At 37.4% G+C, this 144,179-nt stretch overlaps 1 protein-coding gene across 1 annotated transcript; it reads left to right on the forward strand.

Moving 5' to 3' along the window:
• The first annotated feature begins 84,260 nt into the window (after positions 1–84,260).
• Positions 84,261–84,950, forward strand: LOC149197167 (DNA-(apurinic or apyrimidinic site) endonuclease, chloroplastic-like). Its single transcript, XM_089408589.1, has one exon. The coding sequence runs from the start codon at positions 84,261–84,263 to the stop codon at positions 84,948–84,950; it is 690 nt and encodes a 229-aa protein (XP_089264715.1).
• The last annotated feature ends 59,229 nt before the right edge of the window (positions 84,951–144,179 follow it).

The following is a 144,179-nucleotide window of genomic DNA, read 5'->3' on the forward strand; positions in this document are numbered from 1 at the left end:
TATCCCCTAGTTGTATATGCCAGCTTCTTTCCATGTGTGCTCCTTGCTGATTACACCCCTAGTTGGCGAGGAAATCTGCAGCTTTATTCCCTTCTCCTTTTACGTTGTTGATTATCATATAAGCAAACCATTTCATTATCTCTCCCTGTTCTTGGATGAGGCTTGCTGTTCTCTAGCTTTAGCTCAGCTTGTCTAATACCTTTCCATTGTTGAGTTTCCTCATCATATTGATTACCAGTAATGAATCCCCTTCAAATTCCAGTTCATACCTTGTCGGATTGCCACGAGTTCTGCTTCAATGTTACTCATCATGCCACAATGTGCCGAATACAACAATCTAACCCTGCCTTGGAAATCTCTGAAGATGCCACCTATCCCTAAAATACCCAGGTTCCCTTTGGAGGCTCCATCAAAGTTCAATTTAATGAATCCTTCTGTGAGTCTAGTGAAATTTTGGGGTAATTCTCTACTTTCCCTTGTTGTTTTCCATGTATGCGCTCCCACCATTTCTTTGGTTAGGTTTAGATTTTTTATGATGCTTTCCTCTGATGGCAAGGTCTCCCAGTCCTCTTGGTGCCATTCTTATACTAGGATGGCTTCCCTGATATGTTTTATTACTCCTCTCCATCCCTGCTCTGGAGTGGATTCCTTGTTTTTGAAAATCGTCCAGTTCCATTCCTTTCATATTGTCCAAAGATTAAATCCTACTACTAACCCCCATGCTTTATTTAGAACCGAGCTGGTAAAGTGTCCTCGTCCCCAATGTTGAATTGTCTCCCTTGTGCTCTGTTGATTCCTATCCGTCCTCCCGAAGACACCATAGATGGCTTCCAACTATTGTTGCGTGAACTGGCATGAATTCATTAAGTGTTCTATATTTTCATTTTCATGCTTACAAAGACCACATAGGGATGGCCCTTGCATCCCTCTTATCTGAAGTTGGTCTCATGTCAAGATTCATCCTTTGCATGTTAGCCAGAGGAAGTGAGCGACTTTCTGCCACCATTTTCTATGCCATATTTGTTTCCTAGATGTTGGAGTCCTTCCTATTCCCGCTCAGATTTTAAATCATATGCTTGTTGATCGTCAAAGTCCCTTTCATAGAGTGTCCCCATCTCAAGATATCAGGTCCTGTTCTGATAAATATCTTTCCTATTGCCATTTCTTTTACATAGAGCTCTCTCTATTCTTCTTCTATATTTTGACCCCATTCTTCTGGGTTTTTCAAAACCCTCCAATTCTCCTCATTGTGGTCTTCTTTCCAGAACTCATCTACTCGATTTAGGCCTACATCTGTTGAGAACTATAGAAAATTTCTGAGTTCTTGCTTTCCATTTAATTTTTCTCATTGTTGCCAAGCCTCTTCCCAGAATTTTGTTGTTTTACCATTTCATATTTCCCAAAAGGCATGGTTTGTGATTATGTCCCTATTCTAGCTTGCTAGGTTCCAAATGTTAGATCCTCTTGGTGGGTGTGCATACTGTAATATATCCTTTTCTTTCCCTTGGCATCTTATACTTCCTCGTCCATATTTGTTTCCAAAGGTCTCCTCCGTCTGCCATCCATCTCCACCACAACATGGCTCCTTAGTCCTAGACCCCCATCCTCCTTTTTTCTGGTCCATCCTTGCCAGGATATCAAAGCCCATTTTTTCTGTTGTTAAGGCCCTCCCCATATGCATTTTTTAAATATTTCCACCATTTTGGAACATGCCCCTTTCGGGGCTGCCATTCTAGATAATTGGTAAATCAGTATTGATTGCAGGACTGCTTTCACCAGGACTACTCTTCCTGCAAGTTTTAGAGATCTAAAAAACCAGTTGGCTAGTATTCCTAGGATCTTCTGGATAGTCTGCTGCCAATTCACCATCTTGAGTGAATTGATTGCCAAGGGTATTCCTAGATACTTGGTCGGTAACTTTCCTACACTAAAACCCAAAATTCTTGCAAGCTGAGTTTTTACATTACCAGTTGTGTTCAAGAAGTAAGCGCATGATTTTTCCTTATTAATTTGCGTTCCCGAAGCATCTAGGAATAGATTGAGGATGTCTTTCATCCTTTTAACTTCCCTAGGAGATACCGCACATAAGAGCATGATATCATCCACGAACTACTAGTGGGTTATTAGGAGATCATTCCCCCAAACACTTATCCCTTTAATTCTATCCTCCTGTGCTTTCTTTTGGATATACCATCCTAGCCCATCTGTCGTAATAATGAAGAGGAAGGGGGATAGGGGATCCCCTTGCCTAAGACCTCTAGTGGCGTTGAAGGTGGATGACGGGGTTCCATTTAAGAGGATTGAGAAGATCGAGGTGGATATCATCATCGAGATCCATTCTATCCATGTGTTACAGAAACCAAAGGCCTCCAAAACTTTCCTCAGGTACTCCCAATTTAATCTATCATAGGCTTTGGATAGATCCAATTTAATCATCATTCCATCCACCTTTTTTGTTCTCATCGAGTGCACCACTTCTTGGGATGCTATCAATCCATCTAAGATCTGTCTACCTTCCACAAACCCTGTTTACTCTGGGGATATAATACTAGGTAGAATCGGTTTCAATCTTTTAACTATCAGAGTGGAAATAATTTTATAAAAAACATTACATAAGGCAATAGGTCTAAAGCCTTGTGGGTCATCTAACTTGGAGGTTTTAGGAATGAGAGAGAGGAGGGTGGCGTTTAAACCTAGACATACCTTTTGATTTCTTCTGGATTCCTCCACCACTTCCAAGATGTCAGTGCCTATGAACTTCCATGCAGCTTGATAGAATTCTGCTGTAAAGCCATCTGGTCCTGGGGCCTTATTTTTTCAGTCCTTTCATTACTTCCTCAACCTCCTCTAGCTTAGTTGTTATCATTAAAGCGAGGTTTTGATATCTGGTGATCATATTGGGGATGTCGTTGCAGATTCTGTGAATTGCTTCTTGCCTTTCCTCCTATGGTTCTGTCTAGAAGATCTTTGAAGTGTCTAACCAGGGTTTCCTCCTTATCCTCATGCTGAGTTTGTCAGACTCCTTCATTTTTCAGAGAAAAAATTGTGTTTCTCTTTCTATGTTGTACCATTGTCTTATGGAAAAATTTGGTGCTCCTGTCTCCCTCCCTTAAACAGTTCACTCTTGACTTTTGCTACGATAAGATTTCCTCCTTTTTCCTTCTTTCCTCTAGTTGGCTAACTAGTCTACCTTTTTCTACTGCTAATTCTTCACTTTTCCCTTCCCTTATAATTTTTTGTTGGATTTCCATCACCCTTTGATTTAACTATTATTGGTCCTGTATAATGTTTCCAAACTCTTCTTGGTTCCACCTCTTGATTTTTTTCTTCATTTCCTTCAACTTAAGCTGGAATGTTTGCATTATGTTTCTTCCCCTTTGATCACTTTGCTTCCACAAGTTCTCTACTTTGTTTATAAACTTAGGGTCTCTGAGATAGAAAGCCTCAAATTGGATTGGGCACTTTTTACGACTGGATTTGAGATCAATCTCTAATCTGACTGGCTAGTGGTCCGATCACATCCCAAGTAATATCGTCGCTTTGACAAAAATGTATCTACTCATAATCTGCTCTGATATTAGGGAACTGTCTAACCTTAAGGCAATTTGATGCTTCCCTCCTCTTTTGTTATTCCAGGGGTGTATCCCATTATTAGTTCGGATATCCACTACCCTTTGGTCATTTATGGTGTCCGCAGACAGATCGATATCTGCATCTATTCTTCTCACACCTCCTCTTTTTTCATTCAGGGATGTAATCATGCTAAAATCCCCTCCTATAATCCATGGTGTATCCTGGTACAAACCTCACACATTTACTAAGCTTCGGAAGAAAGTCCTTCTTTCTCCTAGGCTATGAGGACCGTAGACCCCTGAGAGGAGAACCCATTCTTTGGAGCCAATGTTCCTAATTTGCGAGAGAGGATTCTTGGCATACTTACCGATTCTTCGAATCTTACTTCTTCTGGGTTCCATAGTATGGCTAGACTACATGCACTTCCTATAGCTTCTTGTCCTACTATCTCGTATGTGGGCTTGAGGTTTCCCATGATCTCCTTCAATTTTAGTTCACTGATCTTGGTTTCTTGAAGTAACATCACACTAGGTTTATCTTTCCATAGTCTTTCTTTGAGATATCTCTATTTACCTTTACTGTTTAGACCTCTTATGTTCTAGGTCGTGATTATCATTTCAAAAATTTGGTTGGTTGGTGGAATACCTATGATAATGGCACCACTCTTCCTGAGTTAATAAGCATTTCTCCCACCATCTGGATGGATTCACTCATGGGTATTCTTCCTAATTTTTTTCCACCTTTTCCTGGTACTCCTGATTCTTGACCGTGTCCCCCCTGTGATCCTAGATGCTCGGGTTGACTTACCATGATTGTTCCTAGTTTCATTTTATATTGTTGAAACATTTCTTTGTATAGCTGATTTTGTTGCTATGGAATGAACCTCTCATCTAGGTGTCTCCATTCCTGTAGTAATCTCTTCATCACTTATTACTCTTCACTATAATTTTATTTCTGTGTATCTATCTCCATCCGGCTTTGCTCCATCTACATTTTATTTACTTCCCCTTCGTTTTCTTCAACTATTTTTATTTGTTCTTACCTTTTCTCTTTATCTTTCTGTATTAGCTCTATTGGTTCCTCATTGCTTTCCACGTTGAGCTCTTCTATTTCCTCTTCCTATATCACTGCAAATTTGTTTTGATTTGTTTTTTCCTTCTCTTTCTTTGGGTTCTTATGGTTACTCCTCAGTTTTTGGGTCCTTTTCCTCCCATGGACCTCCTAAAATCCCTCTTCCGCTTCCTTACTAGATCCTTCTTCCTTCTTTCTTCCTTAAGTGGGCTCCCAGAGGTTCTGAGGGAAAAATCTAAATAGATGCCCATTTTCATGGCATCTCCTACACCTGAAGGGTATCTGTTCATAATCCAGAGTTTTTTGCCAGGTTTCATCATGATATTCTACTTCTATGCTCTCAGGGAGAGGCTATGTAATGTTCATATAAACACAAATCCAAGCATAAGACATTTACCTTCCTTTTCTTGTTGTGTTGGCCACCTTGACGAAGGTCCCAATCGAGTTACCTATTCCTTCCAAGATTTTCGAGTCCAAGAAATCCATTGGGAGGCCAAAAAGGTGAACCCAAATTGGTGTGGCCAACATTTTTTCCTTATCTGGGTTGTAACATTCTTCCTAGTGGTGCATAAATAAACCAACATTATTGAAGAAATAAGGGCCATCTTCAAATACCTTCTCTTTGTCGTCTAGGTTATAGAATATGACTGAAAAGAAGCCTTTCGCTCCTAGTTTCAAATCTTTGTGACCTTTCGGTTGTCAATGCTATTGTATCCATTTAACCAATTCCTTCTCTATAGGCCTGGTCTCTATGAATTTACAGATCAACGCATGATCTTTCATAAACCCTCTATATTCCTCCAATTTTTTGTTGGGGATGACAAACATTAGATTTTTTGCTGCTCTAGGTAGGCATTTTCCTCCTAGACCCGCTTGCCAGCGCGCTCCCATGATAGGTGCATCCTTGCCCCTTTCTCCCTAACTTCCTGTAGTATCGTTTCTACTTGCTTCTCTCACCGTCACATTCTTGTAGGAGGGGATTGATCCCCCCCTGCCAGGCTTATCATTCTTCTGTCAGTCCACACCTGCCCCAGTCGGTCTTGCTCTATGACCCGTCATAGTGCTTCCTTGACCCGATCTTCTGTGGTCTCACTGCCCTCTCTCACTGTTGCAAGCTTTCCAGGGGCAAACCCTTCAGCAAACCCTAGCTTGTTCTTCTTTTCCCTACAATATACCCTTTAAGAACTTTAAACACAAAGGATTTTCCTATTTTTGAAGGAAGTACTATAAATTATCAGTATGGATGTGTAGAAATTTTGAATAATTTAACACATATTCAACAGAGATTATCTTGATCATGTACTATTGCGGAATACATAAACAATACATAAGCTCCTCTACGTTGATCATCAATATAGCAGCATCAATAACAATAAAACATCAAGAGCAATCACACATTAACACAGTATGTAACCCGGAGAAAGCATCTCGCTAAAAACCCCACACTATCTGTATATTAATGATTGAGACCATGTAACATTACAAAGTACAATTCTTATCACAAGCAATCCAATACCAGCTCCACCTGTTACACACAATACAGCTAAGATCTGATCTCCAAATCTATTCCACTGCTTCCCTGCCTCCACTGCTCAATACCTACTCAAGAATGAATGGGAATGGTCTACCAAACTCATATTTCACCTCAAAAGAATCACTCACAATGTGTAAGACGTGAGAAGAAGCTAAAAACAAGGCAAATACATGAGCAAACTCGTTGGCATACTCAATCCCTTGATTGTACAAGATCTGATGCACAACTATAGTCACAACTGATAGCAATCTGATTCTCTAACACCTGTCCCTGCTGAACTGAACATGCACTGACATGCAACTGAGTTAACTGATGTATTCTATAGTTGTATCATGAGTTAATAATTAGTTTAACAACTCATCATTAGTCTATTTGCAGATTAGACTAACTACAACTAGTTTAACCAAGTCAAACTGAACACAACTCCATCAACTCCACAATCAACTCCACCAAACTCAACTGATTGAGTTCTAACTGAAGTCATGCATGCAACAACTCAACTGACTCATAAGAAAAGCGTACTTCCTTTTGACAGCTACATGGGCCACATCTGTAGCACAAACTGAAGTGCTCCAAGAGAATAAGATCAAGTTTATAGTCCAAATATTATTATGAGACAATAATATTTGACTTTTCTATTTTTGACAGCCAGTGTAAAAATAGACTTTGATCACCCACACTTTGGTCACCCACATTGTGATCACTCACACCGTGATCACTCACACTGTGGTCACCCACACTGTGATCATCCACACTATGATAAAAAATAGAACTTGTGCCATAATTTGCCTGCGGGCCCACTTAGTGAAGGCGACTCTTTTCACTAAGCTCCATCATCTTGTTGTAATCTCAACACTCCCTCTCGACAAGATATGGATTATTAGCAACCCCTATCCTGCCTCAATGGTACTCGAATTTTCTCCTGGTGAGATCCTTCGTCAGAATATCAGCATCCTGATCCTCCGTTGGAATGTATGAAAGCAACATGATCCTCCCCTGCACACAATCTTTGATATGATGGTACCTGATGTCAATATGCTTAGATCTATCATGAAATACAGGATTAGCCGAGAGTTTAATGCAACTCTAGTTATCACAGTAAATCACAGTAGGATCCAAATGAGAACCGAAAAAACCAACCAGGATCGTCCTCATCCATATAGCCTCGCATGCAGCCAAACTTGCTGCCATATACTTGGCCTCTGCTGAACTGAGTGCCACGGATCTCTACTTCCTCCTGTACCAAGAAACTGTTGTAGATCCAATACTTAAGACCCCTCCTGATGTGCTCTTTCTGTCCGTTGGGCTCCCTGCCCAATCTGCATCCGTTAAGCCACATAGCTTCACCTCATCCTCCTGTCTGTACCACAAACCGTATCCCGATGTGCCTCTCAAGTAGCGCAATACATGCTTGCCCGCCTTCCAGAAGAGCTTGGTAGGCTTAAACATAGCTTGTGAAAGCTGGTTAACTGCATAGCATATATCAGGTCGTGTATTGACCAAATGCATCAGCGACCCCACCAACTGTCGATAAACAGTGGCATCCTCCTTCCTCCAACCTCCAGAAAGAGGAGTATCAACAGGCTTGCAGCCATGCATGTTGGACTTCTCCAGTATCTCCCGAGCATACTTTCCCTAAGAAACAAATAGTCCACCACTGCACTGCCATATTTCCAATCCTAGGAAATAGTGAAGGAGGCCCAAGTCCTTCATCTCAAACTCTGTAGCAAGATCCTTCTTGCATGACAGTATCGACAGCTCATCACCCGTTAGAATAAAATCATCAACATACAGTACAATGATAAGCAACATACCCTCCACCACAATCTGGTATAGGTTAGGATCCGCCTCGCTCTTGGAGAATCCAAGTCCTGTGAAATAGCTATCTATCCGTGTGTACCAAGCACGTGGTGCTTGCTTCAACCCATACAACACTCTCTTGAGCCTGCACACATGCGACTCGCTGTTGAAGACCTCAAAGCCTTCGGGCTGCTCAATGTACACCTCCTCCTCAATGACTCCATTGAGGAACGTAGTCTTCACATCCATCTGATGAATGTGCCATCCCATCTACGCTGAGAGAGCAATAATCATCTGTATGCAAGAATACCTTGCAACAGGTGCAAAGGTCTCCTCATAATCAATCCCCTCTATCTGTGAAAATCCTCGGGCAACAAATCTTGCCTTGTACTTCTCCACACTCCCGTCAGCTGCCTGCCTGACCTTGTAGATCCATCTCGAACCCACCACTAATTACCCTTCCGGTCTAGGAACAATCTCCCATGCACTGTTTCTGACAATAGAATCATACTCTTCCACCATGGTGTCTAGCCATGCGGGATCCTCCACGGCTTCCTTTAAAGAGGATGGCTCAGTCACAACACACTTTCTCATCAGAGCCATGTATCCAGTGTACCAATCAGGTGAATGTCTCTACCTGCGTTGGGCTATAGGTGGTCCTACAACTTTCTCTGCATCTTGAGCCAGTCGTTCAGCTTCTGTCAAGCGCTTTCGCCCTCTGACGGTTGGCACTGCATGAGTGGTCTCTTCCACTCCATGAACCTCGTCTTGTGGCTGATCCACGTCCTAAAGCTCATCCTTAGGAACTAATAGCTCCTCATCTGCATGCAAGTGTAGCTCCCTCTCAAGTGAACACTTCATGGCTTTCTCCTCCTGAAATTTTATATCTCGTCGCACAACAATTTTACCACTGTCTGGAAAATACACATGATAGTTGTGGGGCATATGAGTGTACCCCACAAATATCCCAACCTCTGCGGTCGGCTCCAACTTCTTACTGGCATCCTTCGTCACATGCATGTAAACTTTAGCACCAAAAATCCTCAAATGAGAAAGATCAGGCTTCTTACGAGAATAAGTCTCCTCAGGCGTACTCATGCCAAGTATCCTATGAGGACAACGGTTCTGCACATAAACTGCTGTATTGCATGCTTCTGCCCACAAGTGAAGGGGTAGGCCCTGATAATGCAACATTGCCCATGCAGCACCCACAATCATTCTGTTCTTCCGCTCAGCTACCCGTTCTGCTATGGGTTATGGGGAGCTATGAGCTCTCTACAAATCCCTTCTGCCTTGCAGAAATCCTTGAACTCGTCCGAGATGTATTCACCACCATTATCGCTCCTAAGAGCCTTCACCTTCTTCCCCGACTCCTTCTCAACCAGTGCTTTGAATTCACAGAACTTTGAATATGTCTCGCTCTTCTTCTGCATGAAGAAGATCCAACACTTACGAGAGAAATCATCAACAAAAATCACATAATACATATGTTTTGTTGTCGAAGCAACTGAGAAAGGTCCACACACGTCTGTGTGAATTCTCTCATGGATCGTCGTGGCACGACTATCCTTCTCGTGAAAGGTGACTTTCACAAACTTCCCCAAAGTACACCCCTTGCACTGATCTGACTGCGCAAGTGTGCCTTTAGGAAGCCCTGTAGTGATCTGTTGTAGCATCTTTAAGGCTCCATGGTGAAGGTGACCCAATCTCCTGTGCCACAACTCGCCATCATCCCGGCTCACCAATCATTTTGCCTTGCCCGCCATTGCTGCGCATCCATCTACATGCAACTGATAAAGGTTCCTCACTCAAACCCCTATCTTCCGGGTCTCACCAGTTGTCTTGCTGCGCAGGAAAGCCTTTCCCTCGCTAAAAACAACATCATACCCCTTGTCTTCTAACATCGCCACTGAGATGAGATTCTTCGTCAATCCTAGAACATGCATGACTTCCTTCAATACGAAGGGTTTACCAGACTCCCTCTCAAAGGAAATGGTACCGATACCGGTCGCACTGTATCTACCATCATCGCCCATCTTGATGTGCACTCCAAGATCTTTGTCCTCCAGATCAGAGAACAAATCTCTATCTCCCGTCATGTGAAAAGACGCACCACTGTCCAAGAACCACACTGATCTCATCACACTTGAAACCAAGCATGCGATCAATGAAAAATCAAGCTCAAACTGTGAGGCTAGAGCCTCTCCTGCTGAAGATCCAGCAGCTTGCTTGTTCTTCTTCTTCTGCGGACAATTAGTGGCATAGTGTCCCTGCTGGTGACAGTGAAAACCCTTCACCTTGGACATATCCTGCTTCTTGCCTTTCACACCAGACTGAGAAGCTTTCTTGTTCTTCCCCTTCTTTGCTTTGGCAGCCAAAGCGCAATTCTCTTCATCAGATACCTTTGATGAAGATCCATTCTCACCTTTATTGTTTCTGAGTTTATCCTCGAGCGCCAAGTCGCTCTTGCTTTGGAATAACATTTGCAATCCGTTGAAAGACATTTTCAACAACACTGTTGCAAATTCAAATTTCCATGAGCTCCAACTCAACCGCTTCCGATCTAGAATTCGTGAGAACACAATATTTCTCGTACAGAGATTGACTATATGGGCATTCACCGGATATCTCACCTTCCAAAGGAAGGATGAATCCAGAGGCTACCTAGCCCGATTACAGACTCTGCCTGAAGAAATAGAATGTAAACACTTCCTGAATAGTAGATCTGATGATCAATAGCTCCGATACCATGTAGAAACTTTTTCTACAATTATCTAGCTCGCTCTGATACCATGTAGAAATTTTTGAATAATTTAACACATATTCAACAGAGATTATCCTGATCATGTACTATTGCGGAATACATACACAATACATCAGCTCCTCTATGTTGATCATCAATATAGTAGCATCAATAACAATAAAACATCAAGAGCATTCACACATTAACACAGTATGTAACCCGGGGAAAGCATCTCGCTAAAAATCCCACACTATCTGTATATTAATGATTGAGACCATGTAACATTACAAAGTACAATGCTTATCACAAGCAATCCAGTACCATCTCCACTTGTTACACACAATACAGCTAAGATCTGATCTCCAAATCTATTCCACTGCTTGCCTACCTCCACTGCTCAATACCTGCTCAAGAATGAATGAGAATGGTCTACCAAACTCGTATTTCACCTCCAAAGAATCACTCACATTGTGTAAGACGTGAGCAGAAGCTACAAACAAGGCAAATACATGAGCAAACTCATTGGCATACTCAATCCTTTGATTTTGCAAGATCTGATGCACAACTATAGTCACAACTGATAGCAATCTGATTCTCTAACACCTGTCCCTCCTGAACTGAACATGCACTGACATGCAACTGAGTTAACTGATGTATTCTATAGTTGTATCATGAGTTAATAATTAGTTTAACAACTCATCATTAGTCTATTTGCATTTAGACTAACTACAACTAGTTTAACCAAGTCAAACTGAACACAACTCCATCAACTCCACAATCAACTCCACCAAACTCAATTGATTGAGTTCTAACTGAAGTCATGCATGCAACAACTCAAATGACTCATAAGAAAAGCGTACTTCCTTTTGATAGCTGCATGGGCCACATCTGTAGCTCAAACTGAAGTTCTCCAAGAGAATAAGATCAAGTTTATAGTCCAAATATTATTATGAGAGAATAATATTTGACTTTTCTATTTTTGACAGCGAGTTTAAAAATAGACTTTGATTACCCACACTTTGGTCACCCACACTTTGGTCACCCACATTGCGATCACTCACACTGTGGTCACCCACACTGTGATCATCCACACTGTGATCAAAAATAGAACTTGCGCCATAATTTGCCTGCTGGCCCACTTAGTGAAGGCGACTCTTTTCACTAAGCTCCATCATCTTGTTGCAATCTCAACAGGATGAGTGCTTGTAGTGGTTGAATACTCTAAATACTTTCCATGTGATTTGTTTCTTCGAGCCTTCTTCTTGTTCAATTTGGAAGAGGTCCTAATTGTCAATATCTAGTTTTAATACATAAATTAAAAGTGAACAAAGTTCATATTTTTGTTTGTTCCCTTAACAAATTTTCCTCCAACTGTAGGCTCGTGTAAATACAAATTCTAAAGTTAGCATCAAATCTTGTTCATGGGATCTAAATTTATGTTAAGAGCTGCATGTTGGGGTAGTTTTAGCTGAACCATATAATGAAGCATGGTGTGATGTTGAATACTATGAAGCGAGTGACACTATTCTTAAACTATTGTTGAAGCACATATCCGCTAATAGTGAGCATCGGGGAAGAACACTAATGTCATGTAATCCTTTGCAGTAATATGCGGGCAGTCAATATACTTTTGGATGCTAGAGCTAATGATGCGTTTTGTGTAAAAACAAAGAATATACATGAATTCGATCCTCTACACATGGGAGATAAAATGTGTTGTCTTACTATTTTGAAGGAGATGATATCACATGGATGTGATTTGAATGCAATGACTAAGACAACAGAAACTACACTTATGCTATCTCTAAAGGCTAATCACCAAGAATGCTTCAAGGAATTGTTATTTTAGGAGATAACTTGGAAAAAGTAGACATGGATGGGAAGGATGTAGTCAACATAGTAGAAGTAAACAATTGTGCCTTTTCTATCCATGAAATTATTTCAAATGCAATAAAATCGGGGAAAACAATTTACTCTAGAAATCTTCAATAATTGAACATTTGTAGGCAAGAATTCCCATTTGGATAAGCTTTTGCATAAGGTGAATGCTCTTGAACACCAACCAGAAGTTAGAACTTGTACTTGATCCCAACTTCTTCTTCATGCCTTTGAGATAAATGAACCTTGGTAGGTAGTTGACGTGTCACCATATTAACTATAGAATTTCTAAAATTGATGATTTTGGGGACTTTTCCCATTGGGAGACTGATGAAACTTTTTATTAAATAGATACTCTAAAGGCAATTGCATATCAATCGGTCATAATTCACCTAACATGTTGCATGGTATTTTCCTAAGAGGTGGGATGCAGTCTTTAGTGATATTCCTTTTCAGTAGAACTATCACCCTAGGTATGGACAGGTTGGACTCCATTCACATTGAGAGACTATGATCTAGGAAGCACACATATGACATGTTGTTACTTTATATTCTATTAGGGCTAATTAGGAATCACATATAGGACTTGGTGTTATAGTGTATGTTATATTAAGGCCTATTTAGGAAGCACTATTTACAGCATCTTTATTCATACGCTGATAAATCCCATGTGGTCTTCTTTGTAGGAGAATTTGTAGTTCTTATAGGTCCTCTTCAATGCATGTTGCATTATCCCATAGTTATGATAGTTTCTGTTCAATGCACATTGAAAGGAGGAACTTGACACAAATATTCATCTTTTTTACTTATGCTTTCAATCAAATCAACTTACCTTTTGACAGAAGATCATGGCTTTACCCAGGCAGGATGTAGTTAAACTGTTGAACAGGGCTGGCATATCTTGGACACTTACCACTAGGATATCATTCTTAGGTCATAAACATACACCAAGGATAGTACCACCTTATGCTATATTATACCTTTAAAAGGAAAATTGTTGTACATTTTTATCTTCATAGAGGAGTGGTGAACATCGCACCTTCTTTGTATCCAAATATAGAATGCACACCATTGATTTCTTCTATTGTATAAGTCGACAGGTTTATGTAGTGAAACTTTTGTTGGAGGTATTTTATGTGAAATTTGTGACACTCGAGGGTAGATTTACTACCCAAAATTGAATAAACACACATATAGCATGACACTATTATACTTAACCCTAGACAACATGAAACCCTAGATGAATTTCCATGAGGGCTATGCATAACTGTGTTTACATATATCTGATATCTAGTATTTCTGAGCCCTAAGATCATAATATAATCTTCTAAATAGCAAATAAGTTACCAATTTTAGAGTTGTGCCTCAGACTCAACGGTAGAAATTGCTAGCATATTCTTTTCCATACGCTTTAAGAACTTTAAACACAAATAATTTTCCTATTTTTGGAGGAAGTACTACAAATTATCATTATGGTTGAGTGCTTGTAGTGGTTCAACACGTCAAATGCTTTCCATGTGATTTTTGCGATCGAGCCTTCTTCTTGTTCGGTTTGGAAGAGATCCTAATGGTCAATATCTCGTTTTAATACATAAATTAAAAGTGAAGAAAGTTCATGTTTTTTCTTGTTTCCTTAACACTTTTTCCTCTAACTCCAAACTGGCCTAAATATAGATTGTAAATTTAGAATCAGAGCTTAGTCATGGGATGTAAATTCAGGTGAAGAGCTTCGTGTTGGGGCAGGTTTATATGAACCATATAGTGAACCTTGGTGTGTTGTTTAATACTATGAAGCGAGTGGAATTATTCTTAAACTATTGTTGAGGAACTTATCCCTTGATAGTGAGCATTAGAGAAGAACACTAATGTCATGCAATCTTTTACCGTGATATGTAGGCAGTCAAGATACTTTTTGATGTCAGAGCTAATGCTATGTTTTCTGTAAAAACAAAGAATGGACATCAATTACATCCCCTACACATGGCAACTAAAATAGGTTGTCTTACTATTTTCAAGCAGATAATATCGTATGGATGTGATCTGAATGCAATGACTCAAACAGGAGAAACTACACTTATGCTATCTGTAAAGGCTAATAACAAAAAATGCTTCAAGGGATTTTTATTTTCAAGAATTGATTTGGAAAAAGTAGACATGGATGGGAAAAATGTAGTCAACATAGAAGAAGTAAACAATTGTGTTTTTTCTATCTATCAAATTATTTCAGATGAAGTAAAATCAGGGGAAACAATTTACTCTAGCAATGTTCAATGAGTGAACATCTGTAGACAAGCACTTCCATTTGGCTAAGTTTATACAACAGGGGAACACTCTTCAACATCAAAAAAAGTTAGAACTTGCACCTAGTCCTAGCTACTTCTTCATGCCCCTGAGATAACTGACACTTGGTAGGTAGTTGACATGCCACCATATTAACCATTGAATTTCTAAAATTGATGATTTTATGGATTTTGCGCCCATTCAGGGGTTGATGCATATTTTTCTCAATTAGCTAATTTGAAGACACCTACATATAAATCGGTCTTAATTCACCTAATATGTTCAATGGTCTTTTCTTAATAGGTGTGATGCGGTCTTTAGTGATATTCATTATAAGTAGAACTATCACTCTAGGTATGGACAGGTTGGATTCCATTCACATTAAGAGACTACGATCCATGAAGAACACATATGACAAGTTGTTACTTCGTATTCTATTAGGGAAAATTAGGAATCACATATCGGACATGGTGTTACAGTGTATTCTATATTAAGGCCTATTTAGGAAGCACTATTTGTAGGGTATTTCTTCATAGCCTGATAAGTACCATATTGTATTCTTTGTAGGAGCATCTATAGTTTGGATAGTCCCTGTTCAATGCACGTCTTGTAATCTCATAGTTCTGATAGTTCTTGTTCAGTGCCTGTTGCAAGGAGGAACTTGGACACAAATATTCATCCTTTTTACTTATGCTTTTTTTCAAATCATCTTACCTTCTAATAGAAGATCTTGGCTTTACCCATGCATGATGTAGTTAAATTATTGACCATGGGTAACATCTATTGGACACTCATGACTAGGATATCATTCTTACATTAGAAACATACACCAAGGATAGTACCACCTTGTGCCAGATTGCACATTTAAAAGAAAAGTTATTGTACATTTTTGTGCTTACGGAGTAGTGGTGAATGCATCACCCACTTTGTATGCAAATATAGATTGCACACCACTAATTTCTTCTATTGTCAGCCGAGAAGTTTCTGTAGTGAAACTTTTGTTAGAGGTATTTTATGTGCAATTTGTTACACTCCAGGGTAGATGTAGTCCCAAAAAGAATAAACACATAGATAGTGGGACACTATTATACACAACCCTAGCCAACATGAAACCCTAGACGAATTTCCATGAGGGTTATCCATAACCGTGTTTACATATATTTGATATCTAGGATCTTTGAGCCCCTGAGATCATAATATAAGCTTATAAATCAGAAATAAGTTACCAATTCTAGAGTTGTGCCTCAATCTCAATTGTAGAAATTGCTAGAAAAATATTTTCCATACCCTTTAAGAACATTAAACACAAAGGATTTTCATATTTTTGAAGGAAGTACTATAAGTTATCATTATGGTTGAGTGCTTGTAGTGGTTCAATAATTTAAATACTTTCCATGTGATTTGTTTGTTGGAGCCTTCTTCTTATTCAGTTTGGAAGAGATCCTAATGGTCAATATCTGGTTTTAATACATAAATTACAATTTTATGTTTTTGTTTGTTTCCTTAACACTTTTTCCTCCAACTGTAGGCTGGTCTAAATACAGATTGTAAAGTTAGCATTGAAGCTTGGTCATGGGATGTAAATTCAAGTTAAGGGATGCATGTTAGGGTAGGTTTAGCTAAACCACATAATGTATCGTGGTGTGCACTTGAATACTATGAAGCCAGTGGCACTATTCTTAAACTGTTATTGAAGAACTTATCCGCTGATAGTGAGAATCAAGGAAGAATATTGATGTCATGCAATCCTTTGCCATAATAAGAAGGTTGTCAAGAAACTTTTGGATGTTGGAGCTAATACCGAGTTTTGTGTAAAAATAAAGAATGCACATCAATATCATCCTCTACGCATGGAAGCTAAAATGGATTGTCTTAATATTTTGAAGCAGATGATATCACATGGATTTGATTTGAATTCAATGAATTAAATAGGATAAATTGCACTTATGCTGTCTGTAAAGGCTAATCACCAAGAATTATTCAAGGAATTGTTATTTTTAGGAGCTGATTTAGAAAAAGTAGACATGGGTGGGAAGATGTAGTCAACATAGTAGAAGTAAACAATTTTGTCTTTTTCTATCTATCAAATTATTTCAGATGAAATAAAATCAGGGAAAACTATTTACTTTAGAAATCTTTAATAATTGAACATTTGTAGGCAAGCATTTTCATTTGGATAAGTTTCTGCAACACAGGGTAACTCTTCAACATGAACAAGAAGTTAGAACATTCACTTGTTCCCAGCTACTTCTTCATGCCTTTGAGACAACTGAACCTTGGTAGGTAGTTCACATGCCACCATATTAACCATTGAATTCTAAAAATTGATGATTTTGGGGATTTTGTGCCCATTGTGGGCCTGAAGCAACTTTTTCTCAAATAGCTACTCTGAACACACCTACATATCAGTCGGTCTTAATCCACCTAAGATGTTCCATGGTCTTTGCTTAAGAGGTAGGATGCAATCTTTAGTGATATTCCTTTTCAGTAGAACTATCAACCTTGGAGCACTAAACTTATTTTAGTCAGAATGTGTAATGATAGGACAACCAACCTTAAAGGTGACTAAATTGTATTTCATTGATTTTGACATTAGAACATCAATAAAATGATATTTAAGTCGTTTCACTTGGTACGCCTATGTTTGGTTCATTAATCACTATATGAGATTGAAGGAATCTGGTGGCATTCTCGATCATAACTATTGGTTGATTGACAATAACATGAACCTTGCGTTCTACAACATTTGTATTAACTCTGAAGGATTTAGGGGGCAATAATGTTGTTTTTACTTAGCCTAGCAATGATTAGAAAATAGACAATTTATTGGTCCTTGTGGTATACATTATTTCGATCATGTTTTCTCCCTTATTTGTAAGTGCATAAAAGAATTTGATTCATAGGACAAGGTACCATTAATCATGTGAGCCAATGATCTTGGATGTTTTATGATTGAATTCTTCAAAACTTATTGCCATTTGATCTTCCAGAATGTGCAGACAATTTTGTTGGTTGGAACAATGCTAGAAGCTATAATAATTGAGATTTTGTTCTGCAGAATGCTTTCCACCTTGCATTATTTTTGTGGATATGGGTAAGCAATATTATCTTCGAGTAAAGAATAAAGTATTGTGTGTAGAGTCATTAAGTTTACTATGGTAATGATCGTAACATTTTTTTGTCTTTGTTTGTTAGCATATGGTTTAGTGGTTGAGACATGACATTAGAATTTCAATGACCCAAAGTCAAACTTAGATATCAAAGCCATGAATTATAAGTTGGTTGAATTTTATGAGATTTATATGGAATATTAATTCAATAATTAATAATAAAAAATATAGGCTTAGGAACCCTAAATCAACTTCAGTTTATACAACTTTAGAATTTCATTTCTATTACATCTATGCATCTTATTTAGATTTGAGTTTATAATTGCAGTAAAAATTTGGCATGAGATCTTATTTTCATGACAATTTTGTTTTGATCATAATAAGAATCATCTTATGGTAAGTACTTTTGGATTAATTAAAATATTAAGGAAGAAACCATATTCCATGAGGATTGGTATATTGACTAATTTCACATGATTTTGAACAGTCCACTCAACACTTATTGCATTAGATGATGCCTGTAGGGCCTGAGGAAGTGGGATTAAAATTTAAAAAATGAATCAAGTAGCAGCAATAATCATCTCTAGGGCTTGCAGTCTAGTAACCATGACTTCCTAGAAAGATCTTTCATCCATGGACTCGACGATCAAGTGTGTTTAACCTTGAAGTTTCCTCCCATAGTCAAACCTACTTTGTTGGCTACCTAACTGAAATAACTCATTTATTTATGCATGACTCAAATATTTGGGATATCAATTTAGCAACCATTTAATCATGGGAATGTTCTAGTTGTCATATCTTTTTGTATTTGAGTTCCCCAAATGATGTATTTGAGTTGTCTCTTTATTTGTTATAATATATGGAATTTCAAATAACTAATTTGATGCAAATATGTTTACATGAGTGGATCATGTAGATTTAGGGAAAATACATCATCACATTGCTAAAGTTCTTTTTGTGGGTTGTCTTATCATTTTTATTGTTATTGCTCTAAGGTAGTCATCTAGTTTTAATGTTTCAGATGTGGTAAGTATACCTAAATATTTAGTCCTTGTATGACTATTTTTCATCAAACTTTGAACATATTTTCCTCACCCAATCTATGATGGATATGGTATTAATCATGTATTTAAGAATGTAGATTTATGATATTATGTTGCGCAACTGAGTGCTTGTTGGATTTTCCTTACCTTATATTTTGTATCATTGAGAAAATTATTGTACTCACAGTTTAGTATGGTCGATTTAACTTTATATCTATTTTGGACAAGTCAAATGGACATCCTTCTCCTAACACAGCAATGTTAAAATCACTAATGAGGAAAATACATAATAATTGAATAATTCAGACAACAAATGAGATAGAGGGTGAGATCTAGATATAAATCTCCTATAAGTTAAGAACCATATGAAAATTTGAATGACCCATGGCCATGTTTTGTGTTGAGGTGGAAGAGGCATGTTACTTTAACACTATTAACATACTTAATTTGTGTAATGCTAATTAAAATCTAAAGTGGAAAATAAATGAGGATTTCATGTCTTTTGTTTTTATCCCTCTTGGTGTTAAAACAATCAGTAGTTAAGATGGATCTATGATATCAATAGGAAAGTGTTGTATGCTTGGGTTGTAATGTGGAAGTCCAATTAATACTCATCTTTTTTACTTATGTTTTCTTTCAAATCAGATTACCTTTTGAAAAAAGATCATGGTTTTACCCAGGTAGGATGTAGTTAAATTCTTGACCAGGGCTCGCATCTGTTGGACACTTACCACTAGGATATCATTCCTACAGCAGAAAAATACACCAAGGATAGTACTACCTTGTGCCAAATTTTACTTTTAAAAGGAAAATTGCTTTACATTTTTGTCTTCACAGAGTAGTGGTGAACAAGACATTCAAAAACATATAGGAAAAATGATTCTAGAAAAATTTCCTAACAACAAGCATAATCATGGCAATAAAATTATTTAACATTAAATATTAATGACATCGAGGTTGTTTAGTACTGTATCCTCCTTAGGTTGAATATGGTTGGAATATTTTTAGAAATTGAGTAGTGCATGATATTACGATCTAATCTTGAGAGAAAGGAATAGAGGAAATGAAGGGTAGTCTATGTCAACTGCATTTTGAGAGAAACGAGGTGTAATCGAGATCAATGTGGATTAGGCATGTAAAATTATGTGAATGGTAAATAATTTGATTTTCCTATAATATTTATGCTTCTTAATGTGAATGGTAAATATTCACTACTCTACCCTGCTTCCAAATACTTCATTCTACATATCCACAATTGTTTAAACTAACATTGTCCTTCTTATTGGATGTATTCCTCTAAGGAGGGTGGTATACATTCTTTTGGATCTTGTTTGCTCCCTTAATTGTAAGTGAATAAAAATATTAGATCTATATGACAGAGTACCATTAATCAAATGCTACAAGTTATAATAACATAGATTTTTTCTTGCAGAATGCTTTCCACCTTGTATTCTTTTTGTGGATATGGGTAAGCAATATGCTCTTCTAGTAAAGAATAAATTCTTGTGTGTGGATTATTTGGTTTTACTATGGTAATAATCATAAAATTTTGTAGTCTTCTATTTGTTGACCTGTGGTTTAGTGGTTGAGACAAACCATGACCATGTTAATGACCCAAAGTCAAACATAGAGATCAATGTCGTGAATTGTATGTTGGTTGAATTTTATGAGATTATATGCAATATTAATTCAATAATTAATCAAAAATATAGTCTTGCGCACCCTAAATCAACTTCAGTTTATAGATATTTAGAATTTGATTTCTGCTACATCTCTGCATCTTATTTAGAATTTCCCATTCCCATGTCACGATTGTTCATCAATTTATTCCGAACGACATTTCCTTTGCAACATCTGGTGCAAATTCTAGTTATAAACTAATAAACTAAGGAGTTTTAACACATTGATATAAATAATAATTATTATAAAATTCAAAATTCAAATTATGGTAATAATAGAAAATGAAGTGCCCATGGGGCTTTGGCTTGATGGTGAATGGGTGCACTGTTAAGGCACTCCTTGCGATAGGTCATCGGTTCAAATCCCCGTGGGTACTTAGGTTAGTCTTAAATAGAAAAAAAAAATAATAGAAATTGAAGTGAAATATTTATGAACATAAAATTAATTTAATTAAATCCTTTAAATAAATTTTTTTATTTAAAATAATGATATTTTAACTCATATATCTTCCTCATTTCAAGAAATCAAAACTTACATAGAAAACCTCTAATATTTTCAAAATAGACCATCAAAATGACTCACATATAACGACATATTTGTGTAGTGACTGAAAATGACTACACAATATAGCCTAGACTCAATTTTTTAATGAAAATGAAAGCCACCAATGGCTATAAAATTACATCCTTTTCAAAATGGAATAAAAAAATATTTGAAAGTGATTGGAAACTACGAATCATGTTGAACCAATCTTTTTACCAGAGCATGCATAAGTTTTGACCCACTAAACCCCATCCTTGTCCTGTAGGTATGTAGAGGCTTCTTGCCTTGAATCTATGTAGGTATTTTCGAAACTTAGTCATAACTTATGTTATGGAATCCGTCAAAACACTTTACATGATCTATGCTTCAGTAAAAACATCTGAGTTTGGAATTACATTGATGTAAGAATAAATTGTTTCCCTAAGGCAAAGGCTTACAATCACACTTTCCATGGAGAAAAAACATAGAAAATAGGCATCTTGCTTGCAATTTCAGTGTGAAAAACAATTAAAAGAGGTCAATCTTTTGGGAAAATAATTTATAATTATTATTATAAATTCTTAACATCCATTTCATCCATTTATATTGTTTTATTTATCATAATTCATCCTATACATCCATTTCATAATTATTTATGCTATTGTGGATAAGTAATACTTGTTCTCCTTTATTTTTAATAAATTGATGAATATTATGCATGATTTTTCCAATGATAGTTTTTTTATAACATCCCTCACCATTCTGGCCTCCAAGATATCTTCCAGATTGCAAATTTGATCTTCAGCTCATAATCAAATATTCCATCTCTGAAGAAGAATATTGAAAATCTAAAACATGGGCTTTTTTGCAGAGCACACAAAATTCGATGTGGATTGAAAGAAAAACAAGGTTCTTCGAACGAAATTTTCATAGATTTAATGTTGTGGCCTTTTTCCAAATTGCCCCAATTGCAATACTAGATTTGAATTGTTCTAGCTGAATCATGAGGGAAAGATCGATTAGATCACATCTTACTTATTGAGATTTTGTAATCAATATAAATTGTAAGGGGAATCATTTCTAATAATTTTGTTGTAAATATATCTTGATTTAAAGGACAAAAATCAGAGAGAAAATGGAGATAACACATATCGAGCAAATCATATATTGAAGGATCTTCCTTTCGTGTGTAACAACAGAACTTTAGTCTCTAATTCCTCTTTATGAATTAATTAGAATATCAACATGTTGTAATTCTGTGTAGTCTACAATTCTGAGCCATGACAGTGGTTAGAGATTTGGGCTCACTCTCTCAATCAGGTGCTATTGCATATAGTTCATGTGGATAGGTATGTTTTTTTAAGTATATCGTTACTGCTTTATGATTGTTGTTCCTTTATTTGTTTCTTTCTTATCTTATTATTATTTTAGATTGTTGTTATTTCAAATTGTTGTTACTTTGGATTCTTGTTACTTAGAGTTGGTGTAATTTACTTTTTTCTTACTTGAATTGTAGAACTCTTTGAACCTGTGGCCTGCACAGACCTTGCATGAAAACCTTGAAATGACCAAATGAGTCATGAATTGACAAATAAATGTAAGATGGACTGAATATATAAACCTATATTAAGACCCTAGCATTTTGGCATTGTAACCAAGGAGGTTATTAAAGGTGAAAAAATAAAACCTGTATTGAACATATGAACCACTCTCTCATCTTGGTCAAGTGAGGCTTTGGACCAAACCTTTTCCATGACCAGAGCATTGGATTTCTTTGATTATTTTTCTCTAATTTTTGTAGGAACCACTGTCTCATCCCGGTCAGATGAGGCTTTGCACCAAACCTTTTCTAGGACCCGAGCATTATATTTCCTTTATTATTTGTCTCTGGTTTTTGTAGGAACCACTCTATCATCATGGTCAGGTGAGGTTTTGTAACAAACTTTCCCAAGACCCAAGCATTAGATTGCTCGATTTTTTTTTTGGCTTGTTGGGGCCTGACCAAGGTTCAGAGTTAATTATCCAAACAAATCCCAGTACTACTAGCCCATTCGGCAACAGTCCACAGAGTGTGGACTGAGGTCTCACCCAAAGTAATATGGGAGGGTGCTAGAACATGGTTTCCACACTGTGGAGATGTCTGATGAGTTCGACTAATCCGCGGTTTGTCCCTACGCGTAGGTTGATTTGCACGCTTTCCCATTCCCCGTGGCCTGATATACTACCTTTGTGTAGCTCTACCAAGGGGTTGTAAGTCATTCTCTATATTATTACCCAAAACCTTGCTTATATTCCAATATTACTTAATTATCTTTGCCTACTTGAGTGCTTTAAGCTATACTTAACAACATAGAACCTTCATACAGGTGCGCGTAGTAAATAAACGGTATATTTTCAAATTATGTCAATCATGCATTAACCCAAGAACAAATACACATAATTATAGTGAAACTTATCTTTATTGATTCTTTCCACGGTCACAGACTCGACTCGCCCTACGGACTCTGTTGGGGGCGTCCGCACACTCAGTTGTAGAGCCTTCTGTTACTCTATGACCCACAAACACACTTTACACTTTGGCTCAATCACTTAGACTTCCTTGTTCATTCATTATTAGTTATTTATCTTTTACACTTAGAGCCTCGCTCTACTTATATAATCCCATGGTCCGCGGACCATGGGTAGGTCTATCCAGTCGACATTACATTACAAAACTAGGGTGGACAACCCTATGACTCTAACATGCTTTGCGCCCCATGTCAAAACTTAGGCTTTAAGGCCCAAAACATGCCTTGGGGGGATTCCATGCCCAACAGCCCCCCAACACAAACATCGTGACTCGCCCTTGATTCACTCTATCGGCATGGAGATCATTGCACGGAGTCCCTCCAACTGTTCCCAAACTGTGTCAAGGTCAACAATGCACTGAGCCAATGCTTGCTGGATCTGTTGAATACGTTGTTCTGAGACCTCTATGTCGATAGTTCTTCTCTGCATCAGTACAAGCATCCCCTGCATGTGTGCAAGCTTGCCTTTGATTTTTCTCCTGATGGTGAAGGCCCCATCGATCCAAGGATGAATGTGTGCCTTTAGGACTACTTCCTTATGTCATGTCACGTCCACCTGCTGCTTTAGTGCTCTACCCTGCTGCATTCGCGCAAGCCTTTGAGTGAGGACAACCATCTATGCAGTTCCTCGAACACTGCCATACTATTGTTGGAGTTCTCGTGCCTCTGTCTCTAAGTGCTGGATGTTCGGGTCCTCCTCAAATTTGTGAGAACCTCAAGTGATGTTTCCAACATGCTAGTTCAGTCTCGCACTGCACCTCCAATTTCCTTCAATCCCATTGTGATAGCGCTCGTATGCTTTTCTCTGACTTCCGAGGGGGTGGATGGTTACACCTTTAAACCAAGCTCAACGATCTGAAGGTTCAACTCCAATTGAACCTTTTTCATTTCTTCCCTTACCTCATGGACCCCTGCTACTAACCTATGGATCCGAGCCTTTGTTGACATGTCTGTTGGGATGGCTAGCTCCGGGACGCTTTGGCAAGCGTTGTCTATCACTTGTACCAGCTGTTGATTCTATGACACCACTTCGTCGCGCTACAATCTTAGTTGTTCCATATTTATTTTCTGCTCGCTGAGGACTTGGAGCACATGACTCTCCCTAGCTCGCAGTTTTGCAGTTATCCCATCCTGCAACACATATAAGGTCTTACGCGGGAGTGCAACTATATTGATACCAAGACATTTCAGTGCGTGAACTGAAGGCATGTCGGCCTCATTTGTTTTGACTAGTGCCCCTTCCAGTAGCACTATGGTATTTTTCATCTGCTCGAGCAACATCTTCCCTACTACCATGGAGACGACTGCGAGGTTGGTCGAAAGGGTACCAAATTGAGGGGTGCGCACCTATAATTCCTGCAGCTACACTCTCAGGGCCCCCAACACAATCTGGTTCTCCTACATAAAATCTTGGAGAGCCTCAGAGGTGACATCATGCACTGTCTTGCCGATGTCATGCAGATCACCCTTGGTTACGGTGATCGGGTCAATAAACAATTTTGATGTCTTGACCTTCTTACGTGACCCTACCCACTTTGTTGGGTGTTGGCGCTTTAGCTATATCGGTGTGGTTTGTGGGTCCGAACCTCCCTCTTTTGTCTCTACTTCCTCTTCTTCATGCCCCTATGAAGGTGTCCTTTGGCCCTCGCCTACCATCGCGGCTGCCTCCTATGTTGCTACTGCTATTGTGGCCTTTTCCTGCTTAGGTGCTTTCTATGCCATGTCTCGTGCCTCCCGCACTTCTGCTACCACTGCTTCCTTCCTCCGCTTCTCGGCCATTTGTGCAATGCGCAGCTTGACCTCATCTTTCTTTCTTTGCATCGACAACTTCTCGATCTCTTTGATGTCTGAGGCGTGCCACTCCAGTGGCCATGCCTCCAGTACATTCAAAATGACGTCGTCTGTGGCTATGAAGGGTAGCTTTTTCCACTATTTAGTGGGGTTCTTACGTGATCTTATATAAATGTTATGAATGTCCACTTTGAATTCTGCAAAACTCTGCAGACTGCTGTAAAAAGTGCGTGACAACCGCAGCTTACGGTTGATCCCCCATTCTGAGGTTCATCTCCATGAACACTCAGAAGATTTTACTGTCATGGATCCTCTTAGCATCCTTTGTTGCCCAAAGCAAAGTGTACTTCAGAGCCTCCAGTAAATCCCTGTCAATTATGGGGAATTGACTATACTCCAGCAATTCCCCAGCCATGAGCACTATGGATAGAAGACGCCATGCATAGTGGAACTTTTTTCCCTGTTCCTGAGCTTTGCGATAATTTTCTAAAAACTCCTTGTAGAGGAACTCAGACCACTTAAACTAGACCCCCTCTACACACCACTCAGATAGTGCTACTACCAGTGTGGGTACTTCGTTTGTGCGACACTTGCGCATGACCTTTCCTGCCAGGATTTGGGTCGCCACACATACTACTTTCTCCTTGATGCTGGAGATGGCATAGCCCATCTTATTCTTTTCCAGCTTGAACTTTTTCTTCACGGCCTCCATGACAGCTGAGTCACTACTCTTTTCTTCCGATATGTATGTGGGGTCCTCTCCTTTGCATGGAAGCTGAGAGATGTTGTGAATCAGGTTTGTCGTGATGAAGATAGGGTCCTCCAACCACAAACACCCATCATGCACCAAGAAGAGAAGCTGCTTTGATGATGAAAATGGTTATTAGGGCATAGTGGAAGTGCGAAACCCAGAGCAGGCTCTGTATCCCAGCCATTTCCATGCCGCGCAACCACTTCCGCAGCTCTAATTCTATCACTCCCGCCATGGTGTTCTGCTTGGGCTTCATGAGGTTCCTTGTTTGAAGGTCAGGGAACTTCTTGTGGTCAGCAAGATCCCAATCTTCAAATTTGAGGCACGGCACGCGTCCCAGGTGTGTGCACTAAAACATAATGTTGTTTGCGAGGGGCAGGGTCTGGAGCAAACTCTTGGTTTCATCCAAGTCCTTGGGAACTTTCATCTTCCATTTTTGTGGGGGGGCATAGGCGAGTAATTTTTTCGTGGGGTGCACAGGCTGAGTGTCCTCCTCCATGTCTTCATCGTTGTCCTCCATGATGATAATATCCTCCAGATCTTCTTTTTCTCCATCTGTCTCTATGGTGACGACTTTTCCCTTCTCCTACATTGATAACTTGGTGCGCAGTGGGTTCTACGGGACACACGTATAGGAACCATTGCTTGTTTTTCCTTCTTCGGTCTTGGCATGTGTGGTGATTTCAGGATTTCTACCATAATTCTGGCACCTTCTATAGTATCTCCCATATCCAGAGCCTGCATGGCCTCTCCTGCGGTCACTTCGGTTATCTCCATAACATCCTCAGTTGTTGCCATCGTATCGGTCCATAAATCTAACACTCTAGAACTCGAGGACTTAATCACCGCTCAGCTCACAATAATCAAGGCTTTGCTCAATCTCTGAATTCGAAAATTACCAAGTGTAGTTTTCTGTGTAGCCCTTTGTATTCTATAGCGCTTTTTGAATTTGAAGTCGATTGCCCCCCCAAATCTGGTTTATTAATGCTCCCTTGGCAGCAGATTTTTCCAAATCTTGCCCATAAATCACATCCTAAATGCCTACCACCCACTCCATTTGGCCTCAAGTCGAGAATCCCCTCATGAATAGTGACTTCAACTGTCACTTTCTATCCAACCCGTGCAGCAGCGCAGCCCCCCCATGTGTTCACGAACGTTGTGACTTTTTGTTTCTAAGCATAGCTCCATCTTCATGCAGCTTCGTGGCAGAGTAGTTTATAGTCCTTCGCTTCCTTTCAACTGTTTGGAGCGCTAAGATAGTTCCTCCATCGTCTAGTTAGGTGGCCATGCAACCTATGTGCGGTTTCCTCTAGTCATCCAACATTCTTCCTGGGAAATACCTACCTTTTATCATTACCAGCGGCTTCGCGCACCTTATCCTCTACAATGCATCACCTTGGTTAATTCTCTTAGTAATATGCGTACCAAGCCAAGGCATCAGACTGATCAATTCACGGCGATAGTCCTCAAGCGTGTTAGCATGATCATGCACACCCTGTTTTATCCCCATCATATTCTTATCGAGAAGCTTATCCCTTATCTCGTCTTCTAGCTTCTTCACTTCCACTTCTACCACAACGCTTTTCCTCCGTAATTGCACCCTTTCTTTTTCAAGTTCTTGGAGCCTAAAATTTCCCGGTTTGATTTCTTCCTCATGTCCCATGCATTCTATTTCTTATAGCTTTGTGATCCCTTATTTCCAGGCTCCATGAACCATTGTATCTACTGGTGCTACTATGTGTGGACTAGGATTTTCATGCTCCATGAGGATTACAACATTCACTTCATACTTCAGCTTTGGAGGTGCCCGCATCGTCAAGGTTTTGCACATGGTCCTATATGCCCAAAGAACCACTGGTAGGCATAGTCCTAGTCAGCCTGCTTCACATGGTGGACCGTTTTCAGTGCTTCGCGTACTTTGTTAAAAGCTTCTATGTGAATATGCTTCTGTGCACTTGGTCTTACCATACTTCCCAGTCCCAAATGGAGGGGTCATTCGTGCCATTGTCTTGCCCGCACCTACATCGCAATCATGTCTCCTACCACAAGTACTATGTGTATTCCTGCATGTTTCGTACCATATTCTTGTACCCACCTTGAAAGGTGGGCATGTGGACCGTTTCGTGTGTCATACTTCTCTTTTAACCACATCTAAGTCTCCCCAAATCATAGGCGCATCATACATTGGTAGTCGTACCAGTCCTCAAAACTATTCTATTGCGTACCCCACCATCTTGCGAGCGTAGCACGTGTTAGCTACCTATACCAATAGGTTTCATATTTCATGATTGGCAAAGAAAGTTCCAAATATGCTCTTCTTTGGTGATACAAAGATCCCATATTTGCAAAAGGAGACAATGTGTGTATATAGCTTCATGTTGATTAAGTTTTGATGGATGGTCCAAAAGCCTAATCTGGATCATGCCATGTTTCAATTTTTCTGTTGTAGAATAGAGAAAGAAGTCTGTCCAAACTGTTTAATCTTGGCAGACCAGTAGCTTAGGTAGAGAGTTGAGGTTCCCAACTGCTTAATCTGGGACCTTGGAAGCAATAAGGGTAGCCTTGGATAGAAAATCAAAAGGAAAAAGCCAAAGAAAAGAAAAGGCACATAACGGTCTGCAAGTCTAAGTGCACCCTCCATGAAGAAATGAAAAATGCTAGGCAAGTAGATGGGTAGGCAGATGGGGTTGCAGAAATGTCATTCCTTACAATTGAATGTGTGCTAACCTATTCACAAAGGAAAATCAATGGATTGAGAAGGTCTCCTTCTCCATCATGTTGCAGCAGAGCAAAGGAGCATGTCTAACTTCACATTTCCCCCTTTCACATTCATCACTAACATCCCTTCATCAGTTGAGATGCATGGAAGAATTTGAGGTTTTATGGTGGTTCTTATTCCTTTAAAAGCCACATTTCCTGTCTAAAAATCTTTTCATTTTGATCTACTCCCTAAGCTAAGTTATCTTCACATAAACTTAGTGACTTCATCCCTCATTCACTTCTTACATTCATATTAACCCCTAATTCTTATTATCTAAATCCCCTATGTTACTCTTTCCCTACTATTATAACACTATGGTGTATAAACCCCAAGCATTGTATAAATATCCCTCCCCTTGGCATTATAGCCATATGTTCACTGTTAGGGACTAAATTGACATCTGGTCAGTTTGAGAACCCTAAGCCTTACCCCTCTTTCCCGTTCAGAAGTCATTTAACCCATCGAACCCTTCATTTGCTAAAAAACGTTGTAAAAAAAACCCTGTTTTCACCCTTAACCCGCTCAATTGCAAAATACACATGAAAACCCACTTTTTCCTATTTTATCCAAAGTCTGGGCACTATGCGCGATTTTATAAAAAACATTGAAAAAACCACGCAAATGCGCCAATGTTCTAAGGTTCCCGCCGGGCGCATTTACCAAAGAAAATATTATTTTAATCCCCGCCTGTACCCGTATCCACCTGGCAGCTCAATGATCCGTCGACCGTCGGATCGGGCCCTTTTCATCCGACGGCCCTCATGCATTTTGGACCGGCCCCGACGTCCGTGATTTACCTTCCGAAATTTGTCAGAGGGTGACGTCAGGGCTCTGCCACGCGTAACCCCCAAATTGTATCGGAGCCTCCTCTGACAATTCCGCCTCCGTATAATAAGCGGTGCGATATGATACTGCTTACTATTTCCGGTTTCTGCCAACCCGCCCTGCCAACGTTACTACCACGTCACTGCTACGTCATCGCCGTGTCAGCGCCCCCGTTAGCCATTTGCCCCACCTTTCCGCCACCTCACCATACCCATGGACCGCTTACAGGCCGCCACGTCGCCCAATGATGTCATGCTGATGTCATCCGACCTTGACCCCACCTGATGACGTCATGCTGACATCATCCAAAAAAAAAGCGCCAATGTTCCAAAAAATCCATATTTTGGCCAAAAAGCCATGTTTTTTGCACTTTTCGCAAAAACAATTGTTGTTTCCTCTGCATGTAATTTACGTCCAAACTGTCGCCAACTTGCTGAATTCGACCTGGATACCATTGGCACGCCGAATCCACCTACATTGTCACCATTGCCAAGCAAATTTACCAGGTATTTATCAAATTCACCTCCCCTGTGCTCGGTTGTATCCAAAATTGTCTGAAGCAAAGCTTAAAAGAGTGAAAAACACATAATTTACCGGAAAATCCCTTGTACCTAGTCTCCATTTGCAACTGCAAGGTCGAAATTCACCTGCTAGGCCTTGTTTACCCGAGTTTTCATAGAACATGCATTCTGTTCGTGCAATTGTGAACGGGAAATCCAAGCTGCACCAATTTGCTGTGAAAAAGAGTTTAAGGCCAAGTATTTGTCTCATCAAAGCTTTGAGCAGTATTTCAATTGCTGCAATTGACCATTCTATCCTCTGTTCATCAGTAATTCACCTTTCTTTTTCAAAGAATACTCTTTTGTATCGGTCTGCCCAGTGACACCAGATCATACAGAAGAATCCTAAACTAACTATGGATACTCCAGTAGCACCTGTAGCCTTGAATGTTGCCCCTTTAAATGCCCCTCAGAGAGAATTGGAATGGCAACCTCTAGCAGACCTAGATTATCAAATATCAGAGGAAATGCTGATGAATACCAAGTTCCACATCCACCTGCTAAATGAATTGAAGGCTAAACATGAGAGTGGAACAGATGTATTGGGCATATGGGACTCTTTCTACCTATCTTCAAGCTCCCTCAGGTGAACCAGTTTCCTGATTTAATCCACCTATGTGCCGAATGCTATGACCCTACTCAGAGGGCTGTGCTTGACCCTTCAGGCTTAGTTTTTTTCTATATCACCCCTGAAGCTATCAAAGAGATGCTGCACTTCAAGACTAAGAAGAAATTAGTTCCTTTATCACTAATAGATTTGATAAATCAAGCAGCTAGATTGACAGATGCTCAGGTCACCAAACTCAATCAGTTGTACATTGGCTCTGACTCTGTGAAGTATCTTCCTATTAACCAAGTATACCTCAACCAATTGGGCAGAGATCTTGCAGACATGATTAGTCTTGTTTTGGGCTATAATTCAATTGAATTTGTTGATGAAACTGTGCTGGTGATCATGCTCATGTCCTCTCCTGGCGAGTCTCCAATCTGCTATGACTATGCCACCTACATCTCTGATAAGATACATGAGCAGTTGATGAACTTGGCAAGAGAAAAGGTTTTCAGATACACCTCTTACATCTACCACGTAATCCTATATTATCAACATGAAAAGTTTTCTTTTGTTGTGAAAAGAGTGGATGCCCAAGGCAATCCAAGGTCAGTGGTCTATTGGTCCTCTGCCTTCCACTGCAGATCTCACTCTCCATATACTTACTGTGAGTTCATAGATCTCTTCATCCACCTAGCCATGTCTTTGATGATGAGCTCACCTCCTCCAAGACTAACTGATGAGATGCAAAGGATACTTCAGTTGTCTAAATTATACAACATTGGGGACTGGTACTTCTAGCAGAACCACACAGTTATAAGGATATATGGGTGTGAATTGCCCCCATACAGATTGCCCAAATATGTGCCCATGAGATTGTTTGCCCTGGAATACTTCAGGCAATTTGGGAATGTTGATGTGCTACACTTTTCAGGCAGAGGCAAGAAAGCACAGCTCAAGGTCAGGAACCAATTAGGCCACTTTATCTACAACAAAAGGGAGGAAGGTTGGCAAGAGGCGGATAGAATGTTAGAATCCCTTGGCTTGCAAACCAGTTTCCTTTGGAAACCTTATGACCCCAATCACTTCATAACTTTAAGGAGGGTCAAATATAGGCTGGCCAATTATGACCACGTAAGGATTCCTCATATAGAAAAGTATGCAAATCAAACAAAGTGGAGGAGAGGAACCTTAGAGGAGCCTCTCACACAAGAAGAGTTAAATCAAAGAGCACTAAGAAATCTGAAAAAGGTGGCTGACCTAGAGCTTTGTTCACAGGTGTTTACTCTTCCGAGCACTCAAGTGGGAGCAGCTGCATCTTCCTCCACAGAAAATCAGCAAGCAGCCAAAGCTACTAAGAAAACCTCTACCAAAGGCAAGGAAAAGGAAATGGAACCAGAATAGCCACCTCATGAGGAGGTAAAACAGCAACAACAACAAGTACAACAGCCACAAGAGGGGTAGCAAGAGAAAGAGCAGCCACCATAGCAAGAAAAGGCAGCTGAGGCCCCAATTTTCACTGAGCAGTAGCCACCACAAATTGTGCCTCCAAGGCAGGAAACAACAGCTGAAGCCTCAATCCTCCAAACCCCACAAAAGGAGGATATAAGTAGAAAGAGGGACAGAGAGTCTCCCCTCACAACAACAACAACTCAAGGGGAGAAAAGACACAGAATGAATCCCTTTTCAGAAGAGGAAATGCCTATGGGGCAATCTTTGGGCATGGGCCCACCAAGTATGGAGGCCTCAGCAAGTTCCTTCCAGCAGGAACAAGAGAGGATAGTGGGAGGAGAAGTCAGCTCCTCAGCCAGCAGAGAGAAGGTGAACTGGGCATCAAACAATAGTCCATTGACATAAAGAGGAGGAATGAGCCAATAAAAATACAGCTATATAATCATTTGTTGAAAATGGCTCCCACTAACCAGCAAAGACTAATGTCTGCATATGATGTTAATGAAGGAAAAATGATCATGAGTCACTTCATGCCAACTGCATTGCAACCACAGTCCCCCGCAGACTACTTGAGGACCAACCTTGAGGTCCTTTCCAAGGACATCCACCCGATGAATCAGATTGAACTACACAAGCAAACGGGTGAGATGGTGTATGCCTCCTTGGCAGACAAGACTTTGGTGAACTACAGGCTAGAAAATAGCCTAAACAACACCACTGCCCAACTGGAGTTGGAAAGAGCATCCTCTCAAGCAAAGGACAATAGGATCAGGGCCTTAGAAGATATAATCATAGAGATTGGGCATGATCCCAAGGACATCAAGGGCATACAAGCATTATTGAAATTGAGGGATGCAGACATGGCAGCATTGAGGAAAAGGATCAAAGTCCCAGCAACTATTCATCCTCAAATGGAAGATGTTGCCCAGCTGAGACATGATGAAGATGCAACAGCTTTGCTGGTGTCTTTATACAAATAGCTGATCCAGACACAAGAGAAGTTGGGAGAATCAGAGGCTACACAGGCAGCATTGCATGCAGCATTACAGAAAAATGAAGGAGGTCAAGCATCTCAGCCTCCTCCAGAAATTATTAACCTTGAGGAGGCTCCTCCAACTACTGCTCCCCTCACTCAACAAACAGAACAGGCAGCACCGTCTACCTCAGCACCAGCACCAACAACAGAGCAGGCCCCAAGCCTGGACATGCAAAAGCTAAGAAATGAGATTCAGGCCCTGGAAGCCCAAATGAAAGAATTAAATGAGGCCAAGGAGAATTTAGCCAAGCTAAATGAAAAATATGATAAATCAAAACAAAATGTGGCTGAGAAAGGAAGAGAGATAAAGGCTCTCAAAGAAAGGATAAAGGAGCTGGAGAAGGAGCTCACACTGGATAAAGTAGTGGCTGAGCTCAAGACAGTGGTATGGGCCAATATTGGCCAATCCATCACTGATCAATGGCAATATATTGAGACAATTCATGAGCAGTTGGAGCTCATTGCAAAAGCACAAAGGGAAATCCAGAGATCAAGAGCATCTCTAGGCAATATGCCTGAAGTTGCCAACAGAATGATCAATGTGCTTAACAACAGAACAAGTGCTCAGTTAGCAACTATGGGAATCTCCAACAGGACTGAGACTATTTTGTTAATAAAGAGGGTCCTAACACTAAGAAACCTGATACAGACACTAGAAAGAAGGACCCAAGACATGCAGACAGAGGTCAATAGATTCACGGAAAAATTTCTGGCATTGCAAAACAGAGGTCTCCCTGGCTTACTAAACAGCGCAGGGAGGCTACTTACACATGAGCAGTATGCCAAGAGGGTCAACACGTTCGCCACAAATCAGATCACTGAAAGGCCCAGCACCTCAGAGGAAACAGGGCCAGCAACAGGATAAAGTCTCTACAACAGGGTAGAAAACTTATTTTTTATCATGGATGAGATCAAACATCTGTTTGAAGTGCCTCCCAAATTCTACAAATACACAGAGGCAGATGAGACATTAGAGGAAATTTTGAGACATCAATTGCCCACACAGGAATACTGGACCAAAATGATACAGTTGATATTATAAACCAGAGCCTGTAAATCAAATTTTCATTTAAATTCATAGGTGATCATGCACAGGAAAATTTGATAACACCAACATGCATGAAAAGGAAAAGGCTGGGCCAACTCAGCAAAACTAATCGGCCAGTAAAGCAAGATTGACAACTATAGGTGACAGGGCCAAAAAACTACAGCACGACAGCCATAAAGGCACATTTTTCCAGAATTAAAGCAGAACGTTCAGACCAACTCAGTGGCCTCCAAAGGTCAAAATATCTTCTGACATACATAAAGAGCACTTATTATGTATTCAATGATGTAATAACTTTCTTATCTACTATCTTGAAAAGTTGGTGAACGTATTCATTTCTAAAATGACTCAACGCTCCAGATATTTTGTGTGACCGATTGTATATATTCCCCCCTCGCATAATCTTGCAGGGGTTGTTGTTGATCTCTCTTCAAGAGTTTCTTATGCTGTAAATTTCCAGACTATTAATACAAAAGCTGATGGAATTTCCAAAGCTCTGCGTTATCTGAATCATTGTGGTGTTTTGTTGAATGTTACAGGATTCCTGCGTGTTTCATGGCACAATAAGTCCTCTTCAAACTCTCGTTATGTGTTTTTGTTTTATCTTTTCATAGCTCAGTCATGCTTCTATGTTTCATAGTTAATAGCAGAGAAAAACAATAGTTCTTGGATTTATTCACAGAATACCCTGAACTCAATCTATGCTATTATAAGTGTTTTCTTCAGTTATAGTCGTAAAGTATAATTCTCAATTGCTGCACTTTCAAACTATATGCTTTCACAATGATTGTTGTTTCAGGAATTCAAGTTTGCTCCTGTGCAACATATCTCTTTCTCACACCCAGCTTAGTGGAAAATTCTTAATTGCCTTTCACTGGCTGAACTCACCTCATAATCACAATTTCAGATTTGTTCCATGAGATATTTAAATGGCCCTGCAGTTTCAGCAACTCAACTCAATATTTCAGACAACCTATAGCCACAGACTCCATTGCCCAATGGACTAATACTGCCTGAAAACTTGCACCTTAGATGCAGAAGACATCCCTCAACCAAAACATAAAACAAAACCCTGAACATTATAGCTAGCCTAAAATACTATCAAAACAGAGACAAATCATAAAGAGAGAGCCCTCTCTGATTACAGTTTGGCTAGAAACTTTAATCCAAAGATTGGTTAGTGGTTACCCCGGCCGTATTCCCTTGGGAGTCAAAGGGAACAAGCTGGGCGTTAACAGCACGTAGTACCCATTTCGGAGCGCCTAAACACTATTGTTCTGACACTTCTCCTTCAAATTTTTTCAAGAACTCTTCCACTTCACCTAACCCATCATACATAGGTAGATATCTTACCTATGTTGCTATGCGGTGCATCGACCTTGTCATCATGTTATAGTTGAGTGTGGTTCCCTCATGTAACCAGTTCTGCCATCATTCTATCTCTTCGTCAGAATCTAATGTACAAGAGCTTTCGCGCTCCCACGAGATTCCGCCATCCGCGGTTGGATTTACCTAGTCTTGTTGGTGCGCAGTTATCTTGTACATACAAGCAATATCATCGTTCTTTTCACAGTCGTGCACTGACTCTGTGTAGCGTGATACTTCCACAGGGTCTAAAGGTACCACTACGTGCAGTGAATTTTTTTCAAAAATCATCTTGCGCTTCTTTAGATTTATCACTCCATTCATGTCAGTGGCCCAATATATTCCCAATAGCATGGGATAGGGATTGTTGTCATCCAAAATCTCTATCACATTGAAATCTGCTAGTGCACTTACTCATTCGATGTCTAATTTGATTCCCTACAATCTCCCCATAGGTAGGATCTTTTGTTGGTTTTCCATTCACAGTTGGATCGGAGACCATTGCAACGCAGGCCTACCCATGTGTTCCCATGTCTGCTTTGGTAGGACGTTTACATTTGATCTTAGATCTAGAATCTCTTGATCCATCTCATATTCCTTGCTCTGCGTAGTTAATCTCATCTCCCTTCCTATTCACGTCGTGTGCTTCCCGAGCTTCTGGACTACACACGGTTCTCCTGGCTTGGTCCTAGCATATCTAGTTATAAGTTCTTGCAGCCCCTTCACAGCCTTGTTATAGTTTAGTAGCTTCATGCATGTCTCCAACAATGTAGTAAGCATCAATGGGTCCATTTCTGGCTCTAGTCTGTCTTTACTTCTGGAAGTGGAGGCATTAGCAAAGCTCTTCTTAGCTTCCATGAAGGTCTCCTTAGCACATTCTAAATCAAATTTTGTTTCCTTTGTTGGACCCTTGCGAGTCTAGGTACTTTCTTCAGGTTGCTTGCCTTTGTCATCCCCTATCGTAATACCACTTCAGAGCATGATATTTGCATTGGGATCTTCCTCGTGTGGTTCAGAACTCATCATTTGTAGGTTCTGAGTTGGGGGAGGTTGGAGTGCCCCTTCATCCTGCAACCCCACTATCAGTGTAGGACAATCCTTTGTCTCATGATCAAACTATGTACAATATAAGCATGATGGTCTTGTTGGATTTGTACAATCGTGGGCATAATGCCCCAGCCCTCCGCAATTGTAACATACCAGCTATTTGTGACCTCTTCTTGGTCCCATTGCACCTCGGCCTCGTCCGTGTCCCTGAAATCCATTGCACACCATTCCTGCATTTTGATCAAGGACCTGTGTTCTGGTCTGAACTCTGTAGGGAGGATTCTGATCCATCATGAGTTCATAACTTCTACAGGTCTGCTCATCATGCCCTACTGACCTGCAGAAATTACAAAAAAACTATTGGGAATTCTACATATACTTCTGTAATAGATGGCAGTTATCTTTAGCATGCTTTCTTCCTATCTAAAAAATTACACAACATAGCGTACGCACCACGCTTGGCCCTACTTGTGTCTCTGGTCTCAATGGCATGGTGCTCCTCCCGCGAGGTAATTCACAAACACCGAGCAATGGTCCTTGTCGTGCCCGTGGCCCTTGCACTTTATGCACCATACCTCATCATGCACATCTGGACGAGCCATCCTGTCTTGTTTGAAACTCTACATCTCCAGGCACAACTTTTTCAGCTACACGTAAATCTGTTGGACTCCCAAGTTAGGATCTTGTATCAGAGTCTCATGCATTCTCATCGTGACCTCCAAAGCCTCAGCTTGAGTGGTTATACTTTGTTATGACAACGCATTCCGTAGATGTGGTGTTAACAAGGCTACAAACCATTCACAGTGTTACCCATCTATTAAGGTCATTTTAGCTTCGTGAATTGTGCACTTTAGTCTTTGATCCTACTCCCACGAGGTTTCGCCTGGTAGCATGGTGATTTCCTTGAACCCAATTATCGATTGTGCCTCTAATTTCGACCTGCTAAATTCTTTGTTTAGTGTAGTATGGATATCCACTATCCCCGCATTTAGATTGTCATTGGAATGCTTAACGTACCAGGTCAGCACGCGATCCTACCAAGCGCTGACCAATGTTGTCTTATTTATATTGTCGCCCATGACACCCTGTGCTTCCCATACAACTTTTACCACGAACCAAAATTGGTCTGAATCTTCATTCCCTACTCCATTGAACATTGGTAGCCCTATTGCACTGGCCATACTGCTTCACGGTGGTGGTGCAGGTGGTATGGGGGAAGTTAAGGGTGAAGATGATGAAACTAGTGGTGGTGTGGGTGGGGGCGATATGCGCGGAATCCTCTACCTTATCAGATTGATCACACTTCTTGGCGAAACCTTTGCGAGCTCTTCTTCATCTCCTCATGCAAGTGAAATCAAGGGGCTAGTCTCTAGTTCTGTGCTACCTTCGTTTCTGTAGATTCTCCCACTTCACGTAGCCCAAAAAATCAATTTATTCGCATAACCCACTTTTCACATAGTAGCATTTTAATCCAAGCGTTCAAAGATTTAATGTACTTACCTCACAGTCCCTTGATGAAGCATCGTTCTTCCTCACTATAGCTGACTGAAGTATCTACCGCAAATTTAGCTTTGAATCCTCCTATGATTTAATCCAGCCAGTGATCAACAGTGCATGCGATATTACCTTTTGATGCTTCCAGTCTGCGCACCAATTCTGGACTCCACATAGTACTTTTTTCAAGTTTACACCTTCCTTGGCTATTTGCTAGCTTCGCGATCCACTTGTACAACTTAGTAGGGAAGGATGCAAAGAAAATTTCATGGATCCCCTTAACAAGTAGCAACCTAACCACTCTTCCTTTGATAGTCGCGGATTCTTGTTTTCCTACACCGCGAACGCGTGAATCTATCGGTCCAACCACTCTTCATTTCCTTTCTTGTTTAGATTCCAACGATACGACATCAGGCATCTCTATGCAGATCCCAGTCCCAGCAACGAAACCATTTCTTGGCTTGTTGGGGCCTGACCGAGGTTCAAAGTTAATTAGCCAAACAAATCCTGGTACTACTGGCCCTTTCAGTAACAGTCTGCGGAGTGTAGACGGAGGTCTCACCCGAAGTAGTATGGGAGGGTGCTAGAACCAGGTTTCCCCACCCAAGAGATGTCTGATGAGTTCAACTGGTCTATCGTTTGTCCCTGAATGCAGGTTGATTCACGCACTTTCCCATTCCTCGTGGCCTGATATACTGCCTTCACGCAACCCTACCCAGGGGCTGTGCGCCATGCTCTGCGTTATTACCCAAAACCTTGCTTAAACTCCAATATTAGTTAATTATCTTTGCCTACTTGAGTGCTTTAAGTTATAATTAACAGCATAGAACATTCATACAGGTGCACGCAATAAATAAACAATATATATGCAAATTATATCAATCATGCATTAACCCAAGATTACTAGGCCTCTGCGCACTTAGCTGCAGAGACTTCTCCTACTCTACGACCCACAGACACACTTTACACTTTGGCACAATCACTTAGACTCCATTGTTCCTTCCTTATTAGTTAGTTATCTTTTACACTTAGAGCCTCGATCTATTCATACAATCACATGGTTCACAAACCATGGGTAGGTGTATCCGGTCGACATTACATTACAAAACTACGATGGACAACCCTACGACTCTAACATACTTTCACGCCCAGTGCCCACAATTTGCAGAGATTTACTACAAGATTCAATCAAAACTTGGGCTTTAAACCCCAACACATGACTTAGGGGTATTCCATGCCCAATAGTTATATTTTTATGTTCTTTTACTATAAAACCCACTCTTATCCTGATCAGGGAAGGTTTGTGCGAACCCCTTTCTAGGACATGAGAATTAGATTTTTTTTTTGTTATTTTGATTCTCTTATTTGTTTTACTGTAAAATCCCACACTCTCTTCCTAGTGAGGTAAGGTTTGTACCAACCATTTTCTAGGACCTGTTGGGGCAAACTGATTGTCTATCATTTAATTTGTCAACCTGGGGGATCCGTAAACTTGTGAAGCATGCGTGCATTGTATGTGCTAGAAATTGTCTTTCAGTTTAGATCAATCTAACTACAAAATAATGAAAACCAATTCATCTAATCTATGAAATCAAATAATGAAAATGAAATTCAACTAACCTGTGAAATAGAAAACAACTAAGGTATGCTTAGTTACTCCAACATTCAATCATGAAGTGTTATCTTCTTGATATGATGTGTAAGCAACTATTTATACTTTAACTTCTAATGTTCTAGAAAAGAAAGTAAAGTGTGCATAAAATAACTCAGTAATTGCATGTATCAAATATTCAACCATTCAATCTTGAAATATGATTAAATCGATTTCTTAGAATGATATTTAGGAATATTAGTTAATGCAATTAAATGAGGATTTTAGAAGAAAATATAAAAGCATGAAAAAGTAAATCTCAATGATTGCATAGATTGAACATTCAATCACCCAATTTTAAGTCACCTTCTTGGTCTGATCCTTTATTCAATTATACAATGAATTGATGGTTTAATCTCAGAGAGTAAATAACTGAACATGAAAGGAAACTAAATAACTATGAGCCCTTGCCTCAAACTTAATCCAATTAGAAAATACATAAAAATTCCATATTGGAATGTTTTTAGAAAAGCAAATATTACGTAGTCAATCTAAAAATAATACTAAGAAAGCAAATAAACTTTAATCTATAAAAGAAATTAAATCTCACAATCATTATATGGCCATTCCAATGGTGTATGAGGATGGAAAGTGAAGAAGCTCCATATGCAAGCAAAAGTAAATCTTCACATCTCCAAGTATAAGCTCCAAATTCTCTATTAAAAACATGAGCATTTCTCTAACTCTACGCACGCCTTCAAACAAAAAGGATCTCTTATTTATACAAAAATATAAGAAGTTGCCATATTTAATGAGGATCCACTAAAGTCTCATATAGTTACAACCAAATAGCTTATAATGAGACACATATCACCTAGGTGTCTCATAGAGTTCTAATCCAAATAAGAAATGATGACAGACCTCATAAAGTTACAATCCAAATAGGGCACATATCCTTCTTTGACCTTTAGCCAAATCTCCTTTGAAGAGAATTTGAATTTGAGCATTGGAGGACACATAAGGGTTCTTTGGAGGCATCCAAATAACCTACACATGTCATGAAACTCAAGCCACATATATAGATACATGAAACCATGTTAATTTCCTAGTTCTTAATCATAAATTCACTTTAAACACATAAAATAAATAACTTTGTTAAATAAGGATCCTAACGCATATATTTATGAAAATGGTGGCTAATGAATGATTATATGATTATGGAGTTGCAACATGTGAGTGAAATGGTGGTGATAAAGGTGAAAGTGGATGTCATTTTAAAGACATTTTGGAGGCCCAACATAACCCCCAACTCGAGTAATTGCATGTCCTCATGCAAATATTGCATTAATTCCTTTGATTTTCTCACAGCGTCTTTACTTTCAAATGAGCTTGGCTTATATCATATGTCCTTAAACTTTGCATTTGACAATTTTATTTACTTTGCAAACTATTCCTTGTCATACATTGAATTGCATCATGTTTGGTTGGTTCTTGTGTTTCAACCAAATTCTAATTTGTATTGGTTTTTGTGTTTCAATACCTTATTTCTTTTTGTTGCAGCAAAATTCATTGAACATATTTAAGAATGCATCTTTAAAATCATCCATATAGTGTGCTCTTAAATAGACATTATTTGCAAATCATATAACTTTTTGAACTTGTTGATGCCTCGAAAGTCGCTGCAACAACATAGGGGAAACCACCCGGTCCAGACCTTGATACAACTCCTTTTCCGTTCGGAATAGTGGCTCCGACTGGGGATAATGGGACCAGTTTCCCAAAAATTATAGGTAGGCGGGATGGATGAATGACTTATAGAATATGCTGGCGATAAACAAATAACTAAAACTATCAATAAAATATAATAACTATGATCTATCCCGGGAACTTATTGTTTTCTAAAGCGTAGCGTTTGATGATCTGTGCTTTAAGACAGGCATATAGATGACTCCATCTCTAAAACATAGATATTAAATGATTCAAGACTGTTGTGCATAAATAGTTATGCAAAGCGATAACAACGAAATTACTACACTTCATCATTTATATCATTGTTACATGCATGATTAAAGAAAAAGGCATATCGCAAAACATCCAATAGTGGAATGAGATAGAGATTTGTTGTTACAGCACATACATGTATTCAACAATAGCAAGAATAATTACACAACAATTCATACACAAGGAATGAATACAGATACAGATAAAAGTACCATATAAGCTGATTAACACTCCCGTATATCAATCGCTATGTCACAGTTCTTCCTTCGACTCAGAAAACATCCCCAACAAAAGACAGTAGTGCACAATTGCATAAAGAAAATTCCTTGTCAAATTAAGAACGATTGGTCGAGTTTCATAAAAGAATATAGGCTAAAGCACAATAGTGCAAACTTCAGTCTTTAAGTCTATTACAAAATTTTACGACCCTTTCCAAAACAATGAAAGGGTCTATAAATACTAAGCTAATCTAAATATCTAATAAACAGAAATCCTACATAATTGGTATCAATAAATATTGATCCTATTTCTTGGAACGATCTGGCAATCGGCAGCAATGATTCATCAGGTAGGCTCTTTGCCTTTAAACCTGAGTTGATTTATCGCTAGCATTGGCTCTACTTCAGGCGGTTTGTTGAGGCGCGAACTGAGCTGAGCAACGTATGTGGCATCTTGAATATCGGGAATTATACACCTGAGTGCATCAGTTAAACACTTGAGGGCAGACCTTTGTGTGTGTGGCTTGATCAAGAAGAGCCAATATGCATCGAAAGTCAAGGTGTTAACCCCAGCGATTAATCTCCCCTTCTCCTCTAAGTCAGGATAACTTGTTTTCCCAATCACATTTGTTGTTGTTATTCTTCCAGGTGTACACTGGGAGATCATGTTTGCCAGGTATAGGGTGTTGTTGACTAGATCAATCATATTGCTTGCAGTTAATTTACATCTTGAAGCCGCCCTTTCTGCTTTCATCACTTGAGTGTGCCATTCTATAAAGAGTATGTCCTTATATGTTTCTTGGATTCTAGGCAACTTCGCTACTTTTCCCACATCAGAATCTTGCCAGTCAAGATATCCACTTATGAGCTCATCGGCCTGGTCCAATTCATTTCTGGCCTTCTCTACCTGCTGATTAATGGATGTAGTTAGCTCGCACAATGGTTCTGCCTCAGTGAGTTGATTACACAGGAGTCTAATTTACGATATTAAATCATTGTTTATTTGCGATGCCTCTGCTCTGAAATCCTCCACCTTTTGGGTGCCTTTTATGACTTCGAGCCGTGATGATAATTGAGCTATTTGCTCGTCCTTCATTTTCATCATCAGCTCGTTTGTTGTCCTCAACTGTGCTAATGCCTCCGATAACTCCTTTTGTTTCTGGATCGCGCTTTGGTCGATCCTCTGCCTTTCTTCCTGCAATTGCTGGGTTAATCGATCAGTCATTTGTTATTGTACCAGCAACTGCTCCTCTTCTTGCGATGCCCTCTGTTTTGCCTCGGTCACCTCTGCCTGTAATGAAAAAATATCTTGGTCCTTAGTCTTCAGCAGAAGACTTACCTCTGATGCCTTGTCGATAGTTGCTGCAGAATAGCCACCTGCATACTGTGACAGCTTTGTTAGGTCATCGGAGGGGTCCAATTCCTCCTTCCATACTACATTACCCGTGACTGTTTGCTCTGGAAAGATAGAAGGTTGATCAATCCTTCGTCTTTTCCTTGATCGCTTCATAACTGCTCTATGCCTTGGGCTGTAGAAAACATCCAAGGGAGGAATATCTTCCACTTGGAGAACAATTTGATTGGAAGGGTCTTTAGGAATTGCCTCAACATCCTGTGAAATGGGTGGGCCGCTGGTTCCACTTAGAACCTGAGGAGAAGTGATGTCCTGCTTATCATTTGTCTTGGAAGTGTCCCCATCTTTTGAACATTCCAATCCAGTGATGATGGAATGAAATTGCTGCCATTCTTGAAATAGTTTGGGGTCTATGGTAGTGTCCACATTGACATCGGTGGTTTGCTTCTGCTGCTCTTCTTGTTCTCTCTTCTGTTGTTCTTCTTGTTCCCTTTTCTGCCTATCTGCCAGTTCTTTTTTCTGTTTCTCTTCTTGTTCCCTCTTCTGCTGTTCCTCTACCTCTTTCTTATTTTTCTCTTCTTGTTCCATTTGTGCTTTCTGTTGTTTTTCTGCTTGTTCTTTCCTTTGCCTTTCCACTTGTTCTTTTCTCTGCCTTTCTGCCTGTTGCTTCTTCTAATCTTTTGTTATAATAGGAGGCTGGCTTGACTGTTGCCGACCAGGCTTGCTTGAAGACGTCGTTGGGGTTGTTGCCAGTAAATCTAGAGGCAGAGTTTGCAACCTCTGCTCCCTAAGTTTATTGAACTCAGTTACCCCTTCATCATTATATTTTAATCGAGCAAGTTCTCTAGCTTGACCTATTGTTTCGTTTGAAACGAATAGGTCGTCAAACCAATCTTCTTGATGGTCACATTTTGTTAATTTGGCCTGTTCTAATGCAGTATAGGCGTGTTTGTTTGGATCATATAGCCTATTCGGGATAGTGGCCAGGGTTAAGGACTGCATCTTTGTGGCTTCCTTTTCTACGTGTTTGAGATCATGTAGAGTATATACACCAATTCTCAAGGGAAAAGAGGGCCAGCCCCTCTTCTTTTCTTTCTTGAGAGTCTGTGTAGTACTCTCTGCCATAATTTGATAGGAGACTTCTCTTGCTAGTAGTTTATCTGGAATATACAAAGGGAGAACATGTGGATTGGCTTGGCTGCCGAAAACCCTAATGTAGGTAAATCTCTCTTCTCCTAACAAACTCGCTACCGCCAGTAAATCAAAGGAAGCTAGGTAGGAGATTCTGGGAATGGGCTTATCAAAAATAGAATAATGAATGGGAACCATAAAGCCATTGCAGATTTGATACAAATGGTCCTTGTAAGAGGATTTCCACAATTTCTGGTGTTATATATGAATGGGTGAGGGGTCTTGGGCAGTCCACCTCCAACCAAGGACGGGAAAGTCATAATTAAAACATAATGTATCTAAAATGTATGCACTGTAATAAAACGGGGGAATTTTCCTTTCAGTAACAACAGAACATTTTCTAAAATCACGAACAGCTACGGCTAGCTTATCAGAGAGAATAGTAGCCCAATCCATAATTATGTTGTTTACTGCTGCTTCCATTAGAGGAACCATCTCTATGGTAAAATTAGCAGAGTCATGTAATCCCCATAGCCTACACATCATTATCCTCGCATAACAATAGGGAGAAGCCAAAGAATCGACTGAGTACTTAGCGGAAGACTCGTGCTTGTGTTTGGCTGGATTCTGCCTCCAATCCCGGATGGGTTCGGATTCTACTTCATTATCAGCTGCAAATTTCTCCAGGAACGTCTTGTTATAGACTTTCTCTAGCTCAAGCAAATGATACATTTGCCTTAGATGTTCTGGCTTGAATGATCCAAAAATCCTCCCATCTCTGGTGCAAAAAGTTCTGTCGAGGATTGGAATTTCCTCAATTTCCCATCGCACGACGTCTGTGTAGGGGAGAATCTGTTCTCTGGCTGCTATCCTGTGAAGGAAAGAGTCCGCTAAGTCTTTGAGAGTGGAATCAGACTTGCGAGTGGGATCCGCAGTAGCTTCTGTCACTGCCTTCTCTGGTTGTTCAGCTTCAATCAAATTATACGTTCCTTGCCATGTCGCTCTAGTAAGGCCCATGCATGTAGTATCCGATATTAAGCCCGTGTTTTTATCTGCGGCAGCTTGTCCTGCAACTGATGTAGCAGCAGAACCCGCAGTCTTCTTAGATTTCTTTCCCATCATGCTCAGGTTTGTGTTGGAGGATGAATTCTGCACAAAGGCAAGAAAAACCGTAACATAGAAATATAATAATGACGAATCATGGTGGGCAAGATATATCAATTGAAGCGTGCTGAGAGATTAACTCTCAAAAATGGCTGCGGATCCAATCAATGAGAAGATATTGCAGATATATTAAATGGCCGTTTAAGGCCTGCTACTCCTTAAATGCTTATTACACCATTATCCGGTTGAATGACTTCCTTAAGCGTGCAATGGATATTTTGGAGGTTGAGCGCAGGTGATCGTTAATCGAAGGGGAAAAACTTTAAATATGAATACATCACCTTATCCCTCCATTTAACGGCTTTTTTGAAATCAGCGTTGTATTGATTGGACATCAGTAATACTTTAGATCTTCAAGCTTATGCTTTTTGAAATTCCAATCGCCGATAGCGATATCGCATCATAGTAGGGGAGTAGGTGTTATATAATCATAAGCATAGGATCCTCCCGAATTCCGATTGCGACGTCGCATCGAGTTAGCGCGAAGAAATATGACAAGGTGCATTTAGAATGATTTGCTGATTCCCTGATCGCCGATATCGCATCGCATCGGGGGTAAGACCTGGGCGCCTTATTAATGTGCATGGGATGTAGCCGATCTCCGATTGCGCAATTGCATCGGCTCAGAGTAAATGACTTAAACTGCCTTGATCGCATATGAAGTATCGCCGATAGCCGATCGCCGATATCGCGTCGCGTCGCGACTCATGTTATGTGCATTTTTAAGATGTGTATGAAGTGTTGCCGATCGCCGATTGCGATATCGCATCGGGGGTAATGAATGTGCCGCTTATTTATCTTTCTTATGTCATTGCGATATGCGATCTTGCGATCGCTTTATCGCAATAACAAAGATTTGCCTTATCTCTTTTAAGGGTCTTTTCAAAAAGGGTTTAATGAAATGAATTCATCTGATTATCGGACCTCTTTTGAACAATAAAAGAATTGATACCAATTAAATTTTGAAGGGACCCATTTCATACGTTAATATTTATAAGTAAAGATGATATGAAATGGGAGGGTTGTTGTAGAGCACAGCAATTGGCGATTCGCTGGAAGAACCAGTTATTTCTTTCTAAAATAGAAACATTTAAAGTTTTTCAACAATAGAGTTTCAATCAATGGGGAAATTTCTAATATAACTATATTTCTATATATTCTGAGAAAAAGAAACTATTTTGTTGACTTCCTATTTTTTAAGAAAATAAAAACATTCTAAGCTTTAAAATAGGCCTTCATTGGTTTATGATGATAAAATAGAATACCTTTCCAAATCAGCCTTTATAGTAAACTCATCTGTCATAGGTAGAGCCTCTGCTGCCAGCAAACATCTATAGTTCCGACAGGAATACCTTTTAACCATGTGATTGTCCATTGTCCCATCCAATTAAGAGTGTGATTAACAGAATGAATTCAAAATATTTTTTCATATTTTGTACTTCATTTCCTTTTTCTTCTTTGTCATTGATAAGATAAAAAGCCATTGTCCTGGTTTGGTGGCCAGCTGTTGACAATGCCACTCACTGATAGTAGTTTAACTGAACAAGCTGGCTCGTGATGAGACCCCTTGTCTCGTAATTTCAAGCCATTACCCTGTTTTGGTTTGCAGTATTGGTAATGTCAGATAAACTATTTATCTATAAACATGGTAAGCAAGCTTGTAATAAGACCTCTTATCTTAAATATCTTATATTTTAGAATTACACTCTGAGTAATCATAAACTTTAATGAATGGGGTGAACAAATTTCTCCTTAAGAGTAAATGGATGACAGGGTAAGAGTTGAAGATGCTGAGATTGGATTGATTTCTATCTTAGTATGGATAACCTTTAGAGACCAATCTAAAAACAGAAAATGATTTACAATATTTCTATGCTTTGAGAGGAGTTGACAAAATTTGAATTGTGATTTCAGAATACAAAGATATCTAATTTCCTAGAAATTATCCCTTTTGGTAAAAAGTTCTATCATTTTAAAAGAAAATGTTCATATTCGTTCTATGGGACAACTTTTCAAACACAGCAAAAGGTCAATGGGAGACATCTCACAACCTTATTTCCTAAAATCCTACAAACTATAAAATCCTACTGAAATGAAAGGAGAAGGGGTTACCTCCTCAGTGAAATAATTTCTTCAAGATAAGGCCATTAACAGGGAGAGAATCTCTCAAACCTGATAAATCTTGCAATATAAAGGTTGAATGGCCTATCTTTTCACAGATCTGAAATGGTCCAAGCCACAACTTTTGGAACTTAGAGTGTTTACCCTTGTCCTCATGGGCTTTGTCCCATTTCAGAACTAAATCACCGACTTGGAATAGTTTTGAACCGGATGAGACTGAATCAAAAGCTGCTTTGATGACTTGCTGATGTTTGGCATGGATAACCTTCGCTTTTTCTCTTTCCTCTTCTAATTTTAGGATCTGGTCATGTCTAAACTGAATAGAAGAGGAAGGAGTTTCCTCAATAAACTGCACTAGGGCTAAAGAAGGAAGAACAAGATTTGTGGGTAAGATTGCTTCTTTTCCATAGACAAGATTAAATGGAGAAGTTCCAATAGAGGCTTTTTGTGTTATCCTATCAGCCCATAATGCAAATACTAAGGATTTGTGCCAATTTCTCTGATTTTGTTCGATAGTTCGCTTAATGATTTTAATCGGATTCTTATTAGTAGATTCTGCTAAACCATTTCCTTGGGGATAATAATTAGCAGAATATTTTAACTTAAATCCTCTTTTAATAGCGAAATCAAACATAGCATTGCCTAAAAAGTAAGATGCATTATAAAAAACAAGAGCATTTGGGACACCAAACCTGGTAATAATGAATTGGTCTATGAATTCAATGATTGCTTCAGAATTTGTTGTCTTTAAAGGGATTGCGTCAACCCACTTTGTAAAGTAATCGGTAGCAGTAAGGATATACTTATGCTGTTTGGAAGATGTTGGAGTAATCTCCCCAATGATATCCAATCCCCATTGCTCAAATGGTTGCTCAATGTTGATTGGTTGCAGAGGGAAAGCTGATTTACGTTGTCTTCCGCTAGCAGTTTGACAACTTAGACATTTCCTTACGTACTCGTGAGCATCTTTAAACAAAGTAGGCCAATAGTAACCATCATGAATAATTTTGTGAGCTGTTGTGTCAGCTCCGAAATGTCCTCCTGCTGGTCCGTCATGTAGCTCCTACAAAACCTTTTGGGCTTCAGGTTTTTCAATGCATCTTAACAAGATAGAATCATAATTCTGTCTAAAAAGCACGTCATCAATGATTGTAAAATTCTTCGCTTTTAATCTAATGGCCCTTTTGTTTTTATAAGACAAATTCGGAGGTGCATAACCATTCTTTAAATAAAAGATTAAATCTGCATATTGAGATCCAGAATCAGTAACACTTATCTGATTAATTTCTTGAGTTTGATTTGTATCGCTTGATTCTGGAATGTTGGATGCTCCTGCCAATATCCTGCAAAAACCTTGGCCCCTAACAATCTTTGTTGGCTTAATTTCTAAGTCATACTCTTGAAGCACTGTGACCCAATTTGCCCTTTTTTCACCCAGCTCTTTTTGGATTAATAGTTGCCTAACTGCCGAGAAAGAAACTATTAGTTTTGTATGGGTTTTTAAAAGAAAGGGTCTATAATGTTTGACCGCTTTAAATACAGCAAAGGCTTGTTTTTCTACATCAGAGTAATTTAATTCGGCACCGTGAAGATTTGAGCTGAAGAATGATATGGGTTCTTCTAAATTGTGAGCATTTGGCTGCGCGAGAACTGTAGCATAAGACACATCGGATGCAATGGTATACAATGTAAAATGATTAGAAACATTTGGAGTATTCAATGCTGGGGCATTGCTTGATAACATCAAAAGCTTGCTTTTCTTCTGATCCCCACTTGAAGACTGAATTCTTCTTGATCATTTTCTGAAGTGGTAATATAATTTGAGAAAAATCTGGAACAAATCGTTTAACAAAATTAATCTGGCCTAAAAATGACTGCATCGACTTTTTATTGTGTGGGAAAGGGATTTCAGAAATTTCCTTGATCCGATCAGGATCGATATAAATGCCATCTTTGGATACAATAAAGCCTAAGAGTTTTCCTTGATCAAGAGCAAAGAAAGACTTTTTTGGGTTCAGAGAAATACCATATCTTTTGCATCGCTGAAATATTTGATTTATGTCATGCAAATGATTATACCTCTTCTTAGAATATACAGTAATATCATCTAGATAGACGACTACTGTTCGATTAATCAACCCTCTAAAGTCTATATCCATAGCTCTCTGGAATGTCGCTCCTGCGTTTATAAGTCCAAAAGGCATTTTCTGATACGCATATGTTCCCCATTTTGTTCTGAATGTGGTTTTAAGTTGGTCATCAGGATGAACCAGGACTTGGTTATATCCTGAGAATCCATCAAGAAAGGACATCAATTCAGAGCCTGCTACTGATTGGAGTATTTGCTCCATAGTAGGTAATGCGAAGTTATCTTTCAAGCTCGCTTTGTTCAGGTTCCTGAAATCAATACAAATTCGAATGTCGCCATTTTTCTTTCTAACTGGCACCATATTAGAGACCCAATTTGAATGGCGGACCAGAAAAATAATCTTGGCTTTCAAGAGCTTGTTAAGTTCTGACTTTATCTGGCTCTCCAAATTTGGATGTATTTTTCTTAACTTTTGCTGAATCGGTTTCTGATCAGGAAGCATAGGAATGGTATGTTGGATAATAGATGTATCATATGTCTTCAAATCATCATATTTCCAAGCAAAGACCTGTTTGTTTCTTGTTAATAGTTTAATAAATGCTTCCTTCTCTTCCAAAGAAAGTCCTAATCCTAAATTGATGTTTTGAGGAGCATGGTCAGTACTTAGATTTATCAATTCAAACCTAAGGGTAGAACTTTGAAGCTTTGCATTAATTACAGGTTTAAACCTGTCTTTGATATCATAAAGATCTTCGAGCTTTACCACTGGTTTAGGAATTGAATTTTCTTGAGGTGTTTCTTTCATTTGTAGATCATGGTCATTTTCCTCAATAATTTGATTGTCATAGGAATTTTTGGAAGTTAGAAATTGCAAGATATCTTCATCATGGTTAAATACTCTCCAATTAGTGACATTGTCAGGAATTGAAGGCCTAAAAAGTAATTCTACAGGAAATCTATCAAGGTTGTAGTCTTCAGAAGGTAGAAGCTTAGAAGCTACATTCGGTAGTAGGTCGGCTGCCGAGTTTTGTGACCTAGGAATGGAGGAAATGTTAAATGCTGAAAAGTGTGAGGTAAGATCCTGTACTAGCGATTGATAATGCTTGAGGTGACTTGAAAGACAATGAATTGCATTCCTCACCTGTTTAACAATGATTTCCGAATCGCCGAATACTCTTAGATATTGCACTTTGAGGCCGATTGCTTTATATAATCCCTGGACTAAAGCTTCATATTCGGCAGTGTTGTTAGTGCAATCAAATTCTAACCTACAAGACAGCATTGTCTTTTCTCCTTGTGGACTAACCAAAATGCAACCTGCTCCTGAGCCCTCGCTGGACTTAGAGCCATCAAAATATAAAGACCAAAATAAAGGAGTATTAACAAAAATATTTACATTTTCCTCAGCATCATTAAAACATCTGGACTTATCAGTTTTTGAAACATTTTCAATCTGAGATGTAAAATTATTAAGTAAAAAAGGAGATGGTTGGGCAAGAAAGTTGCCAAAGAATGACTCTGACGAATAGTTCCCCAAAATGTTGTTGTTGAACGCTACAGGTTGGTTTTCTTGCTCAAATTCAGTAACTGTGTGGGTCATATGCTTCTCTCGATCGATCCTTATTTGATTTGGCGTTCCCTTGTAGGGAAGCCACATATGTGACCAATCTGTGGAAATATACCCATGCAATTTTTCGGACCAATCTCTGCTCAAAATTAAACCGTAGAATTCAGGTATGTCAGCAATTAAGATATCAATCCTCTGTACAATCCTGGGGTCGGCAAACAACCTGATAGTTATGGAATTAATTTCTCCCACAACCTGCACTTTGGTCCTGTCCAACTGTACAATATGAATAGCGGATTTCTGGGGTTCAATGTTCAGTTTAGAGCAAACTGAAGCTGGCATTATGTTGGATGATGCCCCTAAATCAATTAGACAGTTGTGCAGGTTTCTGTTATAAATCTCATAGGTCAGCAGGAAGGGTGGAGTATGAGAATTCGATCTATCTCCAATTAGAACTGAATCGGTAGCTTCAACCATACCGGGGGGAGGTTGGCCTGAATCATTAGCAGCTTTTGCACTGGGAAGGGGAGTAGAGGGAACAACATTCAATTCTTTAAGAAGTAATTTTTGCTGATGCTTTAACTTACTAAGCTCAAACATAGTTATGTTTGCCTTAGTTTTCTTCATGTCATCAACAATATTATATTCCATTGAATCGGATACCACTAATGTTTTGGATGTTGAAGGGGAATTAGAAGTTGAAGGCTGGTTTTGCGGAACTACTACAGGCGACTTCTTTGGGGGAACTTTTTCCTTTGTTGTGGTAGCGCCTACACTCCTTTTCTTTGAAGTTGCCTGGGTAGGTTCAGAAGTACTTTTACTTCTTGTAGTAACAGGAAAGGCTTCTTCTTCATTCTCAGTATCAGAGTTTGGGAGTATAAAATCCCGCATTCCGTGGCATTCAGCTACTTCTTCTTCATCATCAGTTTGTGAGGTTGTTTCCTCTTCCTCTTCTTCTTGCTCTGAATCTGCATTAGATATGACATTTGGCGGTTTTGTTTCAGTTTTCTTATAAGTCCTAAATGGTCTTTTGTTTGAGGTTTCGGCCACCTGCTTCTTTATTTCGACCATTTCATTAGACAATGTTTTCAGGACTTTTTGTAAACCCTCCATGTCGTACGGATCCTTTGGGGTTTTCTTCCCTGAATCCTCTTTAAATGAGACTTTTTTAGCTTTTCTATCTTCCAAAGCAGCTTTCTTCTCTAGAGCATTGATGCGCTTTTCCATAGCAAGTGCTTCTCTCATGTTTTCAGCTAAGTTAGGTTTCCCGGCCCTGTCTACAAAAATGTCTATGTTGGCAGGTAGGGCGGTAATATACCATTCGCTTCGAATTTGTTCACTTGGTTTGGAAGCTGTAGGGATTTTATTCAGGAGTTTATTAAATCTGGCGTTAAATTGCTTTATTGGTTCCCTATGCTCTATTCTCAGATTGGAGAGGTCATTTATTAAGGTAGCTAAGGACCTGTCATCTCCATATTTGGTAAGAAACTGCTCTTAGCAAGTGTTCCAACTGGTAATGGAACTAGAGGGTAAGGAAAAATACCAGGATCCAGCTGATCCTTGCAAGGTGTAGGGGAAGAGTCTTACAACAACATCTTGTTCTGTCACTCCTTTTAAGTTAACTGCTAACATAAAATTATTAATGTGTTCTTTAGCCTGGGTTCCGTCATCTGGGTTAAATTTAGGCAGCCATTTTTCAGGAGCATCTGGTAGAGGATGCAATGGTGCAGGAATGTTGACTGCACCTGGCCTAGTCCATGGGTCTGCCATTATAATAGCGACAGTGGTTGATACTACTGTTGGGATTCCAGATGTATGGGAAGGAATTAATGATGAGGAGTGAACAGGTTGGGATGTTGAGGCTTCTAATCCCTGGCGAACGACAATTTGTAATGGGGGAGTGGATGGTTGACTTCGCAGAGGGGAAGATGCAATGGAGGCCGTGGATGAAAGCTCTTCACTATCAGATCCTTCAGTAATTTTCTTCGCCTTTTTCCTTTTGGGTAAAGGGAACTCAGTGGGTTCAATACCGAGTTTCTCGCTCTGAAGTCTGGTGAGAGGATGAGTTAGATTGAACTGCGAAGTCGCACTGCTTTCTGATACCTCAGATTTCTGTTGTGAAATCGAGAAGCTCTGAAGTTTATGGATTAGAGACTGGACTTCAGGTGATTCAAGACTTAATTTTTCTGGAGTATGATGGATTTGAGCAGTGGTAGTTGATTCCCCTTTTCCTTGTTTGGATACCGGCGAACCAGTATGCGAATGGGAAGATCGAGGGGATTCGGAGGGAGAATTACTCTTAGAATGGCTTATAGGTTTTGGCTTATGTGCCATTCACAGTTGATGGCCCTCCTTCTAGCGCCAATTATGTTGATGCCTCGAAAATCGCTGCAACAACATAGGGGAAACCACCCGGTCCGGACCTTGATACAGCTCCTTTTCCGTTTGGAATAGTGGCTCCGACTGGGTATAATGGGACCAGTTTCCCAAAAATAATAGGTAGGCGGGATGGATGAATGACTTATAGAATATGCTGGCGATAAACGAATAACTAAAACTATCAATAAAATATAATAACTATGATCTATCCCGGGAACTTATTGTTTTCTAAAGCGTAGCGTTTGATGATCTGTGCTTTAAGACAGGCATATAGATGACTCCATCTCTAAAACATAGATATTAAATCATTCAAGACTGTTGTGCATAAATAGTTACGCAAAGCGATAACAGCGAAATTACTACACTTCATCATTTATATCATTGTTACATGCATGATTAAAGAAAAAGGCATATCGCAAAACATCCAATAGTGGAATGAGATAGAGATTTGCTGTTACAGCACATACATGTATTCAACAATAGCAAGAATAATTGCACAACAATTCATACACAAGGAATGAATACAGATACAGATAAAAGTACCATATAAGCTGATTAACACTCCCATATATCAATCGCTATGTCACAGTTCTTCCTTCAACTCAGAAAACATCCCCAACAAAAGACAGTAGTGCACAATTGCATAAAGAAAATTTCTTGTCAAATTAAGAACGATTGGTCGAGTTTCATAAAAGAATATAGGCTGAAGCACAATAGTGCAAACTTCAGTCTTTAAGTCTATTACAAAATTTTACGACCCTTTCCAAAACAATGAAAGGGTCTATAAATACTAAGCTAATCTAAATATCTAATAAACAGAAATCCTACATAATTGGTATCAATAAATATTGATCCTATTTCTTGGAACGATCTGGCAATCGGCAGCAATGATTCATCAGGTAGGCTCTTTGCCTTTAAACCTGAGCTGATTTATCGCTAGCATTGGTTCTACTTCAGGCGGTTTGTTGAGGCGTGAACTGAGCTGAGCAGCGTATGTGGCATCTTGAATATCGGGAATTATACACCCGAGTGCATCAGTTAAACACTTGAGGGCAGACCTTTGTGTGTGTGGCTTGATCAAGAAGAGCCAATATGCATCGAAAGTCAAGGTGTTAACCCCAGCGATTAATCTCCCCTTCTCCTCTAAGTCAGGATAACTTGTTTGCTCAATCACATTTGCTGTTGTTATTCTTCCAGGTGTACACTGGGAGATCATGTTTGCCAGGTAGAGGGTGTTGTTGACTAGATCAATCATATTGCTTGTAGTTAATTTACATCTTGAAGCCGCCCTTTCTGCTTTCATCACTTGAGTGTGCCATTCTGTAAAGAGTATGTCCTTATATGTTTCTTGGATTCTAGGCAACTTCGCTGCTTTTCCCACATCAGAATCTTGCCAGTCAAGATATCCACTTATGAGCTCATCGGCCTGGTCCAATTCATTTCTGGCCTTCTCTACCTGCTGATTAATGGATGTAGTTAGCTCGCACAATGGTTCTGCCTCAGTGAGTTGATTACACAGGAGTCTAATCTGCGATATTAAAGCATTGTTTATTTGCGATGCCTCTGCTCTGAAATCCTCCACCTTTTGGGTGCCTTTTATGACTTCGAGCCGTGATGATAATTGAGCTATTTGCTCGTCCTTCGTTTTCATCATCAGCTCATTTGTTGTCCTCAACTGTGCTAATGCCTCCGATAACTCCTTTTGTTTCTGGATCGCGCTTTGGTCGATCCTCTGCCTTTCTTCCTGCAATTGCTGGGTTAATCGATCAGTCATTTGTTGTTGTACCAGCAACTGCTCCTCTTCTTGCGCTGCCCTCTGTTTTGCCTCGGTCACCTCTACCTGTAATGCAAAAATATCTTGGTCCTTAGTCTTCAGCAGAAGACTTACCTTCGATGCCTTGTCGATAGTTGCTGCAGAATAGGCACCTGCATACTGTGACAGCTTTGTTAGGTCATCGGAGGGGTCCAATTCCTCCTTCCATACTACATTACCCGTGACTGTTTGCTCTGGAAAGATAGAAGGTTGATCAATCCTTCGTCTTTTCCTTGATCGCTTCACAACTGCTCTATGCCTTGGGCTGTAGAAAACATCCAAGGGAGGAATATCTTCCACTTGGAGAACAATTTGATCGGAAGGGTCTTTAGGAATTACCTCAACATCCTGTGAAATGGGTGGGCCGCTGGTTCCACTTAGAACCTGAGGAGAAGTGATGTCCTGCGTATCATTTGTCTTGGAAGTTTCCCCATCTTTTGAACATTCCAATCCACTGATGACGGAATGAAATTGCTGCCATTCTTGAAATAGTTTGGGGTCTATGGTAGTGTCCACATTGACATCGGTGGTTTGCTTCTGCTGCTCTTCTTGTTCTCTCTTCTGTTGTTCTTCTTGTTCCCTTTTCTGCCTATCTGCCAGTTCTTTTTTCTGTTTCTCTTCTTGTTCCCTCTTCTGCTGTTCCTCTACCTCTTTCTTATTTTTCTCTTCTTGTTCCATTTGTGCTTTCTGTTGTTTTTCTGCTTGTTCTTTCCTTTGCCTTTCCACTTGTTCTTTTCTCTGCCTTTCTGCCTGTTGCTTCTTCTGATCTTTTGTTATAATAGGAGGATGGCTTGACTGTTGCCGACCAGGCTCGCTTGAAGACGTCGCTGGGGTTGTTGCCAGTAAATCTAGAGGCAGAGTTTGCAACCTCTGCTCCCTAAGTTTATTTAACTCAGTTACCCCTTCATCATTATATTTTAATCGAGCAAGTTCTCTAGCTTGACCTATTGTTTCGTTTGAAACGAATAGGTCGTCAAACCAATCTTCTTGATGGTCACATTTTGTTAATTTGGCCTGTTCTAATGCAGTATAGGCGTGTTTGTTTGGATCATATAGCCTATTCGGGATAGTGGCCAGGGTTAAGGACTGCGTCTTTGTGGCTTCCTTTTCTCCGTGTTTGAGATCATGCAGAGTATATACACCAATTCTCAAGGGAAAAGAGGGCCAGCCCCTCTTCTTTTCTTTCTTGAGAGTCTGTGTAGTACTCTCTGCCATAATTTGATAGGAGACTTCTCTTGCTAGTAGTTTATCTGGAATATACAAAGAGAGAACATGTGGATTGGCTTGGCTGCCGAAAACCCTAATGTAGGTAAATCTCTCTTCTCCAAACAAACTCGCTACCGCCAGTAAATCAAAGGAAGCTAGGTAGGAGATTCTGGGAATGGGCTTATCAAAAATAGAATAATGAATGGGAACCATAAAGCCATTGCAGATTTGATACAAATGGTCCTTGTAAGAGGATTTCCACAATTTCTGGTGGTATATATGAATGGGTGAGGGGTCTTGGGCAGTCCACCTCCAACCAAGGATGGGAAACTCAAAATTAAAACATAATGTATCTAAAATGTATGCACTGTAATAAAATGGGGGAATTTTCCTTTCAGTAACAACAGAACCTTTTCTAAAATCACGAACAGCTACGGCTAGCTTATCAGAGAGAATAGTAGCCCAATCCATAATTATGTTGTTTACTGCTGCTTCCATTAGAGGAACCATCTCTATGGTAAAATTAGCAGAGTCATGTAATCCCCATAGCCTACACATCATTATCCCCGCATAACAATAGGGAGAAGCCAAAGAATCGACTGAGTACTTACCGGAAGACTCGTGCTTGTGTTTGGCTGGATTCTGCCTCCAATCCCAGATGGGTTCGGATTCTACTTCATTATTAGCTGCAAATTTCTCCAGGAACATCTTGTTATAGACTTTCTCTGGCTCAAGCAAATGATACATTTGCCTTAGATGTTCTGGCTTGAACGATCCAAAAATCCTCCCATCTCTGGTGCAAAAAGTTCTGTCGAGGATTGGAATTTCCTCAATTGCCCATCGCATGACGTCTGTGTAGGGGAGAATCTGTTCTCTGGCTGCTATCCTGTGAAGGAAAGAGTCAGCTAAGTCTTTGAGAGTGGAATCAGACTTGCGAGTGGGATCCGCAGTAGCTTCTGGCGCTGCCTTCTCTGGTTGTTCAGCTTCAATCAAATTATACGTTCCTTGCCATGTAGCTCTAGTAAGGCCCATGCATGTACTATCCGATATTAAGCCCTTCTTTTTATCTGTGGCAGCTTGTCCTGCAACTGATGTAGCAGCAGAACCCGCGGTCTTCTTAGATTTCTTTCCCATCATGCTCAGGTTTGTGTTGGAGGATGAATTCTGCACAAAGGCAAGAAAAACCGTAACATAGAAATATAATAATGAGGACTCATGGTGGGAAAGATATATCAATTGAAGCGTGCTGAGAGATTAACTCTCAAAAATGGTTGCGGATCCAATCAATGAGAAGATATTGCAGATATATTAAATGGCCGTTTAAGGCCTGCTACTCCTTAAATGCTTATTACACCATTATCCGGTTGAATGACTTCCTTAAGCGTGCAATGGATATTTTGGTGGTTGAGCGCAGGTGATCGTTAATCGAAGGGGCAAAACTTTAAATATGAATACATCACCTTATCCCTCCATTTAGCGGCTTTTTTGAAATCAGCGTTGTATTGATCAGATTTCAATAATACTTTAGATCTTCAAGCTTATGCTTTTTGAAATTCCAATCGGCGATAGCGATATCACATCATAGTAGGGGAGTAGGTGTTATATAATCATAAGCATAGGATCCTCCCGAATGCCGATTGCGACGTCGCATCGGGTTAGTGCAAAGAAATATGACAAGGTGCATTTAGAATGATTTGCCGATTCCCCGATCGCCGATATCGCATCGCATCGGGGGTAAGACCTGGGCGCCTTATTAATGTGCATGGGATGTAGCTGATCTCCGATTGCGCAATTTCATCGGCTCAGAGTAAATGACTTAAACTGCCTTGATCGCATATGAAGTATCGCCGATAGCCGATCGCCGATATCGCGTCGCGTTGGGACTCATGTTATGTGCATTTTTAAGATGTTTATGAAGTGTTGCCGATCGCCGATTGCGATATCGCATCGGGGGTAATCAATGTGCCGCTTATTTATATTTCTTATGTCATTGCGATATGCGATCTTGCGATCGCTTTATCGCAATAACAAAGATTTGCCTTATCTCTTTTAAGGGTCTTTTCAAAAAGGGTTTAATGAAATGAATTCATTTGATTATCGGACCTCTTTTGAACAATAAAAGAATTGATACCAATTAAATTTTGAAGGGACCCATTTCATACGTTAATATTTATAAGTAAAGATGATATGAAATGGGGGGTTGTTGTAGAGCACAACAATTGGCGATTCGCTGGAAGAACCAGTTATTTCTTTCTAAAATAGAAACATTTAAAGTTTTTCAACAATAGAGTTTCAATCAATGGGGAAATTTCTAATATAACTATATTTCTATATATTCTGAGAAAAAGAAACTATTTTGTTGACTTCCTCTTTTTTAAGAAAATAAAAACATTCTAAGCTTTAAAATAGGCCTTCATTGGTTTATGATGATAAAATAGAATACCTTTCCAAATCAGCCTTTATAGTAAACTCATCTGTCATAGGTAGAGCCTCTGCTGCCAGCAAACATCTATAGTTTCGACAGGGATACCTTTTAACCATGTGATTGTCCATTGTCCCATCCAATTAAGAGTGTGATTAACAGAATGAATTCAAAATATTTTTTCATATTTTGTACTTCATTTCCTTTTTCTTCTTTGTCATTGATAAGATAAAAAGCCATTGTCCTGGTTTGGTGGCCAGCTGTTGACAATGCCACTCACTGATAGTAGTTTAACTGAACAAGTTGGCTCGTGATGAGACCCCTTGTCTTGTAATTTCAAGCCATTACCCTGTTTTGGTTTGCAGTATTGGTAATGTCAGATAAACTATTTCTCTATGAACATGGTAAGCAGGCTTGTAATAAGACCTCTTATCTTAAATATCTTATATTTTAGAATTACACTCTGAGTAATCATAAACTTTAATGAATGGGGTGAACAAATTTCTCCTTAAGAGTAAATGGATGACAGGGTAAGAGTTGAAGATGCTGAGATTGGATTGATTTCTATCTTAGTATGGATAACCTTTAGAGACCAATTTAAAAACAGAAAATGATTTACAATATTTCTATGCTTTGAGAGGAGTTGACAAAATTTGAATTGTGATTTCAGAATACAAAGATATCTAATTTCCTAGAAATTATCCTTTTTGGTTAAAAGTTCTATCATTTTAAAAGCAAATGTTCATATTCGTTCTATGGGACAACTTTTCAAACACAGCAAAAGGTCAATGGGAGACATCTCACAACCTTATTTCCTAAAATCCTACAAACTATAAAATCCTACTGAAATGAAAGGAGAAGGGGTTACCTCCTCAGTGAAAGAATTTCTTCAAGACAAGGCCATTAACAGGGAGAGAATCTCTCAAACCTGATAAATCTTGCAATATAAAGGTTGAATGGCCTATCTTCTCACAGATCTGAAATGGTCCAAGCCACAACTTCTGGAACTTGGAGTGTTTACCCTTGTCCTCATGGGCTTTGTCCCATTTCAGAACTAAATCACCGACTTGGAATTGTTTTGAACCGGATGAGACTGAATCAAAAGCTGCTTTGATGACTTGCTGATGTTTGGCATGGATAACCTTGGCTTTTTCTCTTTCCTCTTCTAATTTTAGGATCTGGTCATGTCTAAACTGAATAGAAGAGGAAGGAGTTTCCTCAATAAACTGCACTAGGGCTAAAGAAGGAAGAACAAGATTTGTGGGTAAGATTGCTTCTTTTCCATAGACAAGATTAAATGGAGAAGTTCCAATAGAAGCTTTCTGTGTTATCCTATCAGCCCATAATGCAAACACTAAGGATTTGTGCCAATTTCTCTGATTTTGTTCGATAGTTCGCTTAATGATTTTAATCAGATTCTTATTAGTAGATTCTGCTAAACCATTTCCTTGGGGATAGTAATTAGCAGAATATTTTAACTTAAATCCTCTTTTAATAGCGAAATCAAACATAGCATTGCCTGAAAAGTAAGATGCATTATCAAAAACAAGAGCATTTGGGACACCAAACCTGGTAATAATGAATTGGTCTATGAATTCAATGATTGCTTCAGAATTTGCTGTCTTTAAAGGGATTGCCTCAACCCACTTTGTAAAGTAATCAGTAGCAGTAAGGATATACTTATGCTGTTTGGAAGATGCTGGAGTAATCTCCCCAATGATATCCAATCCCCATTGCTCAAATGGTTGCTCAATGTTGATTGGTTGCAGAGGGAAAGCTGATTTACGTTGTCTTCCGCTAGCAGTTTGACAATTTAGACATTTCCTTACGTACTCGTGAGCATCTTTAAACAAAGTAGGCCAATAGTAACCAGCATGAATAATTTTGTGAGCTGTTGTGTCAGCTCCGAAATGTCCTCCTGCTGGTCCGTCATGTAGCTCCTGCAAAACCTTTTGGGCTTCAGGTTTTCAAGGCATCTTAACAAGATAGAATCATAATTCTGTCTAAAAAGCACGTCATCAATGATTGTAAAATTCTTCGCTTTTAATCTAATGGCCCTTTTGTTTTTGTAAGACAAATTCGGAGGTGCATAACCATTCTTTAAATAAAAGATTAAATCTGCATATTGAGATCCAGAATCAGTAACACTTATCTGATTAATTTCTTGAGTTTGATCTGTATCGCTTGATTCTGGAATGTTGGATGCTCCTGCCAATATCCTGCAAAAACCTTGGCCCCTAACAATCTTTGCTGGCTTAATTTCTAAGTCATACTCTTGAAGCGCTGTGACCCAATTTGCCCTTTTTTCACCCAGCTCTTTTTGGATTAATAGTTGCCTAACTGCCGGGAAAGGAACTATTACTTTTGTATGGGTTTTTAAAAGAAAGGGTCTATAATGTTTGACCGCTTTAAATACAGCAAAGGCTTGTTTTTCTACATCGGAGTAATTTAATTCGGCACCCTGAAGATTTGAGCTGAAGAATGATATGGGTGCTTCTAAATTGTGAGCATTTGGCTGCGTGAGAACTGCAGCATAAGACACATCGGATGCAATGGTATACAATGTAAAATGATTAGAAAAATTTGGAGTATTCAAGGCTGGGGCATTGCTTGATTGCTTGAACATCAAAAGCTTGCTTTTCTTCTGATCCCCACTTGAAGACTGAATTCTTCTTGATCATTGTCTGAAGTGGTAATATAATTTGAGAAAAATCTGGAACAAATCGTTTAACAAAATTAATCTGGCCTAAAAATGACTGCATCGACTTTTTATTGTGTGGGAAAGGGATTTCAGAAATTTCCTTGATCCGATCAGGATCGATATAAATGCCATCTTTGGATACAATAAAGCCTAAGAGTTTTCCTTGATCAAGAGCAAAGAAAGACTTTTTTGGGTTCAGAGAAATACCATATCTTTTGCATCGCTGAAAGATTTGATTTAAGTCATGCAAATGATTATACCTCTTCTTAGAATATACAGTAATATCGTCTAGATAGACGACTACTGTTCGATTAATCAACCCTCTAAAGGCTATATCCATAGCTCTCTGGAATGTCGCTCCTGCATTTATAAGTCCAAAAGGCATTTTCTGATACGCATATGTTCCCCATTTTGTTCTGAATGTGGTTTTAAGTTGGTCATCAGGATGAACCAGAACTTGGTTATATCCTGAGAATCCATCAAGAAAGGACATCAATTCAGAGCCTGCTACTGATTGGAGTATTTGCTCCATAGTAGGTAATGGGAAGTTATCTTTCAAGCTCGCTTTGTTCAGGTTCCTGAAATCAATACAAATTCGAATGTCGCCATTTTTCTTTCTGACTGGCACCATATTAGAGACCCAGTTTGAGTGTCGGACCGGAAAAATAATCTTGGCTTTCAAGAGCTTGTTAAGTTCCGACTTTATCTGGCTCTCCAAATTTGGATGTATTTTTCTTAACTTTTGCTGAATCGGTTTCTGATCAGGAAGCATAGGAATGGTATGCTGGATAATAGATGTATCATATGTCTTCAAATCATCATACTTCCAAGCAAAGACCTGTTTGTTTTTTCTTAATAGTTTAATAAATGCTTCCTTCTCTTCCAAAGAAAGTCCTAATCCTAAATTGATGTTTTGAGGAGCATGGTCAGTACCTAGATTTATCAATTCAAACCTAAGGGTAGAACTTTGAAGCTTTGCATTAATTACAGGTTTAAACCTGTCTTTGATATCATAAAGATCTTCGAGCTTTACCACTGGTTTAGGAATTGAATTTTCTTGAGGTGTTTCTTTCATCTGTAGATCATGGTCATTTTCCTCAATAATTTGATTGTCATAGGACTTTTCGGAAGTTAGAAATTGCAAGATATCTTCATCATGGTTAAATACTCTCCAATTAGTGACATTGTCAGGAATTGAAGGCCTAAAAAGTAATTCTACGGAAAATCTATCAAGGCTGTAGTCTTCAGAAGGTAGAAGCTTAGAAGCTACATTGGCTAGTAGGTCGGCTGCCGAGTTTTGCGACCTAGGAATGGAGGAAATGTTAAATGCTGAAAAGTGTGAGGTAAGATCCTGTACTAGCGATTGATAATGCTTGAGGTGACTTGAAAGACAATGAATTGCATTCCTCACCTGTTTAACAATGATTTCCGAATCGCCGAATACTTTTAGATATTGCACTTTGAGGCCGATTGCTTTATATAATCCCTGGACTAAAGCTTCATATTCGGCTGTGTTGTTAGTGCAGTCAAATTCTAACCTACAAGACAACATTGTCTTTTCTCCTTGTGGACTAACCAAAATGCAACCTGCTCCTGAGCCCTCGCTGGACTTAGAGCCATCAAAATATAAAGACCAAAATAAAGGAGTATTAACAAAAATATTTACATTTTCCTCAGCATCATTAAAACATCTAGACTTATCAGTTTGTGAAAAATTTTCAATCTGAGATGTAAAATGATTAACTGAAAAAGGAGATGGTTGGGCAACAAAGTTGCCAAAGAATGACTCTGACGAATAGTTCCCCAAAATGTTGTTGTTGAACGCTACAGGTTGGTTTTCTTGCTCAAATTCAGTAACTGTGTGGGTCATATGCTTCTCTCGATCGATCCTTATTTGATTTGGCTTTCCCTTGTAGGGAAGCCACATATGTGACCAATCTGTGGAAATATACCCATGCAATTTTTCGGACCAATCTCTGCTCAAAATTAAACCGTAGAATTCAGGTATGTCAGCAATTAAGATATCAATCCTCTGTACAATCCTGGGATCGGCAGACAACCTGATAGTTACGGAATTAATTTCTCCCACAACCTGCACTTTGGTCCTGTCCAACTGTACAATATGAATAGCGGATTTCTGGGGTTCAATGTTCAGTTTAGAGCAAACTGAAGCTGGCATTATGTTAGATGATGCCCCTGAATCAATTAAACAGTTGTGCAGGTTTCTGTTATAAATCTCATAGGTCAGCAGGAAGGGTGGAGTATGAGAATTCGATCTATCTCCAATTAGAACTGAATCGGTAGCTTCAACCATACCTGGAGGAGGTTGGCCTGAATCATTAGCAGCTTTTGCACTGGGAAGGGGAGTAGAGGGAACAACATTCAATTCTTTAAGAAGTAATTTTTGCTGATGCTTTAATTTACTAAGCTCAAACATAGTTATGTTTGCCTTAGTTTTCTTCATGTCATCAACAATGTTATATTCCATTGAATCGGATACCACTAATGTTTTGGATGTTGAAGGAGAATTAGAAGTTGAAGGCTGGTTTTGGGGAACTACTACAGGCGACTTCTTTGGGGGAACTTTTTCCTTTGTTGTGGTAGCACCTGCACTCCTTTTCTTTGAAGTTGCCTGGGCAGGTTCAGAAGTACTTTTACTTCTTGTAGTAACAGGAAAGGCTTCTTCTTCATTCTCGGTATCAGAGTTTGGGAGTATAAAATCCCACATTCCGTGGCATTCAGCTACTTCTTCTTCATCATCAGTTTGTGAGGTTGTTTCCTCTTCCTCTTCTTCTTGCTCTGAATCTGCGTTAGATATGACATTTGGCGGCTTTGTTTCAGTTTTCTTATAAGTCCTAAATGGTCTTTTGTTTGAGGTTTCGGCCACCTGCTTCTTTATTTCAACCATTTCGTTAGACAATGTTTTCAGGACTTTTTGTAAACCCTCCATGTCGTACGGTCCTTTGGGGTTTTCTTCTTGGAATCCTCTTTAAATGAGACTTTTTTAGCTTTTCTATCTTCCAAAGCAGCTTTCTTCTCTAGAGCATTGATGCGCTTTTCCACAGCAAGTGCTTCTCTCATGTTTTCAGCTAAGGTAGGTTTCCCGGCCCTGTCTACAAAAATGGCTATGTTGGCAGGTAGGGCGGTAATATACCATTCGCTTCGAATTTGTTCACTTGGTTTGGAAGCTGTAGGGATTTTATTCAGGAGTTTATTAAATCTGGCGTTAAATTCCTTTATTGGTTCCCTATGCTCTATTCTCAGATTGGAGAGGTCGTTTATTAAGGTAGCTAAGGACCTGTCATCTCCATATTTGGTAAGAAACTGCTCTTGGCAAGTGTTCCAACTGGTAATTGAACCAGAGGGTAAGGAAAAATACCAGGATCCTGCTGATCCTTGCAAGGTGTAGGGGAAGAGTCTTACAACAACATCTTGTTCTGTCACTCCTTTTAAGTTAACTGCTAACATAAAATTATTAATGTGTTCTTCAGCCTGGGTCCCGTCATCTGGGTTAAATTTAGGCAGCCATTTTTCAGGAGCATCTGGTAGAGGATGCAATGGTGCAGGCATGTTGACTGCACCTGGCCTAGTCCATGGGTCTGCCATTATAATAGCGACAGTGGTTGATACTACTGTTGGGATTCCAGATGTATGGGAAGGAATTAATGATGAGGAGTGAACAGGTTGGGATGTTGAGGCTTCTAATCCCTGGTGAACGACAATTTGTAATGGGGGAGTGGATGGTTGACTTCGCAGAGGGGAAGATGCAATGGAGGACGTGGATGAAAGCTCTTCACTATCAGATCCTTCAGTAATTTTCTTCGCCTTTTTCCTTTTGGGTAAAGGGAACTCAGTGGGTTCAATACCGAGTTTTTCGCTCTGAAGTCTGGTGAGAGGATGAGTTAGATTGAACTGCGAAGTCGCACTGCTTTGTGATACCTCAGATTTCTGTGGTGAAATCGAGAAGCTCTGAAGTTTATGGATTAGAGACTGGACTTCAGGTGATTCAAGACTTAATTGTTCTGGAGTATGATGGGTTTGAGCAGTGGTAGTTGATTCCCCTTCTCCTTGTTTGGATACCGGCGAACCAGTATGCAAATGGGAAGATCGAGGGGATTCGGAGGGAGAATTACTCTTAGAATGGCTTATAGGTTTTGGCTTATGTGCCATTCACAGTTGATGGCCCTCCTTCTAGCGCCAATTATGTTGATGCCTCGAAAATCGCTGCAACAACATAGGGGAAACCACCCGGTCCGGACCTTGATACAGCTCCTTTTCCGTTTGGAATAGTGGCTCCGACTGGGGATAATGGGACCAGTTTCCCAAAAATTATAGGTAGGCGGGATGGATGAATGACTTATAGAATATGCTGGCGATAAGCGAATAACTAAAACTATCAATAAAATATAATAACTATGATCTATCCCGGGAACTTATTGTTTTCTAAAGCGTAGCGTTTGATGATCTGTGCTTTAAGACAGGCATATAGATGACTCCATCTCTAAAACATAGATATTAAATCATTCAAGACTGTTGTGCATAAATAGTTACGCAAAGCGATAACAGCGAAATTACTACACTTCATCATTTATATCATTGTTACATGCATGATTAAAGAAAAAGGCATATCGCAAAACATCCAATAGTGGAATGAGATAGAGATTTGCTGTTACAGCACATACATGTATTCAACAATAGCAAGAATAATTACACAACAATTCATACAAAAGGAATGAATACAGATACAGATAAAAGTACCATATAAGCTGATTAACACTCCCGTATATCAATCGCTATGTCACAGTTCTTCCTTCGACTCAGAAAACATCCCCAACAAAAGACAGTAGTGCAAATTGCATAAAGAAACTTTCTTGTCAAATTAAGAACGATTGGTCGAGTTTCATAAAAGAATATAGGCTGAAGCACAATAGTGCAAACTTCAGTCTTTAAGTCTATTACAAAATTTTACGACCCTTTCCAAAACAATGAAAGGGTCTATAAATACTAAGCTAATCTAAATATCTAATAAACAGAAATCCTACATAATTGGTATCAATAAATATTGATCCTATTTCTTGGAGCGATCTGGCAATCGGCAGCAATGATTCATCAGGTAGGCTCTTTGCCTTTAAACCTGAGCTGACTTATCGCTAGCATTGGTTCTACTTCAGGCGGTTTGTTGAGGCGCGAACTGAGCTGAGCAGCGTATGTGGCATCTTGAATATCGGGAATTATACACCCGAGTGCATCAGTTAAACACTTGAGGGCAAACCTTTGTGTGTGTGGCTTGATCAAGAAGAGCCAATATGCATCGAAAGTCAAAGTGTTAACCCCAGCGATTAATCTCCCCTTCTCCTCTAAGTCAGGATAACTTGTTTGCTCAATCACATTTGCTGTTGTTATTCTTCCAGGTGTACACTGGGAGATCATGTTTGCCAGGTAGAGGGTGTTGTTGACTAGATCAATCATATTGCTTGCAGTTAATTTACATCTTGAAGCCGCCCTTTCTGCTTTCATCACTTGAGTGTGCCATTCTGTAAAGAGTATGTCCTTATATGTTTCTTGGATTCTAGGCAACTTCGCTGCTTTTCCCACATCAGAATCTTGCCAGTCAAGATATCCACTTATGAGCTCATCGGCCTGGTCCAATTCATTCCTGGCCTTCTCTACCTGCTGATTAATGGATGTAGTTAGCTCGCACAATGGTTCTGCCTCAGTGAGTTGATTACACAGGAGTCTAATCTGTGATATTAAAGCATTGTTTATTTGTGATGCCTCTGCTCTGAAATCCTCCACCTTTTGGGTGCCTTTTATGACTTCGAGCCGTGATGATAATTGAGCTATTTGCTCGTCCTTCGTTTTCATCATCAGCTCATTTGCTGTCCTCAACTGTGCTAATGCCTCCGATAACTCCTTTTGTTTCTGGATCGCGCTTTGGTCGATCCTCTGCCTTTCTTCCTGCAATTGCTGGGTTAATTGATCATTCATTTGTTGTTGTACCAGCAACTGCTCCTCTGCTTGCGCTGCCCTCTGTTTTGCCTCGGTCACCTCTGCCTGTAATGCAAAAATATCTTGGTCCTTAGTCTTCAGCAGAAGACTTACCTCCGATGCCTTGTCGATAGTTGCTGCAGAATAGGCACCTGCATACTGTGACAGCTTTGTTAGGTCATCGGAGGGGTCCAATTCCTCCTTCCATACTACATTACCCGTGACTGTTTGCTCTGGAAAGATAGAAGGTTGATCAATCCTTCGTCTTTTCCTTGATCGCTTCACAACTGCTCTATGCCTTGGGCTGTAGAAAACATCCAAGGGAGGAATATCTTCCACTTGGAGAACAATTTGATCGGAAGGGTCTTTAGGAATTACCTCAACATCCTGTGAAATGGGTGGGCCGTTGGTTCCACTTAGAACCTGAGGAGAAGTGATGTCCTGCGTATCATTTGTCTTGGAAGTGTCCCCATCTTTTGAACATTCCAATCCACTGATGATGGAATGAAATTGCTGCCATTCTTGAAATAGTTTGGGGTCTATGGTAGTGTCCACATTGACATCGGTGGTTTGCTTCTGCTGCTCTTCTTGTTCTCTCTTCTGTTGTTCTTCTTGTTCCCTTTTCTGCCTATCTGCCAGTTCTTTTTTCTGTTTCTCTTCTTGTTCCCTCTTCTGTTGTTCCTCTACCTCTTTCTTATTTTTCTCTTCTTGTTCCATTTGTGCTTTCTGTTGTTTTTCTGCTTGTTCTTTCCTTTGCCTTTCCACTTGTTATTTTCTCTGCCTTTCTGCCTGTTGCTTCTTCTGATCTTTTTATAATAGGAGGAGGCTGGTTTGACTGTTGCCGACCAGGCTCGCTTGAAGACGTCGCTGGGGTTGTTGCCAGTAAATCTAGAGGCAGAGTTTGCAACCTCTGCTCCCTAAGTTTATTGAACTCAGTTACCCCTTCATCATTATATTTTAATCGAGCAAGTTCTCTAGCTTGACCTATTGTTTCGTTTGAAACGAATAGGTCGTCAAACCAATCTTCTTGATGGTCACATTTTGTTAATTTGGCCTGTTCTAATGCAGTATAGGCGTGTTTGTTTGGATCATATAGCCTATTCGGGATAGTGGCCAGGGTTAAGGACTGCATCTTTGTGGCTTCCTTTTCTGCGTGTTTGAGATCATGCAGAGTATATACACCAATTCTCAAGGGAAAAGAGGGCCAGCCCCTCTTCTTTTCTTTCTTGAGAGTCTGTGTAGTACTCTCTGCCATAATTTGATAGGAGACTTCTCTTGCTAGCAGTTTATCTGGAATATACAAAGGGAGAACATGCGGATTGGCTTGGCTGCCGAAAACCCTAATGTAGGTAAATCTCTCTTCTCCAAACCAACTCGCTACCGCCGGTAAATCAAAGGAAGCTAGGTAGGAGATTCTGGGAATGGGCTTATCAAAAATAGAATAATGAATGGGAACCATAAAGCCATTGCAGATTTGATACAAATGGTCCTTGTAAGAGGATTTCCACAATTTCTGGTGGTATATATGAATGGGTGAGGGGTCTTGGGCAGTCCACCTCCAACCGAGGACGGGAAACTCAGAATTAAAACATAATGTATCTAAAATGTATGCACTGTAATAAAACGGGGGAATTTTCCTTTCAGTAACAACAGAACCTTTTCTAAAATCACGAACAGCTACGGCTAGCTTATCAGAGAGAATAGTAGCCCAATCCATAATTATGTTGTTTACTGCTGCTTCCATTAGAGGAACCATCTCTATGGTAAAATTAGCAGAGTCATGTAATCCCCATAGCCTACACATCATTATCCCCGCATAACAATAGGGAGAAGCCAAAGAATCGACTGAGTACTTACCGGAAGACTTGTGCTTGTGTTTGGCTGGATTCTGCCTCCAATCCCGGATGGGTTCGGATTCTACTTCATTATCAGCTGCAAATTTCTCCAGGAACGTCTTGTTATAGACTTTCTCTGGCTCAGGCAAATGATACATTTGCCTTAGATGTTCTGGCTTGAACGATCCAAAAATCCTCCCATCTCTGGTGCAAAAAGTTCTGTCGAGGATTGGAATTTCCTCAATTGCCCATCGCACGACGTCTGTGTAGGGGAGAATCTGTTCTCTGGCTGCTATCCTGTGAAGGAAAGAGTCGGCTAAGTCTTTGAGAGTGGAATCAGACTTGCGAGTGGGATCCGCAGTAGCTTCTGTCACTGCCTTCTCTGGTTGTTCGGCTTCAATCAAATTATACGTGCCTTGCCATGTAGCTCTAGTAAGGCCCGTGCATGTAGTATCCGATATTAAGCCCTTCTTTTTATCTGTGGCAGCTTGTCCTGCAACTGATGTAGCAGCGGAACCCGCGGTCTTCTTAGATTTCTTTCCCATCATGCTCAGGCTTGTGTTGGAGGATGAATTCTGCACAAAGGCAAGAAAAACCGTAACATAGAAATATAATAATGAGGACTCATGGTGGGCAAGATATATCAATTGAAGCGTGCTGAGAGATTAACTCTCAAAAATGGCTGCGGATCCAATCAATGAGAAGATATTGCAGATATATTAAATGGTCGTTTAAGGCCTGCTACTCCTTAAATGCTTATTACACCATTATCCGGTTGAATGACTTCCTTAAGCGTGCAATGGATATTTTGGCGGTTGAGCGCAGGTGATCGTTAATCGAAGGGGCAAAACTTTAAATATGAATACATCACCTTATCCCTCCATTTAACGGCTTTTTCGAAATCAACGCTGTATTGATCGGATGTCAATAATACTTTAGATCTTCAAGCTTATGCTTTTTGAAATTCCAATCGCCGATAGTGATATCGCATCGTAGTAGGGGACTAGGTGTTATATAATCATAAGCATAGGATCCTCCCGAATGCCGATTGCGACGTCGCATCGGGTTAGCGTGAAGAAATATGACAAGGTGCATTTAGAATAATTTGTCGATTCCCCGATCGCCGATATCGCATCGCATCGGGGGTAAGACCTGGGCGCCTTATTAATGTGCATGGGATGTAGCCGATCGCCGATTGCGCAATTGTATCGGCTCGGAGTAAATGACTTAAACTGCCTTGATCGCATATGAAGTATCGCCGATATCCAATCGTCGATATCGCGTCGCGTCGGGACTCATGTTATGTGCATTTTTAAGATGTGTATGAAGTGTTGCCGATCGCCGATTGCGATATCACATCGGGGGTAATCAATGTGCCGCTTATTTATATTTCTTATGTCATTGCGATATGCAATCTTGTGATCACTTTATCGCAATAACAAAGATTTGCCTTATCTCCTTTAAGGGTCTTTTCAAAAAGGGTTTAATGAAATGAATTCATTTGATTATCGGACCTCTTTTGAACAATAAAAGAATTGATACCAATTAAATTTTGAAGGGACCCATTTCATACGTTAATATTTATAAGTAAAGATGATATGAAATGGGGGGTTGTTGTGGAGCACAACAGAACCATAATGCAATCATAATTGATTAGGACAAGTATGTTAGGATGAAATGAAAATGTGTGATGGTGTATAATATATGAATATGAAATGATGTCCCTCCCCCCCAACTAAATACATGACAATGTGAAAGAGGAAGTGAGGAATTTCTCAAAGCTACAATTTTATTATTTTAAGGAATTGCATGACTAAAAATTAGAAAACCACATAACTTCACTGTGCATGAGTTATGGAAATTGAAGAGTGTGGCTACTTCTAGATCATGGAATGAAATGTAGAATTCATCTTCTTCTTGGTTGCATAAATGGTGGATGAGGTTGTGAAGTGGATTCTTTATTTCTATTGCTAAATCTGTTGTATCTGCCACAAAATGCTGAAATGATATAGTCTTCAATCGCTATAAAATCGATGGTACAACTCTAGTCATGTGAATAAATGTGTCGGCGTTGAGCATGAAGAGAGGTCATTGTTTTACCGACCATTGATGAATGTCATTAACCAATGCGAGGCAAACTCGCCATTAATGTTAAAAAGTGCCAAGGTACCTAAGTACATCTTGCGAAGGGCGATTAAATGACCTGATGTCGAGCCACTTGCAAGGTCCAATGATTAAGGGACATTGATGTATTCCCATGATTGTTGGCGAGAGAGCCTATCATTAAGGAATACAAGCCTCAAGGTACAAATGAGGACTCTAGCCCTGAACCTAGATAATGTGTCGATGTGGATAGGCCAAGGCTTGTTAGAAGGAAGGCCTTAAGGAATCCTCCATCATCTAACGTGAGCATGAAATAATTATTTTAAAGGGCTATGAATGGAAAATTTTGCAGTGGATCAAGGTTTATTTAACCGAAAGGAAAATGACAAGTGAATGGAAAGTAAAAGGAAAAATCAGCATGTAAGCAAGCTGATTGTTGTTATGAAAACAGGTTATGAGTTAGTTAAAGCAAGGTAGGAAATTATAGTTTCTATGAATGAAAATGAGCTGTGAAGGAAAATGAGATGATAATTTTATTGAATAACTAACTAAAGCAGTATGGATGCAATGTAAACACTGTCATCTGAAAGGCTTGCAACTGTTGGATTTGATATGCATTAGCATGTGCTCATGCATTGAATTTTCATCTTTGTTGTTGATCTGATCATTTTCTTGTGAAATAAATGTGGTCTTTGAGAGACGTTATTTGCTTATGGTCATTTGTTATTCCTCCTGGAACCTACAAAAAACTAGTACTTCTTCTCCAATGGATTGTAAAGTTATCAAAAATGGAGAGGTGATCAATTTCTTTGTTAATAACATTTACATAAAAAAAATCAGTACTATTAAACAAGTTCATGAAAGAAAACCGATAGAGTTTATATGTGTGTTGAAAATAGTGCCTCAAGTTACCTATTGTTTTATTTTTCAGCAATTTATTCATTCTTTACTATTTCAAAATCCGATAATAGCATCCTCATTTTGTAGATCTCGTCAAGATCTTTCCAAGAATGCTTGAATCATCGAATTCCGATGTTGTATGAGAGAGTTAGACTGTTTTGGAATTTTATGAAACAGTGAAAATTGTCATGAAAAATGTGGCATGGGAACATGATGCTACGGTGAAAGATGATGTAAGTAGATGAAATGACATGTTGATCATGAATTTCTGATTAGAATTCATTGTCTGACAAATAAATCATTGAGTTAAATGCAAAGCTGCAGAATTGTTTTCTGGTTGCAGAATGTGGATAGTTTCTGTAGCTTAAATCCTAAAAAAACAACCCAAGTCAGTAAATAACCAAAAATGAATTTGAAGAGCAAGAAACAACGTTGTGGTTTACTCGAGCCAAAATCCAGTGATAATTCCAATGCCTCTTTCAATTTTATTTATTTATTTATTTTTTATTTCCTTTCTCAAAAAGAAATTATAATAAAGAAAATGATTCATTTTTTTAATTTTATTTATCAAAAAGGAATTATAATAAATAAAATGATTTTTTTTTTTTGTTTTTGATTTTTTTTTAATCATGAGACACATATGTGTCTAAAATCAACTTTATTAAATCACATTGGACTCTTAGACCTCATGCCATGTGTAGTAGAGTTTGTTATTCACTTGGATTCTTTTAAAATCAAATTTAGGAAATATAATTGGACTCTTAGACCACATGGCATGTGGAGCAGAGTTTGCTATTCACTTGGATTTTTCTGCTTTCAACTTGCCATGTTAAAACAATTCAAAACAGATCATTTTTCCCTCACGCAATCTACAAAATGGAGCTCTGAAGAACCCTGAATTTCTCCCAAATGGGTAGGAATCCAAGGAAGCAATTTCTGATTTGTTAAACTCATCCCATTACTGAAAAACCCATGTCCCCGTTTTTCCAGATTTGCACTGGTTTTCTCAAAAAATTCGTTTTAAAATAAGGTGTAAAGACAGTTTACATTTTCTGGCAATTACTTTTTTTGCAAAAATCAATTTCAGATTTCTCCTAAACGGTTACAAAATCCAAGAAACCATTCACAAGTTACCTAATTTTCCCTGTTCCAGAGGAAACCCATGTCACAGTTTTTTTCAGATTCGCTCTGATTTGCTCGGAAAATTCATTTTAAAATCGGGTGTCTATGCTGCTACGTTTTCTAGAAATGTTCCCATGATTTTTGATTTGCAGGTTTTGAAGGTTGGGCTTGTGGCTGCATGGATGTCTTCTAGCAAAATAAAAGAGAAGATCTAACTCTTGCATTACAAAGGTAAGTATTTTTACACATGGATTTGCAAGTCTGATAGTAGCTAAATAATTTTTATGATATATTAACAAAACAATTTCTTTTTATGATCCTACAGGTCACACAAAGTGCAGAAGGAGAGCATACTTGAGAGATTTATTTTGTTAGCATAGTCAAGCTTTTGCCAATCGATTCCTCTATAAATTTTGCAAAAATAAAATGAAAAGGTCTGATATCATACCTTAAATTATCGTTTGTGATTTTTTCTTGCACTATTTGTTCTCAACCATTTGTTTTCTTGAAAATTTTTCCTACCAAGGGTTAGTAGATGGGTGGTTCTTACTGCACCATAAAACATCAAATTTATCCTAAAAATTATAATACATACATATCTATATATATATATATATATATATATATATATATATATATATATATATATATACTTTTCATATATATCTAAAAACTATTTTTATTTTTATTTTTTAAGTATATTCATGTTTCCAATGAAGCCATTTACGAATTAGAATTTTTGAAATGCACATATCCAAACTTGAAAAATGTACCTGATTTTTTGTAAGGATATTTGAAATCGACTTGAACTTTCAATTTGCCGCAAGGATCTCTTGAAGAACGGATGAATATTGTGGTGTAACCGCTTTTTGATACCATTCCTCAATGTAGTCTTTGGGCTTCATTCTAAATCCTATGTCTATAAATGGTTAGTAAAAAAAAACAAATAAAATACACTCTAAACTGGAAGTTAGTTCCTATGCACACTTCCCCGATAATAGTGCGAAAATGTTGGGGCAAAGTGATTGCCTATCATTTAATTTTTCAACCCTAGGGTTTCGTGAACTTGTGAAGCATGCACGCACTATATGTGCTAGAAATTGTCTTTCAGTTTAGATCAATCTAACTACAAAATAATGAAAATCAGTTCATCTAATCTATGAAATCAAATAATGAAAATGAAATTCAACTAACCTGTGAAATCAAAAACAACTAATCTATGCTTAGTTACTCCAACATTCAATTATGAAGTGTTACCTTCTTGAGATGATGTGTAAGAAACTATTTATACTTTAACTTCTAATGTCCTAGAAAAACAAGTAAAGTGTGCTGAAAATAACTCAGTGATTGCATGTATCAAATATTCAACCATTCAATCTTGAAATATGATTAAATCAATTTCTTGGAATGACCTTTAAAAATGTAAGTTAATGTGATTAAATGAGGATCTTAAAATCAAATATAAAAGCATGAAAAAGTAAAGGTCAATGATTGCACAGGTTGAACATTCAATAACCGAATTTGAAGTGACCTTCTTCGCCTGATTGTTTATTCAATTATACAATGAATTGATGGTTTAATCTAAGAAAGTAAATAACTAAACATGAAAGGAAACTAAATAAATATGAACCCTTTCCTCAAACTTAATCCAATTAGAAAATACGTAAATCTTCCCTATTGAAATGTTTTTAGAAAAACAAAGATTACAGAGCTACTCTAAAACTAATACTAAGAAAGCAAATAAACTTTAATCTATAAAAGCAATTAAATCTCACAATCATTATATGGCCATTTCAATGTTGTATGAGGATGGAAAGTGAAGAAGCTCCATATGCAAGAAAAAGTAAATCTTAAGATCTCCAAGTATAAGCTCCAAATTCTCTATTAAAAACATCAACATTTCTCCAACTTTGCACATGCCTTCAAACGAAAAGGCTCTCCTATTTACACAAAAACATAAGAAGCTACCCTATTTAATGACGATCCACTAAAATCTCATATAGTTACAACGAAGTAGCTCATAATGAGACATATATCCGCTAGGTGTCTCATAGAGTTCTAATCCAAATAATAAATGATGAGACACCTCATAGAGTTACAATCCAAATAGGACACTTATCCCTCTTTGACCTTTATCCATATCTCCTTTGAAGAGAATTCTAATTTGAGCATTGGAGGCCACATAAGGGTGCTTTGGAAGCTTCCAAACAACCTGCACATGTCATGAAACTCAAGCCACATATATAGATACATGAAACCATGTTAATTTCCTAGTTTTTAATCATAAAATCACTTTAAACACATAAAATAAATAACTTTGGTAAATAAGGATCCTAACCCATATATTTATGAAAATGGTGGCTAATGAAAGATTATATGGTTATGGAGTTGTGACATGTGAGTGAAATGGTGGCGATAAAGCTAAAAGTGGATGTCATTTTAAAGACATTTTGGAGGCCCAACACGACCCAAGCATTAGATCATGAACATGGAAATAAAACCAAGGGGCAAAGGGAGACCACCAAAAATCATAGGTATAGGTCAAGGAAGGAATGATTAACAAAATGTGGGACCAATTTAAGATCAATAAATATTTCACGCTATAAAAACTATGGGAAATCAAGAAAGTAAAGACTATATTGAAGATTGGTTTCACTCTGTCATTTTATTGCAACATCAGTAATTCTTGGCACCATCCTTAACATGGATGTTGGTCTCTCATAACCTAGTATTTATTAAAATTCATTTTTCAAATTCACGTATGTATGTAATTGAGGGATTATTTTGAAAATGGTTCCATTGGAATCATTCTTAGATGTATATATATTTCATCTTTTTCAAATAGAATAGGCTAGTCTAGAAAATAAAATAAATAAGTACATAAATAAATAAATTTCTTTATATGTAAAAAGGTTTGTGTTTGTTGCAATGTGATCTATAAATCAATACCGGTGATAGATAATTTTTTTTATTTGTGTATGTATACATATTATATTGAAAACCATATTTCTACAAACACTCATTATCATTTTGAAAAAAATGCTTGTTTATCATATTTTATGGCTTGCATGTTTGATAGAATTTCTAAAAAAAGTCAATATAGTCATGTTTTTAGGAACCAAGTGGGAATATTCTCAAAAATTGTTTCTATCATAAGTGTCCCTTTACTTATACTTTATTACCCATTTTTTATCCCTCAATTTAGATTTAAAACGAAATAATTATGACCAAAACATTGACATGGTGTCTAGTAGGTAGCTCAGGGACATAATTTGGACATTCATTTTTGGAGGCCTAAATGGCTAGATTTTGCAAACCTATTTATATGATATATTAACCTATGAATATAGTTTACAAATAAATTTGAATCACTGAATTTTGATATTATGTGACAAATTTATGGCCAAAACATTGACTAGCTATCGCAAATTAACATTCTTAAAACCTTGATTTTTTTGTTGTTCATTGACATATTTTAACCATCAATTCTTCATGTCTTCAAAACCTGCTTATATTAGCGATATGTACATGAATATAATTTAATCTCCAATTTGAATTAGTTCAATTCGTCATCAAATGGAAATGGTGTGCTTAAAATGTCAATTGTTGGTCTAAGTTGGGAAATCAAAAATGGCTTTATTTTGCAGGTTGTTCTAAGTAAATTTTAAATATCATATCATGATATTTTTAAAACCTATTTCTATTGGTGATATAGCTTTGAATTATATGTCATTTCGCTTTGCAATCATTCAAATCGAACAAAAACCAAGGTTTTATGATTGAAACATTGCTAGTTAGTATGTTGACCACTACTCTCCCGCAAGTGAGAAATAAATTTCACTTTGTTATTTATTTATGTGGTTTTGTTTTATAGAGTAACTAATTTTTTTTTTTTTTTATTTTTTTTTTGGATTAAGAGAGTCTCTACACCTCTCTTGTTCCATTATTTCATGTTTTATTGTAGGTAGATGCTTTTTTTTTACAGGACCATGGAGAATAAAGAAGATCAATTTAAGAACGAGATATTATTGAAGGAAATGATAATGAAATAAGAGAATTTCATCCAAACATATATTAAAAAATCTGATACCATGATCTAAAAAAATTGGATCATAAGAACTTGCTGCAAAATTGTTCCTGCTATTTTTCACCAACACAAAGAAAACAACATGAAGACCTTTCATCACATAACGGATTTATAACAGGAGAAATTTGGAATTTACTTCCATTTGAATATCCAAGTCATTTCTGCCAAAGAATTTTTCAATTCATTCACCATTGATAGATTGTTGTTCGTAGAAATAGATTGATGTTCCCTTAGGAAACAACATTGTTGCAACCAAAATCATAGTTGTAACTTAAGGTATTTATTTATTTATTGTTTTTCAATAAATTGTTGGTTCTTTTCTTTATTTCTATTATGTTTTTATGTTTGAGGTGTTGTTTACTTGAAAGCCACATCTTTTGTTCTCAAAACAAAAAAAGGAAGTTCTTAAGTTTCATGATGTTTTCCCACATCTATACCTTTCTTCCCAGGTCTTATCAAGTATACGGTTTCCTCAAATATAATATCAAAATATCTTTTGGTAAGTCTTGTTAGGAATGATTCACTTTTAATTCCTCATTATTTTCTAAAGTGACTATGACTATTGGATAACTAGTCCTCCTCCATGTCACCTTTCTACCATCACGCGCTGAGTTAGTTTTTGGGAAGGATTACCACAGTCATAGTTGATATTTCATGTCTGTAAGCTTAAAATGGTATAGGTAGTTTCTAAATTGTAACATGAAACAATTGTTTTGTTGTATAAATAAATATTGAATCATAATATTTGCAACCTTAGTTATAATTATTGTTCCCTAAGTCAAAGCTATTTCTTTCTAACTCACAATTGTTGTTCCCTAAGTCACACCTACTATTTCATTTTTCCCTTTCCTGACTCCTACTTGAGTCGCAACACCCTTCCCTTTCCCCACTGCTACTCTAGTCGTAGTGCCCTTTTTTCTTTCCCTACTACTACTCTAGTCGCAACGACTTTTTTCCCTTTCCCCACTGCTACTCAAGTCACAATGCCCTTTTCCCTTTCCCCTGTGCTACTCGAGTCACAACACCATTTTTCCTTTTCCCTACTGCTACTCAAGTCATAATGCTCCTTTTTCTCTTTCCCTACTACTACTCCAGTCGCAGTGCCCTTTCGCTTTCCCTAATACTACTCCAGTCACAATGCCCTATGTCCCTTCCCTTGCCGCTACTCCAGTCAAAACACATTTTTTCCCTTTCCATGTTGTTCCCTCAATCACAACTGTTGTTAACTCTATCACAACTATTATTACCTAAGTCATGGTTGTTGTTACCTTAGTCAAAACTTTTGTTATTGGCGAATTTTCACATTTGATTCAACACATGTAGGTCTTTCTCATCTGTTTTTCCACTCCATGGTGAATGGAGAATACTTTTAATGTTCTAGGTTCTCTTTTCCATAATGAATGGGTAGTCAATTTATCTTTGTTTATCTATAAACATAATCTTATTTTTCAGGAATAATTATGAAAAGATGAGTTCATCATGCCAAATTTCAACTTTCCTAATTTCTCAATTCTCTCATCTTGTAAAATTTATGATGAGGACCACAAAATTGTACTTAACTCTTTCCGTCACTATCTAATGAACTATTCCTCAACCCCGAACTTAACATACAAAAATATATTTATGAACATTCACTTGAAGGTTATTAGTTTTTGAGAAGAAAAACTACCCAAGTTGAAAATAGTTACTCTAAAATGTTTTAAGCCATCCCTAACTCTTAAGGTGCTGAGCTTCCACCCCATCTATTAAGTAATCCTTTGTTGATTTACAATAACCATGAACATAAATAGTCAATAGAGGATAGGAGGTCTCATCATGAGCTGAACTACCATCATCATAGGTCCTAATAAAGTGACATTACCACTAGTGGTCACCAAGCGAGGTAATGGTGTTCCGTCATAAAACTAAGGGACAAGAGGTGTCATCACGAGCCAACTAATTCAATTTTGTTAGCTCCCATTAATGACATTGTTATTAACTAGTTACCAAGGCAGAACAATGATCTTGAGTATACATCTAAGTAAATTGAAATGCTTTTGTAACTATGTACTTATTTCTAATAGATGGGATACTCACATCTCAATGGGTTAAAAAGGCATCCCTATCAAGGCTATGGACACCTTATCAGAGCAGTGACCATGCCTATGGTATAGAAATTACTTCAATATTATGATGTACTTTGTTACCTTGTTTTCTCAAAACTAATTTCCAATAAAGCCTATTGTTGCATATATAAAGTTTGCTTGAACTCATGGTTCATGTGGTAATAATTAGTTAGTTCTTAGATGATGATGGTTATGGTTTATATCTATTAGTGAGTTATAAATATTCACTTTATATGTGAGGGATGAAACTTTCAGGATATTTGAGATTTGAAATTTTGTATCATCTAATCTATCATTCCTTTATTCAACAAGTTTCATATCTAATCACCTTCTATTCATAGCTTACAACAATACTATTATTTTTGGGTAGGATAAAGAGGCCTAATTCTGGTTTTCAATCCTAGGTAATTGGTCAGACCTTGAGAACCAAAGACTGAGATAATTAATTCCCATAATTTTTGTGTTGATAGACACAATGTTATGGGTCTAGGGAATGCAATTTTTTCTCATCGTTGTACCCTTTTTTACATTCCATTTTTATTAATTTTTTTCTCATAACATTCACAACATGATTATGTCACTTTTATATGTAATGAGGTAATTGAGGTGATGAAATATTGATCGAGGATACTCATGAAATGTGTTATATAAATCTTGATGACATGGACACCAATCACTTTGGGGGAAGGAAACCCTACTACACTTTGTGATTACTTTCTTTAAACTCGCATGGTTTCCACCTTTCGCATCACTTTCATCATTAGCTCAACCTACACAAGCTTCAACAAATATCAGTCCATACATGCCATTCCACATTTTTACGGAAGTAAAACTTAAGGTAAAATAGAATAAGTTTTTTATTTAATAAAATTTTAGGAGAATGTCATGAAAAACCACTGAGCATTATTCACTCATATTTTTTAACCTTTATTTCCTCTTCTTTACCAGCTCCAATTTTATTTTTTTCAGAGGCACAAAATATTTCAATTAGGGGGAATGTTTCTTTCATTAATTTATTTATCAGTACCATTCCATTAATATTCTTTATCATCCATCAATCTCCTAATTCATTCTCAAAATTTCCCTTATTCCATGTTGTTATACACAAAGGAAGGATTTCAACACAACCACCTCAATTTTTTTTCTAGTGTATTGTATGGGGACAAGAAACATGTTCAGTTTGGTGGAGGAGTTACTATGCATGATGGATGTTTTCTCATTTTTTCCTCATTTATGGCATACAATTTCACTTTTATACAGTGCATAAACTGATTTGTGTATATCTTTAAAACTATCAACAATATTAACAAAATAGAACATTTCAAGCTAAACTAGCTTGTAAGACTCTTGAAATCATGCACTATCACCTACAACCATTCTTCTTATATCTTGGGATCTATGGACCATATAGATATGATTTTTGGAGCGAAGAGGTATTAATATAGTACAAATCTTTCTGCAAAATTTCAGCAAGATCCGATTTGTATTTTTTAAGAAAATGGTTAATGAAGTTTGTTGTTACTTCTATCATATTTGTATACAACTTCATATACATATCGTTGAAATTTAATGTGAAAATTTTTACAGCTTCACCAACATCACTAAAATTGAATAACTATTGTTTTAAAGAAGCATTTGGGGAAGAATCTTGTTATTCAATCAATATCATAAGCTGGGTGAGCATTTTGAGTTTTGTATTACATCTTGGTTAATATAGAGGAATTTGGTTGCATGAGGACATGAAGCATGTTCAGTTTGGGGCAGATGTTGGGCCACTAATTTATCATTATTATTATCATGTATTAACATCCATTTCATCCATTTCTACTATTCCATTTATCACAATTCATCATATAATTCCATTTCATTATTATTTATGCTTTTGTGGATAAGTAATACTTCTTGTCCGGCCCCAGGTAAAATACCTACAACTGAGAAGGGGAGCGATGGGTCTGGTTAGGGTATGGCGGTGGCAGCGCGGATTCTGGGAGGTTCACACAGAGCACAGATGAGGACAGAACAGAGACCGAGGTTACAGTTGCAGACAGTTGCGTTTTCATGGATTGCGGGCTCGGTGTTTTGGAATAGGGCTTCGTCGGACAACTTGCTGCCATTGCTGTCATTTTTACCTCTTGTTTTTACCCAAACCATGGATAATCCAGAGGAACTGGTGGACTTAGACCCGGCCTTAGAAGACATATTATCGATGTGGGGTAAGGACACATCTGCCAAAAACGTGGAACAGTTTTTTGGGGTTAAAAAACATAATGGAACGGATTACCCTCCTCTGGTGGACTTTCCCCCTTTTTTACATCATGGTGGACCAGATGTCGCAGTGGATGTCTCGGCTCCTAATCAGGGGGTCTCTGGCAGAAATAAGGAGAGAGATGCGGTGGAAGATCTGAAAACTGGTGCTACTCATTCGGCGGACAAGGTGGTTGCGTCTCATAGTGATATAGCTCGGCCGGTTTCTCCTGAGGAGTGCGGGGGTTTTGAAGATGTTCTGAGAAAGAAGGGAGAGAAGAGGAAGGCTCAAAAATCGATAGGGTCTCAAAAACTGGAGGGAAACCTTGTATTAGGTATGGAAGTATCAATTGATGAAACCCTTACGGTTGCAGACTGCACTATTGTTGGCCGGGCAAGAGAAAAGAGGTTCTCTCCAGAGGATCTTCAGTTATGGGGAGAAGATCGCTTCATAAATGATAACCCCTTACGTTTTGAGGCACAATGTCTTGTAAAAGGCTGGTTTCTGTTCAGATTTGAAGCAAAAGAAGCGGCCGACTGGGTCCTGGAGAAAAATTGGTACATTGGGAACATTCCAGTGCTGATGAAACGCTGGACCCCCCTCTTTGATGCCATTAAGGAAAATACTGAAGTCTTCCCAGTTTGGATTCGGGCGCCGGGCCTCCCTTTTTTTCTATGGACAGAGGCCGTTTTCAAATCCATTGGTAATCGACTGGGATCTTACTTGGAGGCAGATATGACATTCAGGGAGACAAAGATCAGGGCAACGGCGCGCATCTTGGCAAATATTGATTTGAGTAAGGGTCTGGCGCAAACGATTACTCTTCAGTATAAGGATTATATTTATGAACAATTTCTGGATTACGAACGCTTGCCATTCCGCTGTCATATATGTCATGCTCCTGGCCACCTTGCCAAGGAGTGCCCACTGCACAGAAGACAGAGGCGATTCAGAAGGAAAAATGGTCAGAGAACAAACAGAAATTCCCATGCAAAGACTTTTCAGGAAAAGAATGGCTCGACGCCTCTGTCCGAGATCGGTATGGACTCCGGCGGACTTCGAGACGGGGTTTTCTCTGTGGAGGAACAGAAATCCGAGGGAGCACAAGCCGAGGACCCCCATCCAAATGCTGAAGGGAAGGAAGTCGACCGGAGCTTTTCGCCTGAACCTATTTCACCTCGCGAGGCGGAAATGGTAAAGTGCACAAATCCTCCTATTTTGACTACACGAAACCATATTAAATCAAATGTATCCATGCATGATATTCAATCAGTTTCTGTTACACATCCTGTTAATCATTCTGTGGAAGGGATACCTCCAGCGCCTGCCCCTGTTATAGAACCTCTTTATGCGGATAAGGGCTCTTTCAATCTAAAATGTGATAAAAACTGGCCTCCTCTCACCCCTCCGTCACAATGTGCTCCTTGTCCCTATAACCTCAGATCTATGGGGTCAAAGACTGAGCAGGTTGGGGCTCTTGGTGGCCTTGGTCAGACTGGATTGATCAAGGGCAAGCGGGGTAGAAAATCAGACATTTCAAAAGCTAAGTTAAAAGCTAAAATCGATGTGGCGGATGGGAAGCAATCCTCAATACCTGGGGTACTTAGAGCAGTGCAGACCCCTGAACATGTTAAAAAATGATCTTTTCTTCATGGAATTGCAGGGGCTTAGCCAGCAAGCCCAAGAAACTGGCTTTAAGGGAATGGCTTCAAACCTCAAAAACAGACATCCTTTTCCTTCAAGAAACCTTGGGGAAAGGACAAGCGGTGGAATTGGTGCTGAAAACATTGATGCCAGGATGGTCCTTCTCTGCTATTGATTCCTCAGGCCATTCGGGGGGCCTAGCCATAGGCTATAGAGAAGGAAAAATAAAATGTTTAAACATGTGGGGATTGAAGAATGTTATGGGAATGGAAGTAGTCTGCCCAGATTTTCCTACATCCTTTCAGGTTGTAAATATTTATGGCCCATGTCAAGGGAGGGAACATTTCTGGACAGATTTGATGTCAAAATCTTTGATGAACAAGCCCTTGATGGTTGTGGGTGGGGACCTTAATTTTTCTTTGGGCAGAGCAGAGGCATGGGGTCCCTCAGCTAGGGAGGATCCCCTGACGGACTTTTTCTTCCAAGCCCTTTCAGATAATAAACTCATCGATCCAAACCCGATTATTTTAAAGCCTACTTGGAGAAATAGACGAGCCGGGGAGGACAGGATTGCAAAAAGGCTAGATCGGTTTCTGCTTTCTGAAGGCTTTATATCAAGAGTGCCTCTCTTTCGGCAATGGACTGACGAGATCGGGAATTCTGATCATTTTCCGATTTTTTAGGATCTCTCTTTCCCCCCCCAAAGCCTCCTACACCTTACAAATTTAATTCCTCATGGCTACAAGAAACTTCTTTCAACAATCTCTTTAAATCCACATGGATCCATCCTAACAGAATTACAAATGACTGTAAGAGTTTCTTATTTATGGAAAATCTGAAGAGATTAAAGAAAGCAACCATCTCTTGGGCAAAAGAAAGACAAAAATAGCAAAATGAAGATATGTTAAAAATCAGGGAGGAATTGAAGTCATTGGAAAGCATTGATGCAGATGGATACTCCACGCAGGACTCAAAGGACCGAATCCTATCTCTGGAAAAAGCCCAAAATCAGATCCTTCTAGCAAAGGAAGAGGAATGGAGACTGAAGAGCAGAGCAATATGGCTAAAATCAGGAGATGAAAATACAAGTTTTTTCCATAATTATGCAAAAGGGAGGAAATCTGCTAACACAATTTGGAGCCTTAAAGATGAGGAAGGTAGGGTGGTAAAAACTTTCTCAGAACTTTCGGGCTTGGGTCAGAGACACTTCCAAAGAACCTTTTCTGATTCAGGAGAGGCCACAATAGCTGAGGTTATGAGGACAGCTCACTGTTTTCCTAGATTCCTGGAGGAGGATGAAGCAGCTGAGCTCTCAAGCCCTGTCACCAAGGAGGAGGTTGAGGCGGCAATGAAAAGCATGGGTAAGGACAAAAGCCCTGGTCCGGATGGTTGGACTATTGAACTGTTCCTTCATTTTTTTGATCAGATAGGGTCTGAAATCACTGAAGTAGTGGAGGAATCGAGGTTGAAAGGGGAAATATACAAACCCTTTAATTCAACCTTCATCGCTCTGATTCCTAAAAAAGACAAGCCGGAGACCTTTGAAGACTTTAGACCCATATCTCTTTGTAACTGCATTTACAAAATCATCGCCAAAGTGATAGCAACAAGACTTGTTCCAATTCTGTCCAGAAATATCTCAATGGAACAATTTGGCTTCTTGGACGGCAGACAAATACATGAGGCGATTGGTGTCGCCCAAGAGGTTCTTCATAGCATCAAACAAAAGAAGAAGAAAGGAGTAGTCCTTAAAATAGACCTTTCAAAGGCATATGATCGTATCAATTGGCTATATATCAGATTGCTGCTCACTCATTTGGGCTTTGACTACTCTTTCACCAGCTGGATTATGGGATGCATTACCAATGTGAGTTTTGCTGTGCTGATCAACGGAGGGGCATCCCCTTTTTTTAAAGCCAAAGGGGTCTCAGACAAGGGTGCCCCTTATCCCCGCTCCTCTTCCTGATTGTGGCAGAAGGTCTTAGTAGACTGATCCACAAAGCCAGAAGGTCAAACAAGATAAAAGGTATTGAGGTGGCCTTAAACCTCTATATCACCCACCTGCTCTTTGTTGATGATATTCTGATTTTTTCTAATGGATCTTATGACGAACTCAAGGAATATAAAATTATTATTGATCTATTTATGAAAGCTACAGGAATGCAGATAAACTATGGAAAATCACAAGTGTGTGTTGCAGGATTTAATAGGAGAGAATGCAATACAATGTCCGATCTTTTCCCTTTCCATTTACAGCCCTTGGCCTCTCCTTTTAAATACTTGGGCTTCTGGTTAAAACCGGATGCTTACAGAAATGAGGACTGGAATTGGCTCATATCAAAGATTGAAACAAGAATATCCCATTGGAGCTTTAGATGGCTTTCGAGAGCAGGAAGAATGACACTTCTAAAATCTGTCTTATTGGCCATTCCTGTTTATTGGGCTGCTCTAACTTGGATCCCAAAGGGCATAATGGAGAAGATTAGAAGGCTCTGTAGCAGATTTTTATGGGCAGTCTTAAATGATAAATCTGTTCTCCCTTGGGTGGCCTGGGACAAGATTGCCAGACCAAAGGAGTGGGGCGGATGGGGTATCAAGAGACTACCAGAATTCAGCCTTTCTTTGGCAGCAAAATCTGGTTGGAGACTTATCACAATGGAAAACCTTTGGACCCGGGTGATCAAAAGAAAATATATTGATCCTACCCCCCTGGAAAAATGGATCAGAAGTCAGGAGAAGAAGACGAAACAGTCCTCAGTAATATGGAAGGCAACAATTGAAGCTTTCTCAGTGATAGAACAGGGCTTGGCGTGGAAAGTGGGCAATGGGAATAATGTCAAAATTGGTAGGGATCCTTGGGTTGGCTGTAACGAATCATTTTCCCTCTCCCCTGGCCTCTTGAGACATTTGGGAAGTAGAGGTATTTACACTCTAAATCAAGTGGAGAAAGTGGGTCAATCAAACATATGGGGACAGGCATGGAAAAGTGCCGAAGACCTTGGATTAAATATTAGATGGCATCCTGAATGGTCCTCGTATGTTGAAGAACTCCACCGCTCCCATGTTAGAATAATTAATGAACATGACAAGCTGATGTGGGCTCATGGGAAAATAGGAAATTATTTTCCAAAAGAGGGTTACTCTTTCCTGATGGAGAAGAAAGGATGGTCTGCTGCGGAGTGGTGGTCGAAAAACTTATGGAAACTTAAATGTCCTTTGAAATCCAGGATCTTTCTATGGTGTATGCTGAAGAGGAAAATCCCAACATGGGACACTCTTCAGTCCAGATTCTTCATAGGGCCGGGGAGATGTCCTCTCTGCAAGGCGAATGAGGAAACTATTAACCATCTTTTCACAACCTGCGCTGTTTCCTTAAAAATTTGGGGAGAGATAACAGATCTGTTAAAAATAAAAGACCACTGGGGACACGCTCCATTAGAAGATGCGTGGAGAAATTGGTGGAACAACCACCTCGATGGTAACCTTAGAAACCTCCCCCCAATCTTTTTCTGGGGTGTATGGCTTGCAAGGAATAAGAGCATATTTCAAGACCAGGCCATAACTACAACAACAACTGCATCAACCTGTGTGGCCATATACACTTCTATCCCTCCTCCTGAACCAAAAAGTGCACAAAATCGAAACAGTCCTCCAGCGATAAAGGAAGGTTCTCCTTGGGCTTTTTTCGACGGTGCTTCCCAAGAGAACAGGGCAGGTGCTGGATTATGTATTCATTTGAACCACGATCAGTCTTTTAAAGCTTCTGTGGGTCTGGGTCAAGGATCAAATAATTATGCAGAAATGTCTGCACTATGTCTCCTCATGTGCTGGGCATTAAAAAAGAATATTTTGTCCATTCAAATTTTTGGTGACTCCATGAACGCTGTCAAATGGGTTAATGGCAATTCCATGTGTCAAAACCAGATATTGAAGACTATCCTAGATGATATAGTTTCTCTAAAATCTCATTTTAATAACTGTTCTATTTGCCATATCTACAGAGAACACAATGCATCAGCAGACCAGCTTTCAAAAAATGGCCTTCAGCAAGCGACGGGGAGTTGGTTTATTGAAGAAACAAGTCAGGGGCAGGTTACCACATCACAGATGCCTCCTTTTGCTCCGCCTCTTTGATGGTTTTTTCCTAAAACATCTCACAGCTGAAACTCGGTTATGCTCTACGGTCATCTTCTTTCCATGGTGTCGTTTTCAGGAGGGCAGCGTTCATTATATCAAACACACAATATGCTGAAACAGAGTTTTTTCATGCATCCTGTACAATCATAAAATGCTGCAACAGTTTCTTTTTGATCCTGTCATTCTTTCCATGGTGTCGTTTTCAGGAGGGCAGCGTTCATTATATCAAACACACAATATGCTGAAACAGAGTTTTTTCATGCATCCTGTACAATCATAAAATGCTGCAACAGTTTCTTTTTGATCCTGTACATTCATAAATTGCTGAAACAGGTTTTCTTTTTGATCCTGTACATGCTGATACAGTATATTCGTGACTGTTTATATGTCCAGTGAAGGAGGCCGCATAGTCATGAAGAAGTTTTCTGTATGGATTCAGAGAATCTGAACATATAAATTCGCTTACTATCGACAGTTTCAGATTCCTCTGTTTCTGTTTTTTACTCTTGGTTTTGTAAGTTGGAGGTTGACTACGGGTCCCTCTTTCTCACTGCTCACAGATCTAAAACAGTGAACAGACATATCAGTTTAGAAACCATCTCTTGGTGGTTAGATGATGATCTTCCGAAATATGTAACTTTTTATACCATTAATAAAAAGTTTCGAATATTTTCTCCGGAAAAAAAAAAGTAATACTTCTTGTCCTTTATTTTAATAAATTGATCATTATGATCCATGATTTTTCCAATGATGGTTTTTTTATAACATCACTAGCTATTTTAGCCTTCAATATTTCTTCGATATTGCGAATTTTACCTGACAATTTTTCATTGGTTGTTTCGGGGAAACAAAGAAGAATCTTGAAAATTTGAGACACAATTTTTATAAATAACAAACCAAATTAGTTTTCTAATGAGTGGTTTTCCAAAATTTGGTCTGGATTGAGAGAAATGAAAGGTTCTTCGAAGGACATTTTCATAGATTTTCTGTAGTAGCCATTTTCCAAACTGCCCCAGTTGCAATACCAGATTCGACTTCTTATAGTTGAATCATGTTGGAAAGATCTCGTAAATCACATCTTGATTATTGAGATTTTGTAATCAATATAAATTGTAAGGGGAATCATTTTGTAATCATATTGTTGTAAATTTCCCTCTGTTGTTTGTGTATTTAAAATACACAAATTAGAGAGAAAAGGGAGATAACGCATATGGATCAAATCAAATATTCAAGGATCTTCCTTTCGGGTGTAAGAACATAACTTCAACTTGTGATTACTTTTTATGAATTAACGTGAATATCAACATATTGTAATTTTGTGTATTTTGTAATTCTCAGCCACGACCATGATCTCAGAGTGATGCCCACTCTCTCCATCTAGTGCTATTGGATATGAATTGTTTGGATAGGTATGTTTTTTAACTATGTTGTTACTTCTGTTGATTGTTGTTCCTTTCTTTGTTTCTTTATTATCATATTTTTATTTCAGATTGTTGTTATTTCATATTGTTGTTACTTCATATTGTTGTTACTTAGAGTTGGTGTCATTTAATTTGTTGTTACTTGATTTGTAGAACTCTTTGGCATTTATATTTTATAATTTCTCAATATTGGTTAGGGAACATGTGACCTACATAGACCTTACATGATAACCTTGAAATAATCAATCAGAACCTAGATTAACAAAAAAATGTAAGAGGAATTGAATCTATAAACTTTTATTAAAACCCCAACACAATTCAGTATGGAACGACTAATATATAATTATTTTTGTACAAGTTAAATAACCCTGTACTATTCCAAATACAATATTTATAAATTCCAATTTTCAGATATTTTTTGGGTTGAATTAAAATTTTGAAATTCTTATTGTTTTCTAATTCTATCATGAAAACTTTGAAAACATGCTTATTGTATCTCAAATTGATAAAGATGAAATAAAATTAATAGTTATTTATTGATAAATAGTTTCTTCTCTATATTTCCTTTTTAGGAAAATCAACATTGTGATTTCAAAAGGAAGAATGATACTCTTCGCATTTAATTAAAAGTATGAAATTCTCACTATTTTCTAACTCTATCATGATAGCTTTGCAATAGCCTTACTGTACCTAAAATTGATAAAGAGAAAATAAAGTATCATAACACGTTTGGTAGCATTTTTTAATACAAATCCAAAGAGTCGGTTAACAATTAGGTAGGAGATGGTGAGGATGAAATGCATGAGACAGAGTTGGTTAATAATTAAGTAACAGTTGGTGGAGAGATCTGGTGGCGAGGGATATTTCAATCGCCTAACATTCAATCCTAGGAAACCCAAGAGTGTAGAGTGGGAGCGTAGGGGATTTCTTCCTTAAATATTTTAAAATATTCATTATGTAACTATCAATATTCTAACAAATTTATAATAATTCAGTTTTACCATTATTATTGTCACTTTATCATAATTGAGAATGAATTATGTATAATTCCTAACTTGTTTCTGCATATATCATAATTGAGAATGAATTATGTATAATTCCTAACTTGTTTCTGCATATAATTATTTTAGCGTTACCAAAAAGGTTTAGTATATATATATATATATATATATATATATATATATATATATATATATATATATATATATATATATATATATATATAAAATAAATTATCATTTGCTTTCTTGTACATGAAATTAAATTTTTTTATTGGTCTTTCTCTCTTATAGAGTGATCTTGATTTTTAATGTGCTTCCATCTTGCATGATAAGTTAGGTTTCTATCTAATTTTGTTCGGATTTGATTAGTTCACATTTGAGATATTCCTATCATGCATGCATTCAATAATTTCATAGTCAAATTTCTTCACAAATGGCACTATATAGTGCTTTATGGTCAAGTTCAATTCAAGACAAGGAAATTGTTGTCTTTTTCTTACTACATCAAGAAACAATTGCAAAGCCTATACTAAATGCATATCCAATAGTGGAATTTTTATCATATATATCTCCTACCTAATAAGAATATGTTGCATATCATCTCAATTTTCAAATTATTAGTATATTAAATACCAAAACCTATAGCCCCTTTCATGTATTGAGTGGTTCCTTAAGTTATCTTCTAGTATTTGTCATAGGGTTTAACGATATATTAACTAAATATGCTAATTGAATATGCATTATTAAGTCTTTTTGTTGTTAATTAGTTTAGAATTCCCACCTACTCTCTATACAAAATACCATTTACTCCTTTTGATCATCATCATTGTAGATATTAACATTGTATACTAATGGAGAAAACTCTAGATTACATACACCCTTACCAAAACTTATGATTATTCCCTTTAACTTTGTTTGAATGATCAAATACTTACCATTTTCCTTCCAAACCTCAATGCATAGACAATAATGCATCTCATCAAGATTCTTCCTTTCAAACTCCTATAATAATTTCCTTTTGACATCATCAATAAATTCTATGTTACGTCTATTATGATTAAATCATCAACATACACTAAGATCAAAATAATGTTCCTATTTTCATCTTTGTTTATTTTAAAAGTTTGCATACTATGAAATGAGAGCTTTTAACGTAAATATAAGATATTGTATCCCTTCTTTGCAAACTCTTATGGTTTTTATTTTTTTGTAGCTAGTGGAATTGGAAATTGGGGTGGTCTTGTACCTACATGGGATGTTGCTCCTAATGTGGACACAAGTTAATTATAGGGATTTAACAAATGATATCATAATATTTTACATAAGAAGGTTTTTCCAAATGAGCTACCACCCTAGGGACTACAAAACGCTCAGGTTGAAGAAGATAGACCTCTTCTTGTATCACAACTCAAATATTCTAATTTAAGTTATAATTAATTGCACCAAGAGGCACTCTATATTGTTGTATGGAGATATTGTAGTGGTCGTAAAATGAAATGTTACATCAAAAATAATATAATAAAACATAATACCATATCAATTTAAAAAGCAATAAAAATGTAAATATTAATGAAAATAATGAATAGACTAAAATCAATTTATAATATTATGATTTTGTTTTTCTCAACAAAAAAATTCAGAAAATGCATAGCACATTAAAATAAATTAAAATAATAATGATTCATACTCTTAAATATATAGTTCCAAACATATAACTAATACACATATAAATTTAACAATTTTAATTAATAAAATTATAATTACAAAGAAGAATATTTCTATAGATAGAGATGTGAATAATATATAAAATATAAATAATAGTTATATCTATGATCCATTTTCCTATATAAATTGAAATAACCAGTAATATCCATAACTATTATATTCATAAATTCATATTTAATTTTAATTAATAACTATATAAAAATATAATTTAGGCTAAGTTATATATATATATATATAAATGTAGATATATATATATATAGATGTAGATATAGATATATATATATAGATAGATGTAGATGTATATATATATATATATATATATATATATATATATATGTATATATATATATATATATATATATATATATATATATATATATAGATGTATATATATATATATATATGTAGATGTATATATATATATATATATATATATATATATATATAAACAATGCTATGCATATCGCATTAAAAAATTAAATTAAAAACAATATAAATCATATAAGAGAAAAATTAAAATGTTTCATTTATAAATTTCAAGTCTCTAATAATTATTGAAAACAATAATAGTTCTACATATAGGGATGTGAAATTTACATAAAATATAAATAAGATTAATAAGAATCAAAATAGATCCATCTTAACTTTAGAGCTACCAAGGGCAAAAAATGAATCAAATTTGTCATGGAGAAAACATTCCTCAAGTTTTTTCAATTCAAAAGAGGTTTGTATTTTGAGGGATTTGATCCAAGTAGACACTTGGTAAATCCATATTTAATATGACTCTATGTAGATGTAATTCCAAATATTCCTTAACCACTAATATAATCATTAATCTAGTGGTATTTATTTTACCTACAAATGACAACATGTTTGCATAATTTTTCAATCTTTCTATGAATGAAGTTTTTCAATTAATCTAGATTTAAATTTGTCAATACTATCATCATCAACAAACATAGATGTGAGTAACCATTTTGAATGCCAAGGAGTTTTATTTTTAGGAGTTTTCATAAACTTCCCACATTATATTTTCTTTATGAAAACATATTCATCCATCTCATTCATCACATCCTTATGATCCTTTGTTTTCACAAATTTCAAATGTTTCTCTGCATGGATAACTTTGAGCAATCAAAAGATAATATTTACACCCAATAGGTATTTCAATTTCCTTGCTGACCTTTATAGTTCCCCATTGCTTTGCAAATTTCTTCCACTCTTTCATTATACTCATGGCTTGAATTATGTTTTGATGTTCAATTTCTTCTACTCTTGCACTTTATCCATATATTTTCATCATCTTCTTTAAAAAGCTCATTTAAATACATATGAAATATACCATTTTTACCATCAGAAAATCATGTGAAATGAGATAACACATTTTGTGAGCCATATAATCAACCTAATAACCAACGATAATATATTTGTATGACTTCGCATCAATTTCCATTCTGCATTATATTGGAACGTAGGAAGAATATTTCCTCGCAAAATTTTCGAATGATTAACAATTGATTTTTAACAATAGAATGCATCATAAGGAGTTTTGTCTTCAAAAACATGAGTTGGATTTCTATACTTTTAGATAAATAGTAGTGCTGGTTGCTTCAAAAAAAGGAAACATGGAATATATTATTACCTTGATCATATGGAATATATTATCACCTTAATCATGCTTTAAGCACAGTCAACCAAGGATGCTTTTTCCCTCTAATTTATACCATTTTTCTTATAGGCATTTCAAACTCTACATTGCTTTTAAATCCCATTGTCTCAATAGTATTTAATGAAACCTCTTCATCTATATTCTCCTCGATTTAGTCCAAGATTTTTGACATGTTTTCTTATATTCTTTTCAAAAGTATCTTAAACTCTTTGAAATAATCAAATACATTACTTGTGTTTCTTATAAAATGAACCTATATGAATCTTATTCTATTATCCATGAGGATAAGAGAATAAAATCCTAAGAAAAAGATTTAATTTGCATTGGTCCACATACATCAACATACAATAATTCAATAATCTCCTTTATCCATTTAAATTTACTTATATACTATCATTCCTATATTTATTTTCTAAAATACAACCATCACATTCATTATTTCATTCTTTAAAACTGAAAGATGCTTCACCATAGAAAAAAATTAAGTAAAACCAAATCTTTAAAATTTAGATGACCATATCCTAAGTTCCTTAGTTCTTATGTAGACATAACTTTTTATGACAATTTTTGATGATCTTTAAGAGTAACATCTATTTTAGAGAATCCCCAAGGGTTTTCTCAATTGGTTAAATCTCACTTGGTAAAGTACCTTTGCTATTGAGAGGTCATGGAATCAATTCTCTTGACACTCTGGGGTCAAGCTATGTGGTTGAGTTGGAAGAAAGTGGTCCCTTTGAGTGGATCTAGGTCTTACAAATATTCTATGGATGTAGCAGTCACCAATCTCCAAAATCCATTAACCACATTAAAGAAAAAATCTAGTTTGTATAGGGCCCCTTCTATGATTCCTTCTACTATAACTTTGCCACAATCATATATGTACTTCACATGAAAACCTCACTTCAAAAATTAAATTTTGAAGCCTTGATATATGATTTATAAAGCTAGGACTAAATTCTCTTAATCCTCAACACATACATTACATTCTTGATGTGTTTCACATGACGATTTGCTAAAGTGACAATGACATCACCATACTCTTTTGTTTCATGACATATATGATAAGCTAGATAGATTGAAGAACCATTAGCTTCTCATGATAACAACATAATTGATCTCTTTGACATGTCACATGAATAAAAACACTTTATTTTATCAACCATGCATTACATTCATGTATTTATATTTTTAGAACCACAATATTGACGTATTATCTCAATTTTTCATATTCACTTGAAAATGAATATGAAGAGCCTCAAGGGAATATTTGTTAAGAAACACAAAACTAATGGACATATATGGAAGATAAATTTTAATGCATTTCTGTTAAAAAAGATATACATGTATATACATTCTTATAACCATTGGTTTCATATTGCAAGATCTCTTCTACTCTAGTGATTGTTTAAATTTCACACCATAACCCTTTGCAGATAAGGTGTCCAACATTGCCCCCTAATCCAAAGGGGTATATGAGTCTACCTTGGGAGTTGTAATACAAAAGTGGTAGCTAATGGCTAAATGTAATCTCTCAAATGAATATATAAGATGGGAGAAATCTAGGTCTCAACACATGGTGGTTTAAGGATGACCACCAACACTAAAAGGCTTAGTAGACTTCTTGGAACTCTTTTAAATATCGCTAGAAGATCAAAAATTCTGCTAGACGAAGTGCTCATATTTTTTTTAAAAAGGAAACCATTAGGGTCTCAACCTAGAACACTTAGTGAAATTAGTGAAACTCTTCCAAATCTATGTAGTAGTTGAAGTCTTCTGGTAGAGGAAGTGTCCCCAATATTCTAAAAAGGGAGACCATCTACCAAGAAAACCTACGTCTCAAGCCGTAGGAAACGGGAGAACCTCAACCTGAAAAGGGAGGTCCTAACATGAGGTGGTTTAATTAATACCACCAACCAAAATTCATGGTCAAGGGCTTCTCTACTTCTAGCTTCAGCTCTAACTCTAGGTATGGCTATCTTTGGTTGTGGGGTTAGCCAACAATTTAAGGTTGTGTAAGGCTTGCTTTATGTGTGTTTGAAACTTGTAGATGAAGGTAAATTTCCCCTTGTTAGATACAAGGTGAGAAGATGAAGAGATCTCAATTGCAAGACTTTTTAAAACTTGAGAATAGATTCTATGATATGAGTGAATATCTTCTTGGTTGTTGAAGCCCATTTCCAAGAAGCTATCCATCAAAGGGGAATCTTTGTTTTTACAAGAGGCTTGTTTTCAAATAATTTGTTTGAAGAATGAGTGTGTTGACCACAACTCTTACACTAGTGAAAATAAAAAAAGTGATCCATCACTTTGCCAACTCAATCACAATGTTGCCATTTCACAATTTTTTGTTGTAGAGGAGGAGCATGAATAGGGGAAGATGAATCCTTATGTAGAAACCTAGCAGTATGAAAATCAATGGGCTTGGAATAGTGTGGAGTGTGAAGAGAATCCTCCTTGTCATATCCAAGGTTAAATCTATTATTGTTATTAACAACTTCTTCCCAAGGTCTGATGATAGGCTAGTAAAGTAAAACCTGAATTTATGCAACTTTATATATGTATGCTCTTAAAATTGACACTTGATAGGCATCAATGTCAACTTTACTAACTTGATCACTTGTTGGTTTCTGATGGATGTTCCTTATAACTTCAAATGGAAGATTTTTATGAAAAAAAAATTCATAAGGATAGTTTTTCTATTGTAACTCATCTTACTATAATTGAGATTCTAGTACAAAAACTAGATATTTTCTTCTACATTTTCCAAATAGATTTCAATGTGAAAAGAGTGTCCTTACCAAATGCATTGGTATAGAGTATGAGGGTACCTTTAAGAATTAATAACTTAGTAATTTCGGCCATTTAGTTAACAACTCAGGCTCAACAATGGGGAAAATTGATAAAAAGTCAAATGCGCAGTGTTGTTGCAAATCCACACCATAACAATATGCCAATCAACAATAGTTTTCAACCATTAGTCGTTGCAATAGTACATAATGATAATACTCACAGAAATAAAATGAGAAAGTGATGACGAATCTTCTCAGGACTGTTCTTTAATAATAGACCCAAGTTGACTTCTTTGTTGATATGATCACCATACACATCTTTGTAGCAATTGAAAGCTCATTGTACTTATTATTCTAATAAGTTATTCATAATTACTCTTTCGTTCCTCTTTTTTGGTTATAGATTCATTTAGTTTCTTTCTCCATAATTCGCAATCGGCATATCCACTATTGGACCTTCATATCGATATGAACTTACAAGTACTATGAGCAACATACAAAAGTTTCCACTTGTATGTGCAGCAACGTCTTCTTAAAGAGACTTTTTATACTGAATATGATATACTTGCTTCACCGTCAATAGTTCAGCTGAAGATTGAGCACTGGAAATCTCTAAAAGTGATATATTATTTGAATTCCAATTCTTTATTTAATCATGAGATATGACTGCATCACGTCCAATAGGATCTAAAACCCAACAGAATATAGCTTTCTCAAAGTGACTTAAAAGTTTAGATTGTAATCGCTTCAAAAGTTCCTCTTCATATAGTTTGAAAATAACTTTTCCAGATAAATTTATGTTTTTCTACATTTCTATGTTCTAATATTTGTATTATTGACTTCTCATTCATGCCCCACCCTATGAAAAATTAAACACATCTGTAAACATAATGAAACATATTCAACAACCTTCCTCAAGCATTCAGAGCCTTTAGTTGGGGTGCGTGTTGTTACCGCCACTTGAAAAAAATGGCCAGTTGTCTTTGTACAAACAACTAAAAAACCATGTATGCATTAGGTAGCTGCGAGCTATGCTAGTTACTTCTGCAAGAAACAATAAAGTTAGCTACTAATTTTGATGACCTAAAATATGGTGGAAAATTGCAAATGCAAACCAACCTAGATGCGTTGACCGCCAAAATCGACTCAAATCTGCATGACAACAATCTCTTGGTAGAAAAGTGGCATATCTAAAGCACATATTAAATACACAAGTAGAATTATATGGAGCCAAGATAGTGGTTTCGAGGTCAATGCAAAGGATGAGGAGGAGTGTTCAAGCATGGAGGAACAAGTGGAGAGGAGCGAACGTTGGACCATGATTCAACTCAGCAAACCATCCTAGAGGAAACTCGGTACTCAATGCTCCTCATATCATGCATTAGAATTTGATGCAGTAATTTAAGTGGCCTCAAAAAAATGAGTAAACAAGGATAAAATGTTAGCGTTATCCGTATTCATTGGCTTCCTAGCTATCATATGTCACCTTCACAATTCATCTCTCACAACTAGTGTACACATAAGACTTCAATCAACACAATGTTTTGGTATTTAATACAATGTAGACATGTAAGTCAATTCAACACATTCAACACACATAGACTGTTAAAAAATTATATATTACGGAGCAATGGAACACATAAAATATTGCAGAAATATAAACAAAGAAAACGCATAAAATAAGAGAGACACAGATATACGTGGTTCACCCAGTTTGGGCTACGTCCATGGAGAAATAGCCAGTCCTTCTTTTATTATATTATCCGGCAAAATAAAGAGATACAACCTGTAGCAGATCTGATGTAACACCCTCTTCACTCTCAATCTCCTCTCTCTTCCTCACTCAAAATACGGATCTACCTAGACACAATACAATTCACTCATATATAGTGAGGGGTTGCCTTCTAGGGAAAAAACCATAAATTAAACATAACTTCTCTCGTGAGATCATCTGCCTAATGAACAACCCTGATTAACTAGAAATTACTAGACTTTTACAAAGAAATTTTACATCTATATTTAGCTTCAGGGGCGCTGCCCCTGAACCCCTGACAGGAGACCGCTAGCCACCGAACCCCACAGTCGAGGGTGACTTACCCCCCCAGACCCCCGCAGGGGGGACAAGACCCCCACGCAACCCCCCGCGTGGAGGGGTGTATAGTCTTCCTGGGGTATACATCCAGCTGAGAACTTTGAGTACAGAAGATAATCAGGCTCCACACCCAACAATCTCCCACGTGGAGACTGATTGTAGCAACTCCACCGCTGCTTCATTTGCTAGACAATGACTCCTCTTTGGACCTGGATATTTTTCATCTTCTTCATCATACTTGAAAACCAATTGAAACTGAACTGATTCTCAGCTTCTCCTTGGTTACAACTTTTGTTAACATATCTGCAGGATTCTGGCTAGTGTGTATCTTTTCCAGCTTCAACTGTCCATCTTTCAACGCTGACCGTATGAAATGGTACTTGAGCTGTATATGTTTAGTATTGGAATGAAATGTAGAGTTCGTTGCAAGATATATGGCACTCTGGCTGTCACTGTATAACCTGCCCATCTCCAGCTTCTTACCCAATTCATCCAGAAACCTTTGTAACCAAATCATTTCTTTACTAGCCTTCGTAGCATAAACATGCTCTGCTTCTGTTGCTGAAAGTGCAACAACACTTGGGAATTTTGAAACCCAACTGACAGCTGTTCCACCTACAATAAATACATATCTTGTAGTGCTCCTCCTATTATCTCTGTCACCTACCATATCTATATCAACATATCCCTGTAGAGCAATATTTGAACCACCAAAGCATAATGCTTGATTTGTGGTACCTCTCAAATACCTGAGAATCCACTTCACTACCATCCAATGTTCTTTTCCTAGATTGTTCATGTACCTGCTCACAACTCCCACTACATGTGCAATATCAGGCCTTGTGCAAACCATTGCATACATTAAGCTTCCAACTGCTGATGCATATGGAACTTTAGACATATGAGCCATTTCTTCCTAAGTCTTGGGACACGCCTCCTTACTTAATTGGAAATGGCTAGCCAAAGGTATACTATCTAGTTTTGCATTCTACATATTAAACGTTTTCAACACCTTTTCTATGTACTCATTTTGAGACAATGTTAATTTGCGATTCTTCCTGTCTCTAGTTATTCTCATACCAAGGATTTGTTTTGGAGCACCCAAATCCTTCATTGCAAACGAGTTTTCCAATTTCCTTTTTATTACATTTATTTCCTACATGTTAGAACTTGCAACAAGCATGTCATATACATACAATAACAATATAATATAGCTACCATCATTTTTCCTTTTGAGATAGACACAATGATCAGAGTGACATCTAGTATAACCTTCTTGAGACATATACCTGTCAAATTTTATATACCACTACCTTGGAGCCTGTTTTAAGCCATAAAAGCTCTTCTTCAACCTGCACACTAGTTTCTCCTTTCCTTTTACCTCATATCCTTGTGGCTACTACATATATATCTCTTTCTCCAAATCCCCGCGGAGAAAGGTTGTCCTTACATCTAACTACTCAAGATGCAAATCTCCAACTGCTACTAGACTTAAAATAGTTTTGAGTGAGGTCATTTTAACAAGAGGAGAAAATATTTCATGAAAATCAATACCTTTCTTCTGTGCAAACTCCTTTACTACAAGTCTAGCATTGTACCTCTGCTTTCCTCCATCTTCTTCCTTCAGCCTGTAAACCCATTTATTCTACAATGTTGTATTACATGCAGGTAACCTAACTAAGTCCCAAGTCTAGTTATGTGCCAAGGCGTCCATCTCTCCTTTCATGGCTTGCTCCCACTTCTTCCTTGTTTGTACCTGCACTACTTGTTCATAACATTCTGGTTCACCAGAATCAATCAGCAATACATAATATAATGAAGGAGAGTATCGTTCAGGGGGTCTACTTATCCTGGTAGATCTTCTAACACCACTTTCAGGTGTTTGAAGTGCTTGTTGCTGTGGTGGTTGTTGTTCTGGCTATCGATCATTATGATTTTTAGGCACCTTCACTTTTCCTGTGATATCGTCAAGCACTGTGTATTCTCTGTTTTCTTTTTCTTGTTTCTTCTCCTGCAACTGATTATTATACAAGACCTTTTCATTGAATATTACATCTCTCCTCCTAATGCTTTTGTGATTTTCATAATCATATAAGTGATAACCAAAATCATTAACACCATATCCAATAAAGGTACATTTCTTTGATTTTGCTTCAAGCTTTGTTCTATTTTCTTTGTTAATGTGGACAAAGGCTTCACAACCAAAATTCCTTAAAAATGAGTATTTTACCTTTTTACATGTCCATGCCTGCTCTGGAATACCACCATCCAAGGAACTTGAAGGCCCTCTATTTATTAGATAAACAAAAATATCTACAGCATCTGCCCAAAATTGTAAAGGCAATCCTGCATGCAATCCCATGCACCTTGCACGCTCAATGATTATCCTGTTCATCCTTTCAGACACACCATTTCCTTGTGGTGTTCCTGGAACTGTCTTATCTTTGTGAATTACATTCTCTGAACAGTACCTATCAAACTCTTTGCTGCAATATGTACCTCCATTATCTGATCTGAGACACTTCAACCTTTTCCCTGTCTCAATTTCAACCAAAGCTTTCCATTTCCTAAAAGTATCAAATACATCAGATTTATTTTGAATACAATAAATCCAGGTTTTTCTGGTTGCATCATCAATAAAAGTAACATAATCACAAGAGCCACCAAGAGATGATACCTAAGCAGGTCCCCATACATCTGTATCCACAAGCTCTAATTTTTCTCTCTTCTTTTCTTTCCCAACTCTAAGGAATCTGACTCTTCTGTTTTCCATAAACACAATTCTCACAAAATTTTAAATCAACATGCTTCAAACCTGGCAACAAATTTCTTGAGTGAAGAATCTGCATCCCCTTCTCACTCATGTGTGTGAGCCTATGACGACACAATGCCGTATCATCTCTTGTAGAGGTTAAAGCATTAACAGAATTAGAAATACCATTGCATAAATACAATGTACCAACCTTTTCTCCTTTCGCTATTACCAGGGATCCTTTAGTGATCTTCTAGGCTTTATTTGTGAAAGTACTTACGCAACCTTCACCTCCCAACTACCCTATTGAAATCAAACTTTTCTTTAGATCTGGAACATGCCTTACATTCTTAAATAGCCACCGATTTCCATTTTGCTACTTTATGAAAACTGTACCCATTCCAACGATCTTATAGGGTTTATCATCACCCAATCGAACTTGTCCAAGATCTCCTTGAACATAATTATGAAAATGTTTCTTATCTGGTGTGGCATGGAATGAGGCCCTTGAATCTACCACCTAGGCATTAATAATATTTTCTAATGAAAGAATCAAAGCATCTTACAACACATCACCTGTTACATTCGCTTCATGATTAGCTTCTTGTTGCGTGTCTCCTTCTCTTCCCTTCCGAGACTTGCAATATTTCTTCAAGTGTCCTTTCTTCCCTCATTTCCAGCACACTATCCCCGACCTGGACTTGGATCTACCTTTTCTTGACTTACTGCGACATCCTCGGTTCTTTCCTTTTTCCATTTTCTTCCCCTAGTCTCTTCAGTCAAAGAATTACTTGATGTCTCACCATAGCTTTTCCATTGCATTCCCTCGCTAAGGATTGCACCGACAACATCATAAAACTTTAAAGTACTAGATCCATATATAAATTTACTAATGGCCATAACTAAGCCATTCCAAATTTCTGGCAATGAGCACAGAAATAATAGAGCCCTAACTTCATCATCAAAATTTACCCTTACAGAACTTAACTCACTTGTAACTGTATTAAAATCATTTAAATGATCTGCAAGAGATCCACCTTATGACATCTTCATATTAAATAAACGCTTCATAAGAAATACCTGATTTGAGGCCGAGGGCTATTCATATAGTTTGGCCAATGCTGACATTAAACCTTGTGTTGTCGTTTCCTTTGAAATATTAAATGCTACCGACACCGCTAGGCACAACCATATTGTTCCAAGTGCCTTTCTGTTGAGAATATCCCATTTTGTCTCTGTCATACTCGTCAGCTTCTTTGTCTTTCCGCTCAATCGTAGGTACAAATCTCTCTAATACAGAAAATCTTCCATTTGCATCTTCCACAACTGATAGTTTTGGCCGTTGAATTTTTTGACCCTAAACCTACCATCTTCTGCCATTGCCCCCACTTGAACAGGGAACCCTTCTCTCTTGCGAGTTTATGAGCCAAATAAACCTTCAGCTCTGATACTAGTTGTTAGAAAATTATATATTATGGAGCAATGGAACACATAAAATATTGCAGAAATAAAACACAGAAAATGCATAAAACAAGAGAGACACAAATATACGTGGTTCACTCAGTTTGGGCTACATCCATGGAGAAACAACCAGTCCTTCTTTTATTATATTATCCAGCAAACTAAACAGATACAACCTATAGCAGATCCGCTGTAACACCCTCTTCGCTTTCAATATCCTCTCTCTTCCTCACTTAGAACACAGATCTACCTAGACGCAATACAATTTGCTCATATATAGTGATGGGTTGCCTTCTAGGAAAAAAAACCCTAAATTAAACATAACTTATACAGTCAGATCATTTGCCTAATGAACAACCCAGATTGACTAGAAATTAATAGACTTTTACAAGGCAATTTTACATCTATATTTAGCTTCAGGGGCGCTGCCCTTGAACCACTGTTGAGAGACCGCTGGCCCCCGAAACCCCCATTCGGGGGGGATTTAACCCCGCAGGGGGGCCAAGACACCTACATACCCCCACACATGGAAGGTTTTACAGTCTACCTAGGGTATACATCTGGCTGAGACCTTTGAATACAAAAGATGATCAAGCTCCACACCCAACAATCTCCCACTTGGAGACTGATTATAGCAACTCCACCGCTGCTTCATTTGCTAGATAATGACTCCTCTTTGGACCTGGTTGTTTTTCATCTTCCACATCATACATGAAGACTAATTGAAACTGACTAGATTCTCAGTTTCTCCTTGGTTACAACTTTTATTAACATATCTGGAGGATTTTGGCTAGTGTGTATCTTTTCCAGCTTCAATTGTCCATCTTCCAATGCTGACTGTATGAAATGGTACTTGAGCTGTATATGCTAAGTCTTGGAATGAAATGCAGAGTTCTTTGTAAGATGTATGGCACTTTGGCTGTCACTGTATAACCTACCCAACTCCAGCTTCTTACCTAATTCTTCCAGAAACCTTTGTAACCAAATCATTTCTTTACTAGCCTCCGTAGCAGCAACATAATTTTCTTCTCTTGTTGAAAGTGCAACGACACTTAGGATTTTTGAAATCCAACTAACAGTCGTCCCACATACAGTAAATATATATTGTGTAGTGATCCTCATGTTAGCTCTGTCACCTGCCATATCTGCATCAACATATCCCTGTAGAGCTATGTTTGAACAACCAAAGCATAATGCTTGATTTGTGGTACCTCTCAAATACCTAAGAATCCACTTCACTGCCATCCGATGTTCTTTTCCTAGATTGTTCATGTACCTACTCACAACTCCCACTGCATGTGCAATATCAGGCCTTGTGCAGACCATTGCATACATTAAGCTTCCAACTACTGATGCATATGGAACTTTAGACATATGAGCCATTTCTTCCTGAGTCTTGGGACACGCCTCCTTACTTAATTTGAAATGGCTAGCCAAAGGTATACTAATTGTTTTTTCATTTTTCATATTAAACCTTTTCAACATATTTTCTATCTAATGACTTTGTGACAATGTTAATTTGTGATTCTTCCTGTCTCTAGTTATTCTCATACCAAGGATTTGTTTTGCAGCACCCAAATCCTTCATTGCAAATGAGTTTTCCAATTTCCTTTTGAGCACATTTATTTCCTGCATGTTAGAACCTGCAACAAGCATGTAATCTACATACAATAACAATATAATATAGCTACCATCATTTGCCTTTTGAGATAAACACAATGATTAGAGTGACATCTAGTATAACCTTGTTCAGACATAAACCTATCAAATTTTAGATACCACTGCCTTGGAGCCTGTTTTAAGCCATACAAGCTCCTCTTCAACCTACAGGCTAGTTTCTCCTTCCCTTTTACCTCATATCCTTGTGGCTGCTGCATATGTATCTCTTCCTCCAAATCCCCATGGAGAAAGGTTGTCTTTACATCTAACTACTTAAGATGCAAATCTTCAACTACTACAAGACTTAAAATAGTACTAGTTGAAGTCATTTTAACAACAGGAGAAAATATTTCATCAAAATCAATACCTTTCTTCTATGCAAACCCCTTTACTACAAGTCTAGCTTTGTACCTCTGTTTTCCTCCATCTTCTTCCTCCAACCTGTAAACCGATTTATTTTGCAATGTTGTATTACCTGCAGGTAACCTAACTAAGTCCCAAGTCTGGTTATGTGCTAAGGAGTCCATCTCTTCTTTCGTGGCTTGCTTCCACTTCTTCTTGGTTTCTACTTGCACTGCTTATTCATAACATTCTAGTTCACCAGAATCAGTCAACAATACATAATATAATGAAGGAGAGTATCATTAAGGGGGTGTACTTATCCTGGTAGATCTTCTAACACCACTTGCAGGTGTTTGAAGTTCTTGTTACTATTGTGGTTGTTGTTCTGGCTGTTGATCATTATGATTTTCAGGCACCATCACTTTTCCTCTGATATCGTCAAGCACTGTGTATTCTCTGTTGTCTTTTTCTTGTTTCTTTTCCTAGAATTGATTCTTAGACAAGACCTTCTCATTGAATATTACATCTCTGCTCCTAATTATTTTGTGATTTTCATAATCATATAAGTGATAATGAATATCATTAACACCATATCCAATAAACATACATTTCTTTTATTTTGCTTCAAGCTTTGTTCTATTTTCTTTGTTAATGTGGACAAAGGCTTCACAACCAAAAGTCTTTAAAAACAAGTAGTTTACCTTTTTACCTGTCCATGCCTCCTCTGGAATACCACCATCCAAGGAACTTGAATGCCTTCTGTTTATTAGATAAACAACAATATCTACAACATTTTCCCAAAATTGTAAAGGCAATCCTGCATGCAATCTCATGCACCTTGCATGCTCCATGATTGTCCTGTTCATCCTTTCTGACACACCATTTCCTTGTGGTGTTCCTCAAACTATCTTCTCTCTATGAATTGCATTCTCTGAAAAGTACCTATCAAACTTTTTGCTGTAATATTCACCTCCATTATCTGATCTGAGACACTTCAACCTTTTTCATGTCTCATTTTCAACCAAAGATTTCCATTTCTTGAAAGTATCAAATACATCAGATTTATTTTGAGTACAATAAATCCAGGTTTATGTGGTTACATCATCAATAAAAGTAACATAATAACGAGAGCCACCAAGGGATGATACCTGAGCAGGTTCCCATACATCTGTATGCACGAGCTCTAATTTTTCGCTCTTCTTTTCTTTCCCAACTCTAAGGAATCTGACTCTTTTGTTTTCCATAAACACAATTCTCACAAAATTTTAAATCAACATGCTTCAAGCCTGGTAACAAATTCATCGAGTGAAGAATCTTCATCCCCTACTCACTCATGTGCCGGAGCCTATGATGCCACAATGCCGTATCTTCTCCTGTAGATGTTAAAGCATTAACAGAATTAGAAATACCATTTCATAAATACAATGTACCAACCTTTTCTCCTTTCTCTATTACCAGGGATCCTTTATGTTATCGAGAAATCTAGTGTCTATTCAGAACTGATAGTCCCACTAAGACGGGTAGCTATCTTAGAAACAAACAGATTAATGTCACTTGTTTTTCCTTTACGAGAGAGAGATGAGGAAGAAGCAGAGAGTACCAACCTCAATCTTCCGCTTGGCTCCTTGCTTGCTTCCTTTCCCCTTTGACAGAATCTCGCCTCTACTTCCTTACTTGTCCAGCTTCAAAGAGCACCTATAGATTCACAACATCATAATACCATCAAAGCATAGATATCTTCCACTGTAAGAAATATAGGATCGGATATATATTGACCATACAAATGCATATGACAAACACAATATTTAGAGATACACAAGAATATGGAGGAAAACTCAAATAGTGTTATTAGTAAAAGTCATAGAAGAGAGGATTACAACCACTTGGTCTGACCCAGCACCATCCTCCCAGCTTTAAAGCCCTCTTCACCTCACACAAAGCAAGATCACCCAACAATGTCTTCAAAGAGAAACCAACAACACCTCTTTGCAAATTACCAAATTCCAACCTTTTGATATCTTGGATGAGGGATCCATTTATAGATATTTGCAGGGGGGTGAGTCAGCTTCTGGGATTTTGATTAGTGTCATCTCTCTGATAGTTCTTGGTTCCACTTGGAGATTTTAGATCTCTTACTCATCCCTGTGAAAACTCAGAGAGGCAAGTTTCAAATGAGAAGTTTCTAGAAGATTCTTTGGGTTTCCACCTAGCCAACTACTTGTACCATTTGTATGCTCTCACTCATTGCACCCTATAGAAGGGCTTTCCAGTATGCATCACACTTTTTGCATGTGGTAGGTGAGATGCATCGCACCTTTAGCACTGGGCAGTCTGTATGGTCCTACTTTGACCAGTTCTAATTAGCTTTTCATGGAGAACTTCTGGGAGATGATGTAATCAGTTGAACTTGTTCCTTTACATTATGAAACAACACTTTTAGGGACTTAGAAGCCCTTGGTTTATGGGCATATTTGATTAGGGTTGCAGTGCCTAAATATGTCTATAACAGTTGCCCCCTAAAGCATGAGGTCGTAAATCTTTTGATGTCGGGTGAAATGATTTATAATGAGGATCCGAGGTTTTTTACACTGGAAGGTGACTTGTAATAAGATACAATACAATACATTATCTTCATAATATTTTCATGATCTAGCTGAGGCAGACATTTCCATGCTCAGCTTGATAAATTCATTTTCATGTACATAGGACAGACAACCGTCTGTGTGCAGACTGATGATTCTGGTAGAGCCATCAACCCTTAGTTTGGATGATTATCTGTGCAGCAATGATGTACATTTGATGTCTTTATTTTCTTGATTATATCACAGCCTGGATGGATGAAACTAGATCCGGGCTCTTCAAAACTTGTTCAATCTCCACTCGAAAGTACAAGTCAATCCGTGTGAAAATATTTTCTGATGTCGAACATGGAAAGACATCACTTGATTACCAGTCAATGATGTAAATTGTTAACAGGCGCGGGAGGAATCACCGATGATGATGATGACCATCAAGGTACTGCAGTACCATTCACTTGGTGTGAATACATGAGCTGATGTCGAACACCACACAAAATCTTTCGGTTGAAAGCCATTAGTGTGAACCTGTCGCCGGAAGTGAGAAAATTGCCTTTGAGGCATGCAAGCTTCAAAGCATTGGAAGCATTGTCCCTAGGTCGGCTTCTTGGATAATGAGCTGATGTTGAAAAGAAGTGACCTGACATAGGAAGGCAATAACGGATCCCACATCTATAACATGGAACAGAGCAAATTATTTTGTAGAGGTGAAAATGATCTGATGATAAAAGTTTCAGGGTCGCTGTCATGAAAGAATGAGGTGTGAAGGTATTGTAGCAGATGAGACACAAGCTGGGTAGGTGAATTCTCTAAGCGACTTCTCTTGAGCATATCAGTGACACTAAAATGGATTGGTAGCATTAACCCCAAAAGTGGATGGTACAGTGGACCAATGGTGATATGACCAGTGAATGGAATAACCCAACCTAACTCAATCATGGTGATGGAGTGAAAGTGTCATGTTCAAGAGAAGCCTGCTACGAATAAAGTTTCTTCAAGTTTTCTTCCCAATTTTTCCCAGTCATTTTTTATGAGTACCTCTTTATTTTCGTCAAGCTGGAGGAGGATAACATATTCTTGTTCCATAATTTTCCCTTCAGGAAAACCCGTTGCTATGTTTTAACAAGCCTAGCAACAATGAAACTCGCTCTTTTCTAAATGGACAAGTTTGTCACTATTGCTTTAATGAGTTTAATGACAATGATAACTTGGTCCTTTTCAATTTTAGAGAGTCTGAAAAGAGATGGAAAAAAGACTCCAATAGTCCTTTTTCATAATATAATCCCTTAAGTCCGAAAAAGTATAAAAAAATGCCAAAGGGATGACTTTTCGATAGTTTTAACGAGCCAAACAAGACAAATGCTCGATCTTTTTGTGTAATAATCCCTCAGGTCCAAAAAGATTAAAATCTAGAGGAGGGATAGAACTTCCAATCACTTTAACGAGCTGGAGAGGCCAATCGCTCGACAATATTTTCATATTTTACGGGTCAGATGAAAAGAGCTTAAAGGAGACTCGTTTTTTGAGGAACGAGTGATGTTTTTAGATAGCAGTTGGTTCCAGGTAAGGTTTGGAAATTTCGAATCACGGTAGTGTAAAAAGGTGGCTAATAGAATCAATCCTCGCATTTGTTCCTCAAAAGGGGTAAATAATCAAATGGAGGCGAATGATTGGCAACAATAGAGTGGAAGTGATCATAAGAACACGACCAAGGCTCAAAAGCTGACGAAAATACATTCACAATGGTTATTTACCAGAGGTGGGTTCATTCTTTAATGAGCTTAAACTTTGGTGGAACATATGCTCATTGCTAAGTTTAATTTTTAATGAGATTGAACTTCGCGTAAAACTACTCGTGCCAGTCGTATAATAAGGATGTCTTATCAATAGGTTCATTTTTTAGGGAGCTTGCACCATTCAAAATTATAATCTGACTCCTTTTATTTTAAAACTAGGAATGACCAATCCTACGAGTTTAAAGGGTTAAGAACCTACAAACTAAGAAAATAAATGGTCAATTTTCACTTTCACGCAAAAATTTCGCATGCCCCCAGGTATAGCGAAGTACAGTTTCCAAGGTTACCCATCAATTTGCAGACAAAACATTTGTTCTATCGGGAAAGGCCTACCTTTTCAAGTTATCCTTCAATTTGCAGACAAAACATTTGTTCTATCGGGAAAGGCCTACCTTCTAACAGAGGTACCTTATTCCAGTCCAATCCCATTTTCCTAAACGGACGGGTGTGTCAAACTAGTCATATATCCTCTGCGGAAACCTATCCTATACCTGAAGTCTTCCTGTCGAAGCAGGCCAGGGTGCATGCCCCCTGGGTTTCAGTCTTGACCACCGAATCACTCGTGCTCATCAGGTGGATGGACTGGAGATTTATGAGACATTCCTTGCACAAAAAGACCTGTTAGGGACGACATTTGACTATTATCTATGTGTGAACCAGGGAATGAAAGTTGGTCTACGAGCTGGACCACTCTGCATTCATGTGGAAAGCACATTACTCAAAAGAGTGAGGAGATGATGGCTCCCATGCTATAAATGTAGTCGCACCCAAGGAGTATATTGTAATCTAAAGGTCCTTGGACTACCATTACATTCAAATAAACAATTTTCCTTCTCAAATTTATAGGAAAACTTCGAAGGATCCCCAACAGTCGACTGGTTCCTTTATCAAAGCCTGTCACATACCGCATCTCAGGCAAAAGAGATGGCAAACCAAGCACTTTCCAAGTAATTGAGAAAAGGATACTAACAGAAACCCCTTCATCTATGATGGTACCAACCATGACTATTTTGTAAGTCTACGCTATGATTCGAAATGTTACATTAGATGGTAAACGAGGTGTGCCTAGTAGATTCCAATCGAAGGAAACGACTAGGTTGCTTAGAGGTGGGACCGAATAAATGGCCAGATACGACTCTGATGAATTTACTTCCTACGGTAAAGGAACAGGCAGACTTCCCCCATGTTCGTTGGAGTCTGTGTTTACGAAAAGAATTTGAATGATGTCATTCTCATTCTCTTCAGTGACTGTATCATCTAAAGGTAAATCTTATGAAGTCAAGATGGGATCGACTGCCATCTCGACCTGTTGACTTTGGTCCGATGTGAACTCAGAGGGTTTATCTTCAATGATAGGTTCTTCATCCGACTCCAAAGGTGGGACAACCAGATTTTCAACTAGCAATGGATTCGGCAAGAGTTTCTTGTACCCAGGAGGGAGTCACTACGGTGACATAGGATGATTACCCAAGACTCTTTTAGCTTCATCCAGGAAGGGACAACGGTGGAGGGCATGATTGCCTTCACATAGTATGTAGGGAAATTTAGATTTTCCTTTTTGTCCGGTGACATCGCTTTCACCAATTGACAGTGTGCTTTCAACATGATTGTGAGAGGTTGATGACAGCGGATTGTGTAAGTGGGGAGACCAGTCCCTTAGGATCTATGGGATGCAAGGAAAATCTTGGTGATAGTTGTCTCCTTTACAGATGACACATTTAGATTTAGGTTTGGATGGTGTAGTGTGGATTTTCTCTAGACGATGTATGGTTGCCCCTTTTTGCCATTGGCTCCTTCTTCTTCTTCTCCTTCCCCTTCTTCTTCTTGTCAGTTACTTGGTTTCTAGTTTTACTATCTTTACCAAGCAAAGAGGAAGAAGGAGAGGGAGAGACAAATGAAGTAGAATGTTGGGGGGAAACTCTGGTATCTTCGAGTTGATGATTCGATTGTTCAGGAATTACGGTGCTTTGAATGACAGAGGTCAAGAGAAGCCATACCAGCAGGCCAATTGTCAGTCCTAGAAGGGACAATGTGGCCATATGAGGTACACCAACATCTCCCCAAGAGGAGAAAGGACTAGGACTTCCCCCAAGGGGAAATCCTTGGTTGGTGGACTACATTTTCTCAACCTAAGACCAACAAGGGAACAGTGGCGTTATTCAGATAAAAATAAATTTTAGACGCTTTGATACAAGTTGCTTTTTCAATTTTTAAGGGTTGAGAAAAAGTTAAGGATGACTCTAGTCGCCTTCGATTTTTAATGAGCCTGAGGTGACAAGTGATCATATGGACCTTTTCCTTTAAGGAATCTGGAAATGAATGAAAGAGACTACTCTCCAAATCTAGAAAGAGGGACTACCAAACCAATCGCAAAACTGCAGAATACTTTTTACGGTACGGTAGTTAATATTCCTAAATGTTGTGTTCACTGCATTGCGATCGATAGGGCGGCAGACACGACTTCCTAAGGATAAAGGATATAGCCTATTGTGGTCTCCCAATATATACTGGATGGTACGTGGGAGCACAAGTCCGTACTAGCACTTTTCACCTCAAAGAGGAGGAATCACCCAACCTATGATGAAAGCGACAGTTACCAGGCTTTACGACGCCGGAATACGTCTCTAGCCTAGACTTCTAGATGTTGTGCGTTAGGTTCCAAAACATTTTTATGTTCATTGAATTTATTTTACAGTTGATCTTTCTTAAGACGTTTTCCTTTAAGGTTCACCACGTGATGTAGATATACAATTCCTAAAATGCAATATAAGATGATAAACAGTCGTTTAATCTTCTTCTTGAAATGAAAATCCTAGCTACTAAGGAAAGAGAAATGAAATCCTTTCAACATAGAGCAGAGAGCGCACACACTAGGTGCACTATGCTAAATCAAAATCAACAATTAGTCTAAATGCAAATGCACATGCATGTATTTGTTTTCCACTTTCTTAATGTGTGAATGACAAAAAGAATGCTAAATAAAAATCTGAATTATTTCTTCTTTCAAAGCAATAGTACTAACGATTTTCTTTTCAAAAAACGACAGGAAGGAAAGATGACACTTTGCGATTTTGAATTGAAAACTACTTTCAACACTTGAAATACTTATAAATTCGGATCAAATACAAGAGTAATAGTGTAATCTACTATCGAAAAGACAAGTATTATTTTCTTTCACTGAAAATGACACTTGCGACACTTCCAAATGAAGAGACGACAATTCGATTAATCCACTATTTTGTAAAAGAAAACTGTAAATGGCGCACAATACATAAAAACATTCACAACTATTTGTACAATAGAGGTTGGATGATGCAAACAAGGGGGGTTTCTACAATGGTCTATTGATCACAGACAACAAAACTCCTAAATAGAACTGAAGACAGTGAAGAAAAAACCAAAATCTTGAGGCAGATTTAGTCTTTTCTGATCATCGCACCCGTAACACTGGGAAACAGGGATGCATCCCACCTACTGCACATAAGAGGTGCAATGCATCTAGATTTCCTAAAGGAGAGGGTGCGATGGTCAAGGAACAAGACTTTAGCTTGGTTTTTGGTCACAGTTTGCAGTTTAGTTCAGGGATTTAGGCCGATTAAATGATAGTCAGTAACTACAAAGTATAGCATTGATCTAATGAGGTTAGTCAAGCTACCTCTAGGGCACTTAGGATGTTTGCAAGTCAATTGTTCGGCTCATAAATAGACCTGGAGATTGACTGAAGCAGCGTTGATCTACTTTGCGCTTGCATAGAAAATGCACTTCAAAGGCTAGCTGGCTTGACTTTAGGCTCTGTCTGTGGTTTATGAATCAAAAAAGTAGAGACAAGCAATCAAACTAATCGCTCCCCAGCGGAGTCGCCATTTTGTTATCAGGAAATCTAGTGTCTATTCAGAGCTTCTAGTCCCACTAATATGGGTAGCTATCTTAGAAACATACAGATTAAAGTCACTTGTTTTTCCTTTACGAGAGAAAGATGAGAAAGAAGCAGAGAGTTCCAACCTCAGTCTTCTGATTGGCTCCTTTCTTGTTTCCTTTCCCCTTTGACAGAATTTCGCCACTGCTTCCTTACTTGTCCAACTTCAAAGAGCACCTGTAGATTCACAGTAGCATAATACCATCAAAGCGTAGAGATCTTCCACTGTAGACAATATAGGATCAGATATATATTGACCATACAAATGCATATAACAAACACAGTATTCAGAGATGCACAAGAATATGGAGGAAAACTCAAGTAGCTTTATTAGTAAAAGTCATAGAAGACAGGATTACAACCACTTGTTCTGACCTAGCGCCATCCTCCGAGCTTAAAAGCCATCTTCACCTCACACAAAGCAAGATCACCCAACAATGTCTTCAAAGAGAAACCAGCAGCACCTTTTTGCAAATTACCAAATTCCAACCTTTGGATCTCTTGGATGAGGAATCCGTTTATAGATATTTTCATGGCGGGTGAGTCAACTTCTAGGATTTTGATTAGTGTCATCTCTCTGATAGTTCTTGGTTCAACTTGGATATTTTAGATCTCTTACTCATCCCTAGGTGAAATCAGAGAGGCAAGTGTCAAATGAGCAGTTTCTAGAAGATTCTCTAGGTTTCCACCTAGCCAACTGCTTGTGCCATTTGTTTGTTCTCACTCAACGCACCCTATAGAAGGGATTTCTAGTATGCATCACTCTTTTTTCATGTGGCAAGTGAGATACATCGTACCTTCAACACTGGGCCGTCTATATGGTCCTGCTTTGACTAGTTCTGAGTAGCTTTTCATGGAGAACTTCTAGGAGATGATGTAATCAGTTGACCTTATTCCTTTAGGGTATGAAACAAAACTTTTGGGGACGTAGAAGCCCTTGGTTTATGGAATATGTGATTGGGGTTGCAGTGCCCAAATATTTCTATAACACTTTAGTGACCTTCTAGGTTTTATCTGTGAAATTACTTACGCAACCTTCACCTCCCAACTACCCTGTTGAAATCATATTTTTCTTTAGATCTAGAACATGCGCTACATTCTTCAATACCCATTTATTTCCACTTTGCTATTTTATGAAAACTGTACCCATTCCAACGATCTTATAGGGTTTATCATCACCCAATTGAACTTTTCCAAAATCTCCTTGAACATAATCATGAAAATGTTTCTTATCAGGTGTGGCATGGACTGAGGCCCCTGAGTCTACCACCCAAGCATCAATAATATTTTCTAATGAAAGAATCAAGGCATCTTGCAACACATCACCTGTTACATTCGCTTCATGATTAGCTTCTTGTTGCCCATCTCCTTCTTTTCCCTTCCGAGACTTGCAACCTTTCTTTAGGTGTCCTTTCTTCCTGCATTTCCAGCACACTATCCCTGATCTGGACTTGGATCTACCTTTTCTTGACTTACTGTGATATCCTGGGCTCTTTCCGCTTTCCATTTTTCTCCCCCTAGTCTCTGCAGTCAAAGCATTACCTGATGTCTCACCGGAGCTTTTTCGTCGCATTTCCTCACTAAGGATTGCACCAACAACATCATCAAACTTTAAAGTACTAGATCCAGAGACATAGTTACTAATGGCCATAACTAATCCATTTCAACTTTCGGGCAATGAGCACAAAAATAACAGAGCCCTAACTTCATCATCAAAATTTTCCCCTACAGAACTTAACTAACTTGTAATTGTATTAAAATCATTTAAATGATCTACAATAGATCCACCTTTTGACATCTTCATATTAAGTAAACGCTTCATAAGAAATACCTTATTTGATGTTGAGGATTTTTCATATAGTTTGGCCAATGCTGACATTAAACCCTATGTTGTCGTTTCCTTTGAAATAGTAAACGTTACTGACACCACTAGGTACAACCATATTTTTCCAAGTGCCTCTCTATAGAGAATATCCCATTCCGTGTCTATCATACTCATCGGGTTCTTTGTCTTTCCACTCAATGGTAGGTACAGATCTCTCTGATACAGATAATCTTCCATCTGCATCATCCACAACTGGTAGTTTTGGTCATTGAATTTTTCGACCCTAAACCTACCATCTTCTACCATTGCTCCCACTCGAACCAGGAACCCTTCTCCCCTGTGAATTTATCAACCAAATATACCTTCGGCTCTCATACCAGTTGTTAGAAAATTATATATTACAGAGCAATGGAACACATAAAATATTGCAGAAATATAAACACAGAAAATGCATAAAACAAGAGAAACACAAATATATGTGGTTCACCTAGTTTTGTCTACGTCCATGGAGAAAAAGCCAGTCCTTCTTTTATTATATTATCCAGCAAACTAAAGAGATACAACCTACAACAGATCCACTGTAACACCCTCTTTGCTCTCAATCTCCTCTCTATTCCTCACTCAGGATACAAATCTACCTAAACGCAATACAATTCACTCATATATAGTGAGGGATTTCCTTCTAGGACAAAAAACCCTAAATTAAACATAACTTCTACTGTCAAATCATCTGCCTAATGAACGGCCCAGATTGACTAAAAATTTATAGACTTTTACAAGGCAATTTTACATCTATATTTAACTTCGGGGGTGCTACCCCCAAACCCCTGCCAGGGGACCGCTGGCCTCAAGACCCCCCAGTCGCGGGGGATTTACCCCCCCAGACGTGGACGGGTGTATAGTCTTCCCTGGGTATACATCCAGCAGAGACCTTTGAATACAGAAGATAATCAGTCTCCACACCCAACATAGACAACAGAGAATGTTAATGTTTCAAACATGAGGATATGAATGTAGAATACATGGCGGCATGTATGCAACGAGGCACATAACATGCCCGCTCACCCAACAAGAGAATAAATTGTTTCACACAAAAATATATATAATGATGGTCATGCGTTTCCACTTGACAAAGATGGCACACATATAGCAAAGTAATTGGTAGGTAGTGTGCAGCGGAGCATTCAGAACGTATGGAAATCAAAATTGTTTGATATGAATTATCACATAGAGGTAAAGAAATGACTAAGTAGAAAAATGGAAGCCTCTAGATAATATTTCATAATAAAGGTGCTTACACCATGTCTAACAATCTCATAGTGGCAGAGGAGAGGCAACACTCAGAGGCCATTTCAACAAGAAATCAGACCATATCAGCAGGCCACAAAACCAGTGGCTAAAAGATGAGCAGGGAAGGAAAGCACTTACTCTAATACCATCTTAAGGAACTATACAAAAGTAGTGAAAATATATGAAATATAAACATGAATTAATTTCTATTAATAAAGATATGCATTTATATACATTCTTATGGCCCTTGGTTTTATATTCCAAGGTCTTTTGAACTCTAGTAATTGTTCAATTTCCACCCCATTACTAGTGAATTAGGTGTTTGACAATATTAATAGGCATTGGGATTCTAAATAAACTCTTGGAAGATGAATCTAAAGTTCAAACATTTATATTAGTATGTATTATTGAATAATATGTATCTCCTTTTATCTAAATTCTCTTCTCTCTTACGTTCTCATGAGGATAACAACTTCATAGAGAAATAGTTTTGGAGGCCTTATTTCTTGGATCTAAGAACTCCTCCTTATTCATCCTAGGTTATCTTCAAAGAAAACATCAATCATGGAATTATGCTTGATGTACCCTTTGCTTGACTTTCATTGTAGGAAATGGTTCATGTCATTATACCATGTGTGCAAATTCTAGGTGTGAAATTTCACTTGATGTATCCTTTGCTTGAATTTCATTATAGGAAATTGTTTATGCCATTATACCATGTGTGCCAATTCTAGGTGTGAAATTTCACATCGCTTGAGAGATAACAAGATTTTTGTTGTTTCCTTCCTCAAACCTCACCATTGTATCATCATTGCAATATATTAGTTTTCCATTCTATATATTTATTTGAGCAAAGAATTTGGAACCGAGAACATGTGATGGTAGATAACTAAATTTACATATCCTATTCTTATTATATTTTGAATGACGCATTCTGTAACATGAATGATTCCATGCCCATATAGGTATATCTAATCTTTTGATTACTTTAAAGTGGTTGGAAAGAAGATAAAAAATAATTTCCTGCTAGCCCAAAAAAATCACAGGCTTAGGCATCCCAAATTGAGTCGAAATCAATGGTTTATATCCAAAATTATGAATCTATTATAGATGAAGAGGGAATTACTTTACCAATACAAAAGTATAGAATAAAAAGTGAATTTTAAACATAAAGAACAACAAAAAGTGCTTTAGAGTTGGAGGTTTTATGGCTCATCATTTATGACGGGTATCACTTATTACCTCAAGGATCATATATAATTATTTGATAAATTGGTATTGAGTGCTTCATATATCTAACATTTCATGAATTTTATCCATATGTAGTGTTAAATGCCTATCTTAAATCCTTCGTTTAAGTTGTTTGGAGCTACTCCTTGGTAAATCTCCATTGTGAAATGACTTTCATACTATTTCTTCTCTGATTATTAATGTGCTAATAGTGTAATTCAGTATCTATTTTTTCTAACTAGGTTCTTCCATAGTTTGAGTAGTATTCATCTTCCATTGGGTATTCCATAGCTCGAAACTTAGACAAAACCTACTTTTCCTATAAAGGATTTAGTATTAAAGAAATATTTGTTTGAGCTAGTCCCATGGTGTAGCTTGTACCTTTTTGAAGTTATGTAGAATTGCGTCATGAATGGGTGCTTTTTCTATGGAATCTAACACCATACATTTGTTGGGATTGAATTATGGGAAACATTTGTGAATTATTAAAGGTAATGAATAACCTAATAGTCTCTACTATTCGAAACATGGGTAAAATTAGAAATTCCAATATAGTTGATGTTCAAACTTGTTTAAAACATGAACATGAAAAAATATTATTTCTCTAGCATGAATCTTAACTACAACAATATGAAACTCAATAAGGGAATCCACATTCTAGACTAGTTCTTATTGACAACAATATTTTGTTTGAGATTGATTCCCATTACTAGCCAACACGTGATGAAATAAATGATATCACTTTGGGAGTTGACTCACATGAAAATGTAGAATTTTATATTGCACTTCCTAAGCCCAATCATCAAACCTTAGGGATAAGTCATTAACAACTAGCATAGAGACATACTTAGATATGAAAAAAAGTGACCTTTCACTTTCCATACTACCCCAAAGCAATCTACTATGAAAATGTTAGGTTTCTCCAAAAAAAATCATCTTTAGGTGCTCCACATATGCATCAAATTCCCAAATACCTACAATTTGATCACGCTGTCCACATAAAAGTTATTATTTATTTATTTTTATTTTTATTTTTTATTTTTATCTTAACTCTTGTGAGAATTTTGGAAAACATACTTATCATTTAGATAGATGATGTAGACACGAGTCCTACAATACCAAAAATTATTCTTGGATGGATTTCTCCTTGGAAGGGGTCTTCAATAACTCAGAAGATATACTAGTCATACAATAGCATTAACTATTAAGTATTGAGTCTTGACACTTATTAAAGTGAAGATATTTTCATTTACCTTGTATCTAAGAGGGAGGGAAATGATATTCAACTACTAGTCTTGAAGACATATCAAGAAATATTGAACCGTACCAAAAAGTAGAGCCAATAGCTAAAGCCTAGAGCCATAATAAAAAAGAGCGAGAGATAGACTCATGCTTCACGAGGAGTGTAACAAGAATGGTTGAATTTCAATGTATAAAATATAAGACAAATATCACGGGACACATATTCCAAGCATAATGTTGGGAAAAAAATCCTAGTGCTTGTTCATTTGGTTTATTACTGCTAACGGAAATTGACAAATACTTAGAAAAGGAAAAGAGGCATTATTTGGCATACATTTATGAAAATAAAGTGAAATAGGAGAAAAGGAAGGTGAAAGGTCACAAATTTACATGAGAGCAAAATTGAAGGAAAATGAATAAATTAGAGACCTTGATGATAAAAAAGCTTGTGAGGATAAATTCATGGCTTTTTTTAGTTATGTTTTTAGCTCTCTCATTCTATTTTCTTTCTCTCATACTTTTGCACACTTAGAGTTTCTTGGAGCATCCTTGGAGCACATTGGATTTGGAGAAAGAAGTCAAAGGAAAGTAGCAAAGTGCAAGGGAACAGTTGGATCAACAGCTACAAATGGATTTCTTTATAGGTGTCAAGTTGCACATATGTATTCCATGCTAGTTTTGGTAAGCGTGGTAGATTCATATGGTTTCTTGGTTATGATTTGTCATTGGCATGGGGATCTCCCTGGATTCACAATCGTTTCTCCTAGATTTTCCATTTCATGGATAGTCATTGTGTTGTGGGTTTCTTCCTTTTGTTTTATGGTTGGTGCTCATAGTATTTATGTTTGGAGGTTGAGTTATTTGTTCATGGGGCCTTTTTTGGACAAAGGCTTTGGAATCCATGGAACAACATGCGCTGAGGTACTTGTCTTGGAAGCCTTGGTTGGACAAACACTCTAGTTGCCTTGGTGGGTTGAGTTACTAGTCCTAGTGCCTTGGTTGGACGAATCCTCCAGAACCCTGTGGTAGTTGTGGGTTGAGTTACTTGTCATGGAGCCAAGTTGGAACAAATTTTGTCAAGGGCTCGAAAACATTGGTAGAGACCCATGAGGTGATGCTTAATCATGTCTAGTCATGAGGTGGAGTCACTAGTTTAGGGTTGAGGCAGTTTGGCCTCTCGAATCCCTGGTTTGGTTTTATTTTGGTTATTCCATGAGATACTGCATTCATGCTTGGAATATGGTGCGGGGGTGACTCACTGAAAAACAATATTTGGGTCAGCCCAATCTATAGTCGGGTGGTATGTGGAAGTCCTTGATTTGTTGGTACTTTACATATATTAATATGTTCTATTATTTATTGATGATCAATGAGCATAATCGTTGAGTTACTATTGATTAGATGATTGTTATTTCATGGCTTTGTTGTTCGTTGAGTATATGCTACATGCATGGTGTATTTATTATTATATAATGTTCTCTTGATCTAGATCTAATTCATTGTTTGGTATGCTCTTGGTTATTTAATATGGGTGCATGAGCTAATATGTGTTTGTAGCCACAAGTATGAGAGGGAAGCAAGCCTTATCGATGAATATATGATAAAAGTAATGTAAATAGTGATTAATCTATGCGTCCATAACTTACAGGTACTATGTACACAAAATGTTTGTAAAAATGAATAACATGTGTTGGTGAGTGAGACCCCATTTCCGTAACTGCACCTTGGAAGTTGGGTTATGAATAGTAACTCTCAACTCATGTTTAACCTGATAAGTAGGTTAAACTAGGTAAATATGGGGTGGGTGTTAAACAGTGGTATGAGATCTTCGAGGTTCAAACACTTGCACTGGATGGGCTCTATCATAGATTAAATGAAGAGTGAAGGGATCAATGAGTACAATCAATTTCATTTTTATTATATGTTTTCGTTTGTGGAGTTTTAGAAGTTGAAAATTTTCCACATTAAGGGTAAATCCTAGTAATAATGTCGTTCAAATTTCATATATTGGTTTACAACATTTTAGGAATGATGACGTGAGGAAGATGACCTTCCAGAATGCACCTTTAAACAAGTCATGTTGACATTTCTGCAATAAAATATCTTATGTAGGCTTCAAGAAGTTGAAATTTTTTCCACATTGAGGGTAAATCCCACTGATAATGTACTTAAAATTTTCAATATTAGTTCAAAATATTTTAGGAATTTTGATCTCAGGAAGATGAGCCTCCTCAATGCATCTTTTAATAGGTAATTTTCGTATTTTTGTAGTAACTTATCTTTCGTTGGGTTCTAGAACCTCAAAAATTTTCCACATTGAGGGGAAATACTACTAATAATATGGCAGAAAGTGCATACACCGGGTCGCAATTTTTAGGATATATGAGTAGAGGATGTCAATGCTCCTAAAATCAGGCTTAAAAGAGGTCATGTTGGCATTTCTGTTATAACGTTTCTTTTGGGAATTGTCATGAGTTAAAATTTTTTCCACAATGAGGGAAAATAACATTGGTATTATGATAAAAAGATTCTGAAATTTAGGCATTGTATTTTAGAAGATATGACTAGTGGAATTCAAGCTTCTTGAATGCTCCTATAATTGTGCACCAATTAGGATTGTGTCAATATTTTTGTTATAAATTTTCATCTATGGAATTTTAGAAGTTGAAACTTGAACCATAGTGAAGGAAATTCCCACCAATCATATGATTCACCTTCCATAACTTGTACTGCTATAGTTTAAGATATGTGCATTGAATCATTATCTATATTATTTCGCATGCAAAGTGTTTGATGAAATGCTTAAATCTCTCAATGATTAATTGCATAAATATGTTTGATAAAATACCCCAACGATTATGCTTTTTGTGATTGGGGATAGTATTGATGAGTAGCATTGTTGTAGCTAATATGGTTAGTTGCATGAAAATATTTTTCTATATTATTTTGCACGTAAAGTGTTTGAAGAAATGCTTACATGTAAACGTAATAATATAGTAGTTGTTTGAAAGAAACTTAATAGTATGGTAATTGCTTGAAGAAAATATTAATTTTTTGGATGCAAATAGTAGTATAGTATGATAATATGGTTGTAGCTGACATATTCCTATTTTCATGGAAATAATTTAAGGAGTTGCATGCAAGGAATTTGAAAGGTTGCATGCAAGTAATTTGAAACGTTGCATGTAACGAAATGGAAACGTGGCATGATTATGTGGCCTATTTTTAGTTATTATGTTACAAGTGGAATAAGCATAATGTTCCTTATTTGATCTCATCTAAAATGTAGGAGAAATTAAATTCAAGTTTTGGAAAACATGGTCAAATTTAGTAGAGCTTTAGAGATCCCACTTCCATAATTGGACATTGGAGATCGGGCCATTATAATAGCTTTCTAATTCTACCTTAGTATGGACCATGGATAGTAAGGGTGTGTGTTTATAGGTTTTTGAATGTTTTATTAAGTGTATGGTATGAGTATGTGCTTGAAATATTTCATGCAGGAATTATCTTGTTTTAAAATAGTTGTACTAACACAATATGTGTTGAGACAGTTGATATGCACTTAAGTGCAAGTGGGTGCTAGTTGTAACACTATGTCGAATCACTATGAGTTGATTGCAGAATGTGGCATGGAAGTAAATCTTGGTAAATGATGATTTCAAATTAATAGACATGATTTCTTCATCTTTGGAACATGTGTGAACAGTTGCAGTGCTAACATGTTTTTTATTAGCATGACAAGGTAGTATTTGATTTGTTTATGTAACTAACATTTGGGTGAATGTGATAACACATAATAAGACTCAATTTCATCAAGGTTTAAAGGTAAAAGAAAGGAATTGGGTGAAAACTCATTTGGCTATGTTTAGAAACCTCAATGCCAAATTAATGAGTGTTTTACATCAATACATAAGTTTCCTAAACATTAATATTGACTCACATTATGTGGATATGTGTTATATTCATGAATATGTATTGGATAGGTTGTGATCTTATGGTTGATATTTGAGATAAGAGGCTCAGTTGTAATGTTGTAAATGCACGAATAAAAGTATTAGCTAATGATGTGTAATGCACGAAACCACATGGAAAAAGAGTTTTCCATAGATATTGATGGAGGCTCAAGCTAAGATTTCACTCATGATCCCTTTGAAGCATTGGGAAATCACAGGGGTTGAGTCATGGGGTCTGTTAGAAGTCTTGTGTTTTGAGTGTCTTGTGATTTTTTTATGCTTTATTTGTGTTTTTTATTATACATGGCCATGCAACTTTGTCTGTGGTGTTGTATTGTTGTTGGTTTTCCATGGTTTTGTTCTTGTTTTCCTTTTGTTCCTGCCTTTTATGTTTTGAGGCTCTTAGAAATTGGTGGGGGGAAAGGAAGTTAATGGAGCTTAGGCAGAGTTGTATAAAACCAAAAATGTAATGAAATACTCAGATGAAGCCTCATGCATGTATAAGGGAAACTGAAGGTAATAATATCACAATGAGTTTGGAGCGGTTGGGTCATTGGGGTAAATGGACAATGGTAGAACAATTATGAGAAAGGTAATAGGAAAGGTAAAATAAATGGGCTTAAGGTAACAAATCCCTTGGTTAAGTTGGGAATTGTTGCTATTAACGGTATGTATGTTGTGCATGGATAAAGGTAGTTCTCTTAACTTAGGCCTTATGATATTTAGTAATTATGTTGTGATCATGATTATGTGATGTCTGTATATGTATATATGTATGTATGTATGTCATTTTCTCACAAGGTTGTCAAGGATCATTCTTATGGAGGAATGGTTTATTATGCAGGATATGCTAAGGGATACATCAGTGGAGTGAAAGAAGTGTGACCTGCGGCATGCTGGGACAAGCATGGTTAAGCTACTAGAAGCAAGGTTGCTTGGTAAGGACAATGTGGTCTTAGTGTTATGTCATACACTAAGTGCAGTTGTATATGTTGTGGTGTACGAAGTGTGTAGGTGTATGTGTTGTATGTTAGGTGTAGGTTCATATATTGTATTATGTTGTATGTTGGGTGTGGTTGTATGTGTGTGTTTCACACTATGTGTATGTATATGTGGTTGAAGATAAGGTATTGGGTGTTCCTCAGGTGTGGCAACTGATCTAGTGTGCGCACGGAAAGGACAAATGATAAAGGTAGAATCTAAGGACCGATTAAAGGATAAGTATCAGTATTTCATTTCATTTTTATTATGCATGTGATATATATGATTATGATTTATGATGGTTTCATGTGATCTATGATTTAGATTTACGATGGTTGCGTCTTGAGGCAACGAGATGTGACATGAGGAAGTAAATATAATTGCAAGTGTAACTTATTGATGGGCCACCAATGAGGTATGATTTGAATTTATTTCAATTCGCTTTGATTCTAATAGAAATTATGTGCTTGGTACAGGAAAGCATGGAAAATTCAGAGGGTGGGTGGTTGAAACTAAGTGCAAAGCATTAGCAACAAAAACAAAAGGAATTGGAAAAGGAAGAAATATGCTAGTAAAACACTTCAAGAGCACGACCATTATAGAAGATTGGTAACCAATGGCGTCCATTGATTTCTATGAGCATGCAATAACTGCTATGATGGTTTTGCGGTAGGGGTATGCCTTGGTTTATTTACTTTCTCATGTGAAGAAATGTTTCCAAGGGATGGATCGCTCGAGAGACTGTGTAGTAGAAAAGGGGATGTTAGCAAAACATGGAAGGTGAGTGACTGCATAGAAGGGGGTGATCGGATTTCCTGAGGGGTTGTGTAGCAGAGAAGGGAAGGCCATGGAATGAATTTTTTTTGGCCATTAGTATTACAAGATGGAATCAAAAGCACATTGGGAGTATATCCTGGAACAATGAGTCAGTAATTGTTCACTAAGAGGAGAAGGAGTGTAGGATTGTAGTGCTAGACATTGGATGTCATTTTGAATTTGATAGTGGATTCTGGACATCCTCAGAAGGAGGTTAATCCAGGTAATAGTTTTGAGGGTGGTGGTATGGGCCTCTAGATTCCCTTGTTGTTGATGCAGACATAGTATCCTTTTAGTTTTTGGTTAGAGAAAAGGTGTAGAGTATAGGTGTATATTATTGTAAATATTGTAATGAGTTCTGTTATAAAGCTCCATATAAAATATGATTACCTGTTGGTTGAAGAAAATGTGCATAGGTATATGTGGTTTTTATTGTAAATATCGTACTTATCTTTCTGATAAATAACCAGTAAACAGTATTATTGTCATGCTTTCAGCGATTTGATTCTTTGTAAACATTGCAACGAGTTGTGTTATAAATATCCATGGGAAGTATGTCATGTTTTGAGAGGTTTCCTTGTTTATAGGTGGCATAAAACACTGAGGAGGTTGTTCCGCCAAGTGGAGGGTTCTGTAATAGCCTTGGATGAATTTCCATGTAAAACATATAAGAAAAAGGTCATGGGACACAAATTCCAAGTTGAATGTTGGGGAAAACATCCTAGTGGGTGTTCATTTGGTTTATTATCGCTAAGAAAAATTGGAAAAGGAATTGGACAATGCTTTGTAAAGGAAAAGAGGGCATTATTTGGCATCTATTTATGAAAATAGAGGAAAATCAGAGAAGAGGAAGGTTAAAGGTCACAGACTTGCATAGTAGGGAAATTGAAGGAAAATTAAGAAATTAGAGACCTCAATGGTAAAAAGGCTTATGAGTACCAGTTCATGGTTCTTCTAAGTTAAATCTTTGGCATTCTCATTCGATTATATTTGTTTCATACTCTTTCACACTTAGATTTTTGTTGGAGCATTATTGGAGCATGCTCGATTTCGAGAAAGAAGGCAAAGGAAAAGAGGAAAGCGCAAGGGAATAGTTGGACCAATGGATCCAACTGGATTGATTTATAAGTATCGAGTTGCAATATGGTTTCCTTTCTATTTTGTTCATGAGTTGTACATGCATGTGTTTTATTGGTTATTATATGTCACTCGAATGGATATATTCCTAGATTGACAGTGGTTTTTCCTAACCTTGCCATTTCTTCGATAGCCATGGTGTTTTGGGTTTTTTCTTTCGTCTTTTTTTTCTGATTAGTGCTCAATGGTTGTGGGTTGAGCCATTAGTTCCTAGAGCCTTCGTTGGAGAAAATCTTTGGAGTTCATGAAAAAACTTGGGTTTAGTTACTAGTTCTAGAAGCCTTGGTTGGACAAATAGTCTAGATACCTTGGTGGGTTATGTTATTAGTCCTGGAGGCTTGGTTGGAGAAATGCTCTTGATCCATCTGGTAGTTATGGGTTAATTTACTATTCTTGGAGTCAGGTTTGAACAAAAACTCTAGAGCCTTGGAAAGATTGGGTAGATACCGATATAGTGATGGTTAGTGATATTCGACCGTGAGGTAGAACCACTAGTTAAGGGTTGAGGCTATTTGGCCTTTGGAAGCCTTGGTCTAGTTTTTTTTTTGTTATTCCATGAGATACCACATTCATGCTTGGAATATGGAGTGGGGGTGACTGGCTAAAAGAAACATTTGGTTTAGCCCAATATATGGTCATGTGGTACATGGAAGTCCCTCACTTGGCTAGTACTTTGAATATGGTAATATGTGTTATTATTTATTTATGATAAATGAGCATAATTGTTGACTTACGTTTTTTTGCATGACTAATTGTTCATTGTTTTATTGTTGGTTAAGTATATGCTACATTCATGGTGTCTTTATTATTATACAATGTGCTCTTGATGTAAATCTAATTCATGCTTTGATAGGATCTTGCTTATTTTATATGGATGCATGAGCTAATATGTGTTTTTTGTAGAAAGTAGTAGAGCACAGAAAGCCTTCTTAATGAACACCTGATAAAACTAACATAAAGAATGACCAAACTATGCATCTATGACTTACAGGTACTATGTACACAAAGTGTTTCTAAAAATTAATAGCATGTGTTGGTAAGTTAGACCCCATTTCCATAGCTACACCTTGGAATTTTGGTTATGAATAGTAACTCTCAACTCATGTTTAACCTAATAAGTATGTTAAAACAGGTAAATGTGGGGTGGGGTGTTACAAGTAACATTTAGTTTGTGGTCCTCCATAAACTATCTACCAATAGAAGACTTATTTCTTCCACTAGACAATAGTTTTTGGACATATTTAAACTACCATTTCATCATTTTTTGGTCATATTTGAAGCATAATCATAAAGAAATTCAATGTTTTAGAAGACATCATCTTCTAGTTAGATTCAGGATTGTTCTAGGAAAATTTTCAAGCCATGCTCCAAAGTTTGTGATATTCCTTATAAGGTCACCAATATCAAATTTAATCTTCTTCTACCATTTTTCTTTGTGGTTCTCCTTAAACCACCACTCATAAGAAGACTTATTTCTTCTTCTAGAAAAATATTTTTTTGCTTCCTTAAACTACCACTAGTATAAGACTTAGTAGTTCTCCTAAGTCTTCTACTACCCATTCAGTTGTGGTATTCCTTAAACCACCATATTTAGAGATAACATCCATCCATTGTCTATTAAGAACCTAAATATTTTAGCTCTCTTATTGGGCTCACATACACCTATTCAAATTAAGTGAGATATTGTTGAAAATTTAATCTTTCATGTTTATGTGAAGTTTTCATATTCACTAAAGAAGGAATATGAAGTTATTTAAGGGTAAAATATTTGTATTAATATGTGCAACATTTCAATAATATGTATCTCATGTTTATCTAAAGTCTCTCAGATTATTGTGAGTCTAACATATATAATAAATATGCATGTAAATTTAAAAATTTAATATTTTTTTGACCATTACTCATTGCTTCCTCTTTATCATCAGCATTTCCTACATGTCTTATATACTTGTACTCATGAAGCTTCCTCTCCCTATAATCCTTACCTTAATGTGTAAACATACCAAAATAATATTGTGAGACATTCTTCTTCACATGTGCATTTTTCCCTTGTGATGTGTAGCCCTTATGGAATTTCATATTAGACCTACCCCTAGCATTTGTTTCCCATGGATTTTTCTTGATGTCAATCAATTAGAGGGGGGGATATTTTTGTGAGTCACTTTTGGTTTCGATTGATTTAAAATAGTCACTAATGTGTGTTTGATCTTTGTGGATGGTTATAGAGTCTTGTAGTGGCTACAGATTGTTGATCTATCTTTGAAGGAATTTTCGTTACAGTTGATTAGCTCAAGTTTTGTTTACAAAGTGCACAATTGGATAGCCCACTGAGAGACCTTTACAATGGTGGATGGAACTTAGGAAAATTACTAAAGTTACAAATTTTTTAATCTTGGCAATGATCCATAGCTACAATGTTCCTGATGCTAACAGAAGGCACAAGATGAACATTTTTCCCATAATATGATATTTAAATTGATGTCATGCCACAATTTCATTTTTTTATGGGGAAACCTTTAGATTAGAGCCACGATTGATAAAACCTGTAGGATAGGTATTTTCTTGTCAATTGGTAGGCATCACACCATGCCAAGTTGAAGGAAATCACCTTGGGGAACAATTGGGAATGCTGACACACTTAAAAAAAATTGTGACAAAGAAACATGTGTTTGCCACAATTGTTGTCAATTTGGTGACCAAGCCAAAAAAAAGCTAACAAAGGATTTTGGAAAAAATCATAGGACCCTATGTATTCCCTCCATATAGCATGATGTGGAAAAAAAACAGGTGGAAACATATGATTGGTAGAGAAGGATGACTTGGTAGATGAGTTCGCATGTAGGTGGCATGTGGCAAGACATGACAGGTGATAGGTTGCATAGAGATTCAATGTTTTAGAGTGGAATGTGGGCCATATCCAAGTGTCACATGGCACCATTCATCAATTGACTTGTGGCATGGGATGACAATAGTAGGATGCATCAACATGCCATTCCTAGTTTGAGTTGAAGAAGTTGTAGAGGAAGGTGTGGTTAACATAAGCTGCAAAATTAGAAAATCTTCAGTTGTTGACAAACAATTTCATGTCATGCTACACCAAGTTTAGGACATGGAATGTTAGCACAATGGGCATTGTACAAGATTAAAAATATGACATAGAGATAATTTTTCTGTGGGCTATATAAAAAAGGAATTAGAAGGGAATCTATTACTCAAAGAAAAGTTTTATTAACAAAGTAATTGAAAAACACAATATATGGGAGCCCTTTCACATAGAGACAAGTGGCAGACAACTGGAAATGAAACAAAAACAAAGAAAATGTAGACTAATTGTAAGAGGACATATGGTAGATAGGTGGTAATGACATAAATAAGTGATAGTGTGACACACTCCATACATGTCACATGTGGAAAATAGTTTTTGCATTTTTAAGAGGTAAAGTATCCTATCATTTTATGACATGTGGAACCACTCAAATATTGAAATATGATAGTGATGTAATCAATAGGAGATGTAGAAAATACTTTGGATTCATAGCAAGGTCATGTTTGTGAACCTTTTCATGTGTTAATTATTTCTGTTGTGTGGGATAGAAAAATATTAAGGGTGTTCCTAGAGAGTTTTATAATTATGTTTGGTGTAAAGGTGAAATTCTAGCCTCTTGGGCATATAGAATCTAGGAACTAAAAACTAGTGGTTCAGAGGTTTTAAAGGTGGGTAATGCGAAGTGCTCTTGACACTTAAATTGTGGATCTCAACAACTACTTGTATGTGCCAAAGAATCGAAACTTAAGGGAACAAAGGGCATAAGCATTAAGAGGACAAGTGCATTTTTTTCTTAAGCTATTAATACTGACTCTTGAGTCATATGCGACAAGAGCCAAAAGGTTAAGGGCATGACATTTTTTGAAATTTTTCATTCAAGATACCAAACTGCATTTAGTTTTGTTTGGGAGAAGTCATAGATTTTTCTTGTTGATGACAACGACTAGATTAATAAAAGAAACTATATTTAATGTATAGAAATCAAGGGAAGAAATGTAGAGATGATTGTGCTAATTAATAGAAGCTTCTTCTCAAGTCGTGAAAGATGTAAATGTAGTTAATATTTTATCTTTTTGTGTGTACTAAAACTCTCACTTGAGGAGTATGTGATTCAATGTTGTCTATCCTCGAGATGTGTTATTCCTTATGGAGTTTCCTATCTTACTCGAGTGATTGTATTTTTGTTCCTATGGATTATGTGTTGAGTATGTTGCATTGAAACCATTAAAGAGAGGAAGGCAGATGTTGTGTTGTAATCTAAATACATTGATATTTTATAAATTAAAGGTATAACTATAGCTAATTTTACTTGGTGTGAGAAATTTATCCTCAACCAGTATATGGAGTAATGAATTTGATCATTGAGCCATGTGAGAAAGAATGAGGTTCAACTACAAGCCATATGTAAAATTGTTGAAGAATATTTTGTTATGTTGATTGTAAGAGGTTATTTGTCCCATTGGTGTGTTTAGACTGAAACAAAGTAAAGTTATGTGTGCTTGAAGAATGACTTGATAAGGATGAGAGCTAAATAAGAAATGTTCATGTAAGGGTTGAGAATTTCAATGACTTAGAAAGTGAATTGGGTGAGCCTTTTCGAGGCTGAGTAAGAGGGAAATGAAAATCTATGTTTATATATGAAAGTAAGGAGAGATGAGAAGCAAAGACAAAGACTAAAGACGATGAGTGCATAGTGATATATCAGGTTGAGTGAGAATTGTACCAAAGAGAGAACAACAAGTTATATGAATAAAGAACATGTGGATCTATGTCTAAAAATTAATGAAAAATGGATCTACATGGTTTAGTAGGTTGGTTCATGCACATAAGGGTGTTGGTGGTTCCTTAAAGTTGGTGCCTCAGAAATAACATAGGGGTCAATGCCTCTTGCAAGTAGTGGGTTGGAAATTAAAGAGTAAGTTCTTTCTCCTAGTTGGTGTTACCAAAACAAAATAGGCAGTTGGTGCTTCCTGCTAGTTTTTGGTAGCAAAAGACAAACTGGGGATTGGTACCTCTTGTGAATGGGTTCTGACAAAAAATTATGTATTCAAAAGTGGTAACATTATATCTACATCATAACAAAACAAGATTTGTAGTTTTTCCTCTATATTGATTGCCATGTAAAAGATATGTGTCATATGTCTGTGATGTTTAAGGTGTGGTGTGTATTTTATGATATGTTTGCATGATATTTTGTTGAATGCTAAAATGTTGAAATCAAGTAATGATTGTTAAAATTCACCTTAACACTCATTCATTCCACCCTCTAAGTATTGACCTAGTGTCAAACAATTGGTATTAGAGCGGGTTCCTTCATGAGAAACATAATTGTTAGAAGGTAGATCTGAAAGGAGCATGACTAACCAAGAGTGGCTTAAAGTATATGGAGTACCATTTTTGAATGGGTCAGTGAATTTACTCTGGAAGGTAAGAGTGGATGCCTATTCAATATTTTTTTATTTATATGTGTGGTTATTTATAGAATATGTAGTAAAGAATAAATATGATATTGAAGCAAAGAAGATTATCTTGAAAGGAATACCAAATTCAGACATAGATAAATTTAGACATTGTAAGACTACAAAACAAATTTTGGATAATATGTAATGTATGTATGGAGGAGAAAATCAATAGGAACAAGTAAATATTGAAGAACCTTGATGCTCAAGTAGTGAATCTGATCTTAAGGAGGATCCCCTTGTCATAAAGGCCCAAACTTTTGACAATGATCCAAAAAATGTTGGTGGAGATAAAAAGAAGAAATAGAAGAAGAAGAAGAATGTATATTAGAGTAAATATATTCAGATGATTGGAGATGATCCTCTTAATGTGAAATTTTATGATCATCACTCAAAATATGGAGAAGATATTGAGAAGCGGAAGTTCTTTTTTTGTTTTAAATGTATAAAAATATTTCATCTATCTTGTAGATGTTCATATGATTTATATAAAGGAAAATATGGATATACATATAGTAGTGAACAAGTGCCTAAAATCATAGCATTATTAGATCAAGATACTTCTCAAGAAGAAAATGTGACATCCCTAGTAGTGATGAAGAAGGAATACTTCTCAAGCCCTTGGAAGAATCCTTAGATTCAAAAGATTAAATTATTGTTGATCAAAATATCCAAAAAGAAGAAACTAATGGAATAAATGAAGTAATGGAAATTAGTTGAATTAATGAGAAGTTTACTATGATAGAATAGAATTTGAAATAGTCTCATTGAGACATGATCTAGAAAAGGCTATTGATGAGATATCTCAATATCAGAAGCCTAAAAATAGTACCAAGATGTTAGATGATATTGTCAGCGGGAAACATCTCCTCTCATCAAGACTGGAATTGGTTTTAAAAAAAAATCATGCTCAAAGAAGGAATAAGGTAATGAGTTAGATATAAATACTAAAATAGTTAAAGGATATATTAGAAATGAGGCTAGAGGAATTTTTAGATGTGATCAGTTCCATATCGGATGGCACAGTGCAACTCGCTGCACAAATTATGGTCGAGAAGATCATGAAGAAATGTTGCGCTAATGAAGTGCCAGCGTCAGTAGTATCTCTGGCTGCGCATTGTGCCAAGGGAGTCCAATATAGTTGGGAAAAGTATTTTTGTCATGAGTTTTTAGAAGATCGTTAAGAGGCCCAAGGCAAGGGAAAAACATTTCATTACGCCTGGTTACTTTTGTTGATCATGCTAGTGGCATGGAGGAAACTAGAGGAGAACCAGTTCCCTCAGATGATCCAAACCTTTGTGAGGCTACCAAATTCACCTCACTGTGGGTGAAAAAGGACACGGAGTTTGTAATGGAGATACAAATATTTTGGGTCTTGTTTGAATTAGAGATGAGGATGGTGATTAACCAGCAACCATGGTAACCACCAAGACTGCATGCCCAGTATGCGAATGTCGTTGATTGCAAGGCATATTTTCATAATCTTTTTATCTGTGTGAAGAAATATTCCACAGGAACATGGCACAAGTTTTCATACTTGGTCGCTAAAGATGACATTATGGGGGTCATCACTAAATGGTTGAGCAACTGGCTCACCTCATCTGATGCAAGCGCAGTAAGAAGTAAGGCTACCAAAGGTGAAGCAGAGAAAACTGTAGTTGCAATAGCAGTAGTGAAAGATAAGAAGAAGGAAGCATAGAAGGCTTCCATGAAGGAAAAGGTTGCGGCAAAGGAAAATGCCACACAATAGAAGGAGTCTTCCACAAAGGAGAAATAAGAAACAAAAGAGAAGGTCTTTGCTAAAGAGACAAAAGCGCGAAAGGAGAAAACTACCACCGCATCATAGGCCACTATTGACCTCGGTGACTCTGAAACAAAGCACACCAATGTAGAGGGAGATATAGAGGGTGAAGATGAAATGGATGCAGGCTTCGAGTCTCCATTCATTATCAAAAATAGGTAGAAGTGGAGCTCTACGAGACCGCACAAGAAGCCGAAGTTTGACAAGTCTACTAGCACAACACCTTTGGTCCTCATGGAGGGGGGCCTGGATGATATGGGTAACGTGGTCCATGTCGCAACGAAGAATATTTGGAGTGATATTGAGGACCAATACCATCAAACATTGGACAAGGTGTAGAAAGGCCTGAGGGAATTGGAGGTCCAGATAGGGATTATCGAAGAGAGTATTGTACAGGCGATCCTGAAGTAGGTGAGCCTAAATCAAGTAAGAGAGATAGCCTTAGCAGCAAAGCTCACTTTGGACCTCCACATAGTGCAGTTACCAAAGGAATCACTACATGTTGAGACTTTAGAAGACACGGTATGCCTCTTGCACATGAAGGATTTGAGTCTGAGCCTTGCGGTGCTCCGTATTCAGACATTGTATGAGCTTCATCAAAGAGTATCAGATGTGCTCTGGGTTCTGGAACAACACACACTACCAGTCATCAACGAAGTAAGAACCAACAACCAACAAATGTTCGAGGAAAAGGCATGGGCCCTTAAGGAATGTGAAGAAGTTATTGCACATAGTTAGGAGTTAGAAGTGGTAATAGTGTAGGCCTTGAGTGAGCTTCCTGAGCCCCATATTCTAGTAGAAGTGACCTCCACCAAAAAGATATAGAAGCCGGTTGCCACATTCAAAGAATCAAAAGAGGAGATTGGGAAAGTTTGATTTGAGTTGAAACTACATATATCTAAGCTCCAATGTAAGCTGCAGCCAACCATGCCTCCAAAAATCGGAGAGCAATGCGACGATGATATTAAAGAAGAGAAGTCTACACTAGAAGCTACAGCCAAGGACTGCACCAACTTCTTTTAACAAGCCATGAAACTGTGGATGTCGCTGCAAGAGGATCCAACTTTACAGAAAAGAGAAGAAGATATCCAAGAAAATAAGAGGCAGTTCAATGAGATCACATCTATAGCACAGACTTTAGCACCATTGCAAAGGTTCCCAAGATTACAGGAGGGAAATCTCATCCAGAGTGAGATTGATGAGCTGTGTTGGAAGGAATCCATCATAACTTCATGGTTGTAGCCTTCGACTGATGAGGCTATCCATTTGACACAGATGATGGAGAGCAAGTTGAAGGTCATGTAGGAGACACAAAGAACCATGTGCCTTGTAGTCGAAGGTCCTACTATAGAGAAATTACTTGAGGAGGTTCATCAGGCCACTATGTAGGGTACAACAAATATTCAAACATTGGGACAAAGTTTAGCAGTCTGTAGGAAAATATCGAGGTAACAATAGAAGAGTGATTTGGGATGAGGCATGAATTTATGTTGGGGGCCTGTCGGTACAATGTACCCTATGGTCAATTCTATAAAATGTTTTGTTATTACTGTAAAGTATTTGCATTTTAGGAGTGAAGTGTCAAGTTCGATATGAATCAAAGGGTCTTTAGGAAGGTCAAAACCCCTTAGTTTGTTAGAAGTTAACTTGTTTTGTGACCCATCCATGGTTCAAGGACCATGGTATTGTAATAGAAGATGATATAAAAGTGAGTCATAGAGAGTCATGAAAGTTAAGAAAGCAGTGAATCATCTAAGTAAGAGAATTTTGTATTTAGGCTAAGGGGAAGGCTCCTACATCTGAGTGTATGGAGACCTTGGTAAGTACGCAATTGAGTGTGCAAGCCCTACAGTTGTGTGCGCGGGGTTAAAAGAGTATGTAGCATAATATATGAGCATTGTAAATTTTTTTTTGTAGCATTATCTGTGTATCTATGTGTTATTCGTTACTTCTGAATTTATTGTATGATTCACTCTATTTACTGCAATAATCCTGAGAAGTAATTAATAAATGTGCAAAAGTTCTAGATCTGTTTAATTACATGTTGTTATGAATGTTTAAAACACTTAGCGAAGAGTTATATCTATTATTTGTAAGTCACTGTAAGTTATAGGTTTCAAGGATTAGGGTTCGCGAAGGTTAGAATAAAGCCCTAGAAGTAGCATAGACACATCACATAGTCCTTTGGATGTAAAAACATGGTTCTAACATCCCCAAATACATCCTCAGATGAGACTAGAACCTACGCTACATGGGTTGTTGCCGAAAGGGCCGACAGTGTAGGGTTTTGTTGGTTAGTGCAACTAACTCTAAACCTTTGTCCAAGCCCCCTCAAGCCAACACACATCTTTGGCCAACAAAATCAATCCTATATTGATAAAGATTGATGTTGCCTCTACTCTAAAATCTCTTAGAGTTGAAGAATTTACCTCTAAAAAAAATCTCATTTTTTTAAAGCTTACTCATCATAATAGAGACTTCCCCATTGATTCAATATCTCTATCCTCATCCTTAAAATTAATTAAACAAAAAATAATTATTGAACTCTAAAATCATTTCTTGTCAAGTTACTTCTTCAAACTCTATAATCAACCACAATATATTATCCAATAGTCAAGTCAGACTTCCTAAAATTATTTCTTCTTCCTAAAGTGCCTCTCTAAACAAAAAATTAAACCAATCTAACTCAGATTCCATAAACAACGAATATGTTGCAAATCAAAATATGATCAATCATGTTAACACAGATGAGTGTACAGAAACAATATGCGACACGAGTTCATTAACAATGCGTAATTCTAGAAATTTGACCGTAAATATTACTCATTTTTAAGCTCCTGGTGACAACGTTAATCGTGACTTATCTCTTGCCTTTTGTATGTTATCCTCCCATCTCTAGGTCTCCCATGGCTCAGGTGTAGCAAATCAACATGTTATTTTCACTGCCCATACACCATCCATTGATATAATAGGTAACAACATTTCATTTGAAACTCCATTATCTAATTACATACCCGGTCCTTTGACCAATTTAGCTTTTGCAATAAATCTCGATCATGCATAAAACATGGTAAGCAATAGTCCTTTAAATAAGAATTTAGTTTCCCTTCCTAATAACATTTACTCTTTCAACAATCTTGATGTTAATCTCTGAGACCTGTAGCTGAATGAGCACATCCTTAACTTTTTGAAAAATGGGCTATATATTTCCTTACTCCCTAGAACATTCCTATTGAGGACAACCTTTGTCACATAGAATATGGCATTAAATAACTTCTTGATAACATTAAAGAAGAAATTAGACAATATAGTTCCATTATTTAAATAAAATATAGAACACCCAAAAGCAATATAAACAAGCAAGAACACCTTTCCCTAAAAACCTTCAACGCTAACCCTAACATTGTTGTGTGAAAATAATACAAGGGAGGAGCTATCGTCATCATGAATAAAAAGGACTATAATGAAAAAATTCTAGATCATCTTAATAGTATTGGATGCTACAGGAAGTTAAATAAGAATACTTTAAAGAAAATTACTAAAGAAGTATACAAATCAATCAAAGCAAGCGATGACAGTGACAACAAGAAAGTAATAGTAAGCAATCCACATACCCCTCAAATTTATGGTGCTCCTAAGATTCACAGATATGGGGTTCCTCTTAAACCTATAGTGAATACTAACTGTGGATCCATATAACATCTTGCAGAACACCTAGCCAAAAAATTAAAACCTCTGGTTGGAAACATTGACTCTTTTGTTAAATATTCTACCTTTTTATCAATGAAATTAAAAATATCAAGCTTGATTAAAATGACATCTTACTCAATTTTGATGTAGCTTCACTATACACCAATATCCCTATCGAAGGCGCTACGGATGTGTTATGTAATAAAGATGATCCTAACACATTAAAGCTAGTTCAAATTTGCTTAAAGTCCACATGTTTTAGTTTCATGGGTGGAGTTTATGAACAAACTTGCGGTGTAGGTATGGGATCTCCTCGATAATAGAATACTTTGAAGCCAAAGCCATATATTCTTCACCCTTAAAACATAAATTATGGAAAATATTTGTTTGATGACACCTTCATCATATGGCCTCATGGAAGTAAAACATTAGAAATATTTAAGGAACACCTTAATATGTTATCTTCATCCATCAAATTCACCATGGAAGTTGAGATCAATGCTAGCCTCCCTTTCCTTGACATTCTCATCAACATAAATCATGATGGTTCCATATCCCACAAATTATATCAAAAGAAGACTCATACTTAACAATATCTTCATGCCACTTCCCACCATCATCCCACCAAAAAAATTTGGATTCTTAACAGTTTGGAAACTATAGTTGTGGGAATCTTAGATAAGGAAAAAATGGTAACGGAAAAATTACATCTTATAAATGTGTTCTTAAAGAATGGGTGAAAAATACATCCAGAAACTAAAGCTCTATATAATGCCAAAAAAGGTCCTAGAAATAATAAAAATATGGATCAGTGAATCTCCCATACATTCTAGGGGCCACTGATAAAATACACCACATCCTAAAAAGGAATAACATTATGAACACCTTCAAAACTTTTAAACACCATCCACAAATATCTTAATCCTCTAAAAGATCCCATAGTTCCTAAGTGCCAAAAAGGGGTATATTTAATTCCTTGTTCCTGTTGAAAATTGTATGTATGGGAAACTAATCTATCAATCAATATCACAATCCAAGATCACTCTGAAATAAAAAATACCAGTTTTAAAACCTCTGCATTAGGAGATCATTCCAATCAAACCAAACATCAAATTTGTATAGAAAAGGCCCGTGCCGTTGCTAAAATTGAGCATATTTCCATAAGAAATTTAGGGTGGCCATAGAAACTAGTAAACATTCTAATAACCTTAATAGAGATGAAAGAGGGAATAGAGGTGAGAACTGGATTCCCATTTTAACATCCAAAGCAATCTCTTCTCATTTCTCCTCCCCTTAAAACTCCTAATTTATTATTAATTAAATATTTTACTATATTAATATGACATATAACAACCTTAATATTATTATTCCATATAAAACATAAACTTCCTATATTAGATAAACTAATCATATATAATTTGAAATAATAAAATGATATTAATTATTGTTACATTAGAAACATCATAATTAGTAAATATTTCTATAAAGTATCCTTCATTGTTATATATCTTTATTATATAATATTAATTTAGTAATTAGGTCATATTCTAATTATCATAATATTAATACATTAAAATATTTATTAACACGAAGATATAAATGTAAATGATTTATATTACATTTTTTCTAAAACATATCATTTCCACATTTATAAAACATTCCTAATTTATAATAAATCCTTTCTTTTTTCCTTTAAGGGTTTTATAGTTGGCTCATTTCGCCTATCCTTTACCTATTTATTAAAACTTATAGATTTATCAGTCTTTAATGTCACTTTTTAATCTTGAAGATGAACCATGGTTGCTAGTTCAAAATGTCAATTATAAACATTCATGTATGTGATGGATTCATCAACCTATTTTAAACTATAAAAGAGTAGTTGATCTTTTCCCTCTGGTTTTGCCCACCACATTTTGGTTTTTCACATAAATGTTTGGTGTTGTGGTTCTTAGTCATTATTTATTTTATTTTTTTTATCAAAAATATTACATTTTTAGCTCTATTTTGTTAATAATCGGTATCATAGTAGGTCTTTGTTGTTAGGTTTGTTGAGCAATATGATTGCTATAATGAATGATATGGTGAATCTTGGTAGGGATAATTTTGTCATGCGGAAATTTTAGATGGATGATTTATTGATATTGAAGGATCAATTCTTGCTAATTGAGGGAGTAGCAAAGAAACCCTCAATGATGGAAAATGAAGATTAGAAGAAGCTAGATAGGAAATCCATTGCTATAACTCAGCAATACCCAGAAAATAATGTGCACTTTAAGGAGAAGACAACAAAGGTTCTACGGAAAAATTTGCATGACCTATACAAGAAGAACATGACAACAAATAAAGTTCCCCTGATGAAGAAATTAAATAATCTAAACATGAAAGAGGGAACTTCATTTAGAGAGCACTTAAATGAATTTAATGTAATTACCATTCAACTTACATCTTTCAAAATCACTCTCGATGATGAGATTAGAGCCATATTGATATGTGGTCCATGCTAGATAGTTGGGAGAATTTGATAACGAGGAGCTTCGATATAAATCAATTTTGGAAAATTGAGGAGGAGAAGTTTTCAACATTATTTGACTACAAAAGGAAAATTGAACATGATAGAAGAGGGAATTCAAAATATAGAGGTAGATCAAAGTATAAGAATGGAATCATTGCAGAAAACATGGTCAAATAAAAAAGTATTGTTGGATATGCAAAACAGAGCCAAAATAGAAAAAAGAGAAAAGCATGACCAACAACAACAATGAATAATTCATTTGTGTTGCATCAAAAGGTAATATATTAATCATTATTTCTTTTGAATATGCATGTGTTTAGGCTTATAATCATGAAGATGATTAGATTATACATTATGGATCCTCCTATCATGCTATTGTGACTAGAGAAAAGTTTATTTCTTATAAATCTAGTAATGAAGGTAAGGTTTCATTAGGAGATAAAATTCCTTATGATATTAAAGTACTAGGAGAGATTATAGTAAAGAAAAAAAATGGTTCTCGATTATTGCTAATATAGGTTAGGCATGTTCCAGAGCTTAGAATTTGTTATGAAAATAGCTCACAAAAAGATAGAAAAGATATATCTACCACTTCAAAATTAGCCTCTCTGAGGGGGAAACCTCCTTTACATTACACAAATGAACAATTCTTGGATAATAAAAATGTCAATACATCCTTTACATATATAGGGGTATAAGTTGTCCCAATGTAATTAGAGCCTACATAACAATAATATTGTAGGGTCACAACAATAACAATAGTGGGCCTCTACGGGTCACAATAATAACAACACAGAGGCTACATGGGCACAACAATACAATGAGGGGTCTTCACTAATAAAAATAAGGGGCTACACTAGTAGTATAGGGACCTAAAATTTTCCTCTCCTTCAAAAAGTGTTTTACTGAATGCTTGAGTAGTTTTGGATGCTTCTGTATAAAATTCTCATCCTCCCATGTGAGATATTCAGCAGGAAGGTTCTTCCACTTAATAAGATACTCCAAAATTGATCGATTTCGTAGCTGTCAGTTTCTATTTTCTATCACTACTTCGAGTTCCAATATTAGTTTTCCTTCCTTGTCAAGTTCCGACAATATTGTTTGAACTAGGAGCTTGTCACCTATAACCTTCTTTAAGTATAAAACATGGACAGATCGGGGCACTCAAGAAGATGCACGAAGCTACAATATGTATGCAATAGTACCAATCTTCTGCAACACCTTGTGAGGATCATAATACTTTGGTGATAATTTATTATCATTCTTAGCTTGAATAAGCGACATTTGTTTGTATATTTTTAGCCGTAGAAATATTGATTCGCCTACATCAAAACGTGTTTTGCTATGATGTTGATTTATCTATTTTTCATTTTATTCAGTGTCAAAGTGAGGTTATCCTTTAAGAGTTGGAGAACTTGGTGTTGTTGAGGATCTACCTTAACACCTTCATGAGATAGAATATGACCCAAATATTCCACCTCTTGCATTCCAAAGAAACATTTGGAGGTTTTTGAATATAATTGTCCCTCCTTCAATAGTCTGAGCACTCTATTAACATGTTGAGCATGATCATTCCAAGACTTGGTCTAGATTAGTATATCATCAAAAAATACTAACACAAATTTTCTAAGGAAGGATTTGAAAATGGAATTTGTCAAACCTTGAAATGTAGAAGGCGAATTGGTAAGGCCAAAAGGCATGACCAAAAATTCATAATGACCCTCGTGAGTTCTACATGTTTTTTTTTTAGAATGTCTTCAGTCTTCATTTTGATTTGATGATATCCTGCAGGAAGGTCCAACTTCGAAGTAAATTGCGCCATGAAATTCATCCAATAATTCATCAATGAGAGGAATTAGAAATTTATCTTTAATAGTGAGCTTGTCAATATCCCTATAATCCAGACACATGTGCCATGATCCATCCTTCTTGTGCACCAATACTATTGGAGCAAAGAAATAGCTTTTTTGTAGGTTGAATTATACTAGCCTCTAGCATTTCTATAACCATACATTCAATTTCACTCTTTTGTGCATATGGATATTTGTATGTCTAATGTTTGGAGGAACACTTCCTCGAATCAAATAAATAGCATGATCATGATCACAAATAGGTGGGAAGCCTTTTGGGAGTCTCAAATACCATGGAATGATTGTCAAAAATGTTTTGTAGATCTGGATAACTAGTCGATTTCAACGTGGGAACCACTAGAGAACATAATTATGCAATTACGCCATGTTGTTCTTTATTTAGAAGTTTTTTCATGTCGTTAGAGATGATTATCTTTCCCAATTTCCCTGTCATACCCCTTAATTCAACTTCCTTTCGTTTTGAAAAAAATTCAAGAAAAGTTCTTCAAAATTAAAATTTATCATACCCAAGGATTGTAGCGACTCCTAGTACAACATCAGCACCATCAATTGTAATGGAAATAATTGGACTATTCAACACATATTCTCCCATGGATAGATACTTTCTAGAGAAATTTATGGTTCTTCCATTTGCAACCATCACTTAACATTCTCGTGCTAGATATAGGAAGCAATTCAATTCCTTCGCTATCTTACAATGAATAAAATTATGGGTATTGCCTGAATCAATTGACACTCTTACCTTTTTCTTCATGATATGTCCTTCTATCTTGGTAGTCTGAGGAGTGGTTATTCTGGCCAATGCATTACAAGATATGGTCGAATTCATTTCTTCTTTCTCTAGAATTTGTTCCTAGTGTGTATCCTCTTCTTTTGATGTTTCTTATTCCCTTTCTTCTCCCACTTCACAATGTATGTAAAATAATTTCTTCTCAACACACTTATGACCTTTAGTGTATTTTCTATCACAACTATAATGAAGCCCTTTTGCTATTTTTTATCCCAATTTTTGTGTTGTCAAACTTGTATATTTTGGAAGGCTAGGGGTAACAACACTTCCATATTTATAGTTGTGATTTGTAGGCTTCCTAATTGCCATAATTTTTCTTTCAATTTTTCATGGCAACCTGAAAGCCTTCTCCAATGAATTAGGTTCCTAAATGCGAACCTCATTTTGGATTTTATCATTTAATTTCCCTATGAAAACATCAATCCTATGCTCCTCTCTAATATCTTTTACCCTTATATTCAATTTTTGGAAGTCCTCAATGTGTTCCACCATTGAACCCTTTTGTTTGAGATTTATCAATTGGCTAAAAAAAAGTGTTGCTTTTTGTATCCTCATAATGTGTTATCATTTCTTCCATAAAAATCTCTCAGGTGACAATTTGCTTATTTGAGAAAATTCATTGATACCATACAAACTGAGTGGGTTCCAGATATAATGTTTTAATGTGTACCTTTTGTGTCGTTTCATGGATATTGAAATATTGCTCCATCTGCAGTATCCATGTTACGGGATCCTTGCCATCAAACTTCGCCAATCAATCTTTAGAACGGTGAGTATTTATTCCAATCTTAGAGTCTATGAAATCATTATTAACATTTCTTTTGTTCTCATCATGAGCCTTCTATACTACCCTTTCCCCATTAGGAAGCCTTTCTAGTAGGAACTTTCTCAAACCTTCCATGCCTTTCTTCAAATCTTCAATGTTTTCATTCTTCGAATCATGATTAATAGTTCTTTTGTTCTCATTATGTGTTTTATCTACTATCATTCTGCCCTTAGGAATCCTTTCTTGTAGTAACTTTGTCAAACCTTCCTTCCAACCTTCCATGTCTTTCTTCCAATTTTCCATGTTGACTTTCATACCATCCATCATATCTTCCACGTCTTTCTTTAAACCATCCATCTTAGCTTCTGTTACATTTTGTGAGACTGAAATTTGTTGCACTTGGGCTCGTAATTTTGATATATCATGTTCCATTTCTTTCTCTTATTCATGAGTCATGCTAGCGCTTCACTATGACCTTTGAATTCCTTTAAACTAATTTATCAAACAAAACTTATACAAAGTTTTAAAAAACACTACACACCTTTTCTCACTTTGTAGGAGCTTTGTTGAATTTGATGTATCTTTGAATTTTAGATATCCAATGTCTAAAATTGTGAACAGTGGTAGCACTCTAATTTCTCCTTCCAATGCCACCAGTCTGATCAAAATTGAATTCTCCAAGAAAGTGTTATGCCCAATCTTCCAAGATGACCTGATTATACACTTTTTCGTTAGAGAAAACTGTAGGAATTTACAGGGTAAGTTCCTCAGAAAGAACACCAAAAGGACACCGCTCACAACCAGATCACAGATCAATACACCAGTATTTTTGACGTGGTTAAAACCCTCAAAGAGGGAAACAGTCCACGGCCTGCGCCAACGTGGCTACTACAGGCAATTTATTAATCAAAGAATGAAAATTTACATAAGCTTCTCTCATGCACGGATTACCCGAACAATGACGCTCCATGCGCTTTAAATAGAACTCATGGACCAATCGGGTGTCAAGCCACGGATCAAGTGTCGGTAATACCGAGGAGAGAGTGAACCGTCGGATCACTACATATCGTGACCGTCGGATTGTAAGTTACAAAATGTACTACGGTAAAGAAACACACTTTACCTAACTCTATACCTAACTCTAAACTAGACCAAGTTGTACTT

This window comes from Pinus tabuliformis, chromosome 2_2 (genome assembly GCF_031772625.1).
Source record: "Pinus tabuliformis cultivar Carrire ecotype Pingquan chromosome 2_2, CPIR1, whole genome shotgun sequence".
Classification (NCBI taxonomy): Eukaryota; Viridiplantae; Streptophyta; class Pinopsida; order Pinales; family Pinaceae; genus Pinus; species Pinus tabuliformis.

What these genes read in the sequence shown, in the direction of transcription:
- LOC149197167 (XM_089408589.1), top strand. Translation starts at nt 84,261, where the DNA reads ATGATCTTTTCTTCATGGAATTGCAGGGGCTTAGCCAGCAAGCCCAAG.